The 142104-nt window shown below is 43.1% G+C and overlaps 7 protein-coding genes and 1 long non-coding RNA gene across 23 annotated transcripts in view; 2 read left to right on the top strand and 6 right to left on the bottom strand.

The window, feature by feature from the left end:
- Positions 1 to 22116: 22116 nt before the first annotated feature.
- On the bottom strand, positions 22117 to 69760 carry LOC135517701 (uncharacterized). 2 transcript variants are annotated; one of them, XM_064942227.1, is made up of 11 exons: positions 69383 to 69760; positions 49930 to 50120; positions 31487 to 31605; positions 31323 to 31412; positions 29128 to 29248; positions 28863 to 29002; positions 26051 to 26253; positions 25603 to 25712; positions 25216 to 25357; positions 23052 to 25105; positions 22117 to 22911 (listed from the first exon to the last, which is right to left on the bottom strand). In XM_064942227.1, the coding sequence occupies exons 1-11, from the start codon at positions 69439 to 69441 to the stop codon at positions 22904 to 22906; spliced, it is 3237 nt and encodes a 1078-aa protein (XP_064798299.1). In that variant the 5' UTR covers positions 69442 to 69760; the 3' UTR covers positions 22117 to 22903. The 2 variants fall into 2 exon arrangements, with proteins under 2 accessions (XP_064798299.1, XP_064798300.1); XM_064942228.1 differs by lacking the exon at positions 69383 to 69760 and adding an exon at positions 68896 to 68990.
- A 10417-nt stretch (positions 69761 to 80177) lies between these two features.
- LOC135517699 (vesicle-associated membrane protein 8-like) lies at positions 80178 to 81791 on the top strand. Its single transcript, XM_064942225.1, has 3 exons — positions 80178 to 80340; positions 81037 to 81198; positions 81397 to 81791. The coding sequence occupies exons 1-3, from the start codon at positions 80338 to 80340 to the stop codon at positions 81538 to 81540; spliced, it is 309 nt and encodes a 102-aa protein (XP_064798297.1). The 5' UTR covers positions 80178 to 80337; the 3' UTR covers positions 81541 to 81791.
- On the bottom strand, positions 81607 to 88515 carry LOC135517700 (uncharacterized). Of its 2 annotated transcripts, XR_010452076.1 has the most exons (3): positions 87992 to 88502; positions 86785 to 86892; positions 81607 to 86323 (listed from the first exon to the last, which is right to left on the bottom strand). It is a non-coding gene; the product is annotated as an uncharacterized LOC135517700 (long non-coding RNA). The 2 variants fall into 2 exon arrangements; XR_010452075.1 differs by having other exon boundaries at positions 81607 to 86892; positions 87992 to 88515.
- Positions 88516 to 88837: 322 nt separating this feature from the next.
- Positions 88838 to 93964, bottom strand: hnrnpdl (heterogeneous nuclear ribonucleoprotein D-like). Of its 2 annotated transcripts, XR_010452074.1 has the most exons (9): positions 93722 to 93964; positions 92832 to 93000; positions 92491 to 92652; positions 92128 to 92259; positions 91818 to 91929; positions 91410 to 91571; positions 90495 to 90601; positions 89963 to 90066; positions 88838 to 89204 (listed from the first exon to the last, which is right to left on the bottom strand). XR_010452074.1 is itself a non-coding variant. In XM_064942218.1 (8 exons), exons 1-7 carry the CDS (start codon positions 93808 to 93810, stop codon positions 90531 to 90533), a joined length of 897 nt encoding a protein of 298 aa, XP_064798290.1. In that variant the 5' UTR covers positions 93811 to 93964; the 3' UTR covers positions 88838 to 89204; positions 90495 to 90530. The 2 variants fall into 2 exon arrangements, 1 of the variants encoding a protein (XP_064798290.1); XM_064942218.1 differs by lacking the exon at positions 89963 to 90066.
- On the top strand, positions 89986 to 115708 carry LOC135517696 (enolase-phosphatase E1). 2 transcript variants are annotated; one of them, XM_064942220.1, is made up of 6 exons: positions 89986 to 90084; positions 102408 to 102509; positions 105788 to 105990; positions 111199 to 111331; positions 111632 to 111755; positions 113508 to 115708. In XM_064942220.1, the coding sequence occupies exons 1-6, from the start codon at positions 89986 to 89988 to the stop codon at positions 113645 to 113647; spliced, it is 801 nt and encodes a 266-aa protein (XP_064798292.1). In that variant the 3' UTR covers positions 113648 to 115708. The 2 variants fall into 2 exon arrangements, with proteins under 2 accessions (XP_064798292.1, XP_064798291.1); XM_064942219.1 differs by lacking the exon at positions 89986 to 90084 and adding an exon at positions 100140 to 100611.
- Positions 114483 to 118515, bottom strand: LOC135517697 (transmembrane protein 150C-like). 4 transcript variants are annotated; one of them, XM_064942224.1, is made up of 9 exons: positions 118413 to 118453; positions 118218 to 118274; positions 117354 to 117435; positions 117184 to 117237; positions 117063 to 117095; positions 116869 to 116936; positions 116408 to 116535; positions 116023 to 116200; positions 114483 to 115708 (listed from the first exon to the last, which is right to left on the bottom strand). In XM_064942224.1, the coding sequence occupies exons 3-9, from the start codon at positions 117425 to 117427 to the stop codon at positions 115500 to 115502; spliced, it is 744 nt and encodes a 247-aa protein (XP_064798296.1). In that variant the 5' UTR covers positions 117428 to 117435; positions 118218 to 118274; positions 118413 to 118453; the 3' UTR covers positions 114483 to 115499. The 4 variants fall into 4 exon arrangements, with proteins under 4 accessions (XP_064798296.1, XP_064798294.1, XP_064798293.1 ...); XM_064942222.1 differs by lacking the exon at positions 118218 to 118274 and having other exon boundaries at positions 118413 to 118515; XM_064942221.1 differs by having other exon boundaries at positions 118218 to 118483.
- Positions 118516 to 124492: 5977 nt separating this feature from the next.
- Positions 124493 to 134676, bottom strand: LOC135517694 (stearoyl-CoA desaturase 5-like). 4 transcript variants are annotated; one of them, XM_064942216.1, is made up of 6 exons: positions 133980 to 134676; positions 132480 to 132610; positions 131536 to 131741; positions 131034 to 131266; positions 130537 to 130803; positions 124493 to 124574 (listed from the first exon to the last, which is right to left on the bottom strand). In XM_064942216.1, the coding sequence occupies exons 1-5, from the start codon at positions 134224 to 134226 to the stop codon at positions 130580 to 130582; spliced, it is 1041 nt and encodes a 346-aa protein (XP_064798288.1). In that variant the 5' UTR covers positions 134227 to 134676; the 3' UTR covers positions 124493 to 124574; positions 130537 to 130579. The 4 variants fall into 4 exon arrangements, with proteins under 4 accessions (XP_064798288.1, XP_064798287.1, XP_064798286.1 ...); XM_064942215.1 differs by lacking the exon at positions 124493 to 124574 and adding an exon at positions 125118 to 125839; XM_064942214.1 differs by lacking the exon at positions 124493 to 124574 and adding an exon at positions 126261 to 127551.
- A 506-nt stretch (positions 134677 to 135182) lies between these two features.
- Positions 135183 to 142104, bottom strand: part of sec31a (SEC31 homolog A, COPII coat complex component) — a 22135-nt gene continuing 15213 nt past the window's right edge. For 4 of the 6 annotated variants that reach the window (XM_064942209.1, XM_064942205.1, XM_064942208.1 and 1 more), the window contains 7 exons: positions 141739 to 142038; positions 140957 to 140998; positions 139941 to 139999; positions 136837 to 137058; positions 136520 to 136639; positions 136271 to 136342; positions 135183 to 136159 (listed from right to left, as the gene is read on the bottom strand). In XM_064942209.1, coding sequence (XP_064798281.1) covers positions 135980 to 136159; positions 136271 to 136342; positions 136520 to 136639; positions 136837 to 137058; positions 139941 to 139999; positions 140957 to 140998; positions 141739 to 142038 — 995 coding nt within the window. In that variant the 3' untranslated portion in view covers positions 135183 to 135979. The remainder of the gene's footprint in view (positions 136160 to 136270; positions 136343 to 136519; positions 136640 to 136836; positions 137059 to 139940; positions 140000 to 140956; positions 140999 to 141738; positions 142039 to 142104) is intronic. The other 2 variants (XM_064942206.1, XM_064942210.1) reach the window with 2 other exon arrangements.

Genomic DNA, 142104 nt, shown 5'->3' with positions numbered 1-142104 from the left:
AAGCATCGGGAACATAATTGAAAGGATTGTGCATCTCTAAATATTTCATTTCCTCCCCTTCCTCCTCCTCCTCCAGTTCGTCTCTAAGATTCACGGTGTGAATGTTTGCACCCCAAAAAAAAGGGACGTGATATGAGTTTTTCCGCTGGTTAAATATTTACGTCAGAGTGTTTGAGGCGGCAGGGCGAAGCCCTAGCTGGCAAACTAATATAAGATGCTAGGGCAGGGAGAGAGGCAGGTCTGAGAGGGACATTAGAAATGTATTATATAATATATTATTTACATGGAGAGCACCCATTAGGATTCATAGACAAAGCCTCTCTGGGGGCGAGAGTTAGGGGCGGAGGTGAGACAGAGAGTAAAGGAGGGATGGAAAGAGAGAGAGTCCTGCAGACACACGGGTCAGAAATGACACTTCACTCTGTTTTAAGTTCCAACCCGGCAGAAAGATAGAAAGCACAACTTGTAGTAGCAGAAGCAGCAGCTCAGTGGCAAGCAAAACAACCTCCAGAGGAATCGGACTCATAGGGGCTGAGAAGTAGAGGAGGGAACAGATTTTGGGAGGGATGGAGGGAAGCGGAGAAAGATGCCCCCCTGAGGCCCCCTAGCCTGGCAGGCAGACAGAGTTCATGGTCTCTATGAAAATATGATAAATTCAATCAAGGGCTGCAAATTTCATGAACCAGACGTCTCACTACTGAATTTCTGAACGGGGTGTCAAAACAATCTCTTCTGTGACGTCTGACACACCGTGGCACTGAATCAGAGGACAACGAGAACCGGCCAAGGCCTGACCTGAAACCCTTTCCAACTCACTCGTAAGTATCGCCCCTCTCTCATGCTTATCGGACACCCCCTCATCCCCTCCCCCCCCCCCTCACATCCTCATCCCTAAACACCCCTCACCCCTTTATCCCCTCTCAGCCCTATATTTTGTAGCCACGTTGGTACGGTTCTGTTCAGACGGATCACGGTGTCTGTCCAATGCAGTTCCGTTACCACTACCTCCTTTTCTATGATTCAATTTCTATATTCAATCGAGAATCCAACAGAGAGAACTCCTTTTTTTAATTGTACGCCCTTCCTTCGCTTGCAGGGCACCCATGGTAATGGAACAGGATATGCCTGGAGGGCAGCAGGGGGTGCTCGGTGGCCAAATCCTCATCTCTCCACTCTTCCAAAAGAACCCATTAATATTTCACATTTATGCAAATAGCCTTAAATAGGGATTAATTGCCCTAAATCAAAATGCAATTACCGTTAAAACGCTGATTGAAAATAGGTGAATCATTACATTGACAATGTCTCTGAGAGAAATGAAAACGCAGCTCTTAAGTGGGACTGAGTGGAAGACACAGATAGTTAACAAAAGAAAGGCTTTTCAAACATTTAGATGAAAGTACCCAATTAATGTTCCAAATCTTTATTTTCTATAAAGGAACCAACCTCCCTACTACCCTCCCTACTAACCTTCCTACTAACCTCCCTACTACCCTCCCTACTACCCTCCCTACTAACCTCCCTACTACCCTCTCTACTAACCTCCCTACTACCCTCCCTACTACCCTCCCTACTACCCTCCCTACTAACCTCCCTACTACCCTCCCTACTAACCTCCCTACTACCCTCCCTACTACCCTCCCTACTAACCTCCCTACTACCCTCCCCACTAACCTCCCTACTACCCAGTGTACTCACCGGTCTGCATTTCTAAGAAGAAATAAGAAAGACATCATTACAAATGAATACATTCTAATTATTGCTTTGATATGCATTTTCACCTAATAGTCTCATGATTTCAGGTGCAGAAGAATGAAGACATTTACAAGTAAGTATTTGAATATTTTGATTTGAAAGCACAAGTAGTTGAGTTTTGGAATGTATTTGTAAAACAGAGAAATCCCCTCCAATAATACTCAAATACACAGATGTTAAAATATAAATCCCCTATAAATCCCCTCCAATAATACTCAAATACACAGACCGTGTTAAAATACTACCATGCATTTTAACCCAGGTCTGTTTTCACGTTTCTTTTGTAGTATTTAGTAGGCTATTTATAGGATATTATTGGAAATAATACTTTCAAATAGTTCCAATAGAAGTAGTTGATTTGGGCCACATTATTTGAAAATACTTAAATACACAGAAAAACAGTATTTAAATAAAACACCATCAAAAACGCATGTATTTGAACCCAGGTCTGATGACCACAGAGGTCAACTCTAAAAACGTCACTCTATGGTGAGTTCATTCTCTTTATCAGTGGCCTTTACCTGTGGAATAACTCTGTATTCTCTCAGTTGTCACACTGATGTGATGACATTGGAGTAGTTTGGGGAAGATACACCAGAGGGAGAGAAAGAGGGAGGTCACAGGGGCAGAGGGAGAGGGAGAAGGAGGTCACAAGGGCAGAGGGAGAGGTAGAAGGAGGTCACAAGGGGAGAGGGAGAGGGAGGTCACAGGGGCAGAGGGAGAGGGAGAAGGAGGTCACAGGGGCAGAGGGAGAGGTAGAAGGAGGTCACAAGGGGAAATAAAGAGGGAGGTCACAGGGGCAGAGGGAGAGGTAGAAGGAGGTTACAAGGGGAGAGAAAGAGGGAGGTCACAGGGGCAGAGGGAGAGGTAGAAGGAGGTTACAAGGGGAGAGAAAGAGGGAGGTCACAGGGGCAGAGGGAGAGGTAGAAGGAGGTCACAAGGGGAGAGAAAGAGGGAGGTCACAGGGGGAGAGGGAGAGGGAGAAGGAGGTCACAGGGGCAGAGGGAGAGGGAGAAGGAGGTCACAAGGGGAGAGATAGAGGGAGGTCACAGGGGCAGAGGGAGAGGGAGAAGGAGATCACAGTGGGAGAGGGAGAAGGAGATCCCAGGGGGAGAGGGAGAGGGAGAAGGAGGTCCCAGGGGGAGGGAGAGGTAGAAGGAGGTCACAAGGGGAGAGGGATAGGTAGAAGGAGGTCCCAGTGGGAGGGAGAGGTAGAAGGAGGTCACAAGGGGAAAGAGAGATGTAGAAGGAAGTCACAAGGGGAGAGGGAGAAGGAGGTTCCAGGGGGAGGGAGAGAGGGAGAAGGAGATCCCAGGGGGAGGGAGAGAGGGAGAAGGAGGTCACTGGGGGAGAGGAGAGGAAGAGGGAGGTCACACGGGGAGAGGAGAGGAAGAGTTAGGTCACATGGAGAGAGGAGAGGAAGAGGGAGGTCACGGGGGAGGGAGAGGAAGAGGGAAAACACAGGGGAAGAAAGAGGGAGGTCACAAAGGCAGAGGGCAAGGTAGAAGGAGGTCGAAGGGGGAGAGCGGGGGGAAAGGAAGAGGGATATCACAGGGAGAGAGAAGAGGAAGAGGGAGGTCAAAAGGGGGGAAGGAAGAGGTAGAAGGAGGTCACAAGAGGAGAAGGAGGGGTAGAAGGAGGACACAGGGGGAGAGGGAAAGGTAGGAAGGGACATGGGGGATCAGAGGGAGAGGAAGATCACAGGGGGAGAGGGAAAGGGAGAGGAAGATCACAGGGGGAGAGGGAAGGAAGAGGGGAGATCACAGGGGGAGAGGGAAAGGGAGGAAGATCACAATGGGAGAGGGAAAGGAAGAGGGAGATCACAGGGGGAGAGGAAGAGGAAGATCACAGGGGGAGAGGGAAAGGAAGAGGGAGATCACAGGGGGAGAGGGAAAGGAAGAGGGAGATCACAGGGGAGGGGAGGGGGAAAGGGAGAGGAAGATCACATAGGGGGGGGAGAGGGAAAGGAAGAGGGAAGATCACAGGGGGGAGGGAAAGGAAGAGGAAGATCACAGGGGGAGAGGAGAGGAAGGAAGAGGGAGGGATCACAGGGGGAGAGGGAAAGGAAGAGGGAGATCACAGGGGGAGAGGGAAAGGGAGAGGAAGATCACAGGGGGAGAGAAAGGAGAGGAAGATCACAGGGGGAGATCACAGGGGGGGAGAGGGAGAAAGGAAGAGGGAGGAATATCACAGGGGGAGAGGGGAGGGAGAGGAAGAGGGAGGTCACAGGGGGAGAGGGAAAGGTAGAAAGAGGTCACGGGGAGAGGGAGAGGGAGAGGAGAGGAAAAGGGAGGTCACAGTGGGAGAGGTAGAGGGAGAGGGAGAGGAGAGGAAGAGGGAGGTCACAGGGGGAGAGGTAGAGGGAGAGGGAGAGGGAGAGGAAGAGGGCGGTCACAGGGGGAGAGGAGAGGAAGAGGGAGGTCACAGGGGGAGAGGAGAGGAAGGTCAAAAGGGGGAGGAAGAGGTAGAAAGGCACAGGGGGAGAGGGAGAGGAGGAAGAGGGATGTCACGGGGGAAAGGGAGAGGGGGAGAGGAAGGTCAAAGGGGGGTGGGAGAGGAAGAGGGAGATCACAGGGGGAGAGGGAAAGGAAGAGGGAGATCACAGGGGGAGAGGGAGAGGGAGAGGAAGATCACAGGGGGAGAGAGAAAGGAAGAGGAAGATCATAGGGGGAGAGGGAGAGGGAGAGGAAGAGGAAGGTCACAGGGGGAGAGGGAAAGGAAGAGGGAGATCACAGGGGGAGAGGGAGAGGAAGATCACAGGGGGAGAGGGAAAGGGAGAGGAAGATCACAGGGGGAGAGGGAAAGGGAGAGGAATATCACAGGGGGAGAGGGAGAGGGAGAGGAAGAGGGAGGTCACAGGGGGAGAGGGAAAGGTAGAAAGAGGTCACGGGGAGAGGGAGAGGGAGAGGAGAGGAAAAGGGAGGTCACAGTGGGAGAGGTAGGGAGAGGGAGAGGAGAGGAAGAGGGAGGTCACAGGGGGAGAGGTAGAGGGAGAGGTCAGAGGGAGAGGAAGAGGGCGGTCACAGGGGGAGAGGAGAGGAAGAGGGAGGTCACAGGGGGGAGGAGGGTCAAAGGGGGAGGAAGAGAGGCACAGGGGGAGGGAGAGGAGGAAGAGGAGATGTCACAGGGGGGAGGGAGAGGGGGAGAGGAAGGTCAAAGGGGGTGGGAGAGGAAGGTCACAGGGGGAGAGGGAGAGGAGGAAGAGGGGAGGAGGAGAGGAGAGGCAGAGGGAGGTCACAGGGGGAGAGGCAGAAGGAGTACACAGGGGGAGAGGAAGATCCCTAGTGTTCCAGGGGAAGAGGTAGGAGGGCACAGGGGGAGAGGGAGAGGAGAGGAAGAGGGACGTCACGGGGGAGAGGGAAAGGAAGAGGGGGAGAGGAAGGTCAAAGGGGGGGTGGGAGAGGAGAGGAAGGTCACAAGAGGAGGAGAGGCAGAGGTAGGTCACAGGGGGAGAGGCAGAAGGAGGTCACAGGGGGAGAGGCAGAAGGAGGCCACAGGGGGAGAGGCAGAAGGAGGCCACAGGGGGAGAGGCAGAAGGAGGCCACAGGGGGAGAGGCAGAAGGAGGTCACAGGGGGAGAGGAAGATCCCTAGTGTTCCAGCAGGTTATGATGGGTTCAGGTCTCAGAGACCCAGAACGACCCCTCAGGGACTAGACTCTCCTGAGAGCCTCTCAGACATGACCAGGGGCAGAGCAGAGGAGCGAGGAGCTGTGTGTGTGTGTGTGTGTGTGTGTGTGTGTGTGTGTGTGTGTGTGTGTGTGTGTGTGTGTGTGTGTGTGTGTGTGTGTGTGTGTGTGTGTGTGTGTGTGTTTGGTGACAGTCAGTCATCTGTTGTTATGTGGAAAACAAACCTTCAGTACTATTATCTGGCAGAAGACTGAGAACTGAGGTAACAATTAAAATCAGGAAAAAATATTCTGTCAAACCGGCTCATATGTATCCATAGCTGTTATCTTGTTTTTGGGCATAGCATAACAATAGATGATGTTTTGGGTTTTCATACTTTAAATGTGCAACCCATATTCTACTACAGCAGTGGTCACCAACCTTTTCTCAAGAGTCCAGACGACATTCACAGTCAAAAAGCAAGCCGAGATCTACCGCTCAGAGTTGTTTTCAACATGACTTAAAACATGTAACATTAACTTAATTCTGTTCTGTAGGAATGAGGCTTGTGAAGTAGGCATAATACATTATCACAGAATATTGGCTATATGCCTGGCCTGACAATGTTGTTCTTGTAGAAAACCCCTGGGTGGCTGTTCCTGTTCAGCTTTCACCCATGTTACACTGTTGCCTTGCCAACAGCAACTGGGCAGTCATTCTGCTTTCTTCCTCCCATGTCACCTTCTCTCTCTAGCTAGTTTATCACCCCCTCCCCCCATTTCAATTTAAGGGTCTTTACTGGCATGGGAAACATTGAAATAGATAATAAACACAAGTGAAAATAAACAATAAAAATGAACAGTAAACATTACACTCACAAAAGTTCCAAAAGATTAAATACATTTCAAATGTCATATTATGTATTTATACAGTGTTGTAACGATGTGCAAATAGTTCAAGTACGAAAGGGAAAATAAATACACATAAATCCAGGTTGTATTTACAATGGTGTTTGTTCTTCACTGGTTGCCCTTTTCTTGTGGCAACAGGTCACAAATCCTGCAGCTGTGATGGCAGACTGTGGTATTTCATCCAATAGATATGGAAGTTGATCCAAATTGGATTTAGTTTTCAAATTCTTTGTGGGTCTGTGTAATCCGAGAGAAATATGTGCCTCTCCATCCTGGAGGTCAAAGGTCAGAGATTTACTGAGTGTGTGACCATACAGGTCGTGACCCCCAGGGGGTAGCTCGAGTTTTACATGCACAGCCAGCACAATAGGATTGTACCCCGGGCCCACCAGAGGGCATCGTAGGTCAGTGTACTGGAGATGTAGAGATCCCTTCTTCTCACTGATTCAGGAGATAGAGGACCGACTGCTGAGGGGAGGGTGCACCGTGGGTTTGTGTTGTTTTTGCATGGAGCCTCTATAGTACGTAAACATTACACCCATGAAAGACAGTTTGACGATACATCAAGTGGCCTGGGCAAAATTCTTGTTGTGAACAGGACAAACAGCAAAGTGAACCATTAACAACGCAACCGCTTCGTCAAGGATCTGTGTTTTTGAGGTTGTGGATATTGGAGGGGCAAACTAGGGCACTGGATCCCAACCTTTTTGCGGTTACTGTACATTTTACTCTGCCCAGAATACCCTGGAAGAACCCGCTCATATGCATTTTACCAGTAAGCCCATGATCTCATGCGTCTTCTCAAGTACCCCCTGTGAATAGGCCAAGTACCCCCAGGGGTCCTAGTACTCCCTGGTTGAGAAACACTGTGCCTAGAGGACAATGGGATCATTGTGGCAAGAGAGAGAGAGGACGGAACTCTCGGGAGTAAAATGATACCACCTAACCACAGGAGGCGTTAATAACACAATGAAAACAGACCTGGTTTGAGAGGAGAGTTGGAGAGTTACATGCTCATCATGAGTGAACTCACTGACATGCAGTGAGTTATCATACTTAATACGCGGTCATAAGGACTCATGAGGAGTTAACGTATGTTAGACATTTAAGATGTTCATGAATCATAGGCCTATATGTTTGTCAAACATTCAAAGGTTTTCTTCATTGTCAAACACAATTGGTCATTTCCTTCTTCAAAAAGTTTGAGAATCAAGATAGTATCTTCACCCCCTTCCTCCTCTCCCTTACTCACCACTGGACAACCCCCCCCTCTCTCTCTCTTGCCCACTCTCTCTCTAGCCCACTCTCTCTCTCTCTCTCGCCCTCTCTCTCTCTAGCCCTCTCTCTCTCTCTCTAGCCCTCTCTCTCTCTCTCTCTCTCTCTCTCTCTCGCCCTCTCTCTCTCTAGCTCTCTCTCAATTCAATTCTCTCTCTCTCTCTCTCTCTCTCTCTCTCAATTCAAGGGCTTTATTGGCATGGGAAACATATGTTAACATTGCCAAAGCAAGTGAAGTAGATAATAAACACAAGTGAAATAAACAATAAAAATGAACAGTTAACATTACACTCACAAAAGTTCCAAAAGAATAAAGACATTTCAAATGTCATATTATGTGCAAATAGTTAAAGTACAAAAAGGAAAATAAATAAACAGAAATATGGGTTGTATTTACAATGGTGTTTGTCCTTCACTGGTTGCCCTTTTCTTGTGGCAACAGGTCACAGATCTGGCTGCTGTGATGTTTATCAAAATTGGGTTTGTTTTCTAATTCTTTGTGGGTCTGTGTAATCTGAGAGAAATATGTATCTCTAATATGGTCATACATTTGGCAGGAGGTTAAGAGGTGCAGCTCAGTTTCCACCTCATTTTGTGGGCAATGTGCACATAGCCTGTCTTCTCTTCAGAGCCATTTCTGCATATGGCGGCCTTTCTCAATAGCAAGGCTATGCTCACTGAGTCTGTACATTGTCAAAGCTTTCTTTAAGTCTCCCTCTCTTCAATTGATTTTAAAGGACTTTATTTGAATGGGCAACATACACTGCTCAAAAAATAAAGGTAAACACTAAAATAACACATCCCAGATCTGAATGAATGAAATATTCTTATTAAATACTTTTTTCTTTACATAGTTGAATGTGCTGACAACAAAATCACACAAACATTATCAATGGAAATCAATTTTATCAACCCATGGAGGTCTGGATTTGGAGTCACACTCAAAATGAAAGTGGAAAACCACACTACAGGCTGATCCAACTTTGATGTAATGTCCTTAAAACAAGTCAAAATGAGGCTCAGTAGTGTGTGTGGCCTCCACGTGCTTGTATGACCTCCCTACAACACCTGGGCATGCTCCTGATGAGGTGGCGGATGGTCTCCTGAGGGATCTCCTCCCAGACCTGGACTAAAGCATCCGCCAACTCCTGGACAGTCTGTGGTGCAACGTTGCGTTGGTGGATGGAGCGAGGCATGATGTCCCAGATGTGCTCAATTGGATTCAGGTCTGGGGAACGGGCGGGCCAGTCCATAGCATCAATGCCTTCCTCTTGCAGGAACTGCTGATACACTCCAGCCACATGAGGTCTAGCATTGTCTTGCATTAGGAGGAACCCAGGGCCAACCGCACCAGCATATGGTCTCACAAGGGGTCTGAGGATCTCATCTCGGTACCTAATGGCAGTCAGGCTACCTCTGGCGAGCACATGGAGGGCTGTGCGGCCCCCCAAAGAAATGCCACCCCACACCATGACTGACCCACCGCCAAACCGGTCATGCTGGAGGATGTTGAAGGCAGCAGAACGTTTTCCACGGCATCTCCAGACTCTGTCACGTCTGTCACATGTGCTCAGTGTGAACCTGCTTTCATCTGTGAAGAGCCCGGTGCGCCAGTGGTGAATTTGCCAATCTTGGTGTTCTCTGGCAAATTCCAAACGTCCCGCACGGTGATGGGCTGTAAGCACAACCCCCACCTGTGGACGTCGGGCCCTCATACCACCCTTATGGAGTCTGTTTCTTGACCGTTTGAGCAGACACATGCACATTTGTGGCCTGCTGGAGGTCTATTTGCAGGGCTCTGGCAGTGCTCCTCCTGCTCCTCCTTGCACAAATGCGGAGGTAGCGGTCCTGCTGCTTGGTTTTTGCCCTCCTACGGCCTCCTCCACGTCTCTTGATGTACTGGCCTGTCTCCTGGTAGCGCCTCCATGCTCTGGACACTACGCTGACAGACACAGCAAACCTTCTTGCCACAGCTCGCATTGATGTGTCATCCTGGATGAGCTGCACTACCTGAGCCACTTGTGTGGGTTGTAGACTCCGTCTCATGCTACCACTAGTGTGAATGCACCGCCAGCATTCAAAAGTGACCAAAACATCAGCCAGGAAGCATAGGAACTGAGAAGTGGTCTGTGGTCACCACCTGCAGAACCACTCCTTCATTGGGGGTGTCTTGCTAATTGCCTAAAATTTCCACCTGTTGTCTATTCCATTTGCACAACAGCATGTGCAATTTATTGTCAATCAGTGTTGCTTCCTAAGTGGACAGTTTGATTTCACAGAAGTGTGATTGACTTGGAGTTACATTGTGTTGTTTAAGTGCTCCCTTTATTTTTTTGAGCAGTGTATGTTTACATTGCCAAAGCAAAATGAATAGACAATAAACTAAAGGGAAATAAAAAGGGAAATATTAGTAAACATTACACTCACAAAAGTTTTCAAAGAATATAGACTTTTCAAATATTATATAATTGGCTATGTGCAGTGTTGTAACAACGTGCAAGTAGTTGCACAAATAAATAAACACACATGTTGCTGCTGTGACGACACACTGCAATATTACACCTCACAGATATGGGAGTTTATCAATGTTTGATTTGTTTTCTAATTCTTTGTGGATCTGTGTGATCTGTGGGAAATATGTGTCTCTCATGTGGTCATACATTTGGCAGGAGGTTAGGAAGTGCAACTCAGTTTCCACCTCATTTTGTGGGCAGTGGGCACATAGCCTTTCATCTCTGGCGAGCCAGGTCTGCTTATGGCGGCCTCTCTCTATAGCAAGGCTCACTGAGTCTGTACATAGTCAAGAACTTTCTTCATTTAGGGTCAGTCACGGTGGTCAGGTATTCTGCCACTGTGTCTACCTTACGAAGCTTCTCTCTATGCCGAGACCTTAAAACTGAGGTATAGTCCTCATTCTGATCTGGGTGCTTTGTTTGGGGTTTTGTGTTGTACACTAAGTATATTTTTGCAGAATTCTGCATACAGAGTCTAAATTGGATGTTTGTCCCATTTTGTGATTTCTTGTTTGGTGAGTGGAACCCAGGCCTCACAACCATAGACGTCAATGGGTACATTAACTGGTTGAAGTATTTTTAGCCAGATCCTAATTGGAATGTTGAGTTTTATTTTCCTTCTGACGGCATAGAAGGCCCTTCTTGCCTTGTCTCTGAGATCGTTCACAGCCCTGTGGAAGTTACCTGTGGTGTTGATGTTTAGGACGAGTTAGGTGTCATTTTTTGTGCGCTCTAGGGCAACAGTGTCTAGATAGAATTTGTATTTATTGTCTTGGCTCCTGGACATTTTTTGGAACAGCATTATTTTTTTGTCTTACTGAGATTCACTGCCAGATAGCTCATGCATTATCTCAACAGGTCTTGTTATATATCTGATGTTGTTGTCCTTTCCAGCATGGCCATCTCCTGAGTTCCATATCTCCCCCTCCTTCTTCCTCCATGTCTTTAAGGACTCTGACGGCAGCCATCTTTACTCTGTCAGAGCCGTTCAGAGACAAGGCCCGGAGTGCTCTCTCATTCCTTGTTCACTGTCACGTTTGCTCCCGTTCTTCCCTCCCCCTGGCGCTTGAGGGCGCCAGATTGCCTTGCATCGCGCACTCCTGCCATCCATCACGCACACTTGCCTTCCCTCGTCACGCGCATCAGCGTTATTGGACTCACCTGGACTCACTTATCACCTGATTATTTCCTCCCCTATATTTGTCAGTTTCTCAGCTCTGTGTTAGTAAACCTCAGCCTCAGAGGATAAAATGATACAACTTTCAAAATGAGTCCTTTTTGGCTAGCCATAGCAGTCAACTTCTAGCACATTCACTCATTTGTTTGTAAACAATTAACAAGCTAGTTAGCTAGTACTACGTCATGTTCTGGTCAAACTGTCGGCAGATAAACTAGCTAGCAACAAGATACGAACAGTCTAAAAACCACTTGAGGTCAAATAAATCCGATTTGACAGTACAGACACAAGTTGCATGGCCAGGAATCAGATTTGAATAATCTCGGCGCAAAACAAAATGAGTTTGAGGAATTTATTCAGGAAGGACCAGATTTCATTTATCTAAAAAACAACAAGCATATTAGATGGAGAACGACAAGAAATATATAAAGTTTTTCCTAAACCTTCAACATATAAAAACGACCAGAAATAACCTACAGAAAATAGTTACAAACGATGGAGAAATCCTTATTCTCATTTTGAATTAAAAAATGTAAATAAACTCACTTAGCGATGAGTTTTGTGATATCCTTCTCCCAAAAAATAATGTTAAACTCTGTGAGACCCCAAAAATATTGTGATAGCATTATTACACAGGACAAACTACATTTGGCAATTGGTTCCTTTTAGACGGGAAAAAAACCCTGGCCTAGATATATCAAACTTTTAATGAACTACTGATAGATCCACTACTATCAGACACACAAAAATAAGATTGATATCTTTCCTACTGAAGCAGGAGCCAGGAAGCAATACAAAGACCCAATATATATATATATATTTTAGGCCTATCACCATTGAACATTGCAACGCCAAAGCATAGGCAAAGTGTATTGCTCATAGAATTAAAAAGGTCCTACCGGACATTATTCATCTCGATCAGACGGGATTCTTAAAAGGAATACAAACTACATGACCAAAAGTATGTGGACATCTGCTTGTCGAACATCTCATTCCAAAATCACGGGCATTAATATGGAGTTGGTCCCCTCTTTGCTGCTAATAACAACCTACTCTCTTCTGGGAAGGCTTTCCACTAGACGCTACTGGGATTTGCTTCCATTCAGCCACAAGAGTATTAGTGAGGCTGATCTCGACAAACAAATTCTCTATGGACCTCGCTTTGTGCACGGAGGCATTGTCATGCTGACAAAGGAAAGGGCCTTCCCCAAACTGTTGCCACAAAGTTGTAAGCACATAAATGGTGGAACAACTCCCTCACGACGCCAGGACAGCGGAGTCAATCACCACCTTCCGGAGACACCTGAAACCCCACCTCTTCAAGGAATACCTAGGATAGGATAAAGTAATCCTTCTCACCCCCTTAAATGATTTAGATGCACTATTGTAAAGTGGCTGTTCCACTGGATGTCAGAAGGTGAATTCACCAATTTGTAAGTCGCTCTGGATAAGAGCGTCTGCTAAATGACTTAAATGTTAAATGTAAATGTCATTGTATGCTGTAGCGTTAAGACTTCCCTTCACTGGAACTAAGGTGCCGAGCCCAAACCATGAAAAACAGCCCCAAACTTTAATCCTCCTCCACCAAACATTACAGTTGGCACTATGCATTGGGGCAGGTAGCATTCTCCTGGCATCCGCAAAACCCTGATTTGTCCGTTGGACTGCCAGATGGTGAAGCGCTATTCATCACTCCAGAGAATGCGTTTCCACTGCTCCAGTCCAAATTCTGAGAGCTTTACACAACTCCAGCCATTGCTTGGCATTGCGCATGGTGATCTTAGGCTTGTGTGCGGCTGCTCGGCCATGCAAACCCATTTCATTAAGCACCCGACAAACAGTTATTGTGCTGACGTTGCTTCCAGAAGTAGCTTGGAAATTGTAGTGAGTGTTGCAACCGAGGACAGATTATTTTTACGCGCTATGTGCTTCAGCACTTGATGGTCCCGCTCTGTGAGCTTGTGTGTCCTACCACTTTACGGCTGAGCCGTTGTTGCTCCTAGACATTTCCATTTCACAATAACAGCACTTACAGTTGACTGGGGCAGCTCTAGCAGGGCATACATTTGACGTACTGACTTGTTGGAAAAGTGGCACCCTATGACTGTGCCACGTTGAAAGTCACTGAAATCTTCAGTAAGGCCATTCTACTGCCAATGTTTCCCTATGGAGAGTGCATGGCTGTGTGCTCAATTCTATATACCTGTCAGCAACGGGTGTGGCTGAAATAGCAGAATCCACTAATTTGCAGGGGTGTTCACATACTTTTGTATATAACATGTATATTGGAGCCAAAATTAGAAATAATTGAAAACTATGAGTATACAGGGAAAACATGTATCATCTTTATAGAGAAAACCTTTGCTGCAGTACGTCTAGAATCTGTTTATAAGTGCCTGGATTTTTTCAACTTCGGAGAATATCTCATAAAATGGGTAAAAGTCATGTACAACAACACTATATATAAAATAATAAATAATGGTTACTTCTCTGAAAATGTTGCACTGTCAAGAGGTGTAAAACAAGGTTGCCCTCTATCATCATACGTATTTATTATGGCCATTGAAGTGTTAGGGATAAAATTCAGATCCAACGATAACATTAAGGGGTTAATTGAGGACCTGGAAGTTTCACCAGTGGGCATATGGACGTATGGTGACGATTATTTGCTTGGTGTACATATCCCAGAAATGTCTAACGATCTTGCAACTATTAACTTTGATAGTAAAACTTAGTAAAATAGATAGGATCTTGAAACTGTTGAGAGGGGAAACACCTGTCCATCAACGGATAAATTACCCTGATATTGCACTTTACATACAGTGCCTTCAGAGAGTAGTAATACTCCTTGACTTATTCCACATTTAGTTGTGTTACAGCATGAATTTGAAATGTAATTTTTTTTATCACACACAATACCCCATAATGACAAAGTGAATACATATTTTTTGAAATATTATCATATATTAAATACAATAATATATAACACCCTTGAGTTAACACTTTGTAGAAGCACCTATGACAGCAATTACAGCTGTGTGTCTTTCTGGGTCAGTCTCTAAGAGCTTTCCACACCTATATTGTGCAACATTTGCCCATTATTATTACAAACAAGTATTCAATCTCTGCCAAATTGGTTGTTAATCATTGCTAGACAGTCATTTTCAGGTCTTGCCATAGATTTTCAAGTAGATTTAAGTCAAAACAGTAACTCGGCCACTCATGAACATTCAGTCTTCTTGGTAACCCGCTCCAGTGTAGATTTGGCCATGTGTTTTAGGTTATTGTCCTGCTGAAAGGTGAATTCATCTCCCACTGTCTGGTGGAATGCAGACTGAACCAGGTTTTCCTCTAGGATTTTATCCATGCTTAGCTCTATTCTGTTTATTTTTTATTCTGAAAAACTCCTTAGTCCTTAACTATTACAAACATACCCATAACATGATGCAGCCACCAATATGCTTGAAAATATGGAGTACTCAGTAATGTGTTATATTGGATTTGCCACAAACATAACACTTCGTATTGTATTCAGGACAAAAAGTGAATTGCTTTACCACATTTTCTTCAGTATTACTTTAGTGGCTTGTTGCAAACAGAATGCATGTTTTGCTATATTTTTTTATTTTGTACAAGCTTCCTTCTTTTCACTCTGTTCATTAGGTTAGTATTGTGGAGTAACTACAATGTTATTGATCCATCTTCAGTTTTCTCCTATTACAGCCGTTAAACTCTATAACTGTTTTAATGTCACCATAGGTCTCATAGTGAATCCCTGAGCAGTTTCCTTTCTCTCCGGCAACTGAGTAAGGAAGAACACCTGTATCTTTGTAGTGATTGTGTGTATTGATACACTATCCAAAGTGTAATTAATAACTTCACCATGCTCAAAGGGATATTCAATGTCAGTATTTTTAAAACCCATTCACCAATAGGTGCCCTTCTTCACAAGGCATTGGAAAACCTCCCTGGTCTTTGTGGTTGAATCTGTGTTTGAAATTCACTGCTTGACTGAGGGACCTTACAGATAATGTATGTGTACAGTCGTGGCCAAAAGTTTTGAGAATGACACAAATATTAATTTTCACAAAGTTTGCTGCTTCAGTGTCTTTAGATATTTTTTGTCAGATATTACTATGGAATACTGAAGTATAATTACAAGCATTTCATAAGTGTCAAAGGCTTTTATTGACAATTACATGAAGTTGATGCAGAGTCAATATTTGCAGTGTTGACCCTTCTTTTTCAAGACCTCTGCAATCCGCCCTGGCATGCTGTCAGTTTAACTTCTGGGCCACACTGATGGCAGCCCATTCTTGCATAATCAATGCTTGGAGTTTGTCAGATTTTGTGGATTTTTGTTTGTCCACCCGCTTCTTGAGGATTGACCACAAGTTCTCAATGGGATTAAGGTCTGGGGAATTTCCTGGCCATGGACACAAAATATTGATGTTTTGTTCCCCGAGCCACTTAGTTATCACTTTTGGCTTATGGTAAGGTGCTCCATCAAGCTGGAAAAGGCATTGTTCGTCACCAAACCGTTCCTGGATGGTTGGGAGAAGTTGCTCTCGGAGGATGTGTTGGTACCATTCTTTATTCATGGCTGTGTTCTTAGGCAAAATTGTGAGTGAGCCCACTCCCTTCGCTGAGATGCAACCCCACACATGAATGGTCTCAGGATGCTTTACTGTTGGCATGACACAGGACTGATGGTAGCGCTCACCTCGTCTTCTCCGGACAAGCTTTTTTCTGGGTGCCTCAAACAATCGGAAAGGGGATTCATCAGAGAAAGTGACTTTACCCCAGTCCTCAGCAGTCCAATCCCTGTACCTTTTGCAGAATATCCATCTGTCCCTGATGTTTTTCCTGGAGAAAAGTGGCTTCTTTGCTGCCCTTCTTGACACCAGGCCATCCTCCAAAAGTCTTTGCCTCACTGTGCGTGCAGATGCACTCGCACCTGTCTGCTGCCATTCCCGAGCAAGCTCTGTACTGGTGGTGCCCCGATCCCGCAGCTGAATCAACGCCCTGAAGCCTTCTTCACAACAATTGAACCGCTCTCCTGATTTAGGTGCAATCTTACTGGCAGCAATGTCCTTGCCTGTGAAGCCCTTTTTGTGCAAAGCAATGATGACGGCACGTGTTTCCTTGCAGGTAATCATGGTTGACAGAGGAAGAAGAATGATTCCAAGCACCACTCTCCTTTTGAAGCTTCCAGTCTGTTATTCGAACTCAATCAGCATGACAGAGTGATCTCCAGCCTTGTCCTCGTCAGCTGGTCCTTTTGTGGCAGGGCTGAAATGCAGTGGAAATGTTTTTGGGGGATTCAGTTCATTTGCATGGCAAAGAGGGACTTTGCAATTAATTGCAATTTATCTGATCACTCTTCATAACATTGAATTGAGTTGAGTTTATTTTTACAGGGACAGTTCACATTAATCAACGTTTCTGTAAAAGTGCCGGTTTTAGCCAGCCGGCTAAAAACTATTACAATATAGACAATCATTGAGCAGTGAGCACACGCAGAGCAACATAGGACAAGCAAGACGTAGCATACAGACAGAGCAACATAGAACAAAAAGCAGCAAGACAAAATACATAAAAGCAACAAAGTGTTTCCACACCTCACAAGCTACAGACAACAGACAACATGGAAAGCGGCAATACACAGCTAGGGATTATGTTCACAAATCTGATTGACCTTTAACCATGTCTTCATGCATTTTGTGAAAGTGTGATATGTGGTGTAGTTATGTGTGTTTGATGGCAGTGTATTCCAGACATGGGAAGCTCTCACAGAGAAAGCGGATTTACTAAAAGGTGCTTTTCCTTAAGGGCACTATACAGTCACCTCTCATGGCAGACCTTGTGGATCTGCTGCCATTTGTTTGGGTTTTCTGTTTAACAAAAATACTGAGTGGAGGGGGAGCCAGGCCATTTAGGATCTTGAATACAAGATGTGTCAGTGTATTGCACAAGATTTTCCCAACTCAGCAGCTCATGCTTTCTGAGGATGTAACAGTGATGATGGCTATTGGGCTTCCTATCAAGCACTTCGAGAGCCTGTTTGTCGACAGACTAAATAGGTTTTAATGTTGTACAGCAATCTTGGGCCCAACTAGTCAAGCATAATGTTAAGTGGGGGAGTATCATAGATTTATAGTACAGTTTTGCTACCTCTGTAGTCAAACAATTTCGTATTTAAATCCCCTTTTTCACATGCTTTTTAAAAGAGAGGTTGGAATCAAGTATGATGTCAAGGTACTTAAAATCAGATACCACCTGGAGCTTCTCCCTGAACACATAGACATCTGGCTCAGTAGCATCTGTTGCCCTCTTTGTGAAGAACATACAAACATTTTTTTCACATTGAGATGCAAACACGAGTCACTGAGCCACTTTGTAACCTGGACCATTACAGTAGTGAGTTTGTGTGTAGCTTGTTGTTTGCTCTTTGCATGCACATATATCACTGTATCATCTGCATACATTTGAACTTCAGACCCAGTACAGATAGAAGGCAGATCATTAATGTACAGGCTGAACAGGAGGGGCCCCAGTATTAACCCTTGGGGCACGCCTACATCATAGCTAAGAGTGGGCGACAGTTCATTGCTCAATCTGACACACTGAGTTCTGCCTTCAAGGTATGATTTCATCCATCTCAAGGCATCGGGGGGAAAAGTTCAACTTGGACAACTTTGTGATGAGAATCTCATGGTTAACAGTATCAAAAGCCTTCCTTAGGTCCAGAAACACAGCCCCAACAACACCCCCTTTGTCCATCTTGGACTTCACATTTTCCAGAAGAAAAAAGATGGCTGTTTCTGTGGAGCGTTTCACTCTGAAGCCAAACTGCATGGAGTGTAATGTGAAGGGGCTGTTGTTGAAGTGGGCAATCAGTTGTTCTGCTACACACTTTTCAACAACCTTTGACACCACAGGTAGTATACTAATGGGCCTGGAGTTACTCACGTCAACAGGGTCACCCGATTTAAAGATGGCCGTTATTATGACCGATTTCCATACCCTTCCATATTCTGGAGTATATGCAAATTGCCATCATACAAACTGAGGCAGCAGAATTTGTGAAAATTAATATTTGCATCATTCTCAAAACTTTTGGCCACGACTGTAGGGTACAGAGATGAGGTAGACATTAAAAATGCATGTTAAACACTATTATTGCACACAGAGTGAGTCCACGCAACTTACTATGTGACCTAAGCTAATTTTTACTCGCACTTGCCATAACAAATGGGTTGAATACTTATTGACTCAAAACAATTCAGCTTTTCATTTTTAATTAATATGTACACATTTTCAGAAACATAGTTCCATTTTGACATTATTGGGTATTGTGTGTCGGCCAGTGTCACAAAATCTCAATTTAATCTATTTTAAAATCAGAAAATGAAAAAGTCAAGGCGTGTGAATAATTTCTGAAGGCACTGTATGTATTCATGGCTCTACTGACTCCAGGAGGATCATGTGAAAATATTTTTCCTCCTTTTTATCTGAAATGGAAAACCAGACAAAGTTCAATATAAAGGCATTAAATCTCTCACTTAAAGCCTCCATTATACCAAAAATATATCGAAATCCAAACTGCTTTTCCAGCAGGTTACTAAGGGAGGCACATCCAATGTCAAAAAAGGGGTCTCTTTGCCATTATACAGATTAAAACCAACCATTTCCGGTGGATTGACAATGGAATCCTGTTTAAAGTATCCTCCTTTCTAAATGAAGCCATCCAGAGTTGGCTATAATTACAATTTCATCCTCCAGAAGAAGCAGAACAAATATTACAGATATTATAATAATAATAATCGCTCAACTCCAACACACTGATAGAGGAAAGCCACACTTTCTTGGATGTATAAGGAAGGTATGTTTATGACTTACATAACATTTTGTCACACAAGCAAGCAAAATGCATGGAGATGCATGCTCAATACAAAAAGTATAACCAACTCATTGCAGCTCTGCCACAAAAAGAGGCAATTACTCAAAAGAGAAAGGAATGAGTTTGTTTGTCTGACTCCAATCAAAACCGTGCATGGCTTAAAATGACTGGTGTAAAAAGGTTGAGAGGTTTGATAACTATAAGACATAAAAGTCAAGATAGTTGAGAACAGATTTTTGATGTCTCAGTACCATGGGATCATGTTTATGAACTGATATAGAAAACAACATTTGACGCATCAATCCGTTCTTTTCTATTTAAATGATTATATTCTGTGCATTCTGAAAGTGTTCAGACCCCTTGTCTAATTCCACAGTGACGTTACAGCCTTATTCTAAAATGATTTAAAACATTTTTTTCCCTCCAATCTACACAAATACCCCATAATGATGAAGCAAAAACATTTACTGTGCATATGTATTCAGACCCTTTACTCAGTACTTTGATGAAGCACCTTTGGCAGTGATTACAGCCTCGAGTCTTCTTGGGTTTGACGCTACAAGCTTGGCACACCTGTATTTGGGGAGTTTCTCCCATTCTTTTCAGCAGATCCTCTCAAACTGTCAGGTTGGATGGGGTGTGTCGCTGCACAGCTATTTTCAGGTCTCTCCAGAGATGTTCGATCAGGTTCAAGTCCGGGCTTGGATATGTGCTTAGTGTTGTTGTCATGTTGGAAGGTGAACCAGTCTGAGGTCCTGAGTGCTCTGGAGCAGGTTTTCATCAAGGATCTCTTCGCAATTTGCACCGTTCATCTTTCCCTTGATCCTAACTAGTCTCCCACTCCCTGCCGCTGAAAAACATCCCCACAGCATGATGCTGCCACCACCCTGCTTCACCGTAGGGATGGTGCCAGGTTTCCTTCAGACATGATGCTTGTCATTCAGGCCATAGAGTTCAATCTTGGTTTCATCAGACCAGAGAATCTTGTTTCTCATGGTCTGAGTTCTTGTAGGTACCTTTTGGCAAACTCCAAGCGGGCTGTCATGTGCCTTTTACTGACAAGTGTCTTCTGTCTGGATACTCTACCATAAAGGCCTGACTGGTGGAGTGCTGCAGAGATGATTGTCCTTCTGGAAGGTTCTCCCACCTCCACAGAGGAACTCTGGAGATCTAAGAGTGACTAGGCTTCAGGCTAGGCTAGGCTAACTGCTTCCTTCCTTCCTTCCTTCGTGTGTGTGTGTGTCTTCACAGCTAAAGCCTGAACAGAAACAATAATGTCAATACAAGATCTCTGAAGACAAATACAGCACGATATCAAACAAGTTCAAAACAAACAAACATGACGAAGCTTAAAAACAGTGTACACTCCTTTTTATGCTTACCATAACAACATGGACATTCACTCATACACAAACAGCTGCATTTGAGCAACTTCCAAAAACACTACCGCCCATCTGTCTTTAAAGCTACAGCTTGCGCCATCTTGTTTCTTGAAATGGAAACTAACAAAATATCATATTATCCACCTTCAAGGACCAGTCTCCGAAAGAGGTGAGATTTTTGTACAGTTGTATTCCTCCAGGAGATGTTGCTGGTGCCACGGTGGAGATGTTGTTGTATTCCTCCAGGAGATGTTGCTGGTGCCACAGTGGAGATGTTGTTGTATTCCTCCAGGAGATGTTGCTGGTGCCACAGTGGAGATGTTGTTGTATTCCTCCAGGAGATGTTGCTGGTGCCACGGTGGAGATGGTTTGTTATATTCCTCCAGGAGATGTTGCTGGTGCCACGGTGGAGATGGTTTGTTGTATTCCTCCAGGAGATGTTGGTGGTGCCACGGTGGAGATGGTTTGTTGTATTCCTCCAGGAGATGTTGGTGGTGCCACAGTGGAGGTGGTTTGTTGTATTCCTCCAGGAGATGTTGGTGGTGCCACGGTGGAGATGGTCTGTTATATTCCTCCAGGAGATGTTGGTGGTGCCACGGTGGAGATGGTTTGTTGTATTCCTCGAGGAGATGTTGGTGGTGCCACAGTGGAGATGGTTTGTTGTATTCCTCCAGGAGATGTTGCTGGTGCCACAGTGGATATGGTTTGTTGTATTCCTCCAGGAGATGTTGCTGGTGCCACGGTGGATGGTTTGTTGTATTCCTCCAGGAGATGGTTTGTTGTATTCCTCCAGGAGATGTTGGTGGTGCCACAGTGGAGATGGTTTGTTGTATTCCTCCAGGAGATGTTGCTGGTGCCACGGTGGAGATGGTTTGTTGTATTCCTCCAGGAGATGTTGCTGGTTCCACAGTGGAGATGGTTTGTTGTATTCCTCCAGGAGATGTTGCTGGTGCCACGGTGGAGATGGTTTGTTGTATTCCTCCAGGAGATGTTGCTGGTGCCACGGTGGAGGTGGTTTGTTGTATTCCTCCAGGAGATGTTGCTGGTGCCACGGTGGAGATGGTTTGTTGTATTCCTCCAGGAGATGTTGCTGGTGCCACGGTGGAGATGGTTTGTTGTATTCCTCCAGGGATGATGTTGCCACGGTGGAGATGGTGCCAGGAGACGGTGGAGATGGTTTGTTGTATTCCTCCAGGAGATGTTGCTGGTGCCACAGTGGAGATGGTTTGTTGTATTCCTCCAGGAGATGTTGCTGGTGCCACAGTGGAGGTGGTTTGTTGTATTCCTCCAGGAGATGTTGGTGGTGCAACGGTGGAGATGGTTTGTTGTATTCCTCCAGGAGATGTTGCTGGTGCCACGGTGGAGATGGTTTGTTCTATTCCTCCAGGAGATGTTGCTGGTGCCACGGTGGAGATGGTTTGTTCTATTCCTCCAGGAGATGTTGATGGTGCCACGGTAGAGATGGTTTATTGTATTCTGTTACGCACGCCTCTATGAAGAGGGAACGCAACACCCTGCTACAACTCAACTCTCCGTGAAGTGAAAGAGGTATGGACTGTAGGTGTGAGTAAGGATGACAACAGGCAGAATGTGGTACCGTTTACAAGGACTTTATTCCTTTACATGGTAATATGGGGAAAAGGGGCTGGACGGAACCAAAGCAAAGAAAGTAAATCTCAAAGCCCCCCCTCTCCTATCTTACCTGCCTAACCAATACTTACCTAATTTAGCACCACCTGGTGCCCTAACCAAAATACAGGGGGTGGTCCGCCCAGGTCTTACCTATTGTGCCGAGACAGTGAATATGCTACGGGTATATGTATGCCCGCGGGCCTCTTGCCTAAGCACTCCCTAGGTGCCTTTCCCTTCCCCCCTGGGAACAAATGAAACAGGAGAACATAAATTTCTCAAACAAACTAAGAAACAAAGGACATCAAATAAGCTCTATCTGAGCAACAAACTCACTGAACATACCAACTGCTACTAACAACTAACATAGTAAATTATCCACAGCCATCAGCCTCCTCTCTCAGCAATGATTCTCTATCACATTCAATCTCTCTGCAATGACCTCCCAGCCATGAACCTCCTGAACAGAACACTGGCTTTTATATAGCTTCAGAATGAATGTGTAACTGGAGACAGCTGTGTCTTGACGAGGGGGCGGGGTCAGCTCTCCAATTAGCCATGGAGTCGACCAATCAGCTGCTTGAGGGAATTCAGGAAGCCATTTCCTGAAATAAACACATGCAAATACACAAACTACAACACAGACTGGGGAACGTAACATATTCCTCTAAGTTCTAGAGTCTAGGAGATGTTGGTGGTTCTGTTAGCCAGGCCAGTGAAGAGAAAAGAATCCGTATCACCGTTTGGAACTGCTAGGGACCTATGGAGGGACAGATGAAGACACACATCACATTGGAGGGTCATTGTACGTCACATTCCAGTACCTACAAGTCTTGTGAGGATGGGAGGCCCCCCAGAACCTTGCTAAAACAGTAGTAAAATGGATTGTAGCACTCTCACCTGTGTAGAATAAAGATGACTGTACAGGTCCGTTCTCAGGAGGAAACCCTGGCATCGGACATCCAGAAAAAAGGTTGCCTTCCAACCCCCTCTCACCCAGCGTCAAGCTCCCTTCACTGGGATTATTACAGCTGCCATCCCCCCTGGAGCTCCAGGGAACCAGCTGGGGGCTGGGAAAGGGGCCTGGGAGATGCTTCATGCCCAGGTATGGAGCCCCAGACCAGGCAGGGAGAGCTGCCATCCCCTCCCCTGGCTGAGCCCCTTTGGATAGGGCAGGGATGGGGTTAGGGATGGCAGCTGTGGGGTAGGTTGGGTTAGGAATGGAGGTTTGGGGGTAAGAAGGTTTTGGGATTAGAGATGCTTCAGGGTAAGGCACAAAGAATTTGGGGGCCTGGGTAGAGAAGCTGATTCTACAGTCATTGGAAAGAATGGGAGTGGGCCTGGGTCCATTGGACTGAGTTGGGGCAGGTATGGGACTGTGTGACCTGTTTTGGGCAGGTGTAAGGCCACTGATATTTGAAGGCCTTTTTTCAAACATACATTTGCCTGAGGGTGTGTGTGTGAGTGTTTGAGTTCTGGATGCGTTATTGGACGGTATGTGTGTGAGTGTTTGAGTTCTGGATGCGTTATTGGACGGTATGTGTGTGAGTGTTTGAGTTCTGGATGCGTTTTTGGACGGTATGTGTGTGGTGTGTTTGGGGTGTGTGTGACGGAGTCCATTTACTGGCTTTGCTGGAAAACACTGTGGTATCTGCCAAGGTTGCCATTGTGTACTTTGCCGTGGCTGTTGCCAAGACTGCCTTGGGTCCTGATATGAAGGACCCGGACAGGGCTGCCCTGAGAACTGCCTTTTTGCATCTCCAGTCCCAGAGTGGTATAACTCCAGGCTGGGCTGCACGGTTTGGTCAAAGGCCTCAGGGAGAATATTGTAGAAGTTTGGGAGAGGAACAGGGCTGTGGTTATTAAGGATAATATTTTGGATGGAGGGTATCCAGGACTCCGGTTGGCTGTTAATATGGGATGGTTGTGAGACCGTTTGGTTGCCATGGAGATAGCCGCCACTTCCTTGAGTCCGTTGCCCTGCAAACGGGTGAGCAGCCTTGGGTTGTATGTTTGTGTTTACAACACTGCGTGGCTCTCTAACAATCCCAGGACTACACCCCACCCCGTGCTCCATGCCACTAACAACTCCATTACCCAGCAGCCTCTGCTCTTTATAGCTGTTGAGTTTAGAGGTCATGTGTGGACCACCCATCTGCCATCGGTTCTCACTGTGTGAGCCGTTACCGCCATTGAAGCCCTTGTTGCCTGGCAATAAGGAACTCTGGGAGTGAGGGAACACGCCCAGTGCGTTCGGATTGGCAGTGTTGTGAGCAGGGAGTCTGTTTATTGGCTCAGTGGCCTGTCTCAAGCTGCCTATCACACATCCACCATCATTCTCCCTCATCAGAGCCTCCTCCACGTACGAGAACACATCATTGGCTAAGATATCATCCAGCTTCCCCGTCACATCCTGCTGTTCCATGTTGATCCTGAAGAGGGTGCTCTCCCACTCCCTCAGCTCTGTCTCCTTCAACCTCAGCCCCTCCAGGCCCTCCGCCCCCATCTTCCCCAGGATCTCCCCCAGAGAGTCCATCATGGTTTGGGCTGTGGGGTCTACCAAGCTGGGCCTATGGGGACCCTGGAGCTCCCCGGGGACACTCAGCAGAGCGTGGCTGTCCAGGAAGGCTCTCTCTAGGCCTGGGTCCTGGTCCTGGGGGAAGGCTAGGTCTAAGTCCGGGGAAAGGTCCTGGAGGTCCAGGCTAGGGTCCTGGGACTGAGTGTAAACAGAGTGGTCTTGACAGAGTAGGGACCCCAGGAGAGAGGCAGGGTCCAGGTGCTTGTCCTCAGGGCTGGAGCCTGGGGGAGTGAGGCCTGGGGGGATGGGTGGTCCTGGAGGCATAACGGCAGTATCCAGAGAGGAACAGGACTCATACAGCAGAGCCTCCCCAGTGGCAAAGTTGAATGGAAGCTCTTTTCTCCGCTGACGCAGGTGCTCCTCGCCCTCCTGGTTCCTGTAGATGGGTGACAAAGGTCAAAGGCCACTAAAACATACTTTATGTAAAACATAGCATGGAATGATACAACTATTTTGAGTAAAGATAAATGTCAACAGTAGGCTCACGTCAGGGCTTTCTGTCGAACGACGATGAAGTGGGGTCTCCCTGCCTTGAAGACGACCCTGGCGTTGGCCTGAACCCACACCCACACACCTGCCTTAGTCAGCAGCCTAAAAATGGTGAAACCAGTCTCTCCTGTTTTTATCACTACAGAGAGATAGAGGGGAGGAGAGGGAGAGATAGAGGGGAGGAGAGAGAGATATAGCGAGGAGGAGAGAGAGATATAGCGAGGAGGAGAGAGATATAGAAGGGAGGTGAGAGAGATATAGAGGGGAGGTGAGAGAAAGGAGTCAGACTGCATCATACTGAATGTTGGCTTGCAAAACACCAGATGTAAGCTTCAGAAAATGTTTACTCATGTGTGTGTAATGAGTAACTACAATCTAACTCACTTTTGAGGTGGTTGTCTGCGCAGTACATCATGTCAGCAGCATGGATGAACTGGTAACCTGAGCCTCTAGTGACCAACTCTGTCTCAGAGTAACCCAGCACCACTTTACCTCTGGAGGGGATAGAAGAGACACATGGCACACACACACACACATGGCACACACACACACACACACACACACACACACGGATGTGCAGAGACACACACACAGGTCAATTTATGAAGGTCTGATGCCGTAGCACATATTAATAGAAGAAAACCAACATTGTCCTCTCAAGTTCCCTCTATGTTAGTCCCAGGGAGGGTACAATGTTGTCAGTGATGCTGTGAGATGTGATGAGAGATTGCACACATTGCTTCCCCTTCTTTCAGTACAGTACCTGGTGTCTATACCCATAGGGTTATGGTAAGGGTTAACACACTACAGGGTTTGGGGGTTACTCCAGTACCTGGTGTCTATACCCATGGGGGCGAAGTCCAGTCTGTGTTTGGTCTGGAAGATGAGAGTCTTGGTCCTGATCTCCATGACAGCCGGGGGCTGCAGGGGCGCAGCGATGGCAAGGAGGGCCAGCTGAGCCGGGGTCGTGGCCCCGTCATCCCCCAGCCTCCCCTGACCACACACATACTTCAGACGCCCCTGGAACTTCAACGCCTAGAGGAGAGAGAGAGCTCGTGTTGCATACAGTGATTCATTCACATGTATTTTTAGGCGAGTGCTGTCCATATCATTAATGGATTATGGTTAACCTATGGATCACATTTGATACAGTTGAAGTCGGAAGTTTACATACACCTTAGCCAAATACATTTAAACTCACAATTCCTGACATTTAATCCTAGTAAGAATTCCCTTTCTTAGGTCAGTTAGGATCACCACTTTATTTTAAGAATGTGAAATGTCAGAATAATAGTAGATAAATCATTCTATTTCACCTTTTATTTCTTCAAACGGGAAGACCCATTTGCGACCAAGCTTTAACTTCCTGACTGATGTGATTGAGATGTTGCTTCAATATATCCATATAATTATGATTCCTCATGATGCCATCTATTCTATGAAGTGCACCAGTCCCTCTTGCAGCAAAGCACCACCACATCATGATGCTGCCACCCCCGTGCTTCACGGTTGGGATGGTGTTCTTCGACTTGCAAGCATCCCCCTTCTTCCTCCAAACATAACGATGGTCATTATGGCCAAACAGTTCTATTTTTGTTTCATCAGACCAGAGGACATTTCTCCAAAAAGTATGGTTTTTGACCCCATATGCAGTTGCAAACTGTAGTCTGGCTTTTTTATGGCGGTTTTGGAGCGGTGGCTTCTTCCTTGCTGAGCGGCCTTTCAAGATATGTCGACATAGGATTCGTTTTACTGTGGATATAGAGTGGGGCAAAAAAGTATTTAGTCAGCCACCAATTGTGCAAGTTCTCCCACTTAAAAAGATGAGAGAGGCCTGTAATTTTCATCATAGGTACACTTCAACTATGACAGACAAAATGAGAAACAAAATCCAGAAAATCACATTGTAGGATTTTTAATGAATTTATTTGCAAATTATGGTGGAAAATAAGTATTTGGTCAATAACAAAAGTTTATCTCAATACTTTGTTATATACCCTTTGTTGGCAATGACAGAGGTCAAACGTTTTCTGTAAGTCTTCACAAGGTTACGAAGCCACTCCTTCATTGCCCGGGCGGTGTGTTTGGGATCATTGTCATGCTGAAAGACCCAGCCACGTTTCATCTTCAATGCTCTTGCTGATGGAAGGAGGTTTTCACTCAAAATCTCACGATACATGGCCCCATTCATTCTTTCCTTTACACGGATCAGTCGTCCTGGTCCCTTTGCAGAAAAACAGCCCCAAAGCATGATGTTTCCACCGCCATGCTTCACAGTAGGTATGGTGTTCTTTGGATGCAACTCAGCATTCTTTGTCCTCCAAACACGACGAGTTGAGTTTTTACCAAAAACTTTTGGTTTCATCTGACCATATGACATTCTCCCAATCTTCTTCTGGATCATCCAAATGCTCTCCAGCAAACTACAGACGGGCCTGGACATGTACTGGCTTAAGCAGGGGGACACATCTGGCACTGCAGGATTTGAGTCCCTGGCGGCGTATTGTTGTTACTGATGGTAGTCTTTGTTACTTTGGTCCCAGCTCTCTGCAGGTCATTCACTAGGTCCCCCCATGTGGTTCTGGGATTTTTGCTCACCATTCTTGTGATCATTTTGACCCCACGGGTGAGATCTTGCGTGGAGCCCCAGATCGAGGAAGATTATCAGTGGTCTTGTATGTCTTACATTTCCTAATAATTGCTCCCACAGTTGATTTCTTCAAACCAAGCTGCTTACCTATTGCAGAATCAGTCTTCCCAGCCTGGTGCAGGTCTACAATTTTGTTTCTGGTGTCCTTTGACAGCTCTTTGGTCTTGGCCATAGTGGAGTTTGGAGTGTGACTGTTTGAGGTGGTGGACAGGTGTCTTTTATACTGATAACAAGTTCAAACAGGTGCCATTAATACAGGTAACAAGTGGAGGACAGAGGAGCCTCTCAAAAAATAAATACTTTTTTGCACCATATGGTCCTTTGCTGTTGTTCTGGGATTGATTTGCACTTCTCGCACCAAAGTACGCTCATCTCTAGGAGACAGAACGCGTCTCCTTCCTGAATGGTATGATGGCTGCGTGGTCCCATGGTGTTTATACTTGCATACTATTGTTTGTACAGATGAATGTGGTACCTTCGGGCATTTGGAAATTGCTCCCAAGGATGTACCAGACTTGTGGTGGTCTACAATTCTTTTCTGGGGTCTTGGCTGATTCCTTTTGATTTTCCCATGATGTCAAGCAAAGAGGCACTGAGTTTGAAGGTAGGCCTTGAAATACTTCCGCAGGTACACCTCCAATTGACTCAAATTATGTCAATTAGCCTATGAGAAGCTTCTAAAGCCATGACATAATTTTCTGGAATTTTCCAACCAGTTTAAAGGCACAGTCAACTTAGTGTATGTAAACTTCTGACCCACTGGAATTGTGATACAGTGAATTATAAGTGAAATACTCTGTCTGTAAACAATTATTGGAAAATGACTTGTGTCATGCACAAAGTAGATGTCCTAACCGACTTGGAAAAACTATAGTTTGTTAACAAGAAGCTTGTGGAGTGGTTGGAAAACAAGTTTTAATGACTCCAAACGAAGTGTATGTAAACGTCCGACTTCAACCGTATATGTATTTATCATATCTGTATGTGGCCCTACCAGGAAGCCGGAGGTGTTGTCTAGCAGACAGCGGAAGCGACAGCAGAAGCTTCTCTCTACGAAGAAGCTGTTGTCTGGAGGGATGTGCTGGGGCAGGTAGCTCATAGACTCACCACGAGGCCTGCTGCTAGATTGCCTGGCTGCAGAAGACAGATGACATTCCAATTAGATACATGTTTGAGATACTTGGGACTGTCCTATCAATAGCTGACCAACCACTAAAAGAAACATTTTCATTGTGCTGTGGTCCATGTACTGTACACACCGTCTGGTGCGGCCTCTGAGTCATTCTGGTTTGGGTTGTGGGCGACGTGAAGCTGACACCGGAACATGGCTCTGTCATCTATGTGGATCAGGTGGTACACACTCTGGTGCACCACATCAGACTGGGCAGCATTACATTCATCCAGAAATGAACCCAGAGTTAACATGCAGAATGCTACAAGTGTCATAAACATAGTGCCCAAGACGTCCATAATTCTACATCAAACGATTCCATAATCAATAAATCATGATCAGTGCCTTCGGAAAGTATTCAGACGCCTTGACTTCTCCCACATTGTGTTACGTTACAGCCTTATTCTAAAATGGATTACATCGTTGTTTTCCCTTATCAATCTACACACAATACCCCAATAATAAACAATAATGAAAAAGCAAAAACTGTTTTTATGACATTTTTGCTAATTTAAGTATTCAGTCCCTTTACTCAGTACTTTGTTGAAGCACCTTTGGCAGCGATTACAGCCTCATGTCCTCTTAGGTATGACGCTACAAGCTTGGCACACCTGTATTTGGGGAGTTTCTCCCATTCTTCTCTGCAGATCCTCTCAAGTCTGGCTGGACCACTTAAGGACATTCAAAGAGTTGTCCCAAAGAGACTTGTCCACTCATGTGTTGTCTTGGCTGTGTGCTTAGGGTCGTTGTCCTGTTGGAAGGTGAACCTTTGCCTCTGAGTCTGAGGTCCTGAGAGCTCTGGAGCAAATTTTCATCAAGGATATCTCTGCACTTTGCTCCGTTCATCTTTGCCTTGATCTTGACTAGTCTCCCAGTCCCTGCTGCTGAAAAAACCCTCCCACAGCATGATGCTGCCACCCCCATGCTTTACCGTAGGGATGGTGCCAGGTTTCCTCCAGACGTGGTGCTTGGCATTCAGGCCAAAAAGTTCAATCTTGTTTTCATCAGACCAGAGAATCTTGTTTCTCACGGTCTGAGTCCTTTAGGTGCCTTTTGGCAAACTCCAAGCTGGCTGTCATGTATGTACCTTTTTGTCACGACTTCCACCAACGGTGGTTCCTCTCCCTGTTCGGGCGGCGCTCGGCGGTCGGCGTCGCCGGCCTACTAGACATCACCGATCCATGTTTCCTTTTCCGTTTGTTTTGTCTTTGGTTCATTCACACCTGGTTTTCATTTGCTTTAATTTCTGCGTGTATATTTACATATGCTTCCCCGCTTAGGTTTGAGCAGGATTATTTTCTTGTTGCTAGTGGAGGCTTTCCTCAGTGTATTTCGCGTGTGTTTATTATAGTAAAGGTGTGTTGTGTTTTTGCGCCTTATGGGAGTACTGTTAGTTCCCGTTGTCTTGGGCGTTGTTTTGGGGTATTGTACTGTACCATTTCTTTGGACTTGCCTTTATTAAAATATACGCTACACTGACATCTCTGCTCTCCTGCGTTTGACTCCTTACCTACCTTCAGTGCGTAAACGCAACACTTTTACTGAGGAGTGTTTTCCATCTGGATATTCTACCATAAAGACCTGATTGGTAGTGTGCTGCAGAGATGATTGTCCTTCTGGAAGGTTCTCCCACCTCCACTGAGGAGCTCTGAGAGTGACCATCAGGTTCTTGGTCACCTCCGTGACCAAAGCCCTTCTCCCCCGATTCTTCAGTTTGGCCGGGAGGCCAGCTCTAGGAAGTATATTGGTGGTTCCAAACTTCTTTCATTTAAGAATGATGGAGGCCATTGTGTTCCTGGGGACCTTCAGAGCTGCTGAAATGTTTTGGTACCCTTCCCCATATCAGTGCCTCGACACAATCCTGTCTTAGAGCTCTACGGACCATTTATTCAACCTCATGGCTTGGTTTTTGCTCTGACATGTACTGTCAACTGTGGGACCTTATATAGACATTATGTGCGCCTTTCCAAATCATGCCCAATCATGGAATTTACCACAGGTAGACTCCAATTAAGTTGTATACCCATCTCAACAGGATGCATGGAAACAGGATGCACCTGAGCTCAATTTTGAGTTTCATGTCAAAAGATCTGAATACGTGTTAATGTGATATTTCAGTTTTTATTTTGAAATAAAAAAACATGTTTCCGCTTTGTCATTATGGGTATTATGTGCAGATTGTTGAGCATTTTTATTTGTTGCGTCCATTTTAGAATAAGGCTGTAACGTAACAAAATGTGGAAAGAGTCAAGGGGTCTGAATATTTTCCCGAAGGCGCTGTACCTGGTGGAAGCCCAGGTAGTCCTGGATGGTTGGAGAGGCGTAGAAGATGGAGCCATCAGTGGTCACCACCAGGACAAAACCATCCAGGGCCTACGCAGAGAGAGAGAGGATACATGAGACACACACACACACACACACACACACACACACACACACAGCTATACCTGCAGCAGTAGGTTTCCCTCTGAGAGGCTGACTCCGTCTATAGAAGTGGATGTCCATCCGTTCCTCCCGTTCCCACTGACGAGGGCGGCCGGACACTCACTCTTCTTCTGCAGGGTCGCTGCAACACAGGAGAGTAGATCAAACACGACATCCTTAAATGTATTTCTAGAGTACAGTACATTCCTGAGATGGAGACATGACTGTCTGAAGCCTTTGAGACCCTGGGGGAATGCACACTGCCATTTTTTAGGTAAATATTTAAAGCCCCTATTAAGCTAATAAATGATGGGTTTATACGCATAAGATTCTAACAAACTACAAATCGGTGTCTTTAGAATAACTGTTTGGCCGTTTGAAAGAGGAGAAAATGCACGACGGTGTAATCACATCCAACTTGGATGAAAAAAGCAACTTTCTGAAATCATCCGACAGAGATTCATCCAGGTCTGATTTTTAAAAATGAGGACATGGGCTCAAAAATGAGGACATGGGCTGTAAGGCTGTGCAGGAAGTGCAGCTCAGTTTCCTCCTCATTTTGTGGGCAGTGTACACATACCCTGTCTTCTCTTGAGAGCCAGGTCTGCCTACAGCAGCTTTTCTTTTTTGGGGCGGCAGGGTAGCCTAATGGTTAGCGCGTTGGACTAGTAACCGGAAGGTTGAAAGTTCAAACCCCCGAGCTGACAAGGTACAGATCTGTCCTTCTGCCCCTGAACAGGCAGTGAACCCACTGTTCCTAGGCCAACTGATTTACCTAGTTCAATAAAACATTTTTTTAAAGTAGCGAGACTATGCTCACTGAGTCTGTACATAGTCAAAGCTTTCCTTAAGTTTGGGTCAGTCACAGTGGTCAGGTATTCTCCCTCTGTGTAGTCTCTGTTTAGGGCCAAATAGCATTCTAGTTTGCTCTGTTTTTTTGTTAATTCTTTCCAATGTGTCAAACAATTATCTTTTTGTTTTCTCATGATTTGGTTGGGTCTAATTGTGTTGCTGTCCTAAGGCTCTGTGGGGTGTGTTTGTGAACAGAGCCCCAGGACAAGCCTGCTTATGGGACTCTTCTCCAGGTTCATCTGTCTGTAGGTGATGGCTTTGTTATGGAAGGTTCGGGAATAGCTTCTTTTTAGGTGGTTGTAGAATTTAAGGGCTCTTATCTGGATTTTGATAATTAGTGGGTATCGGCCTAATTCTGCTCTGCATGCATTATTTGGTGTTTTACGTCGTACGTGGAGGATATTTTAGCAGTCTCAATTTGGTTTTTGTCCCATTTTGTGAATTCTTGGTTGGTGAGCTATAACTGATTCAAGTATTTTTAGCCAGATTGTAATTGGTATGTCAAATTTTATGTTCCTTTTGATGGCATAGAAGGCTCTTCTTGCATTGTCTCTCAGATCGTTCACAGGTTTGTGGAAGTTATCTGAGGCGCTGATGTATAGGCCGAGGTATGTATCGTTTTTTTGTGTGCTCTAGGGCAGCGGTGTCTCGATGGATATTGTACTTGTGGTCCTGGCTACTGGACCTTTTTTGGAACACCATTTTTTCTGTTTTACTGAGATTTACTGTCAGGACCCAGGTCTGACAGAATCTGTGCAGAAGATCGACAGTTGACGTCAGTTTACATCCACTTATGTTGGAGTCATTAAAACTCATTTTTCAACCACTCCACAAATTGCTTGTTAACAAACTATAGTTTTGGCAAGTCGGTTAGGACATCTACTTTGTGCATGACACAAGTAATTATTCCAACAATTGTTTACAGACAGGTTATTTAACTTATAATTCACTGTATCACAATTTCAGTGGGTCAGAAGTTTACATACACTAAGTTGCCTGTGCCTTGAAACAGCTTGGAAAATTACAGAAAATGATGTCATGGCTTTAGAAGCTTCTGAAAGGCTAATTGACATCATTTGAGTCAATTGGAGGTGTACCTGTGGATGTATTTTAAGGCTTACCTTCAATCTCAGTGCCTCTTTGCTTGACATCATGAGAAAATCAAAAGAAATCAGCCAAGACCTCAGAAAAACAATTATAGACCTCCACAAGTCTGGTTCATCCTGAAGGTACCACGTTCATCTGTACAAACAATAGTACAGTGTGTATGTACTATTGGGACCACGCAGCCGTCATACCGCTCAGGAAGGAGACGCGTTCTGTCTGCTAGAGATTAACGTACTTTGGTGCGAAAAGTGCAAATCAATCACAGTACAACAGCAAAGGACCTTTTGAAGAGGCTGGAGGAAACGGGTACAAAAATATCTATATCCACAGTAAAACGAGTCCTATATCGACATAACCTGAAAGGCCGCTCTTCAAGGAAGAAGCCACTGCTCCAAAACAGCCATAAAAAAGCCAGACTACGGTTTGCAACTGCACATGAGGGCAAAGATCGTACTTTTTGGAGAAATGTCCTCTGGTCTGATGAAACAAAAATAGAACTCTTTGGCCATAATAACCATCGTTATGTTTGGAGGAAAAAGGGGGAGGCTTGCAGCATCATGTTGTGGGGTGCTTTCCTGCAGGAGGGACTGGTGCACTTCACAAAATAGATGGCATCATGAGGATGGAAAATTATGTGGATATATTGAAGCAACATCTCAAGACATCAGTCAGTAAGTTAAAGCTTGGTCGCAATTGGGTCTTCCAAATGGACAATGACCCCAAGCATACTTCCAAAGTCATGGCAAAAAGACTTAAGGACAACAATGTCAAGGCATTGGAGTGGCCATCACAAAGCCCTGACCTCAATCCTATAGAACATTTGTGGGCAGACCTGAAAAAGCGTGTGCGAGCAAGGAGGCCTACAAACCTGATTCAGTGACACCAGCTCTGTCAGGAGGAATGGGCCAAAATTCACCCAACTTATTGGGGGAAGCTTGTGGAAGGCTACCCCAAACGTTTGACCCAAGTTAAACAATTTAAAGGCAATGCTACCAAATACTAATTGAGTGTATGTAAACTTCTGACCCACTGGGAATGGATTGAAAGAAATAAAAACTGAAATAAATCACTCTCTACTATTAATTCTGACATTTCACATTCTTAAAATAAAGTGCTGATCCTAACTAACATTTTAACATTTAAGTCATTTAGCAGACGCTCTTATCCAGAGCGACTTACAAATTGGTGAAACTGACCTAAGACAGGGAATTTTTTACTAGGATTAAATGTCAGGAATTGTGAAAAACGGAGTTTAAATGTATCTGGCTAAGGTGTATGTAAACTTCCAACTTCAACAGTAGGTGCTGCTGTAGGCCCTCCTTGGTTGAAGACAGAAGCACCAGATCATCAGCAAACAGTGGACAATTGACTTCAGATTCTAGTTCGCTGCAATACGTCCCTGATCATGTTTCACTGTGCTATTTCTGGAACAGACAAGAGTATCAGTGACTTCCTACAGGCCTTACACACACACTAGCAGCTAGAGGTCGACCGATTATGATTTCTTCAACGCCGATACCGATTATCGGAGGACCAAAAAAAGCAGATACCGATTAAATCGGCCAATTTAAAAAAAATGTATTTGTAATAATGACAATTACAACAATACTGAATGAACACTTATTTTAACTTAATATTATACATAAATAAAATCAATTTAGCCTCAAAAAAATAATGAAACATGTTCAATTTGGTTTAAATAATGCAAAAACAAAGTGTTGGAGAAGAAAGTAAAAGTGCAATATGTGCCATGTAAGAAAGCTAACGTTTAAGTTCCTTGCTCAGAACATGAGAACATATGAAAGTTGGTGGTTCCTTTTAACATGAGACTTCAATATTCCAAGGTAAGAGGTTTAGGTTGTAGTTAATATAGTATTTATAGGACTATTTCCCTCTATACCATTTGTATTTCATATACCTTTGACTAATGGATGTTCTTATAGACACTATAGTATTGCCAGTGTAACAGTATAGCTTCCATCCCTACCTGGGCTCGAACCAGGAACACATCGACAACAGCCACACTCAAAGCATCGTTACCCATCGCTCCACAAAAGCCACGGCCCTTGCAGAGCAAGGGGAATAACTACTCCAAGTCTCAGAGCGAGTGACGTTTGAAACGCTATTAGCACCCAGCTAACTAGTTGGCCATTTCACATCAGTTACACGAGCCATTAGGCTGATAAGCTTGGAAGTCATAAACATCGCTGTGCTTGCAAAGAGCTGCTGGCAAAACGCACAAAAGTGCTGTTTGAATGAATGATTACGAGCCTGCTGCTGCTCAGTCAGACTGCTCTATCAAATCAGACTTAATTATAACATAATAACACACAGAAATACGAGCCTTTGGTCATGAATATGGTCGAATCTGTAAACTATCATTTCGAAAACAAAACGTTTATTATTTCAATGAAATACAGAACCGTTCTGTAATTTATCTAACGGGTGGCATCCCTAAGTCTAAATATTCTTGTTACATTGCACAACCTTCAATGTTATATCTTAATTCCGTAAAATTCTGGCAAATTAGTTTGCAATGAGCCAGGCTGCCCAAACTGTTGCATATACCCTGACTCTGCGAGCAATGAACGCAAGAGAAATGACACAATTTCACCTGGTTAATATTGCCTGCTAACCTGGATTAGTAGTTATAACTAGTGATTATGATTGATTGATTGTTTTTTATAAGATAAGTTTAATGCTAGCTAGCAACTTACCTTGGCTTCTACTGCATTCGCGTAACTGGCAGGCTCCTCGTGGAGTGCAATGGTTAGAGCGTTGGATCAGTTAACTGTAAGGTTACAAGATTGGATCCCCCGAGCTGACAAGGTGAAAATCTGTCGCTCTGCCCCTGAACAAGGCAGTTAACCCACCGTTCCTAGGCCGTCATTGAAAATAAGAATGTGCTCTTAACTGACTTGCCTAGTTAAATAAAGGTCTAAAAATATATATGTATTATTATTTAAAAAAATAATAATCTGAAATTGGCGCCCAAAAATACAGATTTCCGATTGTTATGAAAACTTGAAATCGGCCCTAATTAATCGGCCATTCTGATTAATCGGTAGACCTCTACTAACAGCCCTCACCTGTGTGAGTATGACAACAGGACATGGCATAGAAAATGATTATCGCTTCATATGAGCCGTGTGTGTGGAGGGTCACCAGATAACTCATGGAGGTCGTTTGGGTTGTCAGCGGCAGCAGTTTTATGGCTGTAGTCCTTAGTTTGAAGTCTGTCTTCTGGTTCTAAAGGCAGTAGTTGAAGGTCTGTGTTCTCTAGGCCAGTTGTAATCTAATCTCTGTTCTCTGGCTGGCGTTCATTCAGCACTGCGGTCCTCCTTTCCTTCTCCCAATGACTCAACGGCACGGCAACAAACTCCCCCGTCTTGACTCTTTATCTCCAAGCCCCCTTCCCCTCCTTACAAAATAAAATACTCTTTGATGAACTAGCATCTCTCCACAACCTAAAAAACTAAAAGAGTCAGGACGATGTACACACTTCTTTCACTGCAAACTCAAAGCATCATAATGTCACCTAATACTTCCAGCATTGCAAAAGTAGTGAGCACACAGGGCTGTACAAAATGTGAAATAATTAACTTCATTCAATGAAACATAACAAATTGGAAAGATTTAGTATCTTTCCACTTTCACAACTTGTCGCTCTACACAGTAACCCTATACCCTCTGTCTAACCTCCCTCCTCCCTTGCTTTGTTTTGCCCCCCTTCACTAACATCCCTTCCTGCCTCCCTTCCTCTTCCTCTACTCTCTCTCCATCCTCTACTGGGCTCTGTGTGCTGGCGAGGTGAAGAGTTCACACGAACACGCTGCACGCCACGCCAGAGAGATGTGGTCTGTGAGACGGGAGGGGGTCTAAACTGGCTTTCTACACTACACTACAATACAGGACAGGATATGCAGCTTTACTTGATATTCAATTTGGGTTAGATCTGGTTTCAGGTCTGGTTTCAGGTATCCTAGAGACAGAGGCGTGGGAGACTACAGTACAGTACTGTGAATTCAGAGAGTTAGTTTACGTTAAGTTCAGGTTTCAGTTCCGCTCCAGTCTGGTTAGATGGGAGATGGGGGGGGCTCACACTCGAAGGGAAACTACAGTAGTCCAGAATGAGCCAGTTCATCTACACACACACACCTGGCTGGACCACAGGAAAGGGATGGCAGGTGCGTGTGTGTGTGTGTGTTCTGATACTGCCCCAGTTGGAGAGGAAGTGCAGGCAGAAGGAAGTGACAGGATACAAAAAGCATTACTATGAAAGCCACATTATGAAAAACAACAACAACACATCACCATGTCATGTCTTGTTCTCCTACACTGTCCTGTCATATACTGTCCTGTCATATACTGTCCTGTTCTCCTACACTGCCCTGTCATATCCTGCCCTGTCCTGTCATATACTGCCCTGTCCTGTCATATACTGTCCTGTTCTCCTACACTGCCCTGTCATATTCTGCCCTATCCTGTGGTCCTATAATGTCCTGTCATATACTGTCATGTCCTGTCATATACTGCCCTGTCCTGTCATATACTGCCCTGTCCTGTCATATACTGCCCTGTCCTGTCATATACTGCCCTGTCCTGTCATATACTGCCCTGTCCTGTCATATACTGTCCTGTCCTGTCATATACTGTCTTGTCCGGTCACATGCTGCCCTGTCCTGTCACATACTGCCCTGTCCTGTCATATACTGCCCTGTCCTGTCATATACTGCCCTGTCCTGTCATATACTGCCCTGTCCTGTCATATACTGTCCTGTCCTGTCATATACTGTCTTGTCCTGTCACATGCTGCCCTGTCCTGTCATATACTGTCCTGTCCTGTCATATACTGTCCTGTCCTGTCATATACTGCCCTGTCCTGTCATATACTACCCTGTCTTGTCTTTTACTGTCCTGTCATATACTGTCCTGTGTGTCCTTTCCTCCTATACTGTCCGGTCCTCCTATATTGTCCTTTACTCTCCTGTCCTCCTGTCCTGTCCTATACTATCCTGTCTTTTTCATTTTTTCTTTTAAAGCTATTGAGGGGCCCTTAGGGTAGTTAGTACAGCACATACATAACCCGTGTACCAGCCCCCAGGCTCTCTCACACACACACACACACACACACACACACACACACACACACACACACACACACACACACACACACACACACACACACACACACACACACACACACACACACACACACACACACACACACACACACAGACTATATGGAAACCACGTGTTTTATGTGTTTGATACCATTCCATTGACTCCATTCTCGCCATTATTATGAGCTGTCCTCCCCTCAGCAGCCAACACTGCTGTACACACACTGTACACATACTGTACACACAAAATATCCTGACTTGAAATATTGGCTTGTGCCTGTCTGCAACCAGTTGGTGCTAAACATTGGTAGGCTAAGTAAGTCGAAGACACTTTAATCACTTGGTGTAACAGAGGTAGTACAGTCACCTCCTGGCAGCACAGGCAGTTGTGACAGACAGTACGCACTAAACTAGAGCATGTAGTTATCAGGAGTTGACCGTTCATCTTAACAATATCCAATCCATTAGAGGATTGTGAACAACTCAACTCAATTCAAAGGGGCTTTTTGGCGTGGGAAACCTATGTGGGCGTTGCCAAAGCAAGTGAAATAAACAAATAAAAATGACAGTGGAAACTGTGGTGTGGTAGGCCAGGGTTAGGTTAGTGACTGAACTAACTGGGCCTCAAACCCTGCTCACCCCTCCCCCTTACCCCCTCACCTTTTCTTATCAACAAACACAGGAAACAGAGGCCTCATGATTAGCCAGGCACGTAGGGATGTGCATCTTTCACTTTCAAGACGATTCGATATGCATCTCGATACTTGTGCTCCAATACGATACAGGAATGATACATTTTGGTTTGAAACGATTCAATGCGATCCGGTTTGACTAGATGAACGAATCGGTGAGATTCGGTTTGATGCGATAAGATTCGATGCATTAACAGTTGTTGCATAAACACATACATTTTTCGTTCTAAATTAAAATCTGCTGCTGATGGAGCTCCTGAGCTGGGCCTCTGAGCTGACTTCCGTCTCTTTGTGTGTGTGTGTGTGTGTGTGTGTGTGTGTGTGTGTGTGTGTGTGTGTGTGTGTGTGTGTGCAAATTATGTACAGAGTTGACAAAACATAACAACATTAGGAACACCTTCCTAATATTGAGTTGCACTCCATTGTGCCTCAGAACAGCCTCAATTCGTCGGGGCATCAAATCGTTGGGACTACAAGGTATCGAAAACGTTCCACAGGGATGCTGCTCCAAGTTGGCTGGATGCCTTTGGGTGGTGGACCATTCTTGGTACACAAGGGAAACTGTTGAGCGTGAAAAACCCAGCAGCATTGCAGTTCTTGACACAATCAAACCGGTGCATCTGGCACCTTACTACCATACCCCTTTCAAAGGCACTTAAATATTTTGCTTTGCCCATAGACCCTCTGAATGGTACACATACACAATCCATGTCTCAACTGTCTCAAGGCTTAAAAATCCTTCTTTAACCGGTCTCCTCCCCTTCATCTATGCTGATTGAAGTGACATCAATAAGATATTATAACTTTCACCTGGATTCATGTCATGGAAATGTTTTGTACGCTCAGTGTATATGTCTATGGTGGATGTAGTCACCTGAGCTGAGCCATAAGGGAGACTAGTGGGCATCTACCACCCCACTATCAGGGGGGCAATGCAACCTGTTTTTTTTCTCCCCTCACTTTTGATCTGAAATTCACCATCACTTACTTGTCATTTTTTCTGATTAAAATTGTCTGAGCTAGTAATGTGTAGATATTTATCTTTAAAAATGATCTATGACATACAGTGCCTTGCGAAAGTATTCGGCCCCCTTGAACTTTGCGACCTTTTGCCACATTTCAGGCTTCAAACATAAAGATATAAAACTGTATTTTTTTGTGAAGAATCAACAACAAGTAGGACACAATCATGAAGTGGAACGACATTTATTGGATATTTCAAACTTTTTTAACAAATCAAAAACTGAAAAATTGGGCGTGCAAAATTATTCAGCCCCTTTACTTTCAGTGCAGCAAACTCTCTCCAGAAGTTCAGTGAGGATCTCTGAATGATCCAATGTTGACCTAAATGACTAATGATGATAAATACAATCCACCTGTGTGTAATCAAGTCTCCGTATAAATGCACCTGCACTGTGATAGTCTCAGAGGTCAGTTAAAAGCGCAGAGAGCATCATGAAGAACAAGGAACACACCAGGCAGGTCCGAGATACTGTTGTGAAGAAGTTTAAAGCCGGATTTGGATACAAAAAGATTTCCCAAGCTTTAAACATCCCAAGGAGCACTGTGCAAGCGATAATATTGAAATGGAAGGAGTATCAGACCACTGCAAATCTACCAAGACCTGGCCGTCCCTCTATTTCAGCTCATACAAGGAGAAGACTGATCAGACATGCAGCCAAGAAGCCCATGATCACTCTGGATGAACTGCAGAGATCCACAGCTGAGGTGGGAGACTCTGTCCATAGGACAACAATCAGTCGTATATTGCACAAATCTGGCCTTTATGGAAGAGTGGCAAGAAGAAAGCCATTTCTTAAAGATATCCATAAAAAGTGTCGTTTAAAGTTTGCCACAAGCCACCTGGGAGACACACCAAACATGTGGTAGAAGCTGCTCTGGTCAGATGAAACCAAAATTGAACTTTTTGGCAACAATGCAAAACGTTATGTTTGGCGTAAAAGCAACACAGCTCATCACCCTGAACCTACTCTCCCCACTGTCAAACATGGTGGTGGCAGCATCATGGTTTGGGCCTGCTTTTCTTCAGCAGGGACAGGGAAGATGGTTAAAATTGATGGGAAGATGGATGGAGCCAAATACAGGACCATTCTGGAAGAAAACCTGATGGAGTCTGCAAAAGACCTGAGACTGGGACGGAGATTTGTCTTCCAACAAGACAATGATCCAAAACATAAAGCAAAATCTACAATGGAATGGTTCAAAAATAAACATATCCAGGTGTTAGAATGGCCAAGTCAAAGTCCAGACCTGAATCCAATCGAGAATCTGTGGAAAGAACTGAAAACTGCTGTTCACAAATGCTCTCCATCCAACCTCACTGAGCTCGAGCTGTTTTGCAAGGAGGAATGGGTAAAAATTTCAGTCTCTCGATGTGCAAAACTGATAGAGACATACCCCAAGCGACTTACAGCTGTAATCGCAGCAAAAGGTGGCGCTACAAAGTATTAACTTAAGGGGGCTGAATAATTTTGCACGCCCAATTTTTCAGTTTTTGATTTGTTAAAAAAGTTTGAAATATCCAATAAATGTCGTTCCACTTCATGATTGTGTCCTACTTGTTGTTGATTCTTCACAAAAAAATATAGTTTTATATCTTTATGTTTGAAGCCTGAAATGTGGCAAAAGGTCGCAAAGTTCAAGGGGGCCGAATACTTTCGCAAGGCACTGTAGCCAATGAATATAGAGCCTTGAATTTTACCCCTGTCTCAAAATCGAATGGTTTTGACTGTTTGGACGTTTTTATGGAGCGCTTCTCCTCCTGCTTGGACCATGTAGTGCCGCTTACAAAAGTGATTGCTGTCCTCGTTTTGAAATGATCAACTTTACCCTGTATATCTAAAAATGACCATATACACTGATTGTTTAAAGAAAAAACACCATTTTCAAATTCAAATGACATTGATTCAAATTACAACAGTGCACAGTTTGACTCGGGGTTGATTGGCATGCAAAATGACTTGTAGATCAATGACTGTCAATGCAGTTACATGTTTAGTTCATACACTGAAGGAGAGGACAGTCACGAAATATGAGATGTATTTTTGGAAGGTAGAAAGAAATTAATATGAGCACAAAATGTCGTAACGTTTGAATCGATTTTCTGACCAACGAACGCTATATTCGGTTTGGGGTCCCACAGACCGATGCACTCATCTTAAACATTTGAACCTGTGGGGATTCGTTACATCCTTACAGCCAGGCCAAAACACACACAGCTGCACCAACGCTCAGATACACACATCTGACTGGCCCTGGGGGCTGATGACAGCACGACCTCAAATAACAAAAGTGAATGTAGCCAGTGGGCAACAACAACAACATCATAATAAAGGTTCTCTGGATAAGTATGAGCTAAGGCTCCCTGTTGCTATGGGGAGAGGGAGTAACCATGGTAACCAACACTAGGCGATGTGGATAGCCTCACCTGGGGCTTATTCACAAGGGTGCCATGTTTATAGAGTGCTTAGATAGAAATGTGTTATCTAGAACAGACATGGTACTAAGAATAACAAATCCTATCAGCTCTATACTATATATTTCTATCTGCAATGTTTCTGATCTATACATTGGCTTACCTTAAAAGCACAGACCTTTAGTCACTTAAGTATACATCAGTGGCAGTCAGTGCCATTTAAGATGAGGAAGGACGATAAAAAAAATTTATGAGCATGGCATTATTTCTAATACAGCATATTGGGTGACTGTCATTCATATTCCATTCATCCAGTCGCACATTCAATACCACCTTGCACACTCATGCCTGCATCTAGCTGATCTATGGTGCAATTCTATTGGACAAATTCATGTACAGTGGGGAGAACAAGTATTTGATACACTGCCGATTTTGCAGGTTTTCCTACTTATAAAGCATGTAGAGGTCTGTAATCGTTATCATAGGTACACTTCAACTGTGAGAGACGGAATCAAAAACAAAAATCCAGAAAATCACATTTTTTAACGAATGAATTTGCATTTTATTGCATGACATAAGTATTTGATCACCTACCAACCAGTAAGAATTCCGGCTTTCACAGACCTGTTAGTTTTTCTTTAAGAAGCCCTCCTGTTCTCCACTCATTACCTGTATTAACTGCACCTGTTTGAACTCGTTACCTGTATAAAAGACACCTGTCCACACACTCAATCAAACAGACTCCAACCTCTCCACAATGGCCAAGACCAGAGAGCTGTGTAAGGACATCAGGATAAGGACATCAGGATATAATTGTAGACCTGCACAAGGCTGGGATGGGCTACAGGACAATACGCAAGCAGCTTGGTGAGAAGGCAACAACTCTTGGCGCAATTATTAGAAAATGGAAGAAGTTCAAGATGACGGTCAATCACCCTCGGTCTGGGGCTCCATGCAAGATCTCACCTCGTGGGGCATCAATGATCATGAGGAAGGTGAGGGATCAGCCCAGAACTACACGGCAGGACCTGGTCAATGACCTAAAGAGAGCTGGTACCACAGTCTCAAAGAAAACCATTAGTAGCACACTACGCCGTCATGGATTAAAATCCTGCAGCGCACGCAAGGTCCCCCTGCTCAAGCCAGTGCATGTCCAGGCCCGTCTGAAGCTTGCCAATGACCATCTGGATGATCCAGAGGAGGAATGGGAGAAGGTTATGTGGTCTGATGAGACAAAAATAGGGCTTTTTGGTCTAAACTCCACTCGCCATGTTTGGAGGAAGAAGAAGGATGAGTACAACCCCAAGAACAGCATCCCAACCGTGAAGCATGGAGGTGGAAACATCATTTTGATTTGATTTGATTAATATACTGATTTTTAAAGGATTTATACTTTTACTTTTGATACTTGAATACATTTAAAACCAAAATACTTTTAGACTTTTACTCAAGTAGAATTTCACTGGCTGACGTTTTATTAAGTTATCTAAACTTTTACTCAAGTATGACAATTGGGTACTTTTCTCACCACTGCCAGTTTGTCACGTGCGGCTTTGCAGTAACACATACCACATGGCTACGCAGACACGCTTGTACATTTATTTTGCAACGCTCACGCTTGCAACGTGGCCGGTGAGATTTGCATGTTAGGTTGGAGACGGATAACAGGTTGTTACAGGATGACATACGGTGGAAAGGATACAGCCGCTCAGCAGAGGGGATTGGAGCAGTGGGGAGATGTATCAGAGAGGCCTGATCTAATGCTCCTCCAGGTGGAGGGAGTCAGTCTCTCCTGCACTCTCTTTCTTTCCCGGTCTTTTTCCACCTCAGACCTTTTCACTCACTCTCCCTCTCGGTCTCTCTACTTTTCCCTCTCTCTCTCAAGTCTCGCCATCTCTCACTATCTTTCAGTGTTCCGATCCTTGATAAAACTCTTCCTATTGCACTACTTTTGGCCAGACCATAAGGTGCCATTTCAGATATGTCCATGGACTTAGCCATTCTCAGTAGGCTGGAAACTTGAATTTCTCTCACACAGGTTCTCACACAAGTCACGCATTGACGTCAATGGGAGATTTGAGTGAATGTTTGAGTTGCAGAATACTTATCTCCAGAAAGGATTCTTCCCTCTAACAAAACATATAAACTCTACAACACATCCTGCTCTGTGACTGACTAGTTGACTGGGGAAGTAGCTACATATTTGGCAGCTGTTAGTCAGTATCAAGAGGCCTAAGTCTCCATACAGTAGCTGCCTGTGTTGTCGGTGGCTACAGTGGATGTAGAAAGCTGTAGGACTACGACAACCGCTACAGAATATGGTGTCATCATCCCATGTGACTGGTCTGACATGTTGATGTTTGTTAGAGTTTCGCTATCACCTAGTTGCTGGAAAGCCCCCCCCCCCACACACACAAACACAAACACACACTCACAACACATACACACACCCTTGTCAAGAGCCTGCATTTTGTGCCACTGTTCTTCAGAGCTTCTAGGACTCCTCCCCCCCTACCTCCCCTCTTGATACCTCCCCCTGTCTCACCCTGCCTCCCCCATGAGCTCCATCAACAGCACTGCTCAGCAGCTTGATAACAGTTCCTAAGACACTTTCGTTATTGTTAGTAATCAGGCCTACTACAGTCTGCAGACGACACAACAGTAGTAGGCCTGATTACCAACAATGACGAGACAGCCTACAGGGAGGAGGTGAGGGCCCTGGGAGTGTGGTGCCAGAAAAACACCCTCTCACCCAACGTCAACAAAACAAAGGAGCTGATCGTGGACTTCAGGAAACAGCAGAGGGAGCATCCCCCTATCCACATCGACGGGACCGCAGTGGAGAAGGTGGAAAGCTTCAAGTTCCTTGGCATCCACCCACACAGACAGTGTGGTGAAGAAGGTGCAACAGCGCCTCTTCAAACTCAGGAGGCTGAAGAAATTTGGCTTGGCACCTAAAACCCTCACAAACCTTTACAGATGCACAATAGAGAGCATCCTGTTGGGCTGTATCACCACCTGGTATGGCAACTGCCCCACCCGCAACCGCAGAGCTCTCCAGAGGGTGATGTGGTCTGCCCAATGCATTATTGGGGGCAAACTACCTGCCCTCCAGGACACTTACACCACCCGATGTCACAGGAAGGCCAAAAAGATCATCAAGGACAACAACCACCCGAGCCACTGCCTGTTCACCCCGCTATCATCCAGAAGGCGAGGTCAGTACAGGTGCATCAAAGCTGGGACCGAGAGACTGAAACACAGCTTCTATCTCAAGGCCATCAGACTGTTAAATAGCCATCACTAGCACATTAGAGGCTGCTGTCCTAAATACATAGACTTGAAATCACTGGCCACTTTAATAATTGGAACACTAGTCACTTTAATAATGTTCACATATTTTGCATTACTCATCTCATATGTATATATTGTATTCTGTCCTATTCTACTGTACTTTAGTCTATTCCGCTCTGACATTGCTCGTCCAAATATTTATATTCTTATATATTCCATTAATTTATTTTAGATTGTGAGTATTGTTAGATTTTACTGCACTGTTGGAGCTAGAAACACAAGCATTTTGCTACATCCGCAATTAATCGGAATGGCCAATTAATTAGTGCCGATTTCAAGTTTTCATAACAATCTGAATTTTTTTACACCTTTATTTAATCTTTATTTAACTGGGCAGGTCAGTTAAGAACACATTCTTATTTTCAATGACGGCCTAGGAACGGTGGATTAACTGCCTCATTCAGGGGCAGAACGACAGTTTTTCACCTTGTCAGCTCGGGGGATGCAATCTTACAGTTAACAAGTCCAACGCAATAACGACCTGCCTCTCTCTCGTTGCACTCCACAAGGAGACTGCTTGTTATGCGAATGCAGTAAGCCAAGGTAAGTTGCTAGCTAGCATTAAACTTATCTTATAAAAAACAATCAATCAATCATAATCACTAGTTAACTACATTACTAGATATTATCTAGCGTGTCCTGCGTTGCATATAATCTGACTGAGCATACAAGTATCTAAGTATCTGACTGAGCGGTGGTAGGCAGAAGCAGGCGCGTTTCGTGCGTTTTGCCAGCAGCTCTTCGTTGTGCGTCAAGTGTTGCGCTGTTTATGACTTCAAGTCTATATCAACTCCCGAGATGAGGCTGGTGTAACCGAAGTGAAATGTCTGGCTAGTTAGCGCGCGCTAATAGCGTTTCAAACTTCACACGCTCTGAGCCTTGGGGTGGTTGTTTACCTTGCTCTGCATGGGTAACGCTGCTTCGAGGGTGGCTGTTGTCGTTGTGTTCCTGGTTCGAGCCCAGGGAGGAGTGAGGAGAGGGACGGAAGCTATACTGTTACACTGGCAATACTAAAGTGCCTATAAGAACATCCAATAGTCAAAGGTTAATGAAATACAAATGGTATAGAGGGAAATAATCCGATAATTCTAATAATAACTATAACCTAAAACTTCTTACCTGTGAATATTGAAGTCTCATGTTAAAAGGAACCACCAGCTTTCATATGTTCTCATGTTTTGAGCAAGGAACTTAAACGTTAGCTTTCTTACATAGCACATATTGCACTTTTACTTTCTTCTCCAAAACTTTGTTTTTGCATTATTTAAACCAAATTGAACGTTTAATTATTTATTTGAGGCTAAATTGAATTTATTGATGTATTATATTAAGTTAAAATAAGTGTTCATTAAGTATTGTTGTAATTGTCATTATTACAAATAAATAAAAATAAAAAAACATTTCAAAAATCGGCCGATTAATCGGTATTGGCTTTTTTGGTCCTCCAATAATCGGTATCGGCGTTGAAAAACCATAATCGGTCGACCTCTACCCGCAATAGCATCTCCTAAACACATGTATGTGACAAATAACATTTGATTTGAACACAGAGAAGAGAGAGAGAGAGAGAGGAGGTTCTGTGTTTTTTTTTACACAAAAATCAACTGTAATAGTTGGTCTTGTCCCATCTTGATTACTGTCCGGTAATATGGTCAAGGGCAGCAAAGAAAAACCTAGCAAAGCTGCAGCTGGCTCAAAACAGAGCAGCATGCATTGCCCTTAACCACACACATTCAGGGCGGCAGGTAGCCTAATGGTTAGAGCGTTGGGCCAGTAAACAAAAGTTTGCTGGCTTGAATCCCCGAGCTGACAGATAAAAATCTGTTGTTCTGCTCCTGAACAAGGCAGTTTACTCACTGTTCCCCAGGAGGCAGTCACTGTAAATAAGAATTTGTTCTTAACTGACTTGCCTGGTTAAATAAATAACAACAACATGCATGCCAGTCTTTCCTAGTAAAGGGTTGACGTTAGAGATCAATTGCTTCTCTTGTAGTTTTTATGAGAAATATTACTGTGACAAAAATGCCACATTGTCTGCATAATCAAATAACATTCAGCTCAGATACCCCACAAGACATGCCACCAGGGGTCTCTTCAGACACCCATACATATGCCACCGGCGGTCTCTTCACAGTTCCCAAGTCCAAAACTAATTCCCGGTAATGCTCAGTTGTAAACATAGCCACAATCACACATGGAACTCCCTTCCATCTCGAATTACTCAAGCAAACAGCAAAATTACATACAGTGGGGCAAAAAAGTATTTAATCAGCTATCAATTATGCAAGTTCTCCCACTTAAAAAGATGAGAGAGGAAAAGATGAGAAGAAAAAAATCCAGAAAATCACATTGTAGGATTTTTAATGAATTTATTTGCAAATTATGGTGGAAAATAAGTATTTTAAACCTTTTTAACATTAAACCTGACTTTCCTAGAGATGAAAGTCTGATTTACAGTTTTACTGCAATATACACTACCAGTCAAAAGTTTTAGATCACCTAAAGGTTTTTTTATTGTTTGTACTATTTTATACATTGTAGAATAATAGTGAAGACATCAAAACTGTGAAATAACACACATGGAATCATGTAGTAACCAAAAAAGTGTTAAATACATCAAGATATATTTTATTTTTTAGATTCTTCAAGGTAGCCACCCTTCGCCTTGATAACAGCTTTAACACTCTTGGAATTTTCTCAACCAGCTTCACCTGGAATGCTTTTCCAACAGTCTGGAAGGAGTAGCCACATATGTTGAGCACTTGTTGGCTGCTTTTCCTTCACTCTGTTGTCCGACTCATCCCAAACTATCTTAATTTGGTTGAGGTTGGGGGATTGTGGAGGCCAGGTCATTTGATGCAGCACTACATCACTCTCCTTCTTGGTAAAATAGCCATTACACAGCCTGGAGGTGTGTTGGGTCATTGTCCCGTTGAAAAACAAATGATAGTCCCACTAAGCCCAAACCAGATGGGATGGCGTATCGCTGCAGAATGCTGTGGTGGCCACGCTGGTTAAGTGTGCCTTGAATTCTAAATAAATCACAGTGTCACTAGCAAAGCACCCACCATAACACCTCTTCCTCTATGCTTTACGATGGGAAATACACGTGCAGAGATCATCCGTTCACCCACACCACGTCTCACAAAGACAAGGAGGTCGGAACCAAAAATCTCAAATTTGAACACCTGACCAAAGCACAAATTTCCACCTGTCTAATGTCCATTGCTCGTGTTTCTTGGCCCAAGCAAGTTACTTGGTGTCCTTTAGTAGTGGTTTCTTTGCAGCAATTTGAACATGGCCTGATTCACACAGTCTCCTCTGAACAATTGATGTTGAGATGTGTCTGTTACTTGAAACACAGAGTGATGGTTGCTGATATTGAGCCTCTGTACACCTATGTAGATATTCCATTAAAAACTGCCATTTCCAGCTACAATAGTAATTTAAAACATGAACAATATCTACACTGCATTTCAGATCAATTTGATGTTATTTTAATGGACAAAAAAATGATTTTCTTTCAAAAACAAGTACATTTCTAAGTGACCCCAAACTTTTGAATGGTGGTGCAGGAGATCAACTTTATTCAGTGAGTTCGACACCTTTTATGAACTGTCATAATACCTAGTGGTTAAACAGGGAAGTAGTTCATTCCGACACCCTCAACTGTTAGTGGCAATGTAGTGATACACGCACACACATTCCTAGTTGTCTATGGTAATCTATACTCTCCACTTCACACTTCTGGCTGACATAAAAATAACCTGCTAATGTAATGACTGTAGAGCATGTTCATAGCCTTATTACTTTCCAACAGTGAGTTTAGAGATACATTGTGGTGTGTGTATGGTTCTGTGTGTGCGTGTGTGTGTGTGTGTGCACTTCCGTAGTCCACTCACCATGGAAGAAGCTCTTGACCTTGAGGTATCCCACACTGAGCCGGAGGACGGACAGTTTGTCCAGCCGACCCCTGACCTCTTGGGAGAAGGGCAGAAGGCCAGTCAGCCGGTCCAGCTCCCCGTTCAGACGGTCCCGGTGACGTTTAGACGGGTTGGTCATCACCACACCGTCCCCTGGAGCAGGCTTCAGACTGGGGACAGGCAGGAGAGGGGAAGGGGGATTTAGGAATTTACTGAACAGAGCTGAACTACTGCAGCTGCTTTCCAGAGGATTTAGCTCAGAGGGCTAACAGACTGAGGCCAGAATCGAGAGGACGAGGGACGATTAGGAATCAACTGAACACAGACTGGAGTAATGCATGTGATTGTCAGAGGCTTTAGCTCGGTGAGCTAACACAATCCTATGGTGCACAGATGACCCAGGTTCAAAACTAGTCAGTCAGTCATTATTGACATGATCTGGATACCTTGAGGTGATGCCCATCAGCTATTGGGGCCATTCAGGAGAGGAGGTCAAAGGAGGTGAAGTATAATAGATTTGATACCTGGTCAGTCAAATGTATGTTTGTGTCCCTGTAGTCAACAGCAGGCTGAGATACTGTTTCAGGGCAATTTCTCTACAGCAGATCCTTGACTAAACAACAAAAGGCGTGTTCACACTGCACCTAAGCCCAGGACTAAGAGCCTCCTTAGCCCAGGGCTAGCCGGCCCAGCTCAGGAGCTCCAGAATCACAGTGTCAAAATAGTCAGTGACACGGGTCAAGAACAGACATGCTTAATGACCATTCCACAGGTGCATGTTCATTAATTGTTTATGGTTCATTGAACAAGCATGGGAAACAGTGTTTAAACCCTTTACAATGAAGACCTGTGAAGTTATTTGGATTTTTATGAATTATCTTTGAAAGACAGGGCCCTGAAAAGGGGACATGTTAGCTCGCTGCCTAACGTTAGCTGGCTACTAATATATCAAATCTTCTTTAGTATATGAACTATATGCTATTCAACTACCCAACATTTATTGACTTGATTATTCATGTCACTCTTACCTTAGCTTACTTTGAATGTACCAGAGCGCAGAATAACTGATGAATTTACAAACACTCCACACCCGATGAATATGGCCAACGTTGGGGGAAAATAACGTAATTCAATTCTTGCCAGCAGCACAGTTAGTCACCAACGTTTTGGATAACATGAAAAAAGCCTTACCAGCTCTGCTAGGGTGAGTAGAATGGTAAGAATGAGGATGTGTTATCTTATTTGTGTCTGGAAGTAGCTGGCAAGCTAGCCAACTTTAGCATGTTAGTTTGGGTGCTTGACTGCCTTTGTTAGGTCGGAGAGCTTGGATCAACCCTGCTCCTTGGCCAGAGGGGGCAGTGTACGCTCTGAACAGTCTGAATTTCCAAAACACCCAAATTCATAAAATGTCTAACTAGTCATTTGTTATGCTAACAAGCTAGCAATAGGCTGCATAGCAACAACATCAATTTCCGGTAGACATGCGAAGCTCAACTGAAAGGTTAGCATTTGTTTACAGTATACTAAAATGAACTAATTGCATATAGTGTGAAGTATATACTCATTAAGCATATAGTATATTAGTATGGGTATTCGAACACAGCTTGGGTTTGTGAGTATATTGATAAAATGTGTACATATGTTCTAAATGCAGGTTTGAAACCTGTTATCAACATGTATATTGCGGGGGTAGTGGAAAAATACCGAAACGTAGTGTTTGGGGCCGTTGGTCATTCGAAAAGTGTAGGGGCAATATTGGCTAAATTTACAACAGGAAAAGTATTATATTTAGTGGGGACACAGGCAGAATCGAATGCGGTTGGTCAACCGTGCCTGTAATTGTTTATTTGGGGTATTAGGTTGATTGTGGAGGTCTGCACACTACAAAATGTATAGTAATTTAGACTAAGAATGCATTGAGATACCAATCTGTAATTACCACAAGTGATGAGAATAGTTCATGTTGGGAATATAAGATGAATATACTGTTTGTAAATGTACATTTTAACCGTGACGATGGGTGCTAAGTTGAGGGTCTTGAATTTGAGTGATAGACTCAACTTGGAGCATTGAAGACAGTCATTCTAAATGTGGGTTGTATAACATTGATAGTAGGGGTTTTGTTTTACCATGTTATCAGAATTCTAATGTTAAAATGCATTAATACATATGGCTTTCTGGATGATACAGCACAATTGACTGCATGTTTTAGTATGTTTATAACGATATAAGTGGACTAGCAGTAATGACTAATGTGTTATGGGTTAGATAGAATGATTTATTGTGCAAAATATATTTGTAGCCGGAGGCTAAGTACATACAGGGACAGAATGTTTGCATAAGAGTGTGCCAAATGATAGGTGACCATTGCTGTACATTCATAACCCAGGGTGAGGTTAACTTGACTATTGTAGTGGAGCATCTGAAAGAGCTCAGTGGTGATCTCGCAAAAGAACACCAACCAGACAACGATTGGAATCGGTTTGGATGGGTTATTATTTGGTGTTATGGGAGCTACAATATATCATAGGTTGATTTATGGCATAGTTATTTTTTTTTACAATAATGCTTGTTATAGTTGACTCCAACACCTGTTGAGAAATTGTGCAGCAAAGCCATTGAGTCTATTCTTGCCATGTCATTACTGACCCCTGAAGGAAGCACCCAGAACCCTATTTACCTGATCTATTTCCTGTCTGATTAAATGTCTGATGAAGACGATGATAATCCATAACACCAAGGTAAAAACATTCAGTTAATAGTGCAGCCTGTCCATGCCCACAGAGGGATGGGGGTTATGTGAATGGTGCTCCCAAGGTAGAGTTAAGGCCCTACCATCATGGTGACCCTGTGGCAATATGGACAATCTCAACGAAGTGATTTCCTTGTGTGTGGTGATAAAGTATGTAGTGATGTTTAAATTCATATGTTCCTTTCCCCCTTCTGTTTCAAATATTTTTTATTAAACACACACAAGATTAGTGTATAGGTATACAAGACAGGTATACAATACTTATCTAAACATAAAAGAGCATTCAGGAACAGCAAGACCCAGAGCCCTGGGTGCAAAACAAATAATACAAAACACGACATACAAAACAAGGACACGTAGAAAGAAAGAGGGAAGATGTCCCCCCTATCCAAGTAGGAGAGGAAAAGCTGCCAGATTTGATCAAATGTCGATAATTTATTGTTCAGAATATATCTAATTCTTTCGAAGTGTACAGTGTTTGCCAATTCACTGAGCCATAATTTGGTAGAGGGCGATTCCCTCCTTTTCCAAAACAACAAGATTAGTTTTTTTGCCAAAATGAGACCGTACGAGATTAGTTGTTTTTGGGGGTTGGTTAATCCGTTTAGGGACTCAGATACTCCCAGGATTATCAGAAGCGGGTCTGGATCTATTGAAGTCTCCAAAACTTCAGAGAGGATCCCAAAAATTCCACACCAATAACCATGCAAGCTAGAGCATAGGGCAAAGCAGTGGAGTAGTGTACCCTGCGCAGCCTGACATTTATCACATGTAGGGGATGTATTAGGAAATATCCTATGCAGTTTAGTTTTGGAATAGTGTAATCTGTGTAATACCTTGAATTGTATGAGACGATGTCTGGAGTTAATGGAGCATGTGTGGATATACTCCAAGCTCTCTTCCCAGTCTGCCACAGAAATGTCAGTCCCTAGTTCTTCCTCCCATTTTGCCTTGATGGCATCTGTAGAAGGTGTGCTAACAGATTCAAAAGCATCATATAGACGCGATATCAGTTTATCTGAGGTGGGCATATTTCTATGCATCTGTCAAACATGGAAGGTTTAGCATTCCCAAATGTTAGGAGGTGTTTTCTAACGTAGTCTCTAATTTGTAGGTATCTGAAAAAATTCTGGGAAGATTATAAGTTTCCCTCAGCAACTCAAAGGAAGCAAAGGTCCCTTCTATGTATAAATCCCCTATGGTACTTATCCCCAGCTCTCCCCATCGCTCAAAGGTGTTATCAAGGTTAGAAGGGGCCAAGGAGGGATTCCTGGCGACAGGGAGCATGAATGACATTGGTCCAAGCTCAAAGTGGACTTTAATTTGCTTCCAGATTCGGACTGTGCTATGTATAATAGGATTGTTACAATAAAGTGACATCTCCAGATTGACAGGCGACAAAATCACAGACTTCTCTTTTTTACTTTATTTCCTTAAGTACGCCAATAGAGAAGGGGTGACACTCCTCACGCTCCATAGTAAGGCAGCTGGATGCCGGAAGTGCGTCATCCAGCAGAAACGTAACAACGCGGAGGTTAGCGGCCCAGTAATAAAATATACAATTTGGGAGAGACAATCCTCCTTCCATCTTGGATTAACAGAGGTGTTTTTTACCTATCCTGTGTGTTTTATAATCCCAGATGAACGGATTGTTAATTGAGTCCAGTTGTTTATGAAAGGATTTAGGTATGAATACTGGGATGTTCTGATATAGGTAGAGCAGTTGTGGGAGGAAGACCATTTTAATGGCATTAATTCTTCAGAGCAGAGAAATTGGGAGAGTTCTCCAAAATAGTATGTTTGCTTTGAGATTTTGTATCAGAGAGGGGAAATTCTCTTTAAATAGTAAGGAGTATTGTTTGGTAACTACAATTCCTAGGTAGGTAAATTTTTCTGAAGATGGGAGATGTTCTAGCCAGGAGGTGTTTTGCGACCGTATGGGCATTAATTCACTCTTGTTCCAATTTATTCTGTATCCCGAGAAGGTACCAAACAAATTGATCACATCAAGAATAGCTGGGATACTAGCCTGGGGTTCTGTTACATAGAGGAGGATGTCATCTGCGTATAGGGAAATCTTATTTAGAGTATCTTTAGTATTATAGCCGTGTATTGCTGCATGAGATCTAATCGTCTGAGCGAGGGGTTCGATAATTAGGGCGAAGAGCATTGGCGACAGCGCACAACCCTGCCTTGTCCCCCTGTTAAGGTTAAATCCGGGCGACAATGATTGGTTAGTGAGTATTCTGGCACAGGTGTTCCTATATAAAAGCTGGATCCAATTTATGAACTCATCTCCAATATTACATTTCTGTAGGACCTTGAATAGATAGGGCCACTCAACTTGGTCAAAGGCCTTTTTGGCGTCAAGAGATATGACGGCAAGGTCCACGTTGGGTAACCTCTGAGAATACATAATATTGAAGAGGCGCCTGAGATTGAAGAATGAGTTTCTGTTAGGGATAAAGCCGGTCTGATCCGAATGGACCAATTTGCCAATTAAAGTGCTAAGCCTGTTAGCCAGAGTTTTTGCTAAAATCTTTTGGTCTGTATTAAGGAGAGATATTGGTCTGTATGACCCTACCTCTTCTGGATCTTTACCCTTCTTATGTATAACTGTAATGAACGCTTCGTCCAAAGTAGAAGGGAGAGCTCCATCCTCATTGGCCTGAACCAACATTTTGTGCCGGGAGGGAGAGAGCATGTTGCTGAATGTTTTATAGAATTCACCAGGGTATCCATCTGGGCCCGGGGTCTTGCCACTCTTTAGAGATTTAATTGTTTCTCGAATTTCATCAAGAGATATTTCCTTATTCAGGAAGTTAAAATCTTCCTGGTTCAGGGCAGGAAGATTACAGTCCTCCAAAAATGTTTGCATAATTAAGGGGTTAGGATCCGCTTTAGATGTATATAGAGTCTCATAAAACTGCCGGAATCTGTCATTGATGTCTTTGGGGGAAGAGAGTAATTCCCCAGATGCAGATTTAACTTTGTGAATCATTCGGTCGCTCACATTTTTTCGAAGTTGTCTGGCGAGTAATTTGTGTGGTTTGTCACCAAACTCAAAATATTTTTGCTTGGCATAGAGAAAAGATTTAGCAATTTTAGCTGACAGAATCTGTTTATATTCAAATTTTAAAGAGGTAATTTTTTTATGTTTCTCCATAGATGGGTGGCTAGCATTCTCCCTGTCCAGTAAGTGAATTTGTCCCTCCAGTTCTTCCAGTTTTCCTCTGTTTTGCCTACTCCTGGCAGCCTGAAAGGAGATGATACAGCCTCTCAGATAAGCCTTCAGTGTATCCCACAATAATGCTGGGGAGGTCTCTGTATTGTCGTTGGTATCAAAGAAAAATGTAATTTGGTCTTTAAGATATTCACAGAATGTTGGTTCTGTGAGGAGCTGAGGATCCAACCTCCAGACCCTCTTGTTTGGTACAATGTCACCCAATCTCAGGGAGAAGGTGAGTGGACTGTGGTCCGAGATTATAATATCATGATACCTCACATTACAGGTATAGGGGAGTAGTCTAGCATCCAACAAAAAGTAGTCAATTCGAGTGTAAACATTGTGAACATGAGAGTAAAAGGAGTATTCCCTACCCATAGGGTTAGCGATCCTCCATATATCAAATAAGTTTGAATTTATTATGTAGGTATTCAAGAATTCGCTTGAATAGGAGGTAGGCGTTCGCCGGGTAGAGGATCTATCCAAATACTGGTCTAGCACAGTTAAGGTCCCCTCCAATGACCAGGTTAGTATGGGAGATATCTGGAATCAGGGCAAGGACTCTTTTGAAAAAAGAGGGGTTATCAATGTTTGGCCCATAGATATTTAGTAGAGTTACTGAGGTAGAGTGGATTTCTCCTATTACGATCACATACCGACCCACTTTATCAGCAAGGGTGCCTCTCGCTTTGGCAGAGAAGTTAGAGTGATACACTTGCCCCACCCACCTACACTTAAGTCTGCTATGAGAATTATTCTTCAGATGGGTTTCTTGCAAAAATATAATATCAGACGAGAGTGCTTTCAGGTGGGCTAGGACCTTGCCCCTCTTAATTGGTTCGTTTAAACCCTTGACATTCCAGGAAGTGAATGTAAGCCCCGCCCTCCTCTCGTTTGTAGTTCCTATGGTGGCCTGCATACCATGTAACTTGATAAAAAGTTAAGAAAACGCACCAAACCATCACGATCAGCATATGTAGCAAAATCGTATATAAAAATATATATTTAAGGAATATGTATATACATCCATATGCACATATACACATACAAACATTCATACCCCAGTATAACAATCTACACTGATTTAAAATATACACATACATAATACTAAAATGCTAAGAGAAAATAGTAATAAAGTACAAATAGTAATTATATGTACGCACACCTACACAGCCATAAGCACTAAAGAGGGCTGGTGGGACTCTAGTCGGGAGAGCGGCCCACGGCTAGACAAAGGCAGAACGGCACAAAACATCAACTTGCTAACCAGGTGTCTGCGTCTGCCCCTTCCCAACCATCACCCCCAGTCCCCTGCAAGCAATAAATAAATGGTATGGTAGTAAGAATAATGTAAGGATTGTAAAATAAATAACGAAACAAAACAAAAGTGGGGGAATATAAGTATATCCATCCGAAGGTGTCAGTGATCAAACCTGGAAGTAAAAATATGCATCACTCTGAGCACAGCCGGGATGAAAGTGAATTTAACGTTAAATGAGAGCTCTGACCGCCATCCATTGGTCGGCTCAGCGTCTTACATGTTCGGTAGCCCTTGTTGAGCCCGTTTAATACGGTTTCACCCAATATGGTATAGTATGGATTCGAGTCCATGAGCAGGCCCTAACACGCAATGACAAGGCACTCTAACCTGTACGGGGGATTGGTGTATATCCCCGGATAAACTTCTCTGCGTCCAAAACCGAGGAGAGCCAAATCTTCTCACCGGAAGGCGGGGTAATTCTTAGTCTTGCAGGGAAGAGTAAGGCTGGGCGAAGATGGAGTTTGTAGAGTTTGGTCATGACATCTCTGTAGTCGGCGCGATGCTTTGCCACATCGGGCGCATAATCCTCATATACACGGAATGGATGCCCTTTATGTGACAGGTTGCCCCTCATTCGAGCTTCACGCAGGATAAGATCCTTGGTCTTGAAACTGTGACAACAGATGATAACTGGGTGAGGACGTTGGCCCGGTCCAGGCACTGGGACAAGGGAGCGATATGCACGGTCCAGGTGGGGATCCGAATCCAAAACATCCGATCCCATTGCATCATTCAATAGCTTGGCGAAGAAGTCGGTGGTGCGAGAGCACGCCTCTACCCCCTCTGCCAGACCAACAACGCGAAGGTTATTACGTCTGGATCGGCCCTCCAGGTCCACCACTTTCACAGAAAGCCTCTGCACACTATCCTGCAATGACGTTCATAGCTTCTCTAACTCGTCGATCCTACCAGCATTGAATTCAGAAGCTTTCTCAAGGTCCACAATACTCTGGCCATGCGAAGCGACCGTTCGAATGATGCTCTCGATTTTGGTGTCCAGTTCAGCAATAGTGGCCTTAAGATCCTCAGCTATAGCAACACGTAGCTCCCCCAAAGCCCAGGTAAGTTCTGTAAGTGTCACGTTGTTGCAGGTGCCTCCCGCCATGTCTATCTCGTTGTTTAGTGGGGAGTAGGCCTCTGCTGTGGATTTATTGTCCTTTGGTCGCTTATTACTCAGCATTTTCATATAAAAAGTTACAATCTTGTATTAGAAAGAAACGTTTGTTGTAAAAAGTGCCATAAAGTAGGTTAAATTAGATTATTTTGCAAAAAAGTTGCAGGAGCCTCTCACGCACAGCCGTTCACTCCAACATGCTAGCTCCGCCCCCCCTTTCCCTCTTCTGAGAGTGAATTGCACTATGTGAAGTGTTGAAACTAAATGACAACGGAAGTAACTTACAATTGTAATGTACTAAGTGTAAGAAAGTATTTCCTCTTCCCTCTTTTCCTCAAGTTAATGCTTGTTTAATGAAAATGCTTGTAAGTCACTTTCTATAAGGTTGATACTTAGTCTCAAATGGGAAGAAATGTCATGGAAAATTAAATAATTTGTCATGCTTTCCTGTGTTTTACTGCTTAAAGTATAGTCTCTTGTTATATGCTAGTGTTTTTCTAACCTGATACAAACTTGTCTTTGCTATACGCCCAGTCTTATGACTAAAGTACATTTGGGAGCAACCGCAGCATGTGACATCCTGTCTTCGTATGGAATTGCTACCACACTTCTCACTAGTGGTGCACGACTGCAGGATTTTTGGAGTCAACTCCAACCACAGGAAATCCTGCAGTCGACTCTTGCTCCACCCCCAAAACACGCTGAAATGGATGCGCACACGTACACACCACCTTATTATTGCAGAGTCCTACTAGGAAGCAGGGCCAGTCCGGGCCATTCTGCCACCCTAGGCAAGACCAAAAGATTGCCTATTTTCCAGATGTTGAAGTTAGGTGCAATTTAAATTCTGAATGAAAGATGGAAATACTTCATTTATAGATGTCTGTGTTTGGGCCAAATCAAGGCTGATCCAGACCGGACCAAATCGGAACCAAACATAGACATCTATGATTGGTTCAGATATGACTAAAAACCAACGTCCATGGACGTGGAAATCAAGGCATGCACCAAAAACATATGTCCAAAAGGCGTCGGCCCCTGCTTACTGAGGTATAGCCTACCATGTCGGCCCCCAATGGAATTTTATGAATGCCCATCCATGTGGTAGGCCCACCGTTTATAAAACAGGCCATTGCATTGGCTTTATTAGACCTGATTCCTGAGACTAATCAATTTGGCTATTTAAGCTCTGAATATCAGCTACCCAACTTTATCAGGAGGAGTTATCCTGAGCCTATTTGCAATGTGTTTACACGGGAAATGCAGAAGTATTTTCTTTTTGACTATCATCAGCTCGTCAAAAATTTAAATCAATGATCATGACAATTGAGCCCACGGGATGAAACTCCCGGACAGCAGTTGTGAGTAGCCTGATTGTACATTCCATATGGTCCATTTTAATTTAACCGGTCTTGTTTTTAGGATAGGATAGGCTATGATGTTTGTTAACATGTTAGCGCATTCTTTATTCGATTGGGCGCCATTTATGTTAGGCTATTTGATCGGAGAAACCTGCATGATGTAAAAAATTAATCTCATTACATTGTCATACATTTTCTCTCCAGCCTGTAGGCTACAGAAAAGGCCACATACTCTTTCTGATAAAGGATTTGTTAGATTATTTTTTTGACATAACATTGGTGGAGCGCTGCATCTCTCCAACAGCACCTGGGAGAGGCGCGCTGGGAATGGACTTATGATTTTTTAAGGCCGATACCGATTATTGGAGGACCAAAAAAGCTGATACCGATTAATGGGCTGATTTTTAAAAAATGTATTTGTTATAATGACAATTACAACAATACTGAATTAAGACTTATTTTAACTTAATATAATACATCAATAAAATCAATTTAGCCTCAAGTAGATAATGAAACATGTTCAATTGGTTTAAATAACGCAAAAACAAAGTGTTGGAGAAGAACGTAAAAGTGCAATATGTGCTATGTAAGAAAGCTAATGTTTCAGTTCATTGCTCAGAACATGAGAACACATGAAAGCTGGTGGTTCCTTTTAACATGAGTCTTCAATATTCCCAGGTAAGAAGTTTTAGGTTGTAGTTATTGTAGGACTATTTCCCTCTATACCATTTGTATTTCATTAACATTTGACTATTGGATGTTCTAATAAGCACTTTAGTATTGCCAGTGGAACAATATAGCTTCCGTCCCTCTCCTCGCTCCTCCCTGGGCTCGAACCAGCAACACAATGACAACAGCCACCACATTGAAGCAGCGGTACCCATGCAGAGCAAGGGAAACAACCACTCCTTGGCTCAGAGCGAGTGAAGTTTGAAACGCTATTAGCGAGCGCTAACTAGCCAGCCATTTCACTTCGGTCACATCAGCCTCATCTCGGGAGTTGATAGGTTTGAAGTCATAAACAGTGCAATGCTTGATGCACAACGAAGAGCTGCTGGCAAAACGAACGAAAGTGCTGTATGAATGAATGTTTACGTGACTGCTTCTACCTACCACCGCTCAGTCAGATACTTAGATACTTGTATGCTCAGTCAGATTATATGCAACACAGGACACGCCAGATAATATCTAGGAATATCATCAACCATGTGTAGTTAACTAGTGATTATGATTGATTGTTTTTTATAAGATAAGTTTAATGCTAGCTAGCAACTTACCTTGGCTTACTGCATTCGCGTAACAAGCAGTCTCCTTGTGGAGTGCAACGAGAGTGAGGCAAGTCGTTATTGCGTTGGACTAGTTAACTGTAAGGTTGCAAGATTGGATCCCCCGAGCTGACAAGGTGAAAATCTGTCTTTCTGCCCCTGAACGAGGCAGTTAACCCACCGTTCCTAGGCCGTCATTGAAAATAAGAATGTGTTCTTAACTGACTTGCCTAGTTAAATAATGATTAAATAAAGGTGTAAAAAAATAATTATATTAATTTGAAAATAAATAAAAAGTAAAACATTTCATCGGCAAATCGGCGGCCAAAAATATCGATTTCTGATTGTTATGAAAACTTCAAATCGGCCCTAATTAATCGGCCATTCCGATTAATCGGTCAACCTCTAGAATGGACAAGATAAATATTTTGCGTCACTGTTTCATGTGTTGTTGGAGGTGACTCTTGGTCAGTTTAGCTCAGAAAATGCTGCCCTCGTCAATCTGCCGCCATAGGCATCCTCCTAATCCTGCTTTATGAGCGGGCCGGGCCTGCTAGGAAGACTACATCTCTTCTAGAGGACTGGCATGAGCATGATGCTGGCCATTAGCTCATCAACTTAGCCTATAAAAGGCCTATTTTCTTTGAATATAGAAGGAACTGTGTAGGAACTACAATATTTCAGTGATATTTCTGCTGTGCGCAGTCTTAACGGATCCCATGGGATGATGAAATATCGGCCCGCGCATAGAAGCGCAAGACTGAATTTTACTCAACTTTCTAGAGTTTTCCCCCTTAGGCAACACTATCAATGTTTCCCATTACTGTTGGAATTGTGACTGAATCAACTCAATATTAGCCACTTTCAATGCAACATACCGAAACAAAACGAACTATGCGAGACTTAGTATGTAAAACTATGCAAGTGATTTTGTTGTAGGCAGAACGCATCAGAGTAGGATTCTATTGCATTGACATGCACGACTCAGCCCGTACTGCAGCATAACCAATCAGAGCTGCAGTAGGCCTATATGCAAATAGACCATTTCCATATATGGATCTGTGCCAGTCACTTTGAACTGGACTGTGTTTACAGCATGAGCGGAGTAGATGCACTTGTTTTGAGATCAAAGCGAGAGCTGCTTGTAGCCACGTGCGCAATTGTTCACATCCTTTGCGAGTTAGTGAGTTATTTGCTTGTTAGTGAATTATTAGCCAGTCATAGATCATTTGTAGTCAGCAATGGTGGAGTGATTGCTTCCTACAAGAGCACAAAATGTGTACATCTTTGAAAAGTGGGTCCGATAAAGAGCTTTTTTTGTCTTAAAGTGTTGTATTTTGATACAGGCTTGAATAAGCTAAGTAGCCAATAGGCAGAGGGTAGCATATTAATGCATTTTATTTTGTAAAGTGGTTTGCATCAAACAACACAACATTTTCAGTCACCTCCTTGCCTGAATGACAAGTGGATAAACAGGTTAACGTCAAGCCCTGCATGTTAAAATGTTATGTGACACATTTTCTCCATTGTTTTTGATGATAGGCCACTCTGGTAGGACCTACAAAATCTAATCAAACACTTCATGAGGGCCCATGAGCTCATGTTGCGCAACATTTCTAAAGGCTATGCAATTGCGTGAGAAAATGGAGTGATGGCCTTGATTAAAAAGAGGAGGATCACATCAGCTTTATATAGACTATGCCAACTATATTTATTTCTCGACTTTACTAATATTAAGCACATTGCTTCTCTTTACCAGGAGTATAGTCGACCTGGCTGGCATGAAAATGAACCACAGGAAAAAGTCCTCCATTCTCTATTTAAGTGCAAAGATGACATGTATTGTTTTCCCTTGCCCGTTTCAAGACAGGTGCACGATAATGGTCCATTCTAAATCAAACCACATTTCACACATACAGTATTTATTAAATGTAAAGACAATATTAAATTAAGAATAGTCTGATGGGTGACAATATTAGTGTCAGGATTTGGCCAGGGTTGTTCCTGTTGTTTGTCAGTAGATGTCCCCATTGTGCTTTTTGTCCCTGTGTTTTTCCCTTGACCCCCATTATTGTTTGCACCTGTGTCTCGTTTCCCCTGATTGTATTTAAACCCTTTGTTTCCCTCAGTTCTGTGCTCTGTGTTTGTATGTTAGCACCCTGCCCTAGTGTTCTGTGTGCTCTTGTCGATTCCGGGTAACGGTCTTGTGGTATTCTGTTTTTTGTTTTAGTTTAGTTTTGGTGAGTTTCTTTTTAGATCTTTTTGTGTTTTTCCTTCCACCTTTTGGATTTGCCATTTTTTATTTTTAGGATTTTTTCTTCATTAAATACACCGTCTTAAGTACTGCTGTGTCTGCCTCATCTTCTGGGTTCTGCTGTCTATTCGTGGCTCAGTTGGTTAAGTGACTGTTTCTCAATCCGGAGACCCAGGTTCGTAACCGGGTCCTGACAGAAACACAGAGCCAAAAATGAACCCAGAGGCAGCCAGTTCCCAGGACCTTTTGCCACGCTGTCCCACCACCAGGAGACTGTCCAACGCCACGAAGCCGCCCTGGTTCAGCAAGAGGCCTTAATGGCAAGACATTCTCATCTTCTGTCGGAGATGCTGACTTCCATTAAGCAAATGTCTGATCGACTTACCCCGGCAACAGTTCCCGTCCCAGTACCTCAAGTTCACGTACCCATGGCAGTTAACCCCCTGGCTGAACCTCGTCTTCCACCTCCCCAACGGTTCTCAGGTGATCCAAGTGCTTGTAAAGGGTTTCTCACTCAATGTTCTCTCTCCTTTGAGCTGCAACCCTCGTCGTTTCCCACCGACCGGTCTAAGATCGCATATATCATCACCCTGCTGTCGGAAAAAGCCCTGGCCTGGGCTACTGCTGTGTGGGATGCCCATAGTTCCTGCTGTGCCAGCTACTCTGCCTTTGCTGAGGAATTCAAACGAGTGTTTCAAGGCCCAAGCAGTGGTTCTGACTCAGCCAAACAGCTCCTGACTCTCCATCAAGGTTGGCGCAGCGTGACGGACTATGCCATCCAGTTCCGCACGGTGGCAGCAGCGAGTGGCTGGAACAACGAGGCGCTCACGGTGTGCTTTCTGAAAGGCCTTTCCGACACTATCCAAGATGAACTGGCCACTCGGGAACCACCGGACAATCTCGAGTCCCTGATCAAGTTGGCCTCACGCATTGACCAGCGTCTGAGAGAGAACTCAACCGTAGACCTCTAGCCCCTATCAGTCCCAGCTCCGAGTCCCCACCTTTATCATCACTGGCTCCACCGGAACCCATGCAGATTGGACGCATCTCCCAGGCTGAGAGAGACCGCCGGATGAGGGAGCGACGCTGTCTATATTGCGGCAAACCGGGCCATTTCCGTTCCACGTGTCCCGGGCTCCAGGGAAACGCTCTGTCCCGTACAGACCGGGGGAACTGTAACGGGAAACATAACCTCCTCCCATCCGTCCAACTCCCGTCTGCTCATTCCAGTCACCCTCTCCTGGGACAACCACAAGCTTCACCTTCAAGCCTTGGTAGACTCTGGAGCCGCAGGTAACTTCATGGATGGTGTCTGGGCGAAGGAGAATGGCGTTCCCTCTGAACCTCTAAGTGACCCCATGAGGGTTACTACATTGGATGGAAGCCCTTTGGGATCTGGACTTGTCACTCATGTCACTACCTCCTTGAGACTTTCAGTTTCACAACACCAGGAATTGATGAACTTTCATTTGATCTCCTGTTCCGAGTTCCCTCTCGTCCTTGGATACCCCTGGCTTCACAGCCATAACCCTCACATCGACTGGTCTGTGGGCACTATCAAGCAGTGGGGTCCTACGTGCCAAGCTACTTGTATTTTCCAGAATTCCCGAGTTCTACTCCCGAGTCTTTAGAATCCATCGACCTGACCCGAGTTCCCGAGTGTTACCATGACCTCAAACTGGTGTTTAGCAAACAGAGGGCCACCATGCTACCACCCCATAGATCTTACGATTGCCCCATCGACCTGTTTCCGGGCACTTGCCCCCAGGGGTCGGATCTTTTCCCTATCTCCACCCGAACGAGCTGCTATGGATACCTACATCAAGGACTCTCTGGAAGCAGGCCTCATGCGTCCATCCACCTCCCCGGCGGGAGCAGGGTTTTTCTTTGTGGCCAAGAAAGACGGTGGGTTACGTCCTTGCATCGACTACCGGGGACTCAATGACATAACCGTCCGTAACCGTTACCCGCTACACCTTATGGCCACAGCCTTCGAGCTGCTCCAGGAAGCAGTTGTTTTCACTAAGCTTGACCTGCGGAACGCATACCATCTTGTGCGGATCAGACCTGGTGACGAGTGGAAGACCGCTTTCAACACGCCTACTGGTCACTATGAATACTTGGTGATGCCCTTCGGCCTGACCAACGCCCCAGCGGTGTTCCAAGCGCTCATAAACGATGTGCTTAGGGATATGCTTAACATATTTGTGTTCGTTTACTTGGATGACATCCTCATCTTTTCGAGCTCCCTTCAAGAACACACTAAGCATGTCAGACAAGTACTCAAACGCCTCCTGGACAGCCATCTGTACGTTAAGCCGGAAAAATGTGAATTCCATTCATCCCGAGTACAATTCCTGGGATTTGTAGTGGAACCCGGTCGAATCCAAATGGACCCTAGGAAGGTAGGGGCGGTAGCGGATTGGCCCACCCCAAATCCGTTAAGGATGTTCAGCGTTTCCTGGGCTTCACAAACTTTTACCGCAAGTTCATCAAGAACTTCAGTTTGGTGGCAGCTCCTCTCTCAGCTTTAACCAAAGGTGGCAATGCAAGGTTTTTTTGGGGAAGAGAAGCTGAGACGGCCTTCCAAGGACTCAAGCAGCGCATCCTCTCTGCTCCCATCCTGATACTACCGACTACGGATGAACCATTTGTGGTGGAGGTAGACGCATCAGAGGTTGGTGTCGGAGCTGTCCTGTCTCAGAGGGGTGAAGACAAGAAGCTTCATCCGTGCGCTTTCTTCTCACACCGGCTTACCCCGACTGAGAGGAACTACGATGTGGGGATCGTGAACTCCTAGCGGTTAAGATGGCATTGAAGGAATGGAGACACTGGCTCGAGGGGCTTCTCACCCGTTTCAAGTGCTTACGGACCACAAAAATCTGGAGTATATCCAGCAGGCGAAGCGATTGAACTCTAGACAAGCTAGATGGTCTCTTTTCTTCAATCGATTCCAGTTTATCCTCACCTATCGGCCCGGGTCGAAGAATCTCAAACCGGATGCCCTGTCCCGAGTCTACGCTCCTGCCATTCGAGATGACACGGACATGCCTGTCCTTCCTGCTGCTAAGATTGTGGCTCCGATCTCGTGGCAAGTTGAGGATACCGTGAGACGTGCTCAAGCTAGCGAACCGGACCCTAAAGGAGGCCCTGCCAATCGGTTGTTTGTCCCCAAGGCAGTGAGGACTCAGGTCCTTCTGTGGGGGCACTCCTCTCGCCTCACCTGTCATCCGGGCGTAGGTCGCACCTTGGAGTTCATCCAGCGTAAGTTCTGGTGGCCTACCATAAGAGAAGACGTTGCCACTTTCGTCAATGCCTGCCCCGTGTGCTGCCAGGGCAAATCTTCTCACCTCCGCCCTCAAGGACTCCTTCACCCTTTACCTGTTCCCCACAGACCCTGGTCCCATATCTCATTGGACTTTATTACTGGACTTCCTCCATCCCATGGCAATACTACTATCCTAGTCATAATCGACAGGTTTTCAAAGGCGGCCAGGTTCGTCCCTCTGACTAAATTACCTTCTGCCAAGGAAACGGCTGAGTTGGTAATTAATCATGTGTTCCGAGTCTTCGGCATTCCTCAAGATGTGGTTTCTGACAGAGGTCCCCAGTTCGCCTCAAGGTTTTGGAAGGCCTTCTGCCAACTCATGGGGGCTTCTGCCAGTCTATCTTCAGGGTACCATCCGGAGTCCAACGGCCAAACAGAGAGGATGAATCAAGAGCTGGAAACCACCCTCCGATGTATGACTCGTGACAACCCGTCCACATGGTCATCCTTTATTGTTTGGGCCGAATACGCGCACAACACCTTGCGCTCCTCCTCCACTGGTATGTCCCCGCACGAGTGTCAGTTTGGCTATGCTCCTCCATTGTTCCCGGACCAGGAGGCAGAAGTCAGTGTGCCTTCAGCCTTGAGATTCGTCAGACGCTGTCGGCTTATGTGGAGGAAGACCCGTCTTAATCTGATGCGTTCCTCACAGAGGTATCAACAACAAGCCAACAGACGTCGCCGTCCCGGGCCTACCCTGCGCCCCGGCCAGAGAGTCTGGCTCTCCACAAGAGACTTACCTCTACGGGTGGAGTCTCGCAAGCTGTCCCAAAAATACATCGGTCCCTTCAAGGTTGCCAGGAGGGTTAACCCAGTTTCTTATCGCCTACACTTACCCAGATCCCTTAAGATTAATCCCACATTTCATGTGTCTTTGTTAAAACCTGTTGTTTTTTCTCCCCTTGTCCCGGCAGACAGACCTCCCCCTCCGCCTCGTGTCATTGGAGGCCAGCCGGCTTATACCGTCCACCGGATACTGGATTCCCGCCGGGTGCAGCGGTCCTGGCAGTATCTGGTGGACTGGGAAGGCTACGGTCCTGAGGAGCGCTCCTGGGTTCCTGCCAAAGACATCCTGGACCCTGACCTCATTCGTCAGTTCAGGGTCCTCCACCCTGAGAGAGCTGGTAGGAACGTCAGGAGCCGTTCCTAGGGGGGGGATTCTGTCAGGATTTGGCCAGGGTTGTTCCTGTTTGTCAGTAGATGTCCCCATTGTGCTTTTTGTCCCTGTGTTTTTCCCTTGACCCCCATTATTGTTTGCACCTGTGTCTCGTTTCCCCTGATTGTATTTAAACCCTTTGTTTCCCTCAGTTCTGTGCTCTGTGTTTGTATGTTAGCACCCTGCCCTAGTGTTCTGTGTGCTCTTGTCGATTCCGGGTAACGGTCTTGTGGTATTCTGTTTTTTGTTTTAGTTTAGTTTTGGTGAGTTTCTTTTTAGATCTTTTTGTGTTTTTCCTTCCACCTTTTGGATTTGCCATTTTTTATTTTTAGGATTTTTTCTTCATTAAATACACCGTCTTAAGTACTGCTGTGTCTGCCTCATCTTCTGGGTTCTGCTGTCTATTCGTGGCTCAGTTGGTTAAGTGACTGTTTCTCAATCCGGAGACCCAGGTTCGTAACCGGGTCCTGACAATTAGTCTATCACTTTTTCACTTGTGAATTCTATTTTAGTACTTTAGCACTTCAGCAAGAAATAGCGCATGCTATTTTTTAAATATCTATATTTATACAAAGTCCCTTAAAAGTAAATATCTAATTGACCATGTGACCTAGACACCTCAAACCAATGTTGCAATGTTCACAGAGTTGGGACATACATCGCACAGGCTTTGGTTATTTCAAATATATATATATATATTTTACCCCTCAATTTATTAGTTAAATGTGTGACTTAGAACTTCAGTTGCTCCTTGATCACATGACGTAGGCACCTCAAAGCAACTTTGTATTGTCCAAATACCACTTACACGATTTTATAGAAATATTTGAAAGTATATAATTTCAATAGCTCTTCAACCAAGCTTAGCAACCTAATTTCAACTCATGTGTTCCTTACATAGAGAGCTATGTTGCACAAAATCATTGCACTTGTTTTTTTATATATCTATATTTATACAAAGTCACCTAAAATTCAATAGCTAATTGACCATGTGACCTAGACACCTCAAACCAACGTTGGAATGATCACAGGAGAGGGACATACAGCGCATTTTGGAAAGTATTCAGACCCTTGTCCTCATCAATTTACACACAATACCCCATAATGACAAAGCAAAACAGGTTTTTAGATATTTTTGCAAATGTATTAAAAATAAAAACAGAAATACCTTATTTACATAAGTATTCAGACCCTTTGCTATAAGACTCAGGTGCATCCTGTTTCCATTGATCATCCTTGAGACGTTTCTACAACTTGATTGGAGTCCACCTGTGGTACATTCAATTGATTGGGCATGATTTGGAAAAGGCACACACCTGCCTATATAAGGTCCCACAGCTGACAGTGCATGTAAGAGCGAAAACCAAGCCATGAGGTCGAATAAATGGTCTGTAGAGCGCCGAGACAGGATTGTGTCGAGGCACAGATATGGGGAAGGGTACCAAAACATTTCAGCAGCTCTGAAGGTCCCCAGGAACACAATGGCCTCCATCGTTCTTAAATGAAAGAAGTTTAGAACCACCAACACTCCAACTTTACCACGGTCCGGAACCGATATGGGACACTAATGACTTTGGACCTAATCTAAGAGACGTGCATGACCAGAAGCAGAAAGCAGTGAATACATCCTACATGTATACGCATATTATGCTTACCTTTTCTGGACGGGTTTCTTCCTCTTCTTCGCCGCATAGATCCCCTCATCCCCCAACATGGTGACTTTTCAAAATAAATACAAATCAATCAAGTTTAAGTTTTCCTCCACAGTTTATCCGCGTAACGAACATTAAACGCAAAACACACATGAAGTAGCCGACAGTTCCAAATGCGAACAGAGAAGTTCGCATACTTTCTGCTGGTCCAAACGCCCTTGGCTATCTGTTCTGTTGTTTTGCGGTCGATAAAACGTTGGTCTGACGGTGGTCCTACTCCTATATGTCCACTCCAAAGTCACCAAATCTCCACTTCAGTCCTTCAAACGCGAAAATTGTCCAGTCTGTTCCTCAAAGTAAGCTCGACCCGATACGCTAAAAGGGTTTTCTTTCCGGCACGAGGTTTCAACCAATTGAAATATCTGTAACATAGAGCTGTGTCACACCGAATATTATTGGTGTAAATTCACTAACGTTGCCATTGTTCTTGGTAAGAGCATTATATTCTGCAGCAGCAGAGACGACATCAACGACGTCTGAGACAAAGAGCAGTACAGAGTCAGTGTGCGGTGATGGTGAATATTGTGCCTTTCACTTTTTTCGAGGCATATGTAATAAGTGTGTAACAATAACTTCTGCTGGCAGGGCCATAGCTAGGGGTTTTAGGTTTATAGTCTGGGTTTTAGTGAGGTCCGGACTGGGTCTTCCCATCCTATAAACGTTTAAGCTCATTTAGACTACTGCATTTCTATAGGCTTCCATTTAAAAACTCTAAAATGCTATTTTGAGAAAAGCAAAAACTATTTGAGTTTCAAAAATTAAAGCACCTACAATAAAATAAATAAAATAAGGTCAGGGGTTACAAATGTACAAACCAGTGAGAGTTCAAAACAAATCAAACTTTATTTGTCACGAATACAACAGGTGTAGTAGACCTTACCGTGAAATACTTACTTACAAGCCCTTAACCAACAATGCAGTTCAAAATATTTACAAAATAAAGTAAAGTAAAACATAATTAAAAGTCCCCCCCCCCCCAAATAACAATAACAAGGCTATAAACAGGGGGTTCAGGTACAAGTCAGTGTGCGGGGGTACAGGTTAGTCGAGGTAATTTGTTCATGTAGGTAGGGGTAAAGTGACTATGTATAGATAATGAACAGTGAGTAGCAGCAGTGTAAAAACAAGTGGGGATGGGGGGGTCAATGTAAATAGTCCGGATGGCCATTTGATTAATTGTTCAGCAGTCTTATGGCTTGAGGGAGAAGCAGAGAGAACAGTCTATGACTTGGGTGACTGGAGAATTTTTGGGGCTTTTCTCTGACACTGCCTAGTATATATCAATCACGGTCAGCTGTATCACATCCGGCCGTGATTGGGAGTCCCATAGGGCGGCGACCAACTGGCACAGCGTTGTCCGGGTTTGGCCGGGGTAGGCCGTCATTGTAAATAAGAATTTGTTCTTAACTGACTTGCCTAGTTAAATAAAGGTTACATACAAATAAAATAAATATAGGTCCTGGGTTGCAGGATGCTTGGCCCCAGTGATGTACTGGGCTGTACGCACTACCCTCTCTATCGCCTTACGGTCAGATGCCGAGCAGTTGCCATGCCAGGCGATGATGCCACCGGTCAGGATGCTCTCGATTGTGTAGCTGTATAATTTTTGAGGATCTGGGGACCCATGCCTAATCTTTTCAGTCTCCTGGGGGGAAAATGTGTCGTGCCCTCTTCACGACTGTCTTGATGTGTTTGGACAATGGTAGTTTGTTGGTGATGTGGACACCAAGGAACTTTAAACTCTCGACCTACTCCACTACAGCAGCGTCAATGTTAATGAGGGCCTAGTCTTCAATCAGCTCCTTTGTCTTGCTCACATTGAGGAAGAGGTTTTTGTCCTGGCACCACACTGCCAGGTCTCTGACCTCCCTATAGGCTGTCTCATCATTGTCAATAATGGGGCCTACCACTGTTGTGTAGTCAGCAAACTTAATGATGGCATTGGAGTCGTGGTTGGCCACACAGTTGTGGGTAAACATGGAGTACAGGAAGGGACTAAGCACGGACCCCTGAGGGGCCCCCGTGTTGAGGATCAGTGTGGCAGATGTGTTATTACCTACCTTTACCACCTGGGGAATACAGTGGCTTTTTGTTATTTGTTTTTAATTAAATATTGGATTTCAAATAAAAATATATTGCATTTGGGGACAGATTTCTAATATTTGTTTTTGTGTATATAACATTTACCAGAGAGAATGAAGAAGTTAACGACAAATTCTGTAGTTTTGTTTTCATTTGAATAATAACATATTACATATTTCATTGTACATACATGGGTCTCATTAATGAAATAATAAATGTAGATACTTAACTCGCTCATTAAAAAAAAGTCACACGTAAAAAAATGTGTATAATTGTTTCCCCTTCTTTACCACAGAAAAGGCATATGTCCTCTAAGTTCATGAATTTAGACAAGTTATTGCAAGGGTATATTTTGTGCACAATTTTAAAGTTAATTTATTTTACTTTATTTGACATACAAAATTTGTGAGCTTTCTTTCATTAAATTTCAGTAATATATGCATTCCAGAAGAATTTCCCTCTCGGAGAGAGCTTGTTTTTGGAGTTTAAAGGCTCTCTTACGAATGTATTATTACATTTCTTATCCAGCAGAGGGCAACCTTCTAAAATAAATTGTGCATCTATCTTTAATTTGTGCATCTATGTTCTCCAAAGCACAGATGAGATTTCATTAATTGAGTCCTGAAGTCCTGAAGTCCTGAAGGTATTGCTTTGCGTATAGAATTAAATTATTTTTAATCTATTGGGAAGTTAGATGTTTGTAAGAACTTTCTATAAGAGAGTATATTTCCTTCTTTATCAAATAAATCAAGCACAAATATAATATTTCTTTCAAACCACTTAGGGAAGAACAAAGGCTTGTATTTAACAACGATATCTTTGTTGTTCCACAGAAGTGCCTTGTGTGGGGAGGAGTTGTGGACATAACAGTGTTCCCAGGCTAAAAGGGCTTGTTCATGAAATTTGAACAGTTTGGAGCCAGTTATTAGTCTGGAGCCAGTTATTTAAGATGGATTTTGTTTTCTTTAATCTCTGAAAGAAATTGAGATGTTGATGGACAATATGTTTTTTTTGCCATGTGCACCCCTAAATATTTTACATGATCATTCACTGGAATATGCTCAACAGATTGGTAATGTGAGTTATGTATGGCGAATATTTCACATTTATTAAGTAAAGTTACAGACGAGAAGCTGAACAGAATGATTTGATAATTTTAAGCGCAATAGCAACTTGATCCTTGTCTTTTAGAAACAGAGCTGTGTCGTCTGCTAATTGAGATATTTGTATTCATTTTCCAAATATTAAAATACCTCTCAGGGTTTTTTAGAATCCTAATATATAGTAATTCTACAACTAAAATGAATACGAAAGTTGAAATAGGGCAACCCTGGCGTACACTACGGTGAATATTAAATATTTTAGATGTGTTAAGATGAATCATAATATAACTTTTAATATCTTTCTAAAACATATTGATAACAGACACAAAGATAGTCCCGAAACCAGAAGTGTACAACGACTATATTAGGAATTTGTGTTCAGTTGTATCAAATGCTTTACAAAAGTTGAGGAATAAAATAATAGCCTCTGAGTCAATTGAATCAGCGTAATCAATCAAGTCTAAAACTAACCCAATGTTACAGCTGATGTGGCGACCTTTCATGAAACCAGTTTGAGTTTCATGAATAAGATGATTTAGGCCCATTGTAAGTCTATTGGCATATGCTAAAGTAATCCATTTATAATCTGTATTTAATAATGTAATGGGTCTCCAATGTTCTATGAAAAGGGGATCTTTATCAAGCTTTGGTATTAAGGAAATACCCCCTTGTTTCATGGTAGTAATCATCTCACCCTTAGCTAGGCATTCTTGGAACATGTTGAATACTGGTCCCTCTAAATGTTCCCAAAAGTGTAAATAACATTCTGCAGAAAGACCATCTGTTTCAGGTGCTTTGCCCTTCTTCATAGATTTAAGCGCATCTCTAATCTCCACTAAAGAAAACTCATCTTCCCATATGGACTTGAACTCATCAGAAATCATTGGAACATGACCATGGACATGTTTTATAAAACGTTCCCATTCAATCCCATTAAATGTATACAGATTGTCATAGAAAGAATACACAAAGCTAGTGATGCTCATAGGGTCTTTACACAATATGTTGTCAGTATTTAAGGCAGAAAGAGATTTGGTCTTATAGTTACTTTTTTCAAGAGCAAAAAAACGGCTTGTGTTTTTCTCACCCTCCTCAACCCATTTTGCTCTAGATTTAATGAAGGCCCCTTTAGCTACATTCATTTACATTTGATCTACTTCTATTCGAGATGTATTCAAATCTGTTTATTCCTCTGCTGAAATGGTATCCTTTTTTAAAAAGAACATTCAATTTATTCAGAAGTTCATCGTCTTTCAAACATTTTTGCTCCTATAGTTCCTTACTGCTTGTAATGCCAATAGATCTTACCTTAAATATGAACTATTTCCCATTTACTTCCATGCTTTGGTTCTAAATCATCTGAATTAAACAAGTCTATGAGCAAGTTCTTTATGCTCTTTTCAAAGACTGGATCATTTAGGAGTGAATTACTAAGTTTCCAGTATCCTTGAACGCCACTGGATTTTTCAGAACATTCTAACTTCAAAAATATCATTTTATGATCAATCGAAGGAGCATGTTTATGACTTACTTCTTGTACATACTGTAAAAGTGGGGTAGAAATGAGAAACAAATCAATTCTGGATCTGACTATCATTGACCTATTACACCAGGTATAATCGTTTAAGTTTGTATTAAATAAACACCCTGGCAGTTATAAGCCATGCATTTGTATACTTGTTTTGCAGCTCAGTAAGCTTAACAGCAAGATCCAAAAATAAAGTATTATTTGAGGTGGGAGAATTGTACCCATACACATTGCATGTAAAAAAAAAGCATTATCTAGTTTGGAGATCAATATAACTCATCTCCCCTCTTTGGACACACAAGACTCTGAAATATCACCTCTAAACTTATGAAGCAATATCATATAACCAGCTGAGTGGCTAGAACCGTGACTATAATAAACAGTATTTCCCAATTGTGATTTCCAAAAACTTATAAGGGCACAAGGCGAGACCCAAATGCAGACACAGGAGGCAGATGTTTGAGCTCTGATATTTATTGTACCAAAAGGGGTAAGCAAACGTCAGGTCTGGGACAGGCGAGAGTTCATAAACCAGGTCTGAGTCCAAACAGTACCAGGGGATAGGCTGGTGAGAGGTCAGGACAGGCAGGGGTTTAGTAAACAGGTCCGAGTCCAAACGGTACAAGGGGATAGGCAGGCTAGAGGTCAGAAAAGGCAGAGTGGTCAGGCAGGCAGATTCGGCATCAGGGCACGCAAGAGTCAAAACCAGGAGGGCTAAAAAATAAAAATACTATAAAATAAAAACCAGGAGGGCTAGGGAAAAAAGAGACTGAGGAAAATAGGAGCTAGGAGAAATGCTGGTTGACTTGGCAATACAAGACAAACTGGCACAGAGAGACAGGAAACACAGGGATAAATACACCGGGGACTAATGGGAAAAACAGGAGACACCTGGAGGTGGGTGGAGACAATCACAAAGACAGGTGAAACAGATCAGGGCGTGACAAAACTAGAATCTGAATCGTACAATATTTATTGCATTGAATTCAAAACATTTCATAACCTGAAAAACATTAAATTAAATAATAAATAAATACAGTGTAGTGATATGAATAACCCAAGCCATTATCACATTGGTTGCTACTGTGCAGGTTGACTCACAAGCTGCGGTTATTATATATTATCAGTGGCGATTTTAGCATGTATATCTTGGTGGGGCAAAAAAATTTTTTTTTAGATGCATGCCACTAAAGCCACTACACAACACAACACTAAACAATACATTCATTGCACAATAACGGCGACAAACGGTGCCCACAAACTGTTAGGGCCTACATAAAGGTGTCCCAACAGCAGTCCCAAAACCTTACCACTGCTACACCTTGCTATCAGTGGAGCCTTGTCTGGCAGCGAAATAGTTCATTCAGCCTCATTTACTGCCTTTAAAAAACAGCTGATATGGCTGACTTGCTTAATTAAGGATCCTCCCCTTTTTCCCAATTTTCGCACAAAATGGCATACCCAAATCTAACTGCCTGTAACTCAGGCCCTGAAGCAAGGATATGCATATTCTTGGTACCATTTGAAAGGAAACACTTTAAACACTTTATAACACAATAAATCTGGTAAAAGATAATACAAAGAAAAAAAAAACACATTATTGTGTATTTTTTTTAAACCATCATCTTTGAAAGGTAAGAGAAAGGCCATAATGTATATTCCAGCCCAGGCGCAATTTTGATTTTGGCCACTAGATGACAGCATTTTATGTGCAAAGTTTTAGACTGATCTAATGAACCATTGCATTTCTGTTCAAAATGTTGTATCAAGACTGCCCAAATGACAAAGTTTGATGACAAAATTTGCCCACGAAGGACCGCCACTCCACCTTCCTGTTCAAGTGAGCACAGTACAACATGGTGTGTCCAAAAATGTATTGTATACTGCTGCATAAATGTTGTAATATGCCAGGGAGATATGTGTACTGTAGCTAAGAAAGTAATACTAAGTGTATATTGTGTAGTAAGATGTTAGTAGCACATGAGCCTCACCCTAATAATTTTGCCTACTGTTCTGACTTGGTGGTGCACATGTAGCCTATAACCTGTTTTAGAGAAATGTAATCATCGAATATAGTAAGAGCTTTCATTGTCTGCTTATGTGCCCCCATTATTTATCCTATGGTTCTGACTTGGTGTACAGGGAGAACACTGTAAGAAGGGCCTTTGTTCTGAATTCTATCGCTGTACATTTCAAAAGTGCTAAACAAATAGTTATATTTACTACGTCTGTCCTCGCTCGCTCATTAATGTCTTAATCGAAATCACGGATTGCCTCTTATCCACTTGTCGTCCCCTTATACCATAGTTTGTACATCTCAATTGTCATTAGAAGCCACATTTGTTTAAGCAAGTCAGCCATATCAGCTATGTTTTTTTAAAGGGCAGTAAATAAGGCTGAATGATCTGTTTCGCTGCCAGACAGCAGCTGTATGTAGGCCCTAACAGTTTGCAGGCACCGTTTGTCACCGTTATAGTGTAATTAATGTATTGTTTAGTGTTGTGTAGTGGCTTGCTGGCATGCATCCCACTTTAGTATTTCTTTGCCCCACCAAGATGTACATGCTAAAATCGCCACTGAGGTCAAACCATGTTATAAGTCAAACCATGCAGTATAGGAGACAGTAGTCAAATAGAGAAAGACAGTGACACAGTTTCCTCTTATAGTCAAACCCCGGAGGAAACAGTTCCACCTCTTACAGTCCAACCCTGGAAGACACAGCCGCCTTACATTAGTGTCACTTTCACGTACACATTGACCTTGTGATGTAGGCTATCACTAGAAACCAATTTACTATATTTTCAAATTAAATTGTGGACCGATGTTTGTCAGGACCCGGTTACGAACCTGGGTCTCCGGAGTGAGAAACAGTCACTTAACCAACTGAGCCACGAAAAGTCAGCAGAACCCAGAAGATGAGGCAGACACAGCAGTACTTAAGACGGTGTATTTAATAAAGTAAAAAGGAGAAGTCCTTCAATACAAAAATGGCAAATCCAAAAGGTGGTAGGAATAGCACAAAAAAGCCTCAAGCGATACTCAAAAACAAAAACAGAATTCCACAAGAGCATCCACCGGAATCGACAAGAATACACAGAACACTAGGGCTGGGTGCTAACATACAAACACAGAGCACAGAACTGAGGGAAACTAAGGGTTTAAATACAATCAGGGGAAAACGAGGCACAGGTGCAAATAATAATGGGGAACAAGGGAAAAAACATAAGGTCAAAAAGCACAATGGGGGCATCTAGTGACCAAAACCCGGAACAACCCTGGCCAAATCCTGACAGATGTTGTCTTGCAAAGATGTACCATTGCTAAATGCATAAACAGTCTGGTACCCTGGCTGAGGCTAACTCTGCTCTGTGAATAACTGTACCTGTGGAGGAGCGAACGTAACCAATCTTCTTAGCGGTGTTCCTGACCACCTCCACGAGAGCCACTATAGCCTTGGAGGTGACCTCTCCTCACAACATAATCATACCCGTCTTCATAACAGGTTATAGTGCACAAAGAGTTCGGTAATGTTGAGGTGTTTTCACACTGGACCTGTTGCCGCTGGGATTCATCTTCAGTTGGTCGGTTAAACAAGTGCTTCAATCAAAAGCTTGACTTGGGTTTGAGGTTAGAACGGAAGCAGGTGCCATACATACTATTGATGAATGATTATTACATTTATACATCTACAGTAGGCGACAGTTTGAAGTTCACTGCATATAGGACACATTACTGCACTCTATACTCTTCTGTAAACTGATCATCTCTGTATACCCGTAGCAAGACCCACTGGTTGATGCTTATTTATAAAACCCTCTTAGGCCTCACTCCCCCCTATCTGAGATATCTACTGCAGCCCTCATCCTCCACATACAACACCCATTCTGCTAGTCACATTCTGTGACTGGAACGAGCTGCAACAAACACTCAAACTGGACAGTTTTATCTCAATCTCTTCATTCAGACTCAATAATGGACACTCTTACTGCTTCGTGTTGTGTATTGTTGTCTCTACCTTCTTGCACTTTGTGCTGTTGTCTGTGCCCAATAATGTTTGTACCATGTTGTTGTTATGTTGTGTTGCTACCATGCTGTGTTGTCATGTGTTGCTGCCTTGCTATGTTGTTGTCTTTCGGTCTCTCTTTATGTAGTGTTGTCTCTCTTGTAGTGATGTGTGTTTTGTCCTATATTTATATTGTATTTAATTTTTTTCATCCCAGGCCCCCATCCCCGCAGGAGGCCTTTTGCCTTTTTGTAGGCCGTCATTGTAAATAAGAATTTGTTCTTTAACTGACTTGCCTAGTTAAATAAAGATAAACAAAATAAAAAAATAGCGCCGTCTGCTGGCCATGATATGATGTGCATGCATCCAGCTGTTGATCAACTTGATGATGGATGTGCCTTCGAATCCTGAGTAAAATGTCTCGTGACATTCTAACGTCCCCTGGAAACGGAACGGTCTAGCCATTTAGCAAGCTAACAAAATGTACGTTACTATTTCTGTTTTAAACTAGCTAACGTTGTGCTTTTACATATGCTTTTGAATCCAACATAGGCCTAGCTAGATTATATAAAATAAAGTGTTACAAAGTAACAGTGACTAAGCGCACAGGCTACAAGGTAGGGTCATCAGACGGACAAAGATAACCGTAGCTGCAAACCTATGCAACTTGTGAGTTTAGCGTATCATAAATTCATTGGTGATTAACCAAGCAATAATTACTCTCCTCAAATGACAGATTTACCGACAAGAACGCTGCAGCACAGATGAGTAATTGTGACTATTTGTAACCAACCAAAGACCATGCCAATAGTGTATTGCTGTGTGGAAAGAAGCAACATCATCCTTGCTGATCTTGCCCTCAGAGGTGGAAGGTTTCAGGTAGGCTAGTGTGTGTCAGTGTGTGTAAAAGGGAGGGGGATTATTCCTAACACAGCTGTAGATGTATTTCTGGGTTGTAGGAGGCAGCATTGAGTTTTCTGAGACCACTTCCGTTTGGAGCTCTCTATCGAAGGTCCATAGAATTGGATGGGTGAGATAACAATTCCCAAACTACATCATTGCAAATGTAATTCCAAGTGCTGGCCATAATGTGTTTGTTTTAACAATCAGGTTCAGATACCACATCCTGTCAGAGGATGGCGTGTCCTACGTCTGTGTCACAGAGCTCAGCTATGAGTCCAGGAGGGCCCATGAATTCCTTAACCAGGTCAGTTTACATGTACAATCTTTTACTGTAGTGTCTTACATAACGAGTTACAATGGCAGAGTCCACCACAAGACATAGGGTTCTGGTACAGTTTGATGGCCAAAGAAATTGTTTCTTTATTTTCTTCAAGTTATACCCTCTTTACAGAAGTCACTAAGTTAAACAATTCATTCTAAACCATCCTGTGATACCTAAACAGTAACACTTAAGCATGTGAAAACAATTAGATCAAATATGTCTCTTTAAAATAACACAAGCTGAACTTATTTCCATAAATATAGTGTATGCCCTGCTCTTCCTGGTGCTAGCCTCATGTTTTGAACAGAAAGCTCTGAACGTGACCAGCCATGGAAATCAGGTGTAGCTTAAGTACCAAGCGACTTCACTTCTTATTGCCTTCCAGATCTGCAGTTTCTTTGCTAACAGCCCCCTGATAAAGAAAGCGGCCTTTGCCCAGCCATATGAATTCAGCTCTGACCTGCATCAGGTGCTTGGACAGCTGATGGTATGTCTTAAAGACACATAGAATTAGAATTAGTAGAATGAGAATTCATAATCAGAACAACATGACATACATTCTTATCACGTCGTCTCAGTCAGATTTCCTCTTTCTATCTGAAGTGCTCTACGTGCAATATTGGGTGTGCCATAGAAATATATAACGTTATGAAGATCTTCATGGGGTGGGTTTAAGAGCAATGTCTTTTCTACTAATCCTAGTTCTATGTAAAGAGATAAGTGACTAACGTTGGGCCAATGGTAGCGCCCCGGTGCAGCAGCAGTAGTTAATGTGTAACTACAGGGAGGGGAGGCGCCCTATGAAATCTGTCTCAACCTACAGCTGCCTGAGACAGACTTTACCTGTCTCGACTTTATTTACTATGCTTGTCATCAGTCTGGATAAAACGTCTTTGTGAAACCGTTACCCTCTGAAGTGGTTGTGGATGTATATTAATTGTGTTCTACTATTCTGACATGGTAAGTAGTTTGACTTTTGTCAAGTGGAGGTCGTGAGGCAGTTCGAGGCCTTGAGGGCACACTAATGATCTGAACTGTTAGCACTATGGTGAGCAGCGCATTAGTGGTTAAAGACTCGGGAGACTAGGAACAACAGACTGTGAATACAATTATTTACATGTGACTTGCATGTGTCAGTAAATGTCTGAGTCCAGTGATCTCGTAACATTGCAAGAAGCTTTTGGACTAAACAAATCGGTGACCTAGCTGTGAGGAGGATTTTCTTGTCAGGGGAGTGTCAATAAAGGAATGGTTGAGGCTGAGGGCTAAAGCAACATTCAATTGGCCCTGCTTTCAGATACAGTATGTTCATATGATATGTCCTGGAATGTCATGGAATTGCATTCTGCCCCATCATGTATTGGCTCCTATATTTTGCAAATTTTCTTTAAGTTAATTGATATTGACGATTCCTCTTAATGTTGCTACTGTTATCATTGCTAAGTCAGATGCAAATGTCCACACTGTGAACAAATGCAGTTTTTCCATTCCCTTCTGTCTGTGATGATTTGTGGTGAAATTGGTCCTAAAAATGGTTCTCCTACAGTAATGATACGTGTCATGTTATTCTGACGACAATGTTTACACAGTATGCCATACCTAATATGTTGATGTTATTCAGAGAGGATTCTCTCCCCTTCCTCCTCCTCTCTGTAGGCTGACTACAGTTCTCAACAGCCAGCCTCCTCTAAGCTGGACTCTGTGCAGGGCCAAGTCAACGAAGTCAAAGTTATACTCAAAGACAACATTAACAAAGTTCTGGAGAGGGGAGAGAGGTTAGATGACTTGGTTGACAAGACACATGACCTACAAGCAACCGTAAGTATTCTAAAAAAGACAATTGTGTTTTTTTTCTTTTCTTATCCTGTCAAGGTGATAAGGAAGTGTGGTTCCTGTAGGTTGGAGAATGGCTGTAAACAGCCAAGCTGCATTTGCTTTCCTGTCTCTTCCTTCTTTAGCTTACTTGAAACACAATTATATTTGAGTTAACTTTCCATAATTTCCTCCCATTTTCAGGCAGACTCCTTTCAGAGGACATCCACACGGGTAGCCCGGAAGTACTGGTGGAAGAACGCCAAGATGATGATCATCATTGGAGTGATAGTTCTGATCATTCTCATCCTCATCATCCTGTTTGCTACAGGTGTCATCCCCAGTTAAATCACCTCAGACTCCTACAGTACTACATTATCAACACGAGGAAAAGGACGAACCACAATCACCGAGTCATTTTTTGAATTTTATTTTAGTCTCCTCCAAGGCGGATTCAAGGTGGATTGTGCATAGTAACGTGACAAAATATAATTTCACATTACGACTTTTGTAAATAAGCTTCCTGGAATTTGTTTGGCTGTTTTTGGATTATATGGATCTGTTCATTTGATATTTAATAAGATACATTTCATAATGTTTGTTTGTCTATTTTTTTTTTTAATACACAATATAAACTCAGCAAAAAAAGAAACGGCATCTCAACTGAGTTTATTTTCAGCAAACTTAACATGTGTGAATATTTGTATGAACATAAGAAGATTCAACAACTGAGACATAAACTGAACAAGTTCCACAGACATGTGACTAACAGAAATGGAATAATGTGTCCCTGAATATAGGGTTGGTCAAAATCAAAAGTAGGAGTCAGTATCTGGTGTGGCCACCAGCTGCATTAAGTACTGCAGTGCATCTCCTCCTCGTGGACTGCACCAGATTTGCCCGTTCTTGCTGTGAGATGTTACCTCACTCTTCCACCAAGGCACCTGCAAGTTCCCGGACATTTCTGGGGGGAATGGCCCTACGCCTCACACTCCAATACAACAGGTCCCAGACATGCTCAATGGGATTGAGATCTGGGCTCTTCGCTGACCATGGCAGAACACTGACATTCCTGTCTTGCAGGAAATCACGTACAGAACGAGCAGTGTGGCTGTTGGCATTGTCATGCTTGAGGGTCATGTCAGGATGAGCCTGCAGGAAGGGTACCACATGAGGGAGGAGGATGTCTTCCCTGTAACGCACAGCGTTGAGATTGCCTGCAATGACAACAAGCTCAGTCCGATGATGCTGTGACACACCACCCCAGACCATGACGGACCCTCCAACTCCAAATTGATCCCGTTCCAGAGTACAGGGCTTGGTGTAACGCTCATTCCTTCGACGATATTCGCGAATTCGACCATCACCCCTGGTGAGACAAAACCGCGACTCGTCAGTGAAGAGCACTTTTTGCCAGTCCTGTCTGCTCCATCGACGGTGGGTTTGTGCCCATAGGCGACGTTGTTACCGGTGATATCTGGTGATGACCGGCCTTACACAGGCTTACAAGCCCTCAGTCCAACCTCTCTCAGCCTATTGCGGACAGTCTGAGCACTGATGGAGGGATTGTGCATTCCTGGTGTAACTCGGGCAGTTGCTGTTGCCATCCTGTACCTGTCCTGCAGGTGTGATGTTCGGTTGTACCGATCCTGTGCAGGTGTTGTTACACATGGTCTTGCCACTGCGAGGACGATCAGCTGTCCGTCCTTTCTCCCTGTAGTGCTGTCTTAGGCGTCTCACAGTACGGACATTGCAATTTATTGCCTTGGCCACATCTGCAGTCCTCATGCCTCCTTGCAGCATGCCTAAGGCACGTTCACGCAGATGAGTAGGGACCCTGGGCATCTTTCTTTTAGTGTTTTTCAGAGTCAGTAGAAAGGCCTCTTTAGTGTCCTAAGTTTTCATAACTGTGACCTTAATTACCTACCGTCTGTAAGCTGTTAGTGTCTTAACGACCGTTCCACAGGTGCATGTTCATTAATTGTTTATGGTTCATTGAACAAGCATTGGAAAGTGTTTAAACCCTTTACAATGAAGATCTGTCAAGTTATTTGGATTTTTACAAATGATCTTTGAAAGACAGGGTCCTGAAAAAAGTTTAGAACATTTCTAACAACTAACGTTACAGTTTTAAGGTGTATTGAATTCCTTAAACTGAATGATTTTTATATTTGTAAATGGTGGCCACCTCTGGCAGCCATAATAGTTCACTCCATTACCGTGTAGTTACACTCCACTAGCAATGAGTTACAGTCACCGACCAGTTTATTAGGTACATCCATCTAGTAACTGGCCGGACCCCACTTTGCCACCAGAACAGCTTGAATTCTTCAGGAAATTGATTCTACAAGGTTTCAAAAACATTTGTTGCTCAATTGGTATCAAAGGACCTAACGTGTGCCAGAAAAACATTCCCTACACCAGTACATCAATGCCACCAGCCTGTACCGTTCGACACCAGGCAGGATGGGTCCATGGACTCATGCTGCTTACACCAAATCCTTACTCTGCCATCAGCATGACACAACAAGAACCAAGAATCGTCGGAGCAGACAATGTTTTTCCACTCAATTGTCCAGCGTTGGTGAACGCGTGGTCATCTGCTGCAATAACCCAGCCATGACAAGGATCGACAAGTTGTGCGTTCCGAGATTACATTCTGCACACCATTGTTGTACTGTGACATTATTTGTTTGTGGCCCGCCTGTTAGTTTGCACGATTCTTGCCATTTTCCTTCATCCTCTCTCATCAACGAGCTGTTTTCACCCACAGGAACTCCGCTGACTGGATGTTTTTTGTTTGTCGCTCCACTCTCAGTGAACTCTAGACACTGTCATGTGTGAAAAGCCCAGGTGGGCAGCCATTTCTGAGATACTGGATCTCGCATACCTGGCACAGATGATTGTACCACGCTCAAAGTCGCTTAGGTCACTCGTTCAATCAAACAGTAACTGAATGCCTCGATGCCTGTCTGCCTGCTTTATATAGCAAGCTACGGCTATATATATATCAATTTTTGGGGTAGTGTACCTAATAAAATTGCCGGTGAGTGTACTATCCAAGGGTAAAGCATAATGTACCAAAACGTTCACACTACTTCATAAACAAAAACAAAAATACATTATTTCAAATTCAATTCCAGATAAATGTTGTTGTTTTTTTTCTGGTGCATTTTGGAATATTCTAGAATCTTGTATACATACAGTGCATTCGTAACAAGTTGTTACATTAGAGGCTTATTCTTAAAATGTATTAAATAGTTTTTTCCCCCTCATCAATCTACACACAATACCACAAAATTATAAAGTAATAACTGTTTTTTAGAAATGTTTACAAATTAATAAAAAATACAAAACTGAAATATGACATTTACATACAGTTGAAGTCAGAAGTTTACATACACCTTAGCCAAATACATTTAAACTCAGTTTTTTTTTACAATTCCTGCCATTTAATCCTAGTAAAAATTCCCTGTCTTAGGTCAGTTAGGATCACCACTTTATTTTAAGAATTTGAAATGTCAGAATAATAGTAGAGAGAAGGACTTATTTCAGCTTTTATTTCTTTCATCACATTCCCAGTGGGTCAGAAGTTTACATACACTCAATTAGTATTTGGTAGCATTACCATTAAATTGTTTAACTTGGGTCAAATGTTTTGAGTGGCCTTCCACAAGCTTCCCACAATATGTTGGGTGAATTTTGGCCCATTCCTCCTGACAGAGCTGGTGTAACTGAGTCAGGTTTGTTGGCCTCCTTGCTCACACAAGCATTTTCAGTTCTGCCCACAAATTCTCTATAGGATTGAGGTCAGGGCTTTGTGATGGCCACTTCAATACCTTGACTTTGTTGTCCTTAAGCCATTTTGCCACAACTTTGGAAGTATGCCTGGGGTCATTGTCCATTTGGAAGACCCATTTGCGACCAAGCTTTAACTTACTGACTGATGTCTTGAGATGTTGCTTCAATATATTCACATAAGTTCCATCCTCATGATGCCATCTATTTTGTGAAGTGCACCAGTCCCTCCTGCAGGAAAGCACCCCACAACATGATGCTGCAAGCCTCCCCCTTTTTCCTCCAAACATAACGATGGTCATTATGGCCAAACAGTTCTATTTTTGTTTCATCAGACCAGAGGATCTTTGTCCCCATGTGCAGTTGCAAACCGTAGTCTGGCTTTTTCATGGCGGTTTTGGAGAAGTGGCTTCTTCCTTGCTGAGCAGGTTATGTCGATATAGGACTTGTTTTACTGTGGATATAGATACTTTTGTGCCTGTTTCCCCCAGCATATTCACAAGGTCCTTTGCTGTTGTTCTGGGATTGATTTGCACTTTTCGCACCAAAGTACATTAATCTCTAGGAGACGGAACGCGTCTCCTTCCTGAGCGGTATGACGGCTGCGTGGTCCCATGGTGTTTATACTTGCGTACTATTGTTTGTACAGATGAAAGTGGTACCTTCAGGTGTTTGCAAATTGCTCCCATGGATGAACCAGACTTGTGGGGGTCTACAATTTTTTTATGAGGTCTTGGCGGAATTTGTTTTTCTTCCTCATGTCAAGCAAAGAGGCACTGAGTTTGAAGGTAGGCCTTTAAATACATCCACAGGTACACCTTCAAGGGAAGCCATGATGTACTGTACAGTAACTTCCTAAATCCTATACTGTTGTACTTTCTCTCCACGATCTTCTTCACTTGCTCCTCCTCTTTGAAAGGTGATGAAGCAGAAGCCCCATCTCTTGTTGCTTTTGGTTTCTATGGGGAGCTCAATGGACTCCAACTGTTCACACAGAAAACTCAGGAATAGAATAATCCATTGTACAAGGTTTGAATGTTTTGGTCAACTTGCACACACATGCCGTGAGTAAATATCAGCTCTTTCAGGTAATTGCTTTGGACTGATCTGATTCAATCGTTCAGATTGGCACCCAGGCGAGCACACTCTCTAAAGAACATCTGACCATGTCAAATATAAGTCTACTGTAGCCTACCTCTCCAAAGGTACCAAATTATTCCCTGATCTTCTCCTCGGGGGTGTCTGGAGAAAGACCTCCTACAAAGACTTTCCTGTTTGGCTCCTTGTTCTTCATGGCCTTGACCTTCTTAGGGTCGATCACCTTCCCATTCAGCTTGTGGAAAAATGATAATAAAGAAACTGATTGGGCAGAAAAGACTCACATCCCATTGCTGCCATGTCATATTCACAACATATACAATCAGTTAATAAAGAAACTGATTGGGCAGAAAAGACTCACATCCCATTGCTGCCATGTCATATTCACAACATATACAATCAGTTAATAAAGAAACTGATTGGGCAGAAAAGACTCACATCCCATTGCTGCCATGTCATATTCACAACATATACAATCAGTTAATAAAGAAACTGATTGGGCAGAAAAGACTCACATCCCATTGCTGTCATGTCATATTCACAACATATACAATCAGTTAATAAAGAAACTGATTGGGCAGAAAAGACTCACATCCCATGGCTGCCATGTCATATTCACAACAAATACAATCAGGAATATCTTATCAACACTGTCAGCTGCTTTGAACAGGACAAAGTCAAACCCCCGAGACCAACCTGTCATGGGGTCAAGCTTCAGGGTGCAGTCTACCACCTCCCCAAACTTGAAGTAATCCTTCAAATCCTTCTTTGTTGTGTCCCAGTTCCAGACCAACACACATTTACCTGCATTTAAAGATAGTGCAGATACAAACATGTTAAATTCTGAATAGCAATTCCCAACACAAGGACTCTGGCTGTGTTCCAATTCCCTTTCTCATCTGCTTTCCTTTCACCCATCAGTGGGAAAGAGGGAAAGGAGTTGAAGCCATTACATTAGAGAGGGAACACAGCCAGAGTCTTGGATTAGGGTCAATGTTATCATTAGAGATATGATCATGATAATTAACAAGAGCATGCTTGGATAATGCGTACAGCAGCTTTTACAAGATGTAAAGGATTTTTAAAATTTTATTTATTAGGATGCTCATTAGCCAACACCAATGGTGACAGCTAGTCTTACTATGGTCCGGCATATAACGAAAAAGACATTACAAACAACACTTTACAATTGACATACATTTAAAAACATGAACATGTAGTGTGTGTGTGTGTGTGTGTGTGTGTGTGTGTGTGTGTGTGTGTGTGTGTGTGTGTGTGTGTGTGTGTGTGTGTGTATCTATCAGTTACACATACATGTCAGTACATACACACAAGTAGTTCACATGAGGGAGAGGCATCATTCTTTGGGGTGTTGCTTGATTCGTTTTTTTGTAACCAGGTTTGTTGTTCATTTGTGCTATATAAGATGAGAGTTCCATGCACTCATGGCTCTGTATAATAATATACTTTCCCTTGAATTTGTTCTGGACCTGGGGACTGTGAAAAGACCCCTGGTGGCATGGCTGATGAGGTAAGTGTGTGTGTCAGTGCTGTGTGTAAATTGACTATGCAAACCATTTGGAATTTTCAACACATTGATTCTATTCTCGTTTATTATGTGGTGACGGGTGTAACTAATAGCAATCTACACATACAAAACTACATCCAACAAGAGCTGATGGACGCGACAGCCACAATAGTTACCCGATCTACCCTAAAGTGAGTTATAGCTAGCTAGGTACTGGCATTTAAAAAAAAGTGATTCCTCATAGAAGTTACCCAACGCTGCGAGGAAATAACAAAAGTATTCAACAAAATAGCTACTTGTCACTTATTCGACGCTGAGCTAACTAGCAATATAGGTAACATCAGTTATCCAACGTTAGCTAGCGGTCTCAGTCACCCCTCATCCTCTTCGTTTTTTGCTGGCATCAATCTTTGATCCCTTGGATTCTCCTGACTGGCCGCTCTCTGCAGCCGTTGGTATCTGCTCCTCGCTGCTAGCCTGTCCGTCCGTGCTCAATTTCCCCCATAGCTGGATCTTCGCAGGTTTCAAGACCTTCCGACATGTTGGTGTTGCTCAAATAACTAGTTGATCAGCTGCTGTCGATGATGCGTGCTAGCGAGAGTGTTTGTTTCGTCTTGTCTGAATTGCTTTCGAATCGGAAATCGTTATATGTTTTCCCCCAAGGTTAGTAACATTATCTTACTAAAGACCAGACACAAAACAAATATTAGGCACCACGGATGAGCAATCCTTCTGGTTTCGCTAACTATACCGACAGGCCTACTTCATCTAGTATATTTTGCAAGATAACGGCAGTTGACAGCTTGCTTTCTCGCTAGCTACGTAAACATAAATGGCGTCATGTATAAAATGGTGGAAACTAGCTTGAGGGAGGTGCTCATTTTTCTAGACCTCTTAAAACCAAATAGCACAAATGTAATTATATGCTTTAAATCGCACTGTCGTCACAACAGTTTGGATGACAGGGGAGTTGTCATCCAAGTCACAGGTTCCATGCACGGATGTCAAAAACTATGACATCCTAGAAAAAAATAAGGCCGTGTTTATTCTCAGTACATAAATGTTGTGTGAATCAAAACATTATTTCACGTGTAATGATTATTGCACCTAGGCTGAAGTCGTACCTACAGGCCTAATGTTCAAGTCAATGACTAGAGCAGCAGCTATGGTTTGGTGTTATGAAATGCAGAACAGAATATCAAGCACAAAGTCAAGCACATCTCTTTTGTACCCTCTTTAATAATACCTTTATCCAAAACACTGCAGAAAAATCCAAGTTTAAAAACAGAAAAACAGGCTAAGTTAAATCAAGGTAATAAGAACACATTAAATCATGATGAAACCTAGACCTACAACCTCAGCACAGTACAAGATGAAGGGAAGTGGGGGGGGACAAGAACCCCCAAAAATGTCAACCTCGCTATATACAAAGTCAGAAGCGCTGCATGTCTTCATGACAGCTTCATCTCAGGAAGAGGATTCTGGTGTTTAAAACATGAGCTGATCTGAGGACAGGATAGGATTCATCCCCCAATGCTGCCACATGGGTACAGGGTCATTCTCCAGTCCACCAGCCAGCCCAGTCAGTCTGCAAACAAGGACACAACACAGTAGGTGTTACCAACTCTGGAGCTCTGTAGGGCACAGTGAACCTTGCACGTCCATGTTTCACTGTTTAACTTCTGCTTGTGCTGTCAACTTTAAACTATTAATAGTTTGTTTCTCTCCATTCCGTTTTAAAGATCATATGTAGAACTCGCAGCTTCACCAAGGTTCTGTAGCCTGTTCTGTAACAGCTCACCGGCCAGCAAAAGCTTCAGCTCCAATGAATTGGTGGCTCAATTTCACCATTAAGGAGCACGCCCAAACATGACCATATCTAAACTATTAAAAAGGTAAAAACATTTGGTGGAAGTTTCAAGCCAGCTACACAAATGGCTCAAATATTACATTTTGAGTCGTCAGCTTTTTATGGCATCATAAAGCTGGTTTACATATGATCTTTAACACCTAAGTTTAAAAAAAAAAGTTGTGTTTATCAAGTGAAGTTCTCTAAGGGCTATAAAGAAAAAGCAAGCATTGAGTTTAAGAAAGGGGTTCATTATAGAAACAAACAAAAAAAACACTGAAGCTCCAGAACTGAAACACAAGACCACTAAAATTAAGACAATACATAAATACAAGTCGAGGTACATTTGTACTGTTTCATATTAATATCCTGTAAAAAATCCATTTGACAAATCGTTAAAGCAAACACTTAAACTGAAAAAGAGATTCATTTGTCCTTTTTCTTATGTTTCTTTTTGTTTAAAATCGCTGGTTACAGGAAGTGTGAAGAGACCATACCGCAGGACAGCGTTTTCTTGTGCATGCCGTGCTCTCTGCCCGCTATGTGCGACGCCCAGAGATTGTCGTGGTCAGGTGACACACGGCCTGCAATGAAGTCCCCGCTGGCAGGTACAAACAAGGTACAACATCAGAGTTAGGAAAAGAAAAGGAAAACTTAGGATAGGTCCTTACTCTGTACCCTTAGCAGTACTTTACCTGTTAACAATGCTATCAAGTCTCTTTATGTTATTTCCTTATGAACACCTGTTAAAAAGCAAGGGGGGGAAAGGACAATCTACAGAAAAACGCTTACGTTTTTTCTGGAGAGCTTAATAAAAAAGGCAAACCACTACAGAAACATTTTTTCCATTAAAGATCTATAGACATGACTCTTTAGATGTATCTGTCAGAATGGGGGGGTGCATGGTAATAGAAACCACTTGCTTTCTCTCTTGATAGGTTTTAGAGTAATTGTTTAGTGTCTATTGATCTTTAAGTGTTCATTTTTTTGTAGGTCAGGCCTAATGTGAAGGTGAGAGTGTGGTCTTACCAGAGGTCTAAGCAGGTCTTGTTGGATTAGATCAGCTCAGTAAGGCTGGTAGTTGTTCTGGTGGGTTGTGACCTCTCGAGAGGCCTTCCCATAGCTGCTCTGCTGGCCTATGGGGAAGGTCAAGGGTTAGAGGTCAGGAAGATTAAGGGTCACAGGAGAACTTCACAGAAACAAAACAGTTGTAGGAGGAAATCCTATCAAGGTGTTATCAATTGAAGTTCAGTTGACATGAGAGTTTAAGTTCACTTTCCTTTATGGGGTAAATGGCAGCAAGAAATCATAAATAATCAGTAGGATGTAGTCTGTAGTGTTTGTGTACCTAATTGTTATTTTTTTTCTTGGACTTTCAAATTGAATGTTATTGTATCAGTACTGAGATGCACAATTATGTGTCAAGATTGGGCAGCAGGTAGCATAGCGGTTCAAGCATTAGGCCATTAGCCAAAAGGTCAATACCATACTACTATGGCTGACCCTGTACATTTCACTGCGCATATTTGGTGTATATGACAAAACAATTCAAATGTGCTAAAGAGACTCTGTACATTAAGGTGTGCTTTACTCTATATACCCAGGAATGTAACTACAAGTACTCTTAATTGTGTGTGCCATACAAATGTAATCGTATAGAACTGTATATGGGCTCAATGATCATTAATGTTGCAAGTGTTCCCTATAAAATAACAAAGTGCACTGCCTGGATATGGAGGACCCCTCACAAACATGCACCAGAGCAAAGAGACCCAAGGCAGGCAGCATTACAGACATCCGTTTTATTATTTTTTTTCCAGAACTATTGAGTACATACAAGAAGACATTTTTCCACCTGTTGTCTTAGCTATAGGTACAAGAGTTGTTGCTGGGGGCTGAAAGGCACTGCTTGTTTCGATAGTTGCCATCAACAGTGTAGCTTACCATTGTAGTCGTCGTATCCCTGTCCATAACCATAACTATTATAGTTGTAGCCAGAGTAGTCATAGCCTGTGTAGCCATTGTATCCCTGGTTGTATCCGTTGCCGTAGCTACCATAGTTCTGGCTATAGTAGCCATTGTAACCCTGGTTGTAGCTACTCTGACCTGCACAGAGACAATGGAAAGGTTTAGTGTGACAAGTCTGTATTGTAGTTTCAAAGACACTTGTATGTCTTTTTCTTTTCAATATACTGCAATGCATGCCCTGTTCGGTCATCAGCACGGTCATTGTTGCATGTGTCAAATGCCACACAAGAAATTCCCTTGTGGAAGAATAAAGTTGATTGAATTTAAACGTATTCTTCTGATGTGCATTCTTCAGTGCCATAGGCTAGATGTAGCTGTACATACCTCCTCGTCCCCGGCCCCTGTATCCTCCGCCTCCACCGTAGCCCCCCCTCTCTCCTCTGTGTTGTTGCTGCTGTCTGTACACTTCTTTGGGTTGGGCCACTTTGATTTCACACTGCAGAGAAAACACACCATGAACCAAAACACTTCTGAAAAACAGTGCTGACATTTTCTTGAAGTTATTTGTCTACAAACATAATTCTTCAAAATCACTGTCTAAGCTAAGTTGATTAAATAGCATAGAAAGAATAGCTTTGTCTACCAGCGCAAGCTGGGTAACAGGGTTCACTGTGAATAAGCGGACTCCAGCTACCTTTCCGCCCCCGACTTGGTGGTATCTGCACTCCAACAACTTCTGGACAGGGATCTCCTCACAGTAGGTCACGAAGCAGAAACCGCGCCGCTCATTGGTTTTGGTATCCATGGGAAGCTCGACGCTGTCAATCTGGAAACAACACAAGAGTTTCTCTCAGTTAGCTGCTATGAACACAGTAATCATAACATTCTGCAAATCTCCCAGTCTTTGTACCATGTGAAAAGGATAGTTGATCATACAATAGCATCAGCTCTAGCTCCATTACACCAACACTTGCTCAGTGGACATACAACTTCCTAAAAGCATGGGTCTACCATATATAAAACATGAATATATTGGACAGTACACGCAGTCGCTCACATCTCCAAAAGCTCCAAAGTATTCCCTGATCTCCTCCTCCGGAGTGTCTGGGCTGAGGCCTCCGACAAACACCTTCTTGGGCGGCTCTTTCCCCTTCATGGCTTTGGCCCTCTTTGGGTCGATCAGCTTCCCGTCCAGCTTGTGCTCCTTCAGCTCCAAAACCTGCACACAGGACAAAGTGTCAGTGAAACTGGGTGTGCGTGTGATTGTTCAAGTAATGTGAGTGGATGCCAACTATGTATGTCTTCAAACCTATCTAGTTATTTCACATCTGTGCAGATTTAAGAAAACAAGACAAGTAGAGGCATCATGCCCTGTCCTCAGTCTGTTCTAGTGCCTACCCTGTCTACGCTCTCTGCATCTTTGAAGAGGACAAAGCCAAAGCCCCGGGACCGGCCCGTCATCAGGTCTGTTTTGATGGTGCAGTCTAGAACTTCTCCAAACTTCGACAGGTAATCCATGAGGTCCGTTTTGCTGGTGTCCCAACTGAGCCCACCGATGAACATCTTGCTGTGAATGGAGAATGAAGGAGACTAATAAAGGCAACATCAGACAGTCATAACTACATCCTTACTGCTACTGATATTTCAGACTAAAATGATCTTGAAGTTACCTCCCTAACAAGCTGAGTCACTAACTATGACTCATATTTACATTCGGTCAAGCTTTGATAGCTATCACCTGCAAGCTGATTAGGCCTAAATGAGTCGAGCTGTTTAGAACGGTTAACTATAAAGGCAACAGCTTTGTCACTGTATCCTGAACAGTGAACTTCGTCACACTTCTGATTCTAGTCTCGGTGGGCCACTGAGTATGCTCAGGACAGGTTTTTTATTGTATATGTCAGGATTCTAAACCAGCAGCAACTTAATGTATGAGGGAGGGGGAAAGTGCGGCAATAACCAACAAGACCATTAACACTAACGTTACACCAATGACAATCTGAAATCAATGCTTTTCGAAAGTTATAAATATCACGGTGACAACTTGACTAACCCAAGTTAACGTCGTCAGCCAACTTGGCCAGATATGACGCGCTGGTAAGATAGTTAACTTATCACTAGTTAGCTAGCTATGCACGATCACAACAGGGACTAACATTAGCTAGCTAGCAAACTTTGGCTTGTTACCACTAGTCTCCAGCTGGCAAAATAACAGTAGCTAGTTACGCTTAAAAGTAAGTTAGCTACTGTAATGTTACTTAACTAACATTAGCTGGTTCGTTGCTTACCCGTCATCCTGCTGGTTTTTGCTTGCGTTTATCTTGGAGCCCTCCGGAAACTCGTCTGTGCTGAAGTCAACTTGGCCTTCGGTTTCCATTTTTGCACTTCAGGCGGTTGTCAGCTGTAAATATAAATTTGTATTTAGGCCTGATTGCTAGCTACTTTTTTGGGACGAATTCAGTCGCGATTGCTATGTAAAATGGCTGACATCTAGGGCGGCCAGGGTGGCGGGGAATGACGCAGATGATGTGGTTTGTTTGTGGGGGCTCATGCCTCGTTCAAATGCTAGCTGGATCTACGAAACTCGGACATTTCCGACTTGGAATTTCGTCGACGCGGCACGTGTTATAACTACAACAAGTTGGCAAGTCGGAAATAGTTTCCTAGTTCCGACTATCACTTGAACGCGACATCAGTTTGTCATCACTAGTTACCACAGCCGCAAAGTCCTAATTATGCCCAAACCCCGCCTATTTCCACAATATATCATCTTAAAACCTTATTTTAAACATAACCTTAACCACTCTGCTAACATTAGGCCTAACCTTAAGTAAAAATGTAAAAAAGCAATTTTTGGTGTTCATACATTTCTACGATATAGACAATATTTGACTCTGTGGGTGTGGTAAGTAGTCACTCACAAAAAAAAAGAAAGAAAAGCAATTGCAAGTTTCAATTTTGTAAAATTAGTGTGGGAGAGGTGGAAAAATTATTGTTATTGATCAATAGTGACAACCTGGCATTGACAACTTAGATGGAAAGCTACTGAGGATGGTATCGGACTCATATCTCATATCTTTAATATGAGCCTAGAGGAAAGTCTGTCCTCAGGTCTGGAGGGAAGCCAAAGTCATTCTGCTACCCAAGAGTGGTAAAGAGGTACTAACAGCAGAACTATCAGCTTGCTGCCAGCTCTTAGCAAACTGTTTGAAAAAATTGTGTTTGACCAAATACAATGCTACTTCTCCGTAAACAAATTAACAACAAAGTTTCAGCATGCTTATGGAGAAGGACACTCAACACATACTGCACTGACACAAATGACTGATGATTGGTTGAAAGAAATGCATAATAAGAAGATTGTGGGAGCTATACTGTTAGATTTCAGTGCAGCCTTTGATATTATTGACAATTTGTTGAGAAAACTTATGTTTTATGGCTTTTCAACCTCTGCCATATAGTGGATTCAGAACTATCCATCTAAAAGAACAGAGGGGTTTCTTTAATGGAAGCTTCTCTAATGTCAAACATGTAAAGTGGGGTGTACCAGTAGGCCCTCTACTCTTTTCTAGTTTTACCAATGACCTGCCACTGGCATTAAACAAAGCACATATGTCCATGTATGCTGATGATTCAACCATCAGCAACACCAGCTAATGAAGTCACTGAAACCCTTAACCAAGAGTTGCAGTCTGTTTTGGAATGGGTGGCCAGTAATAAACTGGTCCAAAACATCTCTAAAACTAAGCGCATTGTATTTGGTACAAATTATTCCCTAAGTTCTAGACTTCAGCTGAATCTGGTAATGAATGGTGTGGCTGTTGAACAAGTTGAGGAGTCGAAATTACTTGGTGTTACCTTAGATTGTGAACAGTCATAGTAAAAACATATAGATTCAATGGTTGTAAATATGTGGAGAGATCTGTCCATAATAAAGAGATGCTCTGCGTTTTTGACACCACACCCCACAAATCAAGTCCTGCAGGCTCTAGTTTTATCTGATCTTGATTATTGTCCAGCCATAAGATCAAGTGCTGCACAGAAAGACCTAGTTAAGCTGCAGCTGGCCCAGAAATGAGCAGCACATCTTGCTCTTCATCTTCATAATCAGAGGACTGACATTAACACTATGCATACCAGTCGTTCTTGTCTAAGACTTGAGGTCGGACTAACTGTGTCACTTCTTGTTTTTATAAGAACCATTCATGTGTTGGAAATTTCAAATTGTTTGCATGGTAGACTTACGCAAAGCACTGACACACACACTCACTCCACTAGACATGCCACCAGTCCGCAGGTCCAGAACAAATTCAAGGAAACCTACAGTATTATACAGAGACATGAGTGCATGGAACTCCCTTCCATCTCATATAGTGCAAGGGAACAGCAAACCTGGTTTCAAAAAACCGATAAAACTACACCTCACAGCACAATGCCTCTCCCCCATGTGATCTACTTGTTGTGTGTATGTACTGACATGTATGTGTAACTGATAGATCACACACACACACTACATGTTCATGTTTTTAAATTATGTAAATTGTAAAGTCTTGTTTGTAATGTTTTTTTCGTTATATGTCAGACCTCGGTAAGACTATCTGTCTCCATTGGCGTTGGCTAATGTGGATCCTAATAAATCAAATCACAACCGTTCTCAGTGGGGGAGGCGCTGTGATCTTTTTTGTTGCGTCAAAACGAAATGCTGCATATGATTTCCATTGTAATCAACATTCAACATACACCAAAGAAACTGAAAAGAAGTTTCAAACATCTCTGCAACAGCCAGACAGATACTGTAATATTTCTCCAGGAGCAGCACCATGGAGGAGCACAGTTGGAGATACAGTCAGTATATGCACAGCTGGAGATAGCCAAAGCAAGCATTTCTGTCGCCATATAGTGTTTATTTTCAGACCTCACATGCGCTTTGACCTCATACAAGTACCAATAAATACAGTACAGTATGAAGATAGGCTAAAACTGTTCATCCAATAGAAATTCCCACTCACACTTGAAGGCGATGTCATGGCGACGTTGGCTTGCTAAACTCATGCGTAGAAACATGTCATCGGGTCGAAACGGTCGTCTAGCGCCAAATTGCGCATGTGCAAGCCGTCAACTCAAAGGTACTCCTTCAATATAAAGTAATTTCTTACGAAAATGAAAACGTGTCAGTTTGTCACTTTTTTTTTGGAGTAGTAACATGTTCAGCTACTCAAGACATTATCCCGAATCTAGGTTGTGCCTTTAGATTTATAGAAAAGGAACAACTAAGGACGAATATTTCACTTATGTTTGGTCTGTTTTACAAGCGTTCCCGGAAATCTCGCGATGTTGTACCTATGGGTTTAGAAACTCTGTGGTACCAAAGATGCTGTAGCACTGTAGCTTCACTTTTTGTGATCTCTTCAAGTATTCTGGCCTCATAATTAATTACGCCAGAGCAGATAATCTCTTGATATTGTTAATTATGCAATGCTTTACACATTTTGGCTTGGCTGGTTTGGAAAAGAACGCATTCTACAATATGTGGATTGTGGAATGCTTGGGATTGGACATTTGATTACGCATACCCCATGCCTGTCCCACACCCACAAATAATCGTAAAATCACCTTTGTGAAAATAGCGGTTTGCCTTCAAAAAATTATTATTATATATACATAGTCACTTTACCCCTACCCACATGTACCAATTACCTCGACTAACCTGTACCCCCGAACATTGACTCGGTACCCCCTGTATATAGCCTCATCGTTGTTATTTTATAGTGTTACTTTTTTTAAATCGACTTTAGTTAATTTAGTAAATATTTTCTTAATACTATTTTATTAAAACTGCATTGTTGTTAAGGTCTTGTAAGTAAAGGTCCTATGTGGAGGCGGTGATAGCATTGAAGGGGCAAGAGGCCACAGTGCTGAAGGAGATATGGTGGGGAATACACCACAACCAGTTGCAAATGTTATAAGTCAATCAAGTGATCTGGATACACTTACTATGAAGGTGGATTTTGTAGAATTATAGCCACAGTTATTAATTGTACTGCACATGTCTAAGAATTACAAGAAACTGGACATCCTTATATCTGCAGCCGATACGTTTTTGGGCCTCAAATGTCCCGCCCTCACAGGATCCGTCTGAGCCTGTGTTAGGGACCTGATTAAAATGTTGTGAGAAAAGCAGTCTGATTTAAATTTCATTATTGATAGCTTGTGTGTGTGTGTGTGTATATATATAACGTTTTAAAAATTATGGTTTGGATCCCACGTTTTGGGATCTATATTATCCAGCCGCACAGTAGGTGGCGGAATGCACATATCATTGTTGCAAAGGCCATTATACCAAAGAAGGTTTGTGATGCTCGTTGTTTGGTCCGACTCAGACAGGGTGGCGTGAGTGGTGAAATAGAATAGTCATTGTCTGTTCTTTTGAGTTTTGATGTTTTTGCCTGACAAAGTGATGTTAGGATATATAAGTTATCCTGTATGAGCTTTTGTGCTGAATATGGCATGTGGCAGCAGTGAGGTAGGAGGGAGGTTCCTAGGTGTTAGAAGTGTGCAGAAGAACATGAGACAAAGGAATGTGTAGCATTGGGGAAAGTAGTGGTACAGTATGTGTTAATTGTAGTGGTGCTCATGGGGCTGGGGATCAGAAATGCCAGGTGTGAGAAAGGCAGGTTGAGGATTCCAGGATAGTAGTGTCGAAGTTGTCATATGCTGAGGCAGTGAAGAAAGTAGAGGAAGAAGGGTCAAGGGGAGGGATCCTGAGAGGAGTGGTGTGAGTAGTAGATCTGTACCAGTACAGAGGGATAGGCCAGCAACTGATACAGTTGAAGTCAGAAGTTTACATAAACCTTAGCCAGATATATTTAAACTCAGTTTTTCACAATTCCTGATATTTAATCATAGTAATAATTCCCTGTTTTAGGTCAGTTAGGATTACTGCTTTATTTTAAGAATGTGAAATGTCAGAATAATAGTAGAGATAATTATTTATTTCAGCTTTTATTTGTTTCATCACATTCCCAGTGGGTCAGAAGTTTACATACACTCAATTAGTATTTGGTAGCATTGCCTTGAAATTGTTTAACTTGTGTCAAACATTTCAGGTAGCCTTCCACAAGCTTCCCACAATAAGTTGGGTGAATTGTGGCCCATTCCTCCTGACAGAGCTGGTGTAACTGAGTCAGGTTTGTAGGCCTCCTTGGTCGCACACGCTTTTTCAGTTCTGCCCACAAATGTTCTATAGGATTGAGGTCAGGGCTTTGTGATGGCCACTCCAATACCTTGGCTTTGTTGTCCTTAAGCCATAACTTTGGAAGAATGCTTGGGGTCATTGTCCATTTGGAAGACCCATTTGCGACCAAGCTTTAACTTTCTGACTGATGTCTTGAGATGTTGCTTCAATATATCCACATAATTTTGATTCCTCATGATGCCATCTATTTTGTGAAGTGCACCAGTCCCTCCTGCAGCAAAGCACCCCACAACATGATGCTGCCACCCCCGTGCTTCACGGTTGGGATGATGTTCTTCAGCTTGCAAGCCTCCCCATTTTTCCTCCAAATATAAAGATGGTCATTATGGCCAAACAGTTCTATTTTTGTTTCATCAGACCAGAGGACATTTCTCAAAAAAGTTGGATCTTTGTCCCCATGTGCAGTTGCAAACCGTAGTCTGTCTTTTATATGGCGGTTTTGGAAGTGGCTTATTCCTTGCTGAGCGGCCTTTCAGGATATGTCGATATAAGCCTCGTTTTACTGTGGATATAGATACTTTTGTAACTGTTTCCTCCAGCATCTTCAAGGTTCTTTGCTGTTGTTCTGGGATTGATTTGTGCTTTCGCACCAAAGTACGTTCATCTCTAGGAGACCGAACACGTCTCCTTCCTGAGCGGTATGACAGCTGCGTGGTCCCATGGTGTTTATACTTGCGTACTATTGTTTGTACAGATGAACGTGGTACCTTCAGGCATTTGGAAATTGCTCCCAACGATGAACCAGACTTGTGGAAGTCTACAATTTCTTTTCTGAGGTCTTGGCTGATATCTTTTGATTTTCCCATGATGTCAAGCAAAGAGGCACTGAGTGTGAAGGTAGGCCTTGAAATACATCCATAGGTAAACCTCCAATTGACTCAAATGATGTCAATTAACCTATCAGAAGCTTCTAAAGCCATGACATAATTTTCTGGAATTTTCCAAACTGTTTAAAGACACAGTCAACTTAGTGTACGTAAACTTCTGACCCACTGGAATTGTGATACAGTGAATTATAAGTTAAATAATCTGTCGAAAACAATTGTTGGAAAAATTACTTGTATCATGCACACAGTAGATGTCCTAACTGACTTACCAAAACTATAGTTTGTTAACAAGAAATTTGTGGAGTGGTTGAAAAATGAGTTTTAATGACTCAAGCGTAAGTATATATAAACTTCTGACTTCATCTGTAGATGTTTCAGTAAGATTGGATTTTTTTGGATTCATAGCAATGGTTATCAACTGTACTGCAAGAATGGAATGTAGGTCGCCAAAAATTGAGGTAGTGGTGGCAGCTGCAGAGAGGTATTTGAGTGTGAGAGACTTGTCATCAGAGGAGATACAAGGTGTGTTAAGTGGTGGTGTCCAACCCTTTCAGGTTTTTGGCTTGAGGTAGGAATAAATAGATTTGAATAATGGAGTAGGGTGGTATTTGTGTGTGTGTAGTAATGTTAGATGGTATGGTATTTGTTAATTTATTTTCAAGCAAAGTATAAGGGAGTTGTACTCCAGTCTAGTAGGTGGCGGTAATGCAACATGTATAGGATGCCAACCGCTGTTAAGCCTCATCAAAGAAGAAGATACCAAAGAAGCAGAACACTTCCTGGGCACGCGGCTATTATTATGCACGCTCCATGTGTTGAGAACGTTCAAATGGGTCTGCTGACGTACGAGCCTCCACTACCCAACATTAGCTAATTGAAAAGGAACCTAACACGACTTGGAAAGGAATTGGTTGTCCTCTTTCTTAGGTTGGCTACCGTATTTTTCCAATCTGGATAGCTGAGTAGATAGCTAAACTAACAATCGCTATACTTGGTGCATTTAGACAGAAACATGGCTACGGTTTTAATCCCTGCAAACACTACCGCACTTTTGCTGGATATTGAAGGAACCACGACACCAATAACGTTTGTGAAGGTAGGACAACGAGCTGAGTTTAATATATGGCATTTGAGTTGTGTATTGTAGCTCGCAAGTTACATTCTTTGCTAGACCGATTGCTACCCAATGAGCAAGATGACGTTGGAAAATACGTCTTATCCAGACGTTGGAATTTGGTTAATTAGCCACAATTATCCTTGCTAGCTAGGTAGTTCGCTGGTGTAGTGTTAATTTCATCAACAACTACTCATCAACCTATTTTTCTTGACAAACTATTACTAATAACTTTTTATTTGACAACAAATTTGACGAGACAAATTCCATGTGACAGTAATGGACAATCAATTTGACATCAAGCTCATTTTCATCTTTTTTTTGTCTATTCCTAAACCTTCATGCATGCAGAATATTTAATGCAATCCTCTCATTGGCAGAATTTTAAAAATTCAGTTGCGTGGTCTCCCAAACAGCTCCCAGGTGGTCACTTCAGTTACTCGTCAATCGTTTGAACTGATCTGAAGCCAAGACACTTGACTTGTAACTAAACTCAACTAGAACCAATGTTTACACTCTCTCGCTCTTACTTTAACGTAGGCTATTTTGCATTCATCTGTGTGGCCGCAAAGCGAGTTTGCGGGTGCTTTTTTCCAATGGGGAAAAATGAATGATATTAGTAGTACAGTAATACTTCTGGCATTTTTGGAAAGCAAAAATTCTCCCATTTTTCAAGGAAACCACTGTTATTTAACCCCTTGATGGTTATGATGGGGAGAAAATTAGTTGTAAATTGTGTAACCTGTAGGCTTTATACCCTACATGGTTAATTATGGCTGGCATTGGTTACAATCTGACACAATATCAATGTTGCCAGCTAATGTATACAAGGGGATAGTAGCCTTGTCCCTCTAGGCCTATCTGAATGTGCACATGATGGAAGTTAGAGGTTGCCTAAATATTCATTATTTAATAGAAAAAAATGCACGGACTATATTGTGACCTAAAAATGGCTTACTAAAACTAGACTAAAATTGTCCAGAGGTTTAGTCGACTGAACTAAAACTAACGAAGGGTGACGTTACCAAACGGTGACGTAAGACTAAAAGGTATTTTAAGATTAAATCTAAAATAGCTGCCAAAATTAACACCGTTAGCGTAGCTTGCTTGCTTTACATCGATTTGATACAGTCAATAAAATAACATCAATGTATATCGCAGCCTCTGGCTAGTGCTCGTAAACCACAGGCAGGATTTGGTATGATTGCAGGCAGTGTGTTTACCTGTCTAGATGTGAAAGCGTGCCATGCGAGTGCACAGTTTAGGAATCGTTCAATTGGATTGGTGGGGGTAGCATCCCCAACACTGGGCACGTGCTGCTAAAACGGGTACAGCAACGGGTTTGGTGATATCTCGCAAGCTATTGCTATGGATTGCCCTTCAGACCCAGTTTATTAATAGATTAAATAAAGGTGTCTACATTTGAGCTAAGTACAGTAGAGCACAGATTAATTCCTTACAGTACAATATAGTACATTATACTGTATTTTACGATAGCTGCTCTACTGTATTGTACTGAACTATACTCAACTGTACTGTGCTCTACTGTACTGTGCACTCCAAACTTGTGAAAGATGGACGTCTATGATTTGGACCGGACCAAAGCTGAACCAATTAGACGTCCAAAAACGCATGTTGACATTGAAATCAAGGACATTGTGGACAAACCAAATTTCTGTCTTTTCAACATCCATGAACAAGGGGAGTCAAATGGTGCACACTAGGTAATGAATGACAGCTTGCTAGATATATGCTAATAGTGTTATTTTCTCCTGTAGGACATTTTATTCCCATATATCAAAGATCATCTTGAAGAGCATCTGTCTGCGCATTGGGAAGAAGATGAATGCAAACAAGATGTGCATCTCCTGAAGAAACAGGTAACTGGTTTTCTGAAAACCGTGAACAATGATGAGCAGTCAGCAGTGACTGCACACAACATCAGACAGAATATGCAACACCCATGCATACATTCTGGGTGAAAACATGTACCTTGTTCTTTGTTGAGCCTGTTAATGATTGCTTATGTGGTATGCCTCAGATTAGTACATTAAATGAATCAGCAGTTCAGAGTTGGGTTTCTACAGTGGGTTTGGCCCAAATATATAAACTCAGCAAAAAAAAGAAACATTTACATTACATTTACATTTAAGTCATTTAGCAGACGCTCTTATCCAGAGCGACTTACAAATTGGTGAATTCACCTTCTGACATCTAGTGGAACAGCCACTTTACAATAGTGCATCTAAATCATTTAAGGGGGGGGTGAGAAGGATTACTTATCCTATCCTAGGTATTCCTTGAAGAGGTGGGGTTTCAGGTGTCTCCGGAAGGTGGTGATTGACTCCGCTGTCCTGGCGTCGTGAGGGAGTTTGTTCCACCATTGGGGGGCCAGAGCAGCGAACTGTTTTGACTGGGCTGAGCGGGAACTGTACTTCCTCAGTGGTAGGGAGGCGAGCAGGCCAGAGGTGGATGAACGCAGTGCCCTTGTTTGGGTGTAGGGCCTGATCAGAGCCTGGAGGTACTGCGGTGCCGTTCCCCTCACAGCTCCGTAGGCAAGCACCATGGTCTTGTAGCGGATGCGAGCTTCAACTGGAAGCCAGTGGAGAGAGCGGAGGAGCGGGGTGACGTGAGAGAACTTGGGAAGGTTGAACACCAGACGGGCTGCGGCGTTCTGGATGAGTTGTAGGGGTTTAATGGCACAGGCAGGGAGCCCAGCCAACAGCGAGTTGCAGTAATCCAGACGGGAGATGACAAGTGCCTGGATTAGGACCTGCGCCGCTTCCTGTGTGAGGCAGGGTCGTACTCTGCGGATGTTGTAGAGCATGAACCTACAGGAACGGGCCACCGCCATGATGTTGGTTGAGAACGACAGGGTGTTGTCCAGGATCACGCCAAGGTTCTTAGCGCTCTGGGAGGAGGACACAATGGAGTTGTCAACCGTGATGGCGAGATCATGGAACGGGCAGTCCTTCCCCGGGAGGAAGAGCAGCTCCGTCTTGCCGAGGTTCAGCTTGAGGTGGTGATCCGTCATCCACACTGATATGTCTGCCAGACATGCAGAGATGCGATTCGCCACCTGGTCATCAGAAGGGGGAAAGGAGAAGATTAATTGTGTGTCGTCTGCATAGAAACGTCCTCTCACTGTCAACTGCGTTTATTTTCAGCAAACTTAACATGCACAAATATTTGTATGAACATAAGATTTAACAACAAACAAACTGAACAAGTTCCACAGACATGTAACTAACAAAGATATTAATGTGTGACTGAACAAAAGTGGGGGTGGGGGGGTGTCAAAAGTAACAGTCAGTATCTAGAATGTGGCCACCAGCTGCATTAAGTACTGCAGTGCATCTCCTCCTCAAGGACTGCACCAGATTTGCCAGTTCTTTCTGTGAGATGTTACCCCATTCTTCCACCAAGGCACCTGCTAGTTCCCGGACATTTCTGGGGGGAATGGCCCAAGCTTTCACCCTCCGATCCAACAGGTCTGAGACGTGCTCAATGAGATTGAGATCCGGTCTCTTCGCTGGTCATGGCAGAACACTAACATTCCTGTCTTGTAGGAAATCACGCACAGAACAAGCAGTATGGCTGGTGGCATTGTCATGCTGGAGGGTCATGTCAGGATGAGCCTGCAGGAAGTGTACCACATGAGGGAAGAGTGTCTTCCCTGTAACGCACAGCATTGAAATTGCCTTCAACGACCCCGCTCCAGAGTACAGGCCTCAGTGTAACGCTCATTCCTCAACAATAAAGGCGAATCCGACCATCACCCCTGGTGAAACAAAAACGCGACTTGTCAGTGAAGAGCACTTTTTGCCTTGTCCTGTCTGGTCCAGCGACGGTGGGTTTGTGCCCATAGGCGCCATTGTTGCTGGTGATGTCTGGTGAGGACCTGCCTTGCACAGGCCTACAAGACCTCAGTCTAGCGCCTCTCAGCCTATTGCGGACAGTCTAAGCACTGATAGAGGGATTGTGCGTTCCTGGTGTAACTCGAGCGGTTGTTGTTGCCATCCTGTACCTGTCCTGCAGGTGTGATGTTCAGATGTTCGGGTGGTGTTACACGTGGTCTGCCACTGCGAGGACGATCAGCTGTCCATCCCTGTAGCGCTATCTTAGGCGTCTCACAGTACGGACATTGCAAGTTATTGCCCTGACCACATCTGCAGTCCTCATGCCTCCTTGCAGCATGCCTAATGCACGTTCACGCAGATGAGCAGGGATCCTGGGCATCTTTCTTTTTGGTGTTTTTCAGAGTCAGTAGAAAGGCCTCTCTTTTTAGTGTCCTAAGTTTTCATACCTGTGACTTTAATTATCTGCTGTTAGTGTTTTAATGACCGTTCCACTGGTGCATGTTCATTAATTGTTTATGGTTCATTGAACAAGCATGGGAACAGTGTTTCAACCCTTTACATTGAAGATATGTCAAGTTAATTAGTAAAAATCCAACTATCTTTGAAAACAGGGTCCTGAAAAAGGATATGTTTCTTCCCCCCCCGAGTATAGCTATGTAGGTCACAGATTAATGGGTGTATTTGATAAGCTGCCAGGCCATAAGTGCCCTGCATCCTGTCAGTTGGGATGACATGAGTGCAAGCGATGAGACAAGCGTTCAGAGCTGCACTCATGTTCACTGGCTGCTGAAGTCTAGCAGACCTACTGCAGGAAGCTCTTTGTTTTTTGTCTTTTTCTACACCAGGGAAGGACTGGCAAACTAGGGTGGTTGAACTCCTTTGAGGGCCACTTGACTGCTTTAGATCAAATCTACCACTTGAAGTCTGACTAGATCGGTCATTTGGCGAACCAAAATGGGGGGGGAAGCTATCTACATCCGAGAAGCACTTGACTACAGTAAATTCTGTAACATTGGGTTCTTCAATAAGGGATGCGGCCAGGTGGTCTGTGACTGGAGCTAATGAGTTCTCCTCTTCCAATGAGCTTATTGATATGCAGAACAGTGAGAAGTTCTCTTTAATAGCGTGGCGGCTACCATATCTAATTTACTGGAATTAACCGTTTTGTCGGCCAAGAGCGGTCTGTCTTCAACGTTGGATAACCCCAAGAGTTGTCTATGGTTAATTCAAACCCTGCTCCCTAATGAACTTGACCCTGATTAACCCTTGACCCTGTGCTGACCCTTTCATCATGTTAGGTTGAGGAGGACCTGCGTCTGAACCGAGCATGTGCGCAACACGCCCTGGACCAGTCTGGGCACACGGACGAGGAGAAAGCCATCGGAGAGGTGGTGGACAACGTGCTGTGGCAGATGGCTTCGGACAGGAAGACCACGGCCCTGAAACAGCTGCAGGGACACATGTGGAGGGCGGCCTACGCTGCTGGGAGAATCAAAGGCGAGTAAGTAGCCAGAGGTTTTCCTTCTATTGCACTGAGGGTACTGTATGGGGGATGAATCCTAAATCGATTTTTAGTGCAAATATCCCATAGATATAATTTTGTGGTTAACATAAGACAGAGCTGCAGTTCCTGCCAAATACAGTGCCTTCGGAAAGTATTCAGACCCCTTGACTTTTTCCACATTTTGGAACGTCACAACCTTATTCTAAAATTGATTAAATCGTTTTCCCCCTCATCAATCGACACACAGTACCCCCATAATGACAAAGCAAAAACAGGTTTTTAGAAGTTTTTGCTAATTTATCAAACAAAATACGGAAATATCACATTTACGTAAGTATTCACTCTTTACTCAGTACTTTGTTGAAGCACCTTTGGCAGCGACTACAGTATGACGCTACAAGCTTGGCACACCTGTATTTGGTGAGTTTCTCTGCAGATTCTCTCAGGCTCTGTCAGGTTGGATGGGGAGCGTTGCTTGCACAGCTATTTTCAGTTCTCTCCAGAGATGTTCGATTGGGTTCAAGTCCGGGCTCTGGCTGGGCCACTCAAGTACATTCAGGGACTTGTCCCAAAGCCACTCCTGCGTTGTCTTGGCTGTGTGCTTCGGCTTGTTATCCTATTAGAAGATGAACCTTCACCCCAGTCTGTGAACCTGGCCAGAGTGCTCAGGACTTCATCAAGGACCTCTGTTTTTTTTGTTCCATTCGTCTTTGCCTCAATCCTGACTAGTCTCCCAGTCCCTGCCGCTGAAAAACATCCCCACAACATGATTCTGCCACCACCATGCATCACCGTAGGGATGGTGCCAGGTTTCCCTCTAGATGTGACGCTTGGCATTGAGGCCAAAGAGTTCAATCTTGGTTTCATCATGAGAATCTTGTTTCTCATGGTGTGAGTCATAAGGTGCCTTTTGGCAAATGTGTTAGTTACAGACATTCACAGCCTTTGGTTCTTATATCTATCAATGAGCTTGCTGTACCTTTCTACTGGCAATTTGATTGTAGGGAGGATGTTATTTTCATTGAACGCTTCATTTGGTCATCATTGATCTGTATAGCCAAAGATCTCTAATTTTGTTTCAGTGATCCACAGAACAGTTTCCTAGGATTTGGGTTTTTGAGAAGTTCAATTAGGCTTTCTTGTCTCCTTCAGCAGTGGGTTCTTCGTATGTTTACCAACGACCAAAGGAAGCATTCAAAGAAAAGAACACCCTCCCTACAATCAAACATGGGTGAGGTTTGATAATGCTGTGGGGTTGCTTTTCTGCTGAAGAGTGCCAAATTGCCCGTTTTTAAAGGTGCAGCTATGTCATTGGATTTGTCGGCAGTTATCTTGGTCAAAGGCTGTGCAACCAAGTACTACCTCCGGAGTGTCAATCATTTTGTCCATGCCACTTAATTCTTTTGTAAAAAAAAAAAAAAAAATTTAGTTTTGCAATGTTGAAATTCCAATAACAAGGTGTGGAGACCCAAAGGTATTTTCCTTTCTTATAAATATATATTTTTTTATAAAAAAAAAGACATTGGCAATAAGTAATAACCATAATAGTAATGAAGGGGCAATAAGTAATAACAATAATAGTAATGAAGGGGCAATAAGTAATAATAGTAATGAAGGGGTAATAATAGTAATGAAGGGGCAATTACAACACTGCTGACATTTTAAGAATGCATTAGAGAATGTTGTTCTCTTTAGCAGCTCTTACCATATTTGGCCTAGGACAGCATCCCCCAATCTCGGTCCCGGGGACCGGAGGGGTGCAAGAAACAGGTAACTGCCCCAGCATCCAACACAGACTCCAATCAGAGGCTAATATGTTGGTAAGTTAAATTGGGTATGTCGGCACTCGGGCAAAAACAAAGATGTACCTCCCCTGGGTTCCCAGAACCGGGGGAAGCCAACTTCCAATTCAATCGGATTCAGATTGTTTGTTTAATAGTTACGTGCAATGTTCGCAGTCGCCCGAGACTGCCGCGCAGAGATATCAGCCCACAGAGAGAAGCATGAGATTGAACTTCACTCAACTTTCTAGAGCAGTGGTCACCAACCAGTCAATCACAATCGACCGATCTCCAAGGCATTCCTAGTCGATCACCAAACGTTTCTGTGAAAGACCTAACGATAAAGCCTTGTGTTCCTTTTTTATTTTATTTTTGTGTCTCGGGCTGTTGGCGGTAGGTGCACCGGATTTCAGCTGCCCTACTTGCTGGGTAGGTGAACGGTTGCAATTTTGAACCATTTCATGTGTCCGAAGGTACAAACTCTGCCTTCCGGCGGGCCCAGAGAGCATATCAAGTGCACTATAGGCCTAACGGATGGCTCAGATTACCATGTCTGCTGTAAGGTAGCAGGCATAAAAGAAAGCTACAGAAAAGTTGCTACTGTGAGATTTCAAAATGTTTAAAACCATGACTAAAGAGAGACTGTCAACGAATAGAGCAAAGAGTTGCTGTTTTTATGAGTGAGTTCATGTTTAAGTTCTTACTCAGCACTGTCAACACTTTGTATTCAACACTTTTATAAGCCATAAATCCCATTTACACTCAGCACTGCAGCAGGAATGAGTAGGAAAATGTATCTATAGGCTTGTGTTATTAGCGGCTTGGGTCTTTTTAATATTGAGGAATATTGTATTCTCTGTTCGTAGGAGTAACAACATGAATTTGTGCATGTGGCAGAAATAATGCGGTGGGACTCGAGTTTCACCATCATCTGGAAGACTGTCCCTTTTATGGTACGGGAGAGCGGAGATCTGTTGAAGTGGATCCTCAGTCTAATGCGCTCTCCCCCCACTGACTGACCATTAGATACAGGCCCCATCAGCCCAATAGTTTTTTTTAAATAAAAAGCAAATTATTTAAATGTGAAGCACAGCTGAGTGAGCATACAAGTAATACAACAACCGATCTATTCCTGGTGTGATCATATAGCCTAAAAATGACCTGACCAACAATGCATTGGCAGGGCAATTCAAGCAAAGCCCATATGTGGTGATAATGTATTGAGCCTATAGCTTACTATACAAACCTCATTGCCACAGTTCTGTTTTTAATTAATGTTGCATAGGGTTATGTTTTTTATATATATATATATATATATATATATATTAAAAAATGTGAGTGGTAGATCTTGGCTTGTGCTTTGACTCAAAGGTTGGTGACCACTGTTCTAGAGTTTTCCCTGTTAACACTATATCAATGTTTCCCTTTACTGTGGCAATTGTGATTAAATCAACGCAATATTAGCCACTTTCAATGCCACATACCAAAACAAATTTTGTTGTAGGCAGAACGCATCAGAGTAGGGTTCTATTGCATTGACACGCACGACCCCCACCCATACTCTAGTGTACCTTGACCGGTGTGGCATAAACAATCTGAGCTGCAGTAGGCCTTTATGCAATTAGAACATATGGATCTGTGCCATTTGAACTGGACTGTGTTTACAGCATGAGCGGTCGTGAGTAGATGAGCTTGTTTTGAGATTTAAAGTGAGAGCTGCATGTAGCCACGTGTGCACATTCTGTTCAAATCCTTTGCTAGTTAGTGAGTTATTAGCCCAGTTAGATGATTTGTAGTCTAAGGGAGTGATTGCTTCTTACAAGGGCACAAAACATACATTTCTAGACTTCCTTGAAAAGTGAGTCAGGGAAAGAGATTTTGAAACCGGCTTGAATAAGCTAAGTCGAGGCAGAGGGTAGCATCATTTGTCTGATTCTCTGTAATAATGTTATGGAAATAATGCATTTTATTTTGTAAAGTGTTTTCTTGCATCAAGCACAACATTTTCAGTCACATCCTTGTCTGAAGGACAAGTGGATAAACGGGTTAATGTCAAGCCCTGCATGTTTATTTTCAAAAGTCTCATGGAATGTAGGCCTACATTGAACACCACATATTGGCTGCATGATAGAACAGATATTTCCATGTTAAAATGTTATGGGATGCATTTTCTCCATTGTTTTTGATGGTAGGCCACTGGTAGGCCTACATTATAATCAAGTTGCCTACATGGCCACTGTTAAAACAAACGTAAAGCAGGACAACCTCAGTGGTCACATGTACAGGGTTGCAGGTGTGATTGCAGGGTGCAGTAAAAATCTAAGCCTCTGAGCTCCAACATTGTATTGTATTTTTTTTATTTAACCAGGTAGGCTAGTTGAGAACAAGTTCTCATTTGCAACTGCGACCTCGCCAAGAAAACAAAAGTGTGACACAGACAACAACACGAGTTACACATGGAGTAAACGATAAACAAGCCAATAACACAATAAACAAGTCAATGACACAGTAGAAAAAAATAGTCTGTTGGCCGGGCTTGGAGTAACCAGGAGGAAGGCATGGCCAGCCGTTGAGAAATGCTTATTGAAATGTTCAATTATCATGGATTTATCAGTGGTGACCGTGTTACCTAGCCTCAGTGCAGTGGGAAGCTGGGAGGTGCTGCTCTTGTTCTCCATGGACTTTAGTGTCCCAAAACTTTTTGGAGTTAGAGCTACAGGATGTGAATTTCTGCTGGAAAATGCTAGCCTTTGCTTTCCCAACTGACTGTGTGAATTGGTTCCTGACTTCCCTGAACAGTTGCATATCGTGGGGACTATTCAATGCTATTGCAGTCCGCCACAGGATGTTTTTGTCCTAGTCAAGGGCAGTCAGGTCTGGTGTGAACCACGGGCTATATCTGTTCTTAGTTCTGCATTTTTTTGAACGGGCGGAAGGTGAGGAAATTCCTCATCACAAACACTTGAAATTTGGATAGATTCTTGCCAGCCTGTCATTTGAGTAATGGAAATGGTGCAACACTTTTTGATCTGAATGAGCCCATACTTTTGTGTAAAATTGTGTGGATACGCTCTATAATACGTTGCCATATTGCTATATGTCGTTGGTTTATTTTCCAGTTCAACTTATTTTAGAAGAAATGGGAAATTATTTAAAGGAAGGACAAGGGTGCCAATATAATTGGCCACAACTGCATCTGTGCACAGATTGAGAGAATTTTATTTAATTTTCCCTGCAGGAATGGAGATCTACAGGTTGTTTAGTCTTATGTAGTGGTATTAATGCTAATTGTTTCTAAACTGCCTGTGAGAGGATCAAGTCCTATTGTACTGCTGCATTTCTTCCAAATGTCACCTTCAAACTATCATTGTCTGGAGTCCTGTTGACTCATCCAGACAGTATTACTAATGTGTGTGTGAACCAGGCTGTACCAGGATGTGGTTCCATCCATCAGGAGGTGGAGACTGCAGGGCCTGAAGGTCTATATCTACTCATCTGGCAGCGTGGAAGCCCAGAAACTACTGTTTGGATACTCTGTAGAGGGAGATGTCCTAGATGTAAGGAACTCTTCTCTTTTATAAACTTTTTTAGAACACACACTAATCTCTCTGGTTCATTGTAATTAGGGGTGTGAATATTTAAACGCAGTTGGGATTGTTAACGTTTAGAAAAAGTCAATCAATAAACAATGGGTGGGGGGGTCTCACAAAATGAAAATCACTGTGCAGTTATCACAATTTTTATTTTCTGTGTTATAGCCTAACTAGACAATAGTTAGGCTATAACGCCAAGTTGTGTAATTTGAAGGAATTTTGTAGTCCTACTCCCAGCTAACTTCAGATTCTTTATCCTTTCAGCTATTTGATGGCCACTTCGACACCAACATAGGCGCCAAAGTAGAAAGTAAAAGCTATGAGAGAATTGCGGAGAGAGTGGGCTGCCTGTCTGAGGAAATCATGTTCCTGACAGATATCACACGGGGTAAGTGTTGTAGCAGGCAAATGAGTTCAACGGTGAATGCTCTTTACATATTGTTTGGGCCAGAGCCTTTCTACCTAGCTGGATCAGCCTCCGAAGCTTTGCCAACCTTAAGCTATGACTGAATTCCACAGTGGAATTTCCCACTTGCTTGTCAAAGGGCTTGTCCTTAACTACAACAACCCAGCCTGCATTAGACAAGTACATATGCTGCTTATAGAATATCAAATGGGCATATGTTAACTTGTATTTATTTTCCTGTTTTATGGACACGCATGTTCTCAATAACCTACTGGGTAACATGAAGGAAGATGATACGTTTACCAGATAACTGAAGCCATGTAGCTAGCCCTGCTTTAGAGCAGAATAGCACTTGGAAAGGCTGTTCTATTAGCGTTAAATCAGTACAGTGTTCGAGCTATATGCTATACTGCATCAGAGTGCGAGCCTCCCCCTGAGGTATGGCGACTACATGTCTCGGATTGCGCGGGACAGTCCAGCAGTTTGGCCCTTTGTCCCCCACCCCGCAATTATACTGTTATGTCCTGCATTTTATCAACAAATTCCAATTTATTATTTTACATTTGTCCCGTTTTTCATTCAAACCAGTCTCTTGCAGTTAGGCTTATGGAAAGATGTAGGCCTATATCATTAGGATTTGGTACAGGGGTGTTGAACACTTCTCCAATCATTGCTGAGATCTGATATTCTGTGCAAGACGAGACACAGGCCAATGTCAACCAATGACATTTCTCAAATCCTTTCGGGCTAAATTCCAGCTAAACTCAGGACAGTTAGGCCTAACTACTTATAAAAAGCTGATGAAGAGTAAGTCCACAGCCGTATTAGACTGAAAGATGGGCTATAGGGTGATTTGTCAAACTTGAGGCTCTCTATGCTCATTAGTTGCTCATTCAGCTGCAGGAGCAGTGTCACTCCACCACTTCTTACAGTGGTGCTCATCTAGTAAAGTTGGATCAAAGCTGAAGCCATGTCTCGGAAGATCACACGGTTGAATTAGTATTCTATATAACCAAATATAATAGCAGAGTATAATGTTACTGTTACTAATTTGAGATTTTAAAATGGTTAGCTGAATAGTACATTTTATAAAAAATCAAATGCAATCAAAACTCCACAGCGTGCGCCACGAGGCAGAATGGGATTTTGATTGGAGAAAAAAAAAACTAAGGCTATATAGTTTAACACCATCTTCTCATTTTCTCACAAAACAGTCATTCAAGAAGATCTAAATGAATATTCCAATGAAACCGATTTGAGATCAAATGATTGGCATGCAGTTTGGACATTTCACCATAAAACGTGAAGAATTGTCCATATTAGGTAACCTGATTTGGTGTTTTGAGGGTATTACAAATACTAATTTCATAGGCAGATGTTGCAGTTGGAGGATGCGTTTTGTATAAAGATATTCAATGGGCTACATTAGTGGAGGGGGCGAATGTCCCTCAAACTCATTGATTTGGATATTTTTTTAAATGTGGTCACCCTACCCTGAGGGGAAGCGGCTGCCATTGCATGGAGAGCCACACGGCTGCCTCAGGCTGGCCCCACAATCACCTTTAATGTTCTACCGACCTTTGTTGTGTAAGTTGTCAGCTTAGCTTACAACCAAGGGTTAGTGCCTCTGTTACACCGTCACTGAGACTTGGGTGAGCCTGCTGTCCTGGGATCCTAGTGTGACTCAGTGAGCATGATCGAGAGGAGGATATTTGTTTTTGTTCTTCCCTGCAGAGGCCAAGGCAGCGGAGGACGCGGGTGTGAACGTGGCGGTGGTGGTGCGGCCGGGGAACATGGAGCTGACGGAGGAGGAGAGGTCACACTATAACCTCATTTCAACTTTCAGCCAACTGGAAGTGATGGGCGGCGTTTGACACTGGAGGGGAGAGATGCTGCCGTTCGAATTCTGCCCTTTTCCTCCTCAGTGTGCACTCATTGACTCCCCCCTTGTGGATGTAAAGGTACTGGATAAGTGTACGCATGGGAGGTTTTGCCAAATATATCTAACACCTTTTTGTTTTTAAATACATGAGGGGGAGTAATGAGTGTACACTTGGGAGAGAATCGGAACACAGCTAGAGAGAGGGGGAACACTTACTCACTAGCCCCGTTCAATTATGTTCCCTAGCCTCTTCCCCTAGCACCTACTGCCCCTTGGATCTTGTCAAAGGACTGGAATGGTAAAAGCAAAGTGATTGACGCTCCTTTTTTAAGCCTATTGGAGAGCCAGGTGGAGCTATTGCTTTCCCTTATCTGGTCCTTACAGACTCTGAAGGGGAGTGGGCTATGGGAAGAAGCTACTAACCGAAATTGAACCGGGCCACTCTCATAAGAGCTGTTTGTCCAAGGGGAGGGGAATGGGAGGGTCGGCCATTGATCCAAGGATTTTGGGAGTGCACTAAAAGGGGAGCCTGGGTGCCAGGCTAGAGCAGAAACCGACAACATTTTGTCTTAGCCAGGTAACAGTGTACGGTGTTGAACGCAGAAACAGTCGTATCTAGGCTACACCCAGGGTACCAAGAGTCGTACCAGTCTGCAGACTGCACATTAAGGGACCTCCCAGGGTTTCTTTCACCTTTTTTAAGCATTTTAAATAAAACATATTTAAGTTGCTCACTTTATTTGTATTTAACTAATGTGGTTCAAAATCTGTGTTTGTTTCCATTGTGAGTCACATTGAGTATAGCCCAATCCTGTACAGTACATTAATCAGAATGTAAAATCATTTTAATGTTGTAACAAACAGCAGTATGACACTGAGATGCATGTGTCAGTTGTGCTTGAATGACAGCCAATTGTTGTACTAAATCACATGCAGTGGGAGAGAACACTGAAAAGGATTCCTGTGACTTGTTTAATGGGAGCAACAGTGATATGGTTCAGAATGGCATCATTGTACCTGGGCGATGACCTAAAAAGTAATACCACTGTACTGATCTTCAGAGGCTGAGACTTCCTCAAACGGTCTGTCTTAAGTCAGGCTGAAAATAGAGGTAGACAGGAAAGCGAACGCAGCAGAAAACCTCATGCCAGTAGAGGAAGTTCGGTAGAATCCAAACTAGGAGAGGGTGATTGGACTCCCACATTTTGAGGACTTAGCTACAGTGCCGATTTTGCAGGTTTTCCTAATTACAAAGCACAGAGGTCTGTAATTGTTATCATAGGTACACTTCAACTGTGAGAGACGGAATCTAAAACAAAAATCCAGAGAATCACGTATGATTTTTTTTAAGTAATTAGCATTTTATTGCCTCTCTTACAGTTGAAGTGTGTCTATGATAAATTACAGACCTCTACATGCTTTGTAAGTTGGAAAACCTGCAAAATTGGCAGTGTATCAAATACTTGTTTTCCCCACTATACATTCATCTGAAAGTCAGTGAGGCGTGGTGTCACTATTAATCTTGAGACATGAGTGCTCCCAACTACTCACAGCTACATGATAAACATCTGTTCATGTCTTCAATGAAATCATTTAGCATCTTTTCGTGAACACCCCAGCTGATGAGATGACAAAGGTTGCTTATGGAAAGAGTTTGTTGCTTTTCAAAGATACCTCGACGTACAGTAGTCAAGTCAGGCATGCTGTAGTGGTTGACTAACTCTTCTTCAGTAACTGACACCCACTGGAGCCCTTGACCTCCTAAAGACTTCATGTTCATTTGTATATCCCCCCCCCCCCCCCCCCCCAACCACAGGCAACGTAACTTTTGTAGCACTCCAAAGCTATAGCTGGTCCGACTGGTACTCGGACACCTCTGAGAAAGTTGCTGACAGGCTGAGAGGCGGGTCGCGGTTTTCGGTGCAGACGATCTCAAAGTGGCAGTGTCTGAACTCGATGGCGAAGGTTGCGAGGAAGCTCAGAAAGAACATGACCAGCGCCCACTGCGTTCGCGCCGCATGCATGTGAAGACGCTGCGCAATCAGGGCAAAGTCTGAACCGGGGGGAGTTAAGGATCAAACGAACACTATACAAAACATAATGCCTAATTCCTTGCTTCCTTCGAGGTAAACACTGATCCTACTGTTGAATAAGTGAAAGCAAGGTTTCCACCTCTACAACTGTATCCAGCCCACTTACCCATAATATTATACTAACTGTGTTGTAATTCACTTTGTAAAAGCGTCTGCTAAGTGACCCCACTTACCCATAATATTATACTAACTGTGTTGTAATTCACTTTGTAAAAGCGTCTGCTAAGTGACGAGGGTGAGTCCGTGGTGCAAGCCAAAGCCAGAGAAAGGATACAGAAAATCATGCAGGCGGTGAGGGCCCCAGACAGCACGAAGCGAGGGATGCCTGCCCTCCGACCCTCGTTCCTGAAGTTGACTTTCAGGGTGATGACAGATTGAACCCAGCAGAACAACGTTCCCAGGCCAAACGTCATGTACGTCCCAATGTTGTGGAGCTCCTTGTCATTTGACAACTAGACCAGACACAAAGACAAAACAGACATGGCTCTTATCTGTTTCATGTTTACTGTGACCCTACAACCTCTGGCAAACATCTGATTATCACTGCAAACCAGGTTGAGGTTTTTGGCTATTTTATCAGTGGTTCCCAAATGTCTTGGGTCTGGGCAGTAGGAGCTAGAAGTTGTCAGACTCCTATGAAGTAGGCCAGTGACTCTTACCTGGAAGTTTCCTACCAGTGTCATGCCGAAGCAGGCCAGGGATAGGGCCACCAGACTGCTGATGTTGAGCCAGGGTTTGTGGACCTGGGGCTTCAGTTGCAGGTACCTGAGGACACCAATGATGAACCCTGAAAGGACAAACCTCATAAGGGATCTATCTCTGGTCTGGTGGTCTCTAACCATTTCATTCCTGGGCCTGGGGACCCACAGGATGTGCAGGCTTTTGTTCCAACTCAACACAAACATCCTCAACTGTTTTGTAATGAGCACTACATGGTCTGCCATTGGAACTGACTAAATGCATGCCAAGCAATAGACAGCACTTCCCCATTTTATAATGTGCATCCCCTTGTTTCTATTAGTGTGTCTATCCTGCCATTTGTTTTTGGTTCAGTGGTCAATGTTGACTACGTTTCCGTGTTCATACAGGGGATAAACAGAAGAACATGCGTCAGTCTTACCTACGAAGGCAGCTAGGTTCATGACCTGGCTAAATACACAGCTGGCCGGGGGAGCATTGCCTGCAAAGCTGAGAGAGAGAGAGGGGGAAGATGGAGGGACAGAGAAAGATATCATTCTATTGACAGGAATCACCAAACCTAGGTAAAGATTAGTAACCAGTAAGGTTGGTACTAGTATAGGGTGTGTACTGTACCTTATATATGGAGGGGATTTAGGGACAGATCGGCTGTGAAAAATGACATGTAATATTTAGAAACTGGTGCGTGGTCATAATAACTGGAATAACATATTGCTATGTTATAAACAATCCTTACTTGTATTCTGAACTCAGGTGTGTTATCTTCTCATTTTCAACAGCTATGAAATACCTGCAACCAATGAGAACCATTTTGTTAATGTCACACACACACACACACACACAGCTGTAAAGTCAAATGGTGTGTGAGATTGCAAAAACATCGTGTTTTTAAAAATGTGTACTTACACAACCCAGAGTCCAGCAGCTGTGAAGAGAGAGTACGTGGCAGGGAGAAACGTCCAGGGACTGTACTTCCTCATGGCGTCTCCTGTATACAAAGACCGTTTCAAACATCTCCACTGTCTGTCAACAGTAAGACGAAATGAAGGAGCTAGAACTGTTTTAGAACCAACTGAGGCAAAACGGGTAGAACCTATCCCTGAGTTGTTTGGTGTGTTTGAGGGAATTACTGGAACTCAAAATAGAAGCACAGGAATGCTGTTCAGATGCCACACTTCCGAATAGTGAGACCAAGACAAAGCCAGATATACAAAAGAAAAACACAATGATGCGTTGTTCCCTGAATTTTACAATGTAAAAGACTGCAGTCACCTCTTCCGGAGTAATGTTAGGTTTCCATTGAGGAGGACTGAACTGCTAGGGCTAGTAGCCAACTCCAATAGCCTGCTAGCTGCTTCAATAATTAGTTCTCGTAAGGCAGTCATACATAATTGCACTTATAATAACCTTGAATTAACTGACATACAGATTGGTGCATGTATATTTAGAGGCAGAGCAAAAAGGTGAATGTTTTTGTCTCGGGCATAGCCTTGAATAAAAACGACGTAGCTAACATGCAACGCTTTCCATTCTAGTGCTGGGAATTGGAATTTAACACCCTGTCAATATGCTGTTATGTCTAACATGATGCTTCCACAACAGAGACAACTTCACATGTAGGTGAGCGACAACAGTTCAATTTCCCAGACAAGTGTTTTCTTTTGTGGTTCCCCACAATTTATAAAATGGAGGATACCTTCACTAACTGGCTTCACCAATCCCAATATGATTGGCGTCTCTGTTTAATCGTCAGCCACAAACATGAAATACCTCGTTGTCAGCCGACGCCTGTAGGATTTATATGATGTCTTCTCATTTCATATTTGACTGAAACACGCAGTTTTTGTTATCAGTCATAGTCCCCAGTGAGAGAAATTACGTTGAAAAGGCGTCTTTTGGAAGTATTTTCCAGATGTAGAAATAAGGTTCATTTTTGGTTCTGAATAAAGTTGAAAAGAGGTCTACCTTATTTCGATGCACTGACTGTAAGTCGCTGTGGATAAGAGCGTCTGCTGAATGTCCAATATGTAAATGTTTAAACAAATATTTGCAAAGCATGCTGGGTATTATTCCAATGAGCTCCAGACCAAAAAAATACACATTTGGCCAGACCAGACCAAATCTGAACGAATTATAGAGGTCTATGCTAAATTTCACAATTTATAACAGCACGCTACAGTTCAGTAGAGCTTAGTAGAGTACGGTAAAGTTTAATTCAGTAGAATACAGTACAGTTTAGTAGAGCAGAGTACATTAGGGTAAAATACAGTACATTATACTGAACTATACTTTTCTTTATTCTACTGTATGTACTATACTCTACTTATCATAACTATAATGTCCTGTGTTGTGATGTTCAAATTTATGAAAAACAGATGTCTGTGATTGGACCAAATCTGAATCAATTGTAGACGTCTATGTTTGGGCCAATTAGAAGTCGGTCCGGACCGGATGTCTAGGGAAGTTGAAACCGGACCAAATCTGAACCAAACATAGACATCTATGATTGGTTCTATTTTTTTAAATCAAAATTCGTGGACGTTGCAATCAAGGCCAATATGGACCGTCACCAAGACAAAACGTTGGCGTCGGATAAACACGTGCTAGAGAGCACTAAATCCAAAGATAGTGAGATAGAAAGTGCAGTCCCCAACATGCACCAGGTCATACATAGGTGATCCTCTTTCTGTTATCGGCCCATTATCTGCTTCAAAATGTCATCCCATCACGTTTTTGCAAAAAGTTAGGCCTCAACCAATTGATGCCTATGTCAACTGTTTATGCTCCCAGCAGGCTTTGCGGTGCCAATGGGAAAATATGAGCGTCAACCAACTGATGCTTATGTCAATACATTGCAGTCAATGGGAAAATAAAACATTAACCAACTGACTCTTCTGTCAATACATTGCATTCAATGGGGGAAAAATGAATGTCAACCAATTAATGCGTATGTCAATACATTGCATTCAATGAGAAAAGATGAGTGTCACAATGTTAATGCTTATGTCAATACATCACAGTCAATAGGAAAAGATGTCTCTCAACCAATTGATGCTTATGTTAATCACAGGAGGCTGCTGAGGGGAGAATGGCTCAACAATGTCCTGAACGAAGCAAATGGAATGGCATCAAACACCTGGAAATCATGTGTTTGGCGTATTTGATACCATTCCACTGATTCTGCTCCAGCCATTACCACAATCCCGTCCTCCCCAATTAAATTGCCACCAACATCCTGTGATGTCAATACATTGCATTCAATGGGAAAAGATGTGTGTCACAGGATAGACGCTTATGTCAATAAATTTACAGTAGTACTGAGCGATTCGTGCTTTTTGAGGTTGGTTTGATTATTTTTTTTAAACATTAAATGCATTATGTGGGTTGAATGCTGTAACAACACAGAATAAAACAATTAATACAAATCCCATGATGGTAGTGACTGCCCATTACCGCTTATCACTTATTAACCATAATTTATTCACATTACTTTACTTTAAAATATTTCAGTTGTTGTGCAAGTCATCATCTCATCTCTATAGAGCTGCTGTCTGACAAAATCACTATTTTAGTAGTTCTTCAAAGTAAATCATGTATACTTTTATGACTGCTGAATACCAACTATCAATCACTTAGATCATGTATTTTCAGGTAGAGATACCTCCCGAAGCAACTGCACTCTATCCCTCTCGATCGTGCGTCTTCTGTCTCTTCTCTCCCTTTCCGGTGGGCCGCACACAGACCGGCGCCTAATGGATTATGGTCATTATAGTTAATTACCATGTTTTCTGCACTAAACTATGTATAAAATTGGCCTGTATGAAAATACAACTCCCTACTACATTCAGACTTGATCTGATTTATCTCTAGAAAAAACTGAGCAGGTCACAGGGGAAAAAATGAACAACATGGAATTAAAATAATTGAACCGATGTCGGTCAATTAGTTGTTTAAAAACTGAAAAATTAACTTACATTTTGGTTAATCACTCAGCAATAATTTGCAGTCAATGGGAAAAAATGTGTCAATCTATTGACACACTAGATGAATGCTTTGCATTCAATGGGAAAATAAGTGTCACAAAGTTGACGCTTATCTCAGTACATTGCATTCAATGGGAAAATAAGTGTCACAAGGTTGATGCTTATCTCAGTACATTGCATTCAATGGGAAAATGAGTGTCACAAGGTTGACGCTTATCCTTTACATTGCATTCAATGGGAAAATAAGTGTCACAAGGTCGACGCTTATCTCAGTACATTGCATTCAATGGGAAAATAAGTGTCACAAGGTTGATGCTTATCTCAGTACATTGCATTCAATGGGAAAATGAGTGTCACAAGGTTGACGCTTATCCTTTACATTGCATTCAATGGGACAATAAGAGTGTCACAAGGTTGACGCTTATCTCAGTAAATTGCATTCAATGGGAAAATAAGCGTCAACCTTGTGACACTTATCTTAGTACATTGCATTCAATGGGAAAATAAGAGTGTCACAAGGTCGACGCTTATTTCAGTACATTGCATTCAATGGGAAAATAAGCGTCAACCTTGTGACACTTATCTCAGTACATTGCATTCAATGGGAAAAGATGAGCGTCAACCAATTGATGGTTATGTCAATACACACACCCCTACATACACTCAATCCATCTCCTTCTCTTTGCCTCTCTTTCTCTCTACCTCCTCTTTATCCCCTCTTCTCTTCCTTCCCCTTCTTACACCCCCTCCACCCTCTCCACCTTTCTCTCTCTCGCCCTCCTCTCTCTCTTGTATCTCTCTTTCTCCCTTCTTTCTCCTAACTCCCTCTCTCTCCCCTCCCTTCCTCATCTCTCTCCCTCCCCTCTCCCACCTCTGTTTATTGACTCTCTCCCCTCCCTTCTTTCTCTTACCCCCTCCCTCCTTCACCCTTTCTCCCCCCTCCATTCTCTCTCCTTCTTTCCCTCCCTCCCCATCTACTCATCTCTCTTTCCCTCTCCCTCTTCTCTCCCACCTCCACAGACAGGATATTTGACAGACAAGACAGGCAGACGCAGGTAGGCAGACAGACAGACAGACGGACAGATCAACCAACCAACAGGCAGACAAAGACAAACAGACACCGACAGATAGACAGGCAGACAGTTTTCAGGGATGTAGTATGTTCAACCTAGCTTCCTTTTCCCCTATATTCACCCTCGCTTAGGCATTTATTTAACGCCTGCTACTTTAGTTTACATCAACCCTAACCCTAGCTTCATATCTACTACTTGCTCAAACCTTATGCTTCAACCCTAAACCTTTGCTTCATCTCTACATTTTGTCTCAACCCGAGCCATAACCCTAACTTCTTGTCCACTAACCCTACACATAACCAGAAAAACAGGAAATAGCTTAATTCATCCTCAACATGGTGCTTTAAACTCTCCCTGAAGTTTCACAAAAACACTGTCTTCTATGTAGCCCGTTCCTGCAGTCAATGACCAAAAGCACCCTCTTTGGCTTCATGGGTGGAATGTTATTCATATTTTTCATAATGAATAAAAACTGATGAAAATCCAGTGTTTTTATGTTGAACAGTTTTGTTATATTTCAGTCTTCTGTGATGTGCAATATTGGGATGAACACTCATAATTGAATACATTTCAACTCTATGTATGACATGGTACCGTTGTTTTATTTTTTTAAGCCCATAACCATGAGTGTGAGATGTATATTTTTGCAAGCCGGACCATGTGAAAGGAACTCTTCAACAGTGAAAACTTTGTTCCCAGGAGAATAAGGCCTTTCTTCCATAGCATTTCCTACACCCCTCATATAACCATGACTCACCCGTGGTCTGCAATTGCGCTAGCTAACCGTCTTTCCGCACAACCCATTGCAACTTTATAGGGATGCCCTGTGTTGAGGCGCAGCTTACTGTGGCAACAGGAAATAGCTTAATTCATCGCCAACATGGTGCTATAGACTCTCCCTGAAGTTTCACAAAAACACTGTCTTCTATCCTCTGTAGGACAGTCCATTTTTAATGTAAAGAGTTGAAGCAGTTGAATCTTCTCAAATTTGACATATTTGTGACCAGGGGACCGTCATGACCTGGCATATGAAATTTGAAGTCAATCAACCCAATAGCATTTTTGACCTCCATTGGACACAATGGTCTTGCAGTTCTAGAAGGTAAGAGCCTTCTTAGAATGAATTCTGAAGAGGATATTGTTCACATTATTTTAGATTGACTCGAAACTTGAAACTGTCTGTCTTTCTTTCGGTCTGCCCGTCTGCCTATGTCTGTCTGCCTGCATTTCTGTCTGTCTGTCTTGTGTGTCTGTCAGCCTTTGCCTGCCTACCGATCTGTCTGCCTGTCGGTCTCTGTCTAACTGAGTTTTTCACCAATTTATCAAGCTGTATCACCAACCTTTTTGCTTTAATTGCAATGTATTGACTTATGCGTCAATGTCCTGTCTGTGGAGGTGGGAGAGGGAGAAGGGAGATGGAGAGAGAGATGAGAAGAGATGCAGCAATGGAATGAAAGAGGGAGAGATAGAGAGGGTGAAGGAGGGAGGGGAGAGAGAGAGTCAACTGACTAGAGTAGGGAGAGAGAGAGATGAGAGGAGGGAGAGGGTCAAGGAGGGAGGGGGAAAAGAGAGACAAAGGGAGAAAGAGAAAGACAAAGAGAGAAGCAGGAAAAGATAGGTGGTACAAGAAGGGGGAGGGAGGTAAAAGGAGCTAGAGAGAAAGAGACAGAGGGAATCAAAGATTAGAGAGAGAGAGAGACGTATGTCTGTCTGTGAGTCTCATCTTTTCATATTTTCCCATTCACTGGAATTTATTGACATAAGCATCAATTTGTTGACACTCGTCTTTTCCCATTGAATGCAATGTATTGACATACGCATCAAACCTGTGACAACACCTTTTCCAATTGAACGCAATACATTGATATAAGCGTCAACTGGTTGACATTCATCAATTCCCATTGACTGGAATGGATTGACATAAGCATCATCCTTGTGACAATAATCCCACTGAATGCAATGTATTGACGTGTCAACCCTGTGACACATCTTTTCCCATTGAATGCAATGTATTCAAATAAAATAATATTTATTTGTCACATACACATGGTTCGCAGATGTTAATGCGAGTGTAGCGAAATGCTTGTGCTTCTAGTTCCGACAATGCAGTAATAACCAACAAGTAACCTAGCTAACAATTCCAAAACTACTACCTTATACACACAAGTGTAAAGGGACAAAGAATATGTACATAAAGATATATGAATGAGTGATGGTACAGAACGGCATAGGCAAGATGCAGTCGATGGTATCGAGTACAGTATATACATATGAGATGAGTCATGTAGGGTATGTAAACATTATATTAAGTGGCATAGTTTAAAGTGGCTAGTGATACATGTATTACATAAAGATGCAGTAGATGATATAGGGTACAGTATATACATATACATATGAGATGAGTAATGTAGGGTATGTAAACATTATATTAAGGGGCATTGTTTAAAGTGGCTAGTGATATATTTTACATCAATTTCCATCCATTCCCATTATTAAAGTGGTTGGAGTTGTGTCAGTGTGTTGGCAGCAGCCACTCAATGTTAGTGGTGTCCCGGAGGGCAGGTAGTTTGCCCCCGGTGATGCGTTGTGCAGACCTCACTACCCTCTGGAGAGCCTTACGGTTGTGGGCGGAGCAGTTGCCGTACCAGGCGGTGATACATCCCGACAGGATGCTCTCGATTGTGCATCTGTAGAAGTTTGTGAGTGCTTTTGGTGACAAGACGAATTTCTTCAGCCTCCTGAGGTTGAAGAGGCGCTGCTGTGCCTTCTTCACGACGCTGTATGTGTGGGTGGACCAATTCAGTTTGTCCGTGATGTGTACGCCGAGGAACTTAAAACTTACTACCCTCTCCATTACTGTCCCATCGATGTGGATAGGGGGGTGCTCCCTCTGCTGTTTCCTGAAGTCCACAATCATCTCCTTTGTTTTGTTGACGTTTAGTGTGAGGTTATTTTCCTGACCCCACACTCCGAGGGCCTTCACCTCCTCCCTGTAGGCCGTCTCGTCGTTGTAGGTAATCAAGCCTACCACTGTAGTGTCGTCCGCAAACTTGATGATTGACCTGTCAACCCTGTGTCACAAGTATTGACCTGTCAACCCTGTGTCACATCTTTTCCATCTTTTCCATGCTCCGTAGGAAAGAGTAATAGCAGTACACCTCTTGTTTTCAGCACGCAAGCTGTCCTACCCTACACTAGAGCCTGTGTGACGTGAGAGCAGGCCACTTGGAGCTGCTCTGCTGTGGTGCGTCTCCCAAGTATGTGGGTTTCTGCTGTATTCAATTATGCTAATGCATACTATGTTATTATAATGGAATCGTGTTATGTTGGCATGTTGCCAATGGCTATAGAGTAAAACCATAATAGATCTTCTGTACTTGAAATGAAAAAGAAAATGCACACAAACGTTCCTCCATCCTCAGAGGACTTGGGAGGGACATCAGCTGCTTTTCCAGACAACAAACATAAAAACGGGGGAGATTTGCGTTAAAGTTCTCGAAAACCATACACAAAATGTATCATTGGACCCAATGTTTTAGGAAGAGGTCATCGTTTCATGAAGTCTGAAGGAAGTAACCAAATGGAAAAAGTGGTGAGCAAGTTTGGTCCAAAAAACAAATTTTCATTAGGTCAAATGAATTTATTGTGTTAGAGGTTTAATTATGCTTGTATCTAAAGCAAAGTAGATCATTTAAAGATTGTTCTATACGTCAGTTAGGCTCTATATAAGCTTCAATATGAGGTCCTAAACCAGCATGAAAAGGATTGCCTTGGAGTAAGTTGAGCTAATGGCTATGGGGTAAGTTGAGCCAATTGAAATGGGTTTTTTTTCCCCAGGCTTAACGCAAGACATTATCACTGGGATATGAGGTAACAACAGGGCTTGGCCTATGTTAAAAGTGTTGTTTTTTAAAGTACAAAGTCTTCGTTAAGTGTTAAGCCTGTGTTAAAATCTGCTTAAAATTATTAAAAGACAATGGTTTTAAAAAGGTAGTGGTCATATTTCATTCAGTACAGAAGTTTGTAGACGGCTTAATTTATCCTGTCCCGCGGCTCAACTTACCTCATACCCAGGGTTGTGTCAAGATACCACTTTTTTTGGACAAGCTTTGCTTTGAAAACTAATGTTGAAAATTAATTCAGATTTTTCCAAAGATACACAATATCCTTACCCCCACTTTTGCCCTCAGAACAGTCTCAATTCGTTAGGACATGGACCCTACAAGCTGTCAAAAACGTTCCACAGGGATGCTGGCCCATGTTGACTCCAGTGCTTCCCCCAGTTGTGTCAAGTTGGCTTGATGTCGTTTGGGTGGTGGACCATTCTTGATACACACTGTGAACAGTTGAGTGTGAAAAACCCAGCAGTGTTACAGTTCTTGACACAAACCAGTGCACCTGACACCTACCTAAACCCTGTTCAAAGGCACTTACATTTTTCTGAATGGCGCACGTACATAATCCATGTCTCAAGGCTTAAAAATACTTTTGAACTTTCTCCTCCCCTTCATTTACACTGATTGAAGTGGATTTAACAAGTGACATAGTTTTCACCTGGATACACCTGGCCAGTCTATGTCATGGAAAGAGCAGGTGTTCTTAATGTTTTGTATACTCAGTGTATGTAGTATCTTTGTTAGAAACAATACTATATTTCCCTTGATGGAGTGATGCTGAATGTCAAAAATGGCTCAACTTACCACACTCTCCCCTATACGATAGTTGATTATTGAAAAAACACACTCCAACGCATGGCACAAAGTCAACACACACATAAAGCATCTGTATTAAATCATTTCTCTTAGCTATAATAGTGGCACGATGATACACTATAGACATTCAGATACCCACACGTCAGTTTAATCATATGTATCCTCTCAGCCGGATCCAGTCATTTACAAAGGAAACTCCACCACCTGGACGTGTTTACTTATCTGGTTCCCACAAGAATAGTAAACAAATGAACATTTGACCAACTGGCAATATTTTGTTAGTCCCCACAAGGTCAAATGCTATTTCTAGGGGGTTTAGGGTTAAGTTTAGAATTAGGGTTAGGAGCTAGGTTTAGTTTTAGGGCTAGGTTTTGGGATTAGGGTAAAGTTAGGGGTTTAGGGAAAATATGATTTTGAATGGGGCTGAATTGTGTGTCGCCACAAGGTTAGTTATACAAGAATGCGTGTGTGTATGAGTGTGTGTATGAGTGTGTGTATGAGTTTAACCAGGGGTCCTCACAAGAATAGTAAACTAAGAAAAAAATTGACCAACTAGGGACATTTTGCTAGTCCCCATAAGGAAAAAGGCTATTTCTAGGGGTTTAGGGTTAAGGTTAGAATTAGGGTTAGGAGTTGGGTTTTTGGGTTAGGGTAAGTGTTAGATTTAGGGTTCAGTTTAGAGTAAGGGGTTAGAGAAAATAGGATTTTGAATGGGAATCAATTGTGTGTCCCCACAAGGTTAGCTAAACACAACTGTATGTGTGTGTCCAATTAGAACTAAACCAGAAGTATATAGGCTATTGATATCGACACAGTATAAAACCCACACAAGACAGGTACAGAATACAAACAAACACAGCCATTCCACCACTGGGGGAGGAAAACACAGGCATACAACAGACAAGCTCATCCCTCAACAATACTATAAAGTACAGGAGAGCAGTAACACAAGTCCTATGGTAATGTTATCACTCCTTACACATGATAATAGAGTGGAATCAATTCATCAAAGGGATAGATCAAAGTTCAGGAACATGCTCTCGTAACCTCACGTCTTTTTCTCATGTTCTGTCTTGTATTGAATTCAAATCTGAATCGTTCCAACTACGAAATACATCATGACCGAGAGACTTCTGTTTTATACCTGAGAATAGTGGTGTGGTGTCGTGTAAATGTGGAGACTGAACTTTCAGCATAGTGAGTAGATAACGCTGAAATGTTCCTGCGAGCGTTTTTTAAACAACTAATTCGTCGCCATGGAAGCTGCAGCGCGGCCTTGCTTTGACTGATATATTGAATATCTACCCGCCACTTCTTCCACGGTCCGTTAGATTCTCTGAAAGCATAGACGTGAACTGTGATCATTCAAGACTGAATCAATCAGAGACCAGTAATACTCATCCAATCAGTCTGACATCTGACCTCGTCATTCATCTATCTGACCTCCTCAGTCATCTATCTGACCTCCTCAGTCATCTATCTGACCTCCTCAGTCATCTATCTGACCTCCTCAGTCATCTATCTGACCTCCTCAGTCATCTATCTGACCTCCTCAGTCATCTATCTGACCTCCTCAGTCATCTATCTGACCTCCTCAGTCATCTATCTGACCTCCTCAGTCATCTACTTAGACTTTTCTTTATTCCACATATCTGTGTCTCGCAGACAAGCTGAACGTGGAGGGAAACCGACAAGTTATACGTCACAGGCGATACATCCTGATTGATGGTAAGGCAAGGGAATAAAATAAATGTTCTCCGCAACCAGTGGCCCTATTTCACATCGCCTAAGGACATCTCAATGTGATGAAGGATTGAAGGGGGGTGGGGACTTGGTACAGGTGACGTGAGTTTCCACGCTAGAGGGAACACACCAGGGACCTTTCCTCTCTCACTTACGTCACGTTCTGGTAAACATGTCGAAACATATTAAAGTTAACCCCCCATACACCATTACCTCTGCATGTGACTGACATTTACCGTCCACGTTTCGCTCGGTGACCTTTTTCAAGACACGACAATCAAAACGTTGACAATAAACAGCATGTGTATCCTGAAAGCAGGAGTCATCTTTTATAATGCCTCCCCACCAGTCCCCCTGCACTAGAAACCCTTCTCCACATAGTAACGTACTGCAGAGCCTGGCTTGTGGGAGCTCATGCAACAGGTAAGTAACAATGCTAGGATTTGATTTTCTGATTTCAAAAGGTGTCTGGTTGTCTTGGTTTCCAGACTAAACCTTGGATTAACTAACCAGTGAGTCAAAAACGACACCTTTGTGTCAGAACATAATGTACAATTCGGGGATCCAAAAGACCAAAGTACAAAATATAGCAGACGAAACATGAGTTTCGGAAGGCTATTAAGTCTATGTCTGGTAACAGTAATGTTAATTAGTTACTGTCATGTGTTTTGAAGGACTCTGTATATGTTGCTGTATATGACAAAACTGAAATGCTGAATTGTTTCAATGAGCACTTTTATCATCTGGTAGGCTGTTTGATTCAGTGATTCTCTGTCTCTGTACAATTTTGTGTGGATGAACCAGTGAGAGCTGGTCAAACCTTTAGCTTTTTGCTATTCTCAGTGCAGGTGGTACATAAAGCCCTGAAATTCTTAGATCAGAGAAAGCCTGCAGGTCCTGATCTTCTGGATCCCTGCTTTTTAAATCTGGCAGCTGATTTCATAGCTGAACCACTTACATATCTGTTCAATCTAACCCTGGAATGTAATGAAATTCCGGAAATCTGGAAACCAGCATTTGTCCTACCACTTTTAAAAGGGGGAGATCCAACTTTTTAAAATAATTATAGGCCAATCTCAAAGCTGTCTCCCCTGGTGAAAATACTTGAAACCCTTGTGAGTGAACAGCTAAAATAGTTTTTATTTACTTAATCTATTTTATCAATGTACCAATCTGGCTTCAGGAAGAAGCATAGCACAATTACAGCAGCCATTAGGGTTTTAAATGATATCACTTATGCCCTTGACAAAAAACAGCACTGTGTCTCGCTTTTTATTGATCTCTCTAAGGCTTTTGGTACAGTTGATCATGCTATACTAAGGCAGAGATTGTTGAGTGTAGGTATTTCAGAGCATGCAGTTGCTTGGCTTGCCAACTATCTGTCTGATAGAACTCAGTGCACTCAATTTGATGGGCCTATGTCTGTTAAATTGTCTGTCTTTAATGGTGTGCCCCAAGGCTATGTACTTGGTCCTCTCTTATTCACTATTTATATAAATGATTTAGACAAAAATGTCCAAAATGCGCAACTTCATTTTTATGCTGATGATACTGTTATTTACTGTTGTGCCTCGTCTCTTACAAAAGCTTTCCAGAACTTGCAAACTGCTTTTTATACTGTTCAACATACCTTGTGTCAATTGAAGCGTATCCTCAATACTGACAAAACTAAACTAATGGTGTTTTCTAAAGCAAGAAATAGACCTCTGAACCTTTCACCTATTACTACCTATCAGGGCAAGGAGATTGAGGTTGTGACCTCATATAAATATCTTGGAATTTTAATTGATGACGGCCTCTCTTTTAAATTGCATATTCAACATCTTACAAAAAATTGATGCTGAAATTGTGATTTTGTTTTAGGAATAAGGCCTGTTTTTCTTTTGAAGCCAGAAGGAGGCTAGTACCAGCTACATTTATGCCTTTACTAGACTATGGGGATATCTTATATGTGAATGCTTCCACTCAGTGTTTGAGATCAATTGATGCAAAACCCTTATGCACTACTGCACTTTGTATACCAGGGTTGGCTGGCCTTCTCTAGTCACTCGTATGCTCAGTCACTGGTATACTTTTATTTAAAGTATATTTATTTATTTAAAGCCATTTTGGTTTACTACCTTTTTATTTGGGCATTTTTATTGTTCAGAAATGTGGTGGGTACTCTCGTCATTCGCTGGACTTCATCCTGCTAACTGTTCCAAGTGTCCGAAATGAATTTGGTAAAAGGGCTTTTATGTACTCTGCGCCATCGTCTTGGAACGCCTTACAAAATACTTTTAAACTGGAAGAACTTGTCCCGATGGGTATTTTTAAATTACTGATGAATGATCTTGAGACTGATTCCCTGTCCTGTCAATGTTTTTGTTATACTCTTGTGAATTCTATGGTTTTCACTAGATTACTTGTAGTTTTTCATGTTGTTTGTCTGTAATTTTTGTAATGACTTGGCACTGCCTATCTTGGCCAGGACGCTCTTGAAAATTTGATTTTAAATCTCAATGAGCCCAAAATAAATAAATCAATCAAATGAGAAACCATAATGCAGTGGCGGTCTAAGAATATATTGACGTCTCACCATGGACTTCTCAACCACGACTTGGTTCAGTGAGAGCCACCACTCATGCTTCTTTATCTTGTGTGCTGTTGACCGCTCCGTAGCTCCCATCCCCTGTCCTTAGTTTTCTGGACTGTATTGTTTCCACGGAGGCTTTCTTGCGGTTGCTGGCCAGGCCCATCCAGCACATGAGATCGATAAAACAGGTGGTGGGGTTGAAGCGCAGGCCGAACTCACTGGTAGAGTAGTCAAAGGGGAACGTGTGGTGGAAGTTATGGAAACCCTCACCTAGGAGTATGTGTATAGGGGATAGGTGGGGAGTGGAAGTACAAATGTTATATGCATTATTTTGCATACAGTTCCAGTCATTTCAGTCCATTCATCTGAATCACACGATATCAGACAAGTCAAAGCAGTAACGAAGAGTGACCCTAGATACAGCAACGTTATCAGTCACTACAGTATAAGACATTGTATAGGAGTTATAACATGTTATAACAGGTCATAGCCAGACTCACCGATGGCTCCGAAGGTGACCCAGCGGTTCTCGCGGGGGCTGATGTTCTGGTCGTATGGCCGGTTCCCGTACATGTGGGCGGCGCTGTTCACCAGCCAGGTGACGTTGAGCGAGACCGTGTAACGCAAGATGGATGCCAGGAAGTAGGAGTTCCACAGTGTCTCACCCCAAAAGTACCACGGAACCACAGTGGGAACCAGGAAGCACATGATCAGGACTGAGGTCTTATAATACCTGGGATGAAATAGTAGAAAGGGAGAGGAGGTGAGAGGGAAGAGAGGAGAGGAGGGGTGACGAGAGGAGGAGAGTAGAGAGGGAGGAGAGGAGAGGAGGGGTGACGAGAGGAGAAGAGAGTATATCTTACCTCTAATTCAGAGTAACTTGTGATATCTGTATTCAACTTACAGTAAAACAAGCGCAGAGTTAGGGTGTCGTGTTCTGGTCAATCAAACGGGGATAGAGCTAGGGCTAAGGGTCCATGTGAAATGGGGCAGTGGACCCACCTTCTCTGGAACTGGACCACGGGGTCAGCCAAGAGATCAGTGACGTCCAGCTTTCTTCCCTTCTCGATGACATCGCTGTGTTTACGCACAAACAGCCAGCCAATGTGAGCGAAGAAAAAGCCTCGTGTTGCATTGTGGGGGTCTGCATCTGTCTCTGAGAACTTGTGGTGCACACGGTGGTCTCTTGCCCACTCATAGATATCATTCTGGGGAAGAGAGGAGGAAAACGATGTGTGAAGTGAACATTTTGAATCCTGCATTCAGGCAAGTTTTACATAAAGAGGACATTCCGTTTCTGGTGGACATTCATGATTTATTTGTGGAAGAGAGACATGACATCATCTACAGTTTGCTATTCTAGAAAAGTCTCTTAGTGCACCTGGGTAGTCATGACGACACCACTATTCTTTGTGTCCAGGAGACTTCCCACAGCAGCCATTGTTTCCCTGCTTTAGAAACCAGTGGTGTAATATATTTCAGGTCCTGGGAGGAGACTGAGAGCACAACGGTCAGCCACTTAATTAGATTCATTAAGCTGAAACTCAGATCAAATGGGGTCATGGGTTCCAGAGGGATGAAACTCAGCTCAGGTTTATAGCTGCCAGTTTATCTGTTGGGTTGTGTTTTGGTCCTTTCCTCAGATTTAATGCTGACATGACACAGCAGAGCCTCAGAGACTTCGGAAGAAATAGCTTTTGATTTGTACAAGTACAGATATTAAACAATTAATATTTACCTGATTTAGAAATGTATTTCAAAAACTCAGACGTCAATTGTGTGTCTGAAAGACCAGCAATACGATACCACATTGAAGTTGTATATTTATCCTCTGTGCTTTATGAAGGTTCTCTCATGAGTGACTCCCACCTGAACTAATTAACAAATATCTTCAGGGGATGTCAACAGTTCGGAGGGAGAGAGAGGGATGGAGGACATGAACTAACCTGGAAGGCCATGGAGTTGGCGGCTGCGAGGAAGACTCTGAGAGGAAGCTTGGCCCTGTAGGAGCGGTGGCTCCACAGCCGATGGGCCCCTGCTGTCACCCCCAGGGCTGTCACGATGAAACACACGTAGGCTGCAACAACACACCAGAAGAGACGACAGTCATTTAAAAAAAAAAAGAATAAACATATAGGTGAATACCCTCCTGTTACACACCTGAGCACACAACAGTTTCATCTTTAAAAAAACACATTCCTCGCTTTTATTTGACATTCATCTATCTGGGTTATTCTTAGTGAGATGAAATCTCTTTTGCAAGAGAGGCCTGGTCCAGGATAGCAGCAGGTTGGTAACTGTTACAGGTGGATACCAGGCTGAGAGTTTATTCTCATCCAAATCTCCCTGTTTGGCACCCAGTTCACAACAAAAAAACATGCTTTTGAATCATGATGGCTCATAGACCGGAGGCTGTGCAGCTATAAATAGTGTTCCCCCACTTGTTCAAACGATTAATTACTAGACTAATGAAAAGGGTTCCACTTGGGAGAGCTGTGCTGTCTGACGTCTCTGTGGAATTGATTCCAGGAACAGTGGATCACTGTGATGACTGACTGGGGCATGGTAAACACCCACCCAGAGTGGCACAGACACTGTTCATACAGGGCCGGACACACTGTGACTGGATGTGGTTCAGCCTCAAAGTTTTCCAAGAAAATACACAAATGACAGATTATGGTTATCCCTCAATTCATATCTTAATAGCTCAAAATGATGTAGCTAATAATTATAACATGGTCATTTGGTAGATGACAACACTTGATTTTAAATGATTATTTTTAATTCGTTTCGGATATTACCTACCAGGTCATCAATACACTTTCCCACTTAACAGTTTAAACAGGTTTAATTTAGAAACCCTTATAAAACACGAAGCCTGCTGTTTCTGACATGGTGCGTACTTGACGCCACTACATTTCGAAGGAACAATCTGTTCAAGATGTTCAATTGTCATCTCAATCTCACTGAAAGCTCTCCCAGCAAAAATAAAATGTACTCTAAAAAAATCTACATATTAGCTTGCGTGAATTAAACGTCTAATAAGACAATACCTTTCCAGTTATGAAATCAGAGGAATTACTGTCTCTACAATAGTTGGTTACAAAGTAAGAAGACAGGTTACTCTGCTCTATAATACTTAAACACAATTACTTTTTTTAGGTCAAATTAAATTCACAGAAGCATTAAGGAGTAATTCAATTCACAAGCGCAATACTAATCATTATTTATAGTGCTGGCATCTCCTTTGTTTACGCATAAATGTGTTAACATAAATAGCATACACTTTGGGAGTTGGGTAGGCTACATATAAAATGCATCTCATCACGTATTCAGTGGTATCTGCTTGCACCGACCGACTGCAATGGTAATTTCCAGAAGTTGCACAAGCACGCTATGAGTGGAAGCCTCCACACGGCAAGTTATCTCCGGCAGATAAGACTTACACCAGACCCAGGTAAGGGGCTTCGCTCTGGGGATAACAAGGATGGAATACACCGCCCCGATGTGCAGAAGGGCCATGAGGATAACGTTTCTCCATACGATTCCCAGAGACCGCCACCGGTCAGCCTTCTCATCTCCAGCCCGACACCGAGCTTCCATCGCCATCTCGCTGCAGTCCTCAGGTCCCATTTGCTCCTTGACTACAGTCTCCCCATCGAGAAGAACAACTGCGCCCGGAACACTCACCATCTCCACTGCGCAATGTGGGAATATTGTCTATGATCAGTCCGACTAGGCTAAAAACGAATTTACCCCAATGGAAAATATAAAAAGTCAAACTATGTAGCAAAAACGCATACATTTATAGGTAAAAGCTCTCACACTGAATCTCTCGCCTTCCTCTGCTCTGACCTCAATGCCAGCGAGGATGAGGTGCGCTGGCTGAGAGCGTTGAAAGCCCTACTGTGGCGCGCACGGGAGCTGCAGTGGCGCAGCCAATAGCGTGCCGCAGCTGAGGTGGTTCTGATGTCAGAACACTTGGAATCAGGACCAGCTGAGTGCAAGGATGATGATCTAGGAAAATAACTTCTTGTACAGTTTAACTTTTTACCGAAAGGTTTTCAAGCAACAAGACTGTCTGTAGAAGAGCATATTTGCCACAAGACGATCAAAGTAAGTGTTGTATGAAAATATGTGAGTGAAAGTCCATCTCTACAGCTTGATACCTTACAGTAGCCTAATGTATCATGATAGAATATTGGAGAGCTGAGGAAAAGTAGACTGCACATGATTTGTGAAAGCATTTATTATTTTTACAAGTTACATAGTTAAATCTAATGTACATACATATTAGGCCTAGTACATGAGGGAGGGTAGGCAGAGATTGTTATAAAAGCTAATAGTGGCTCTATTTTGTAAATACATAACATTACAAATTCAAGATACTAAAAACTCCAAGGTCAAGGCTGAAGATGGAGCTAGACAGTCAAGACACGTACATTTCATTCTCCGTTTCAACACACTCGCATTGCATTCAGACACTGCATCCAGTATCAGATTAGTTTAAATGTCCAGTACCAACTAATTGGCCAGTATTTGTAAACGGAAAGACAATTAGTCTATGAAAACATGACATCCAAGCTGTTTATGACAAAAATTAATTAGTAACATCTGAAAGCAACTGATTAAAACAATGAAGCAGCAGGTTTTAAATAAATACTATTTATTGAAAATATTGCATGTTGTCAATTTTAAAAAAATGTCCCATTTGCAACATAAGTGTATTTCTGATCTTACCAGGATGAAGAGACAAATAGACTGTTTAATCAAAAGCCTAAATCATACTGAAGACAAGAACTGAGGGAAAGAAAATGGACGCTGTCGCGTGAAATTCATGGCATGACCGACCATTATAAAAAGCTAGTTCCCTCGTTATTAAACCTGACAATAATACCCAATTAAAACAGTCTGATGATGATCCCTGGCATATTATCTTAGCATGGATTCCTCCTGTGTTTTAAAGTACAGTCTCTGGTTAAAAGGGGAGCAACCCCCATTGCACTCTGCTCTGTCTGAAAATCATGATTACACTAAAAATGAACAAGAAAACAAAATATGATCCTCAAAACTGGGTTGTTTGGCTTTTTAACATATTATCCCAGTGACAACGATAAGACTGGCAATATCAATACATCTTGGTCCTATGTCCCGCATGTGTTTACTATACTGTAGTGATACTGGTGGCATGGCTTGTGTTTGAGTTGTAAAAGAGAAGGGGGAGGGGTCTCGAGTCCGGAATGGGATGAAGAAGTTGATCGGACAGTTATGTCATAAAATCTCATGATTCTACAGGAAGTGTAATATCTGCACTGGGAGCCACATGGAATTCCCACTGATTAAAACACCTGGCTCCCTACGTCTACTTCCTGGCCTCTTATGACATCTCTGACCAATCCCACTCCATCTCACCTCAGACTGAGGAGTGGAGGAGGGTCTCTCCTGCTCAGACCCCCAGTTTGTTGGCTTGTGTCAGCACCACCTTGAGCACAGGCATGAAGGCAGACGTCTCGCTGAAGTTGCTGCTGCTCACTATGTGTGTGTGGATGTTGAGGCTCTCCACATAGGATCGAGACTCAATGCACTGCACCATGTTGTGCAGGCCCCCTATGATGGCTGGGGAGAGCTAGAAGGAAACAGAGAGAGACGAGAGCGAAAGAGTGAGAAAGAGAAATCTAGAGGGATGTGCGGTGTAAGAGCAACATTAACACAGATTTTTTGAATTGTTCCAACTCACGGTCTGCTCTCGTAGCTTGTCGTAGAGGGCCTCAAGGCGTTTGTTGGCGTCATCCAGCTTCCTCTTGGTTTGCTGTGGGGAGAGAGAAATATGATGAGACGCGCATATCAACAGCCCTAAGCTGAGGGAGTGTTTGAAGAGGAAGTGTGAACAATTTTACACTAATGATATAACTTAAGGAAAAGTAGTTGTACGTGACGATTTATGAACTCCAGAGATAATCTGACTCGATAGACACGCCGCACTCACAGGATCGGTGGCAGCAGCCAAGCACTTGTGGATGAGGCCCTCAAAGGTGTTTTTCAGGACCAGGTGCTCATCGGGGATGGGCTTCATGGTTATCTTCTCAGCAGGGATGGACTGCAGCGGCTGGAAGGTTAACAGAACCACAGCACATGGGTTTTAGACTAACTCTTAGGAATTGCTGTGGAGCTTTCGAAGTTGCAAATTGTACCACGTTAAGAGCTTTGAGGCCATATTGCACTACCAGTAATGTAATCCACGAGCAATATGTTTCTCAATTTCAATGAGGAATACACCAAATGTATGTAGGACTAGACCAGTACCTGTATGGTATCTCCAGTCGGGGCTCCGGGCGCTCCCTCCACACTTCCTCCACGCGTCTTGAGCATGCCAGGGTTCATGGGTGGGGGGGCCATCTGCTGCTGCATGCCCTGGTAGGGGGCCTGGCCTGGAGGCATGTAGGGGGGCTGCTGGGGGTCCCCAGCACCGAGGGGAGAAAATATGGGGGCCATGATGGGGGAAGGAGGCGTGTAGTTCTCTGGAACCTGCAACAGTGGAAAGAGTAATGTACACTGAACTAAAATATAAACATGTAAAGTTTTGGCCCTATGTTTCATGAGCTGAAATCAAAAGATAGCAGAAATGTTCCATACGCACAAAATGCTTCTCATATTTTGTGCACACATTTGTTTACATCCGTGTTAGAGAGGAATTTCTCATTTGCCAAGATAAGGCAGAGCCACACCTGTTTGAGTCCCACTTTTTTTGTGGGTTTGATTACAGGCTGTAATAAAAAATATATACAGTGGGGCAAAAAAGTATTTAGTCAGCCACCAATTGTGCAAGTTCTCCCACTTAAAAGATGATGAAAATTACAGGCCTCATAGGTACACTTCAACTATGACGGACAAAATGAGGGGGAAAAAATCCAGAAAATCACCTTGTAGTTTTTTTAATGAATTTATTTGTAAATTATGGTGGAAAGTAAGTATCAGTTTGCAAACTATGTAAATAAAAATGTATATCATTGAATTAATAAAGATGCATACAAAGTCTCTTGTCTTGAGTAAGGCAGCTCCAAAATGCAGCCCAGCTAAGTGCTTTCTGTGGTGGTGTGTACTACTCCCTTCACAGAACAGAGCAAACTGGCACTAACCAGAATAGAAAGAGGTGGGAGACTCCGGTGCACAACTGAGCAAGAGGACAAGTACATTAGAGTGTCTAGTTTGAGAAACAGACACCTCACAAGGCCTCAACGGGCAGCTTCATTAAATAGTACCCGCAAAAACACCAATCTCAACGTCAACAGTGAGGAGGATCTTCAGTTTCTTGGCAATTTCTCCCATGGAATAGCCTTAATTTCTCAGAACAAGAATAGACTGACGAGTTTCAGAAGAACGTTCTTTGTTTCTGGCCATTTTGAATCTGTAATTGAACCCACAAATGCTGATTCCCCAGATACTTAAGTCCAGAGAAGGCCAGTTTTATTGCTTCTTTAATCAGAACAGTTTTCAGCTGTGCAAATATAATTGCAAAAGGGTTTTCTAATGATCAATTAGCCTTTTAAAATTATAAACTTGGATTAGTTAACAACGTGCCATTGGAACACAGGATTGATGGTTGCTGATAATTGGCGTCTGTACGCCTATGTAGATATTCCATATTATAATAATGTACACTGCTCAAAAAAATAAAGGGAACACTTAAACAACACAATGTAACTCCAAGTCAATCACACTTCTGTGAAATCAAACTGTCCACTTAGGAAGCAACACTAATTGACAATAAATTTCACATGCTGTTGCGCAAATGGAATAGACAGGTGGAAATTAGCAAGACACCCCCAATAAAGGAGTGGTTCTGCTGGTGGTGACCACAGACCCCTTCTCAGTTCCTATGCTTCCTGGCTGATGTTTTTGTCACTTTTGAATGCTGGCGGTGCTTTCACTCTAGTGGTAGCATGAGACGGAGTCTACAACCCACACAAGTGGCTCAGGTAGTGCAGCTCATCCAAGATGGCACATCAATGCGAGCTGTGGCAAGAAGGTTTGCTGTGTCTGTCAGCGTAGTGTCCAGAGCATGGAGGCGCTACCAGGAGACAGGCCAGTACATCAGGAGACGTGGAGGAGGCTGTAGGAGGGCAACAACCCAGCAGCAGGACCGCTATCTCCGCCTTTGTGCAAGGAGGAGCAGGAGGAACACTGCCAGAGCCCTGCAAAATGACATCCAGCAGGCCACAATTGTGCATGTGTCTGCTCAAACGGTCAGAAACAGACTCCATGAGGGTGGTAGGAGGGGGGCCCGACATCCACAGGTGGGGGTTGTGCTTACAGCCCAACACCATGCAGGACGTTTGGCATTTGCCAGAGAACACCAAGATTGGCAAATTCGCCACTGGCGTCCTGTGCTCTTCACAGATGAAAGCAGGTTCACACTGAGCACATGCGACAGACGTGACAGAGTCTGGAGATGCCGTGGAAAACGTTCTGCTGCCTTCAACATCCTCCAGCATGACCGGTTTGGCGGTGGGTCAGTCATGGTGTGGGGTGGCATTTCTTTGGGGGGCCGCACAGCCCTCCATGTGCTCGCCAGAGGTAGCCTGACTGCCATTAGGTACCGAGATGAGATCCTCAGACCCCTTGTGAGACCATGCTAGTGCGGTTGGCCCTGGGTTCCTCCTAATGCAAGACAATGCTAGACCTCATGTGGCTGGAGTGTGTCAGCAGTTCCTGCAAGAGGAAGGCATTGACGCTATGGACTGGCCCGCCCGTTCCCCAGACCTGAATCCAATTGAGCACATCTGGGACGTCATGTCTCGCTCCATCCACCAATGCCACGTTGCACCACAGACCGTCCAGAAGTTGGCGGATATTAGTCCAGGTCTGGGAGGAGATCCCTCATCCACCACCTCATCAGGAGCATGCCCAGGCGTTGTAGGAAGGTCATACTGGCACGTGGAGGCCACACACACTACTGAGCCTCCTTTTGACTTGTTTTAAGGACATTACATCAAAGTTGGATCAGCCTGTAGTGTGGTGTCCACTTTAATTTTGAGTGTCACTCCAAATCCAGACCTCCATGGGTTGATAAATTTGATTTCCATTAATAATTTGTGTGATTGTTGTCAGCACATTCAACTATGTAAATAAAAATATTTCATTCATTCAGATCTAGGATGTGTTATTTTAGTGTTCCCTTTATTTTTTTGAGCAGTGCATATATTTTTTTTTTAAATCAGACATTTCCAGCTACAATAGTCATTTACAACATTAACAATGTCTACACTATTTCTGATCAATGATGTTATTTAAATGGACAATTGTTTATTTTAATCAACGGCTCCTGTGTCCTGGAAAGCTATAGAGCAAGGTTCAGTGACCACAGCATGACAATGTATAAGTGTAATTGATTGTGTGATAGGTCTCACCTTCTTCTTCTTTGGCACTCTGCTCAGGGTAGGCGGGTCGTTCCAGCCATTCTGTGGGCCTGTTGACAAGCAGAGAGAAACCCATCACACACACACCTGTCTCTTCACTACAGTCTGGGTGCCACGGTCCCTGCACTCACACGTGCTACATTGTTAGCTAGCCTTGCTAACTTTAGTTGGGCAAGAAACAACCACAGTTTGACTGGTACCTAGGCTACTCACAGCACAACATATTTCATACTGCATCAGCAAGACAATGAGCAAAGAATGTTTTATTTTTGTCATTTAGCAGACCATCTAAATCCAGAGGTACTTACAGGGGCAATTAGGGCACATCAATATATTTTTCTCCTAGTTGGCCTGGTGATTCAAACCAGCAACCTTTCGGTTCCTAGCCCAATGCTCTTAACCGCTAGGCTACCTGCCACTGTTGGATCATTTTCTTGCCATTTGAGCAAATTACCAAAAACAGCTCTTTCAGGCTAAATGTATTGGTATTTGAGTGCAGCGTAGCCTGGGCTGACCCCTAAATATAATCACCATGATCCCCCCTGCCTGTCATTTTCATCAGGATATTGCCTGCCCTAGATAGCCAAGCAAAGCTCCGAATCAGACCAATCTGACTAACTTACCAACCCAATCATTCCCGCTTTACGCTCCTGCCTGGAGCACCACACATCTGGGTCAACCAACTGACACTCATATCCATGTTTACCTTTCTATCAACAACAACGATGACGATTATGTCCTTGGTACTTCAGGTCTATGAAAAAGTTGATTATGTGATAGCGCCCATTAAAAATTTGCTGGTTTAAAAATAAATTGCTGCAGATTCCTTGATTGAACATTCACCAGAAAACAGAATTGGCAGCGCAACAGAAGCGGCAACGCATCACATTGTTGATCATCGGGGATATTGGCGATCGCTTTTGATTAAATTGATTGGTATGATCTGGTCAGGCCGGTCATTTACAGGCAGTAATTGCATAAGGTAGCAGAGCGGTCTTTCAATTCACCTTCACCTTCCATGAAACAGGTAGTGTCTGGATTATATCCCTCTGTGGATGAAAAAATAAATACACTCTAGAACAGTTCACCGAGCCAACAGAGCTGATGTGAGAGATGCTAATGGAGTTGATAGCTAGGGAACTAATAGCATACTCAAAATGTGTCGTTAGCGAGTGTTACTGTACCTGTAAATGTTTACAACTAATAAAGTCCCATTTCATTTAACAATGCGCTAATGCTAACAACATTAACACCCCTCGCACAATTCAGACGTGACCCTGTTAATAAGGAACCGACATATTTCAGAGGAGTAACAGTGTCTCCGTTCAGAATTGTTACCTCCGCTTTCCCCACCCAGGGAGAGAGAGAGAGGTGCGAGAAAGAGGCATGGAACAGCGGCAGCCGTTGACAAATCTGAAGGCAGTCTGTGCTCGGCTGCACTGTGCTCACTAAGCAGATAGCTAGCACACACACACTCCTGGCTTCGCTATGCCCTTACAGTTGGACACTGTCTAAACAGCTGCTTTCGGTGACTTACTCCATTCAGACCAGTTTAATATCCGCCATTAGCTTCCTATGCGGGTCTCTGACCCTACACTTGACATTCCCTGTCCACATTTGGCCCGGTCATTCAAACAGAACTATAGCTATGTTCCAATACCCACACTAGCATACCACTTTAGAATACAGGTCCAATACACTGCTTCTTTCTGGGGGGTATTGTAGTGTGGATCCTTCGAACAGATCCAGTCACACCTGTTCTCCCAGAGGCCCGGATCAGGCTGTGTACCTGAGGATCCGGTTGGTGGGAGTGGCGGCATGTACGAGGCAGGCGAACCCGGTCCGCCATGTTGGAAAGACGCTCCAGATGACAGCGGAGGAGGAGAGAAAGGAGGAGCGGAGGACACAGGCTGGCCCATGGAAGGAGGTGGGTAGAGGGGTTGTTGGGTGTATTGGGGCATGAAGCCTGGGGCTGGGGCTTGGGGTGAGGAGGAAGAGAAGGAGGGAGGAGGAGGAGCAGAGTACTGGAGAGGTGAATAGATAGCTGGGCCACCAGTGCCAAGGTTGTACTGGCTGGCCGGAGGGTAGGCTGGGGGTTCACAGGAAAGAGAACAGCATGCATTAGTCACGTAGTTACGTTAAAGACTAACTGGAA

This window comes from Oncorhynchus masou, chromosome 28 (genome assembly GCF_036934945.1).
Source record: "Oncorhynchus masou masou isolate Uvic2021 chromosome 28, UVic_Omas_1.1, whole genome shotgun sequence".
In the NCBI taxonomy this organism is placed as follows: Eukaryota; Metazoa; Chordata; class Actinopteri; order Salmoniformes; family Salmonidae; genus Oncorhynchus; species Oncorhynchus masou.
The sequence above is the reverse complement of the archived record's forward strand: the minus strand, read 5'-3'. Positions and strand labels throughout refer to the sequence as shown.

Coding starts and splice junctions, on each gene's coding strand:
- LOC135517701 (XM_064942227.1), bottom strand. CDS start 69,441: ATGTTGGGGGATGAGGGGATCTATGCGGCGAAGAAGAGGAAGAAACCC. Junction 26,254..28,862: donor ACAACACCTCCGGCTTCCTG/GTAGGGCCACAT, acceptor TCTCTCCTCTAG/GCGTTGAAGTTCCAGGGGCG. Junction 25,106..25,215: donor GTTCGACAGAAAGCCCTGAC/GTGAGCCTACTG, acceptor ACCCATCTACAG/GAACCAGGAGGGCGAGGAGC.
- LOC135517699 (XM_064942225.1), top strand. Junction 81,199..81,396: donor CACATGACCTACAAGCAACC/GTAAGTATTCTA, acceptor TCCCATTTTCAG/GCAGACTCCTTTCAGAGGAC.
- LOC135517696 (XM_064942220.1), top strand. CDS start 89,986: ATGCCGTGCTCTCTGCCCGCTATGTGCGACGCCCAGAGATTGTCGTGG. Junction 111,332..111,631: donor TAGAGGGAGATGTCCTAGAT/GTAAGGAACTCT, acceptor TTATCCTTTCAG/CTATTTGATGGCCACTTCGA. Junction 111,756..113,507: donor CCTGACAGATATCACACGGG/GTAAGTGTTGTA, acceptor TCTTCCCTGCAG/AGGCCAAGGCAGCGGAGGAC.
- hnrnpdl (XM_064942218.1), bottom strand. CDS start 93,810: ATGGAAACCGAAGGCCAAGTTGACTTCAGCACAGACGAGTTTCCGGAG. Junction 93,001..93,721: donor AAAAACCAGCAGGATGACGG/GTAAGCAACGAA, acceptor CTCCATTCACAG/CAAGATGTTCATCGGTGGGC. Junction 92,260..92,490: donor ACTTTGGAGCTTTTGGAGAT/GTGAGCGACTGC, acceptor TGTTGTTTCCAG/ATTGACAGCGTCGAGCTTCC.
- LOC135517697 (XM_064942222.1), bottom strand. CDS start 117,427: ATGAGGAAGTACAGTCCCTGGACGTTTCTCCCTGCCACGTACTCTCTC. Junction 117,238..117,353: donor GCTGCTGGACTCTGGGTTGT/GTAAGTACACAT, acceptor CATTGGTTGCAG/GTATTTCATAGCTGTTGAAA. Junction 117,096..117,183: donor CACCTGAGTTCAGAATACAA/GTAAGGATTGTT, acceptor CATTTTTCACAG/CCGATCTGTCCCTAAATCCC.
- LOC135517694 (XM_064942216.1), bottom strand. CDS start 134,226: ATGGTGAGTGTTCCGGGCGCAGTTGTTCTTCTCGATGGGGAGACTGTA. Junction 132,611..133,979: donor GCCCCTTACCTGGGTCTGGT/GTAAGTCTTATC, acceptor GTGTTGTTGCAG/CCTACGTGTGTTTCATCGTG. Junction 131,267..131,535: donor GTGGTCCAGTTCCAGAGAAG/GTGGGTCCACTG, acceptor ATTTCATCCCAG/GTATTATAAGACCTCAGTCC.